The 142,186-nt window shown below is 48.9% G+C and overlaps 2 protein-coding genes across 20 annotated transcripts; both read right to left on the bottom strand.

The window, feature by feature from the left end:
• Window positions 1-30,828: 30,828 nt before the first annotated feature.
• On the bottom strand, window positions 30,829-103,801 carry Atp2b3 (ATPase plasma membrane Ca2+ transporting 3). 19 transcript variants are annotated; one of them, XM_075958001.1, is made up of 23 exons: window positions 103,177-103,541; window positions 92,663-92,785; window positions 82,414-82,747; window positions 77,280-77,477; window positions 76,926-77,183; window positions 76,338-76,463; window positions 75,566-75,691; window positions 72,263-72,304; window positions 70,293-70,457; window positions 69,445-69,659; window positions 68,564-68,806; window positions 67,189-67,430; window positions 60,700-60,934; window positions 57,279-57,458; window positions 57,079-57,166; window positions 56,571-56,677; window positions 55,297-55,488; window positions 53,411-53,624; window positions 52,958-53,169; window positions 51,728-51,835; window positions 48,934-49,116; window positions 44,084-44,237; window positions 30,829-33,844 (listed from the first exon to the last, which is right to left on the bottom strand). In XM_075958001.1, exons 3-23 carry the CDS (start codon window positions 82,619-82,621, stop codon window positions 33,819-33,821), a joined length of 3,522 nt encoding a protein of 1,173 aa, XP_075814116.1. In that variant the 5' UTR covers window positions 82,622-82,747; window positions 92,663-92,785; window positions 103,177-103,541; the 3' UTR covers window positions 30,829-33,818. The 19 variants fall into 19 exon arrangements, with proteins under 19 accessions (XP_075814116.1, XP_075814117.1, XP_075814113.1 ...); XM_075958016.1 differs by having other exon boundaries at window positions 30,889-33,844; window positions 44,124-44,237; window positions 103,177-103,520; XM_075958009.1 differs by lacking the exon at window positions 30,829-33,844 and adding an exon at window positions 44,556-44,622 and having other exon boundaries at window positions 103,177-103,520.
• Window positions 103,802-110,878: 7,077 nt separating this feature from the next.
• Bgn (biglycan) lies at window positions 110,879-123,322 on the bottom strand. Its single transcript, XM_075958340.1, has 8 exons — window positions 123,203-123,322; window positions 115,571-115,822; window positions 115,083-115,195; window positions 114,347-114,560; window positions 113,607-113,717; window positions 113,362-113,455; window positions 113,080-113,218; window positions 110,879-112,220 (listed from the first exon to the last, which is right to left on the bottom strand). Exons 2-8 carry the CDS (start codon window positions 115,809-115,811, stop codon window positions 112,023-112,025), a joined length of 1,110 nt encoding a protein of 369 aa, XP_075814455.1. The 5' UTR covers window positions 115,812-115,822; window positions 123,203-123,322; the 3' UTR covers window positions 110,879-112,022.
• Between the last annotated feature and the right edge of the window lie 18,864 nt (window positions 123,323-142,186).

Here is a 142,186-nt window from a genome sequence, read left to right as displayed (position 1 = left end):
GAATGAAGTCTGAATGACTGTTGGACTAGGCACTAATCTATGAGTATAGCAGAATATCGTTAGGTGTCATTATATTAACACTTATTTTTACTCTAGTTTTGTTTGCTTCTACCCTAGGTCTCTGGGTCATCCAGCCTGTGGATGCTGGTGCTCCAGGTAGTGTCAGAGATGGGCTCCTTCTCACTGCATGGGCCTCAAGATGGGCCAGTCATTGGTTCGCTACCAGTGGGCTGGTATCTTAAAAGCTATTGGCTGAAGGAGTGGAATGAACTCCCACAGCAGCTCTGATCTTTTTATGGTTGAACAAAATTTCTTTCTTTGTATATACACTTTCTTTATCCCTTATTCTGTTGATGGGCACTTAGGCTGATTCCATAATTTGAATATTGTGAATATGACTGTGTGAGGCTTGGGAACATTTCTGTTAAGTTGCCTCCATGTTGCTAACCAACTAACTTTCACAGCTTTTTTTCAGCTACAAGGTAGACCTTGTTCATTGACCATCATGTTATGATTTAGACCTTAAGCAGTTCCCAATAGTTCCTGTGTTGAAGTCCTGGTTCCAGCTGACAGCTTCATTGGGAGGTAAAAGAAAGTACAGGAGCTGGGCCTTCTTAAAGGTAGCAGGCCACTGTGTTCCTAGGCCTTTTCTTTCTCTTTTGGATTCTCTTTGCTTCCCAGATGTCATAAGGTGAGCAGCTTTGCTCTGCTGTGTCTCCACTGTCACGATGCCCTTCTTTGTCACAGTCCCACACTGATGAGGCAAAGAGACCATGGACTGAAGCTTTTGAAATTGTAAGTCCAAATAAATCTTTCTTCCTTCAAGTAGTTATCATTCATAACTTTTTTTGAGACAAAGTTTCTCTGTGTAACAGCCACGGCTGTCCTGGAACTCACTCTGTAGACTGGGCTGGCCTCAAGGTCACAGATTTATCTGCATCTGTCTGGGATTAAAGGCATGTGCCACCATCTCCTGGTGAAGTAGTTTTTTCATAACAGGAAGCTCACTAACACAGCCTGCTAAGGAGGAAATCTAGTACTCCTGGCCCTGAGCCTCAGCAATATGCAGAGTGCTACCAACATACTGAGTGGCATTAGAAAGTTACCTTACATTGGATCTATTTTTTTTAATTCAAGGATATCAGGTTATAACTCTCTGTGAATGGGATCTTATTTTGAATAAAGGGTCTTTACAGATGTTATCAGTTAAGGGTCTTTTCTATGGCATAGTGTTTCCACCCTCACTGCAATTGTCCTCCTGTTCATGTCTCAGATTGAGCTCACATGTCTTCATAGAGCAAGCCTTGAGCCCTCCAAGACTTCCACTGGTTCCTTTGCCTGGCTGGCCACCTGTCCTCCTGCCCTTCTGCTTCCTTTGTTGGTTAGTCTTGAACTTGCCCATTGGGAAGCTTTTGTCCTCAATAGCACATTTGCTCTGTATAAGACAGGGTTTCTTTGTAGCTTTGGAGCCTTTTCTGGAAGTAGCTCTTGTAGACAACGTTGACCTCAAACTCACAGAGATCTACCTGCCTCTGTCTCCTGAGTGCTGGGATTAAAGGTGTGTGCCACCACCACCTAGCTTCCCTTATAATGTTTTAAAACAAGAGCTTTATTTAGATATAATTCACATGGTATAACAGTTACCCTTTTAAATTCTGCAATTCAATGGTTTTTAAACATATTCAGAAATGTTCATCTTTTATCAAAATCTAGGTCGAAGGGCATCCTCTTCTCCTGTCCCTAGGAGCAGTCACCTCTTAGTCCCTCTTCCCAACCCCCAGAAATCACACTTCTTCTTTACTTTCGGAGTTCACAGCACACCACAACTCTGATGGAGTTGAAGACTAGGTAGTCATAATTAAAGTTTTCTTTAGTTATTATAAGAGGTAAATTATGTATGAAACTTTAGACTCACAAAGATAAGATAAATAATGGAGTATTTTCTCTAATTTTGTCAAATACAAATGGACTGGATATTGTAATTTTTACTTGATAACTGTAAAATTGTATTATTGATATATAATTTTACTATGTTAAAGTTAAAACCTTACTTTTTTAGACAAAAAGGGGAAAATGTGGAATATTCCTTTATACTGTGTAAATTATGCTGTGATTAAGGTTTAATATAGAAGCTGACTGACTAATAGCTGGAAAGGATAAGATTAGGTGGGACTAAGGACCCTGGGGAGAAGAAGGACAGAATCAGAGGAGTTGCCAGAAAAACATGGAGAGGAAACAGGAGATGCAAGATGAAAGAGAGGTAACGACACATGGCAGAGTGTAAATGAATAGAAATGGGTTAATTTAAGTTGTAAGGGCCAGTTAGTAATAAGCCTGAACTATCAGCTGAGCATTTATAATTAATATTAAGTCTCCATGTTGGTTGTTTGGAAACTGGTGAGCGAGAAAGAAAAGTCCGCCTATGAGTCACTCTCTCTAGTGAGTAGCTGCCATTTTGTAGAATGCATGCGGTGAGAAGGAAGTGCTTCAGCCAGTCACTGCCCATACCACCTTTGGTGAGCATCTTCACTTCACCGGGACTGGACAGGAGTGTAACCAGAGGCTGTGCTTTCATTTCCCAGTCGCCCAGTCCCAAGTAATAACATCATCATCATTTATGCCCCAGCAAAACTTGAGCATGCATGGGCAGCCTGTTTATGGCGGTTCTCCACTTGTTCCTATCCTGGGCAGTCCTAAATGCTTGTGTTGTTGTTATACCCAAGGTTCCACAGTCTTCCTTTACGCTGTCTGTCTGCTGCAGCCAGCACAGCCTGGATAGCAAAGACTGGTGGGTCGTACCGGGATTGAGACACAGCTTCTTTTGAGGTGGAAGAACAACAGCCTTTAGTTTGCCCAGCAACCTTTTATACCTCTACTCCTTCTGTGGAGACCCACCGGCCAGAAAGAACACAAACATCCTTGTCAATTACAGACCACAAGGAAGTTCTGCTGTCAGTCAGGGGGGGTGAGGGCAGCTGGATCACAACATCTATCCAGCATTTTTTGGGCCTACCTCTTTGCCTTGTCCTGTGCACTCCTCCAAGCAGTGCTATCTATAGGTATCTGTCATCATTTATTCTCATAATATGGCCATTGCCAGATCCCATAGTTTATTTCCTTCTGTAGATAGAGATGTTTCTTAATGTCATTGTTGCACAGCTGATGGATCTCTTCGTGTGACACTAGAATCCTCCTGAGACACGCCATCTCAAACACATTCAGGTGCTGTTCTGAGAAGCGTTTCATTGTCCAGGTTTCGGAGTTGTAAAGAAGGCAGCTCAGGACACGTGTCTCACATACTTGTAATTTTGTTGTTGTCGTTGTGTCTCTTGCTGACCAAACCTTTCCTAGTGCCTGGAATGCAGCCCTCACAATCTCTAGCTGCCTCTTGACGTATCTGCCTCTTGATGTCTGAAATAGTTCCCTCCTTTGAACTGAGGTTTCCTCCCAGAGAGACAAAGCTGACTGCTTGAGGTTTGGATTCTTTATTACAGTGTTAAAATCCTGTGTGTCCTTCCCATGTGTTGTATCTCAGTCTTCTAGATGTTGACTTTCACACCAAGGTTTACACTGACTTTCACCACTCTATTGACCATGGCTGACAGACAGCTCATTTGGACTTTCAGCAAATGGTATCATCGCAATGCAAGTTATTGATTCGCACCCCACCTATCTGAACGCCTATCTCCTCACCCTCCAGGGCTGTTGTTATTATCAATTCCAGGGATATATTAAAGAGTTAGTGGTGAGAGGACGCATCCCTGCAACTCTCCTACAATTGTCTTAAACTCATCACTTAGTTCTCCACAGACTTTGTCTGATGCATTTTCTAATATTCTTATGATTTTCTCTGAGTACCAGTAGAATCTCATTGTTTCCCAAAGTCCTTTCCTTCAAGTACTATTGAATGTCTTCTTGAAGTCAATGTAATAGACATATAAGTTGTTTCCAAATTCTTTGTATTTTTCTGCCAATTGCCTCAAAGTGAAGATCTGATCAATTGTGCTCCTGTTAGCTCTGAATCTGCAATGGGCCTCTGCTAGGATTTCCTTTCTTCTGCCCTTGATCCTTTGCAGGATAATGGAGTAGAAGATCTTGCTGCTATTACACAACAAACTAATGCCCCTGTAATTTGAGCAGCCCAGCTTGTCCTTTTTGTGTATGGAATTATAACTGAATGTGTCCATTCCGTGGGAATCACCTTGTGTTTCCATATCTCTCTGAAGAGTATGAGAAGTGTCTCAGCCCCTGAGCTTATTGTAGCCACTGTGATATCATCCATTCCTAGGGACTTCCTGCATTTGGCCTATTAGCTCAGGCTTATTATTAACTAGCTCTTACAACTTAACCCATTTCTATTATTCTATAGAGGCTTGTGGCTTGTGACCTCATATTTTGTTTCTCTGGCATCTGCTTGTGTCTCCCTTGACTCTACCTTCTTTATCTCTGCTTGGATTTCCTGCCTAGCTATATTCTATCCTGCCATAGACCAAAGCAGCTTCTTTGTTAACCAATGGTAATAAAACATATTCACATCATGCAGAGGGATATCCCATCCCAGGTCTATGCCCTCAGGGAGCTCATCAACTAAGCAAGGAATGGGGGGACCAGGATGATGTGAGGGGATGTACTACTTGCGGACATTGGTGATAGGTGGTATGTAAGTGAGAGACTCTGTGATAGGTGTGGCTTGCCAGAGGGAGAGCCCTTCTTAGAGGTTTGCTAGTTCTTATTGGTCACTTGTGAATTATTCATTTATCAACCACTGTGCAGAGACTGCTTGCCAATAGAGTGCCCTGTGACCCAGGGCTTTAAAAATGAATGTGTTCATTGAGTCATTCCCTTGGCTCACATTCACAGGCACCTATTACTTGTTGAGCCCAGACTCTTCACACCACAAAAGACCCAAGGGAGAAGCAGGCAGCCACACAACACTGTTTAACTGAGAGGCTAAGCAGGCTGGCTGCCAGGAGAGGGAGAAACATCACGTTTTGAAATATATGGTGTGTGTGTGTGTGTGTGTGTGTGTGTGTGTGTGTGTGAGTGCATGTGTGTGTGCATGTATGCATACACACTTGAGTGTGTCATGTGCTTGAAAGCATGGTGGAGGTAGGGTAAGAAACTGAGAGACAGCAGCTTGATCCCCCAAGGTCCATGTCACTTAGGGAGTGTGAACTTCAAGCTGTTGGTTTTCAGAGCTATTGGTCTGGCCCAGGCATTGTGTTATATAAGAGAAACATCATGGACTCGACCAGACAGACAGGATGGGGGAGAATTTTCAGCCTCAGGCAGAGAGGGAAGTGGGGCTGCTCACAGCCTGGAGATAGACAGCCAAGATAGGGCTCAGAGCATGACAAATGTCACAACCCAGAAGCCTGTGGGCCTGAGCCCCCTCCAATTCTAAATACCCATGGCAACACAGACCAGAACAAGCTGGATAGAAAGATGTATGGCAGAGTTCCTACACCAGACCAAGCTGCTAAGCTGAGAGACCGTCATCTTTAGGGGAGCTGCCTGAGGTCCACATCATGAGACTCATAGGCCTGAGGCTGGCCAGTCAACAGAGTGACTAGGCAGGGATTGGAAGGTCAGTCCTAGCTACTGGCTTTTTCTTGAAGTAAATGCCCCCCAGCAAGTGTTAGGCAAGGCAGGGCCCGTTCATCTTACTGTTCCAGGAAGTTCATTTTGATATCTGGTGTCATGGATGAATGATAGTCTTTCAAAATGTTTCCATGTTCTAATTCCCAGGCCCTTTGAAACTACCCTTATCTATCAAAAGAGCCTTTGTAAATGTAGTGAGGATAGGGATGTTGGTATGAGGTTGCTTTGGATTACTGCGGTGGGCTGTAAACCTAATGTCCACATGACAGACAGAAGAAAGAAAGGACAGAGGAAACATATAGGAGAGGAGACACAGAAACAGAGACCAGAGTGATGTCATCACAAATCAAGGGACAGTTCGGGGCTGCTAGAAGCTACAGAGGAAAATGAAGATCCCATTTGTCTTAGAGAAACTTTGAGGGGACAGGGTTTATTTCATCTTATTGTTTATAAACAATCATCTAGGGCAGGAACTCAAGGTAGGGATCTGGAGGCAGAAATTGATTCAGAAGCCATGGAGGAGGTCTGCTTCTCATGGCTTGCTCAGTCTGAGTTGTTTTTTGTTTTGTTTTGTTTGTTTGTTTTTGTTTTCGAGACAGGGTTTCTCTGTGTGTCCCTACTGTTCTGGAACTTGCTTTGTAGACGAGGTTGGCCTCTAACTCAGAGATCCATTTTCCTTGGCCTCCTGAGTGCTGGGATTAAAGGCATGTGCCATTGCAGAGCTCAGTCTGAATTCTTTTACATCTCAGGCCCACCTGTCTAGAGATGTCACCACCCAGTGAACTGGACCCTCCTACATCAGTGAGGGAAGTGCACCTCAGACTTATCTCCAGGAAAATCTCATGGAGGCATTTTCTCATTTAAGAGCCTCTCTTCCCAAATGACTCTAGCTGTGTGAAGTGACATAAAACTGCCAAGCACAATGTTCTAGAGCCTTCTGAGGGAGCCTGCTCCCCCATACCCGGATTCCATGTTTCTGTCGTGTTAGAAGACCCAGCTGTGGAGCTTTGTGATGGCAGCTCTAGGACACCACGGCTCTCTGTCCTGCTTCTCCCTTTCATGTCCCTCTTTGTCCCTATTGCCTCACCTAAGACCAGCTCTGGGCCAGCTCCATCTGTCACCACAGCTCCACATGGGCTTCCTGGGTGCTGTCAGGACAGGCATGGACATAGCCGAGGGAGGAGGACCTTGCGGGTAGAGAAAGGGCCTTAGGAATTGGTAATCTTGGTAGTATCTTGGAAGATGAGGTGTTGATGGTAGTGATAGAAGTGACCTGATGACTCACATGAGAATTGACACACACCATGGGTCCCCCCCCACACACTCAGGTCTTCTGTAACCTCTCTGAGGTATCCCAGCTCCACATGCACTTTGCCACACAGTAGGTTGAGAAAGCCAGGTAAAAATAAGGACTGGTGTGATGGTACCAGAAAGCTAGGAACAACTCAGGTTATTGCTGTGGAATAATCCTCTTGTACACTGTAAAGATTTATCACTCGAATTGCTTTAATAAAATGCTGATTGGCTGGTAGCTGGGCAGGAGGTACAGGCAGGGCAACTAAACTAAGGCTGATGGGAAGGAGAAGGGAGGAGTCAGAGGAGAGGCCAGACAACTGCTGAGAAAGCAGAACGTGTAGAAAATGAGGTAACAAGTCATGAGCCCCGTGGCAAAGCATAGATAAGAAATATGGGTTAATTTAAATGTAAGAGTTAGCTAGTAATAAGTATGAGCTATGGGTTAAGCATTTATAATAAATATTGAGTCTCTGAGTCAGTTATTTGGGAAGCAGACACAGCACAGCTTCTGCTTCCAGCTTATAAGAAGTTGACAGAGCAAGGAGGACTAGAACCTCTAGAGATGAAGCCCAACCCATTGACCTTGATTACCTTTGACCATCAGAGTGGTGAGAGAACACATTTTTCCACTTTTGCCACTTGCTGTGTGACCATTTATTATAGCAGTCCTAGAACACTATCCTGGCTGGCATGGAGGGAACACTAAGGAGCTTGGCGGAGGCAGGCCATGTTGAAGAAGGAGAATGAGACTGAATAGGTTATGGGGATTTCTGCATTCTCGTGTGATTAGACCAGTTACACATAAGGGCTTAAGGAACAGTAGCTCTTTCCATATTCCTGGGATCTGGAATCAGAGTAATTATTTGGATGTATCAAAATTACCTCAGTTAGTCATTAGTTTAGGAATTCTTTTGATGTTCTATGCTGCACAATTTCCTATTTGTAGAGACAGAAATTATACGAAATATTAAGCAGCTGAGTTTCATACTCAGTCTTCTTTCAGTAAAACATTTACTGAGTTCCAGGCTTGAAAGGTAAGAAACAGCCACATTTGCAACAAATGTTGGGAAGCAGTGAAGGGCAGACATAAACACCCTTAATGTTTTCATCAGAAAAGGCCATCTTTACATTTTGGCACAGTATTTCCTTAGGTGTAGCTCTAATTCTAATTGGTCTTAATAATAAAAACCCAGAGTCAGATATTAGGGGTGAAAGCTGGAAAATCAGAGAAACAGAGCAGCCAGCCACTAGTTCTCACCTCCACAAAATCCACAGACTGAAAAGGGTGCTCTGTTTCTACAAGTCCCCAGACTTAATGCTTCACACTGAATGCTGTCTCTATGAAACCTCAGACTGAATGAAATGAGCTCCTGTCTCCTTCCACCTTATATTCCTCTCTCTGTCCAGCCATATCCCTTCCTGTTGCCCACCTCCCTAGTATTGGGATTAAAGGCGTGTGACTTCCAAGTACTGAGATTAAAGGTCTGTGCCACCATTGCCTGGCCTCTAAGGCTAACTAATGTGGCTAGCTCTAAACTCTGATCTTCAGGCAAGCTTTATTTGTTAAAGCACAGACAAAACATCACCACATTTCCCCTTTTTTGTCTAAAATAAAAAAGGTTATAATTAATATATGAAAAACTAAATACATTAAGTACAATAATCATATATAAATATATACAGGCAATAATTACATCAACAATGTCTAGTCCACTAGCATTTGACAAATTCAAAGAAAATCCTCCATTATCTCTCCTATCTTGGTGAATCCAAAGTGTTGTACCTAATTTCCTTTCTACCTTACCTTGCTTTACCATATTTCTATATCTCCCTTTCCTTTTTACAACAAGATCCCTGAATCTAATCTCCTTTGTTCAGTCTTTTTCTTGACAATTCCCAATTACAACTTATACCCAACTGCTTTTTAAATGATAATAAATATCCATGACCCATTTTTGGACACAGTTCTCTAGACTACTTACTGCTGATTGGTGGCACTGGTAATCTTTGGGGGACCCTGAAAAAATCCAGAATTCTGGTCAAGTCCTGACTGGAGAATTCTGTGAGAATGGATCATCTTAGCCAGCAGCCTTGAATATAGAACAACTGAGGCTGTGACAATTTCATTGAGAGCAATCAGGCTTCTTATACCTTTATCAGAAACAGAATATAATGGCAATTGTCAGGATCAATACATTGTAGTTGCCGGGACACAATGACATTTGCAAGCCATACAGGATACACAAGATTAATGCCTAAGACCAATTGTCCTGTCAAGTTTCCATGTTTCCTTGACTACTAAGGGAACATACAGAAAACCACAAAGTGGTCTGAATGTGTCACTGCCTGAGGCAGTGCATCAGAGTCCCAGGAACAGGAAGACACATTGTGTTCCAGGAGCCCTGGACTGTAACCTGAGGAAGCTCTGATGCACACCTCTTAAGGCAGGCAGGCCAAACAAACTCCATGGTTTCCTGCAGTATATATCATTGTTTTTTGTGTTTCATCCTTGCCCTCAGAATCTGCCCCAATCCCTGGAACCTGTGAAAGTCATCTTGTGTAGCAAAGGGGATTTGGCAGGTATGAAACCTTGAGATAATGAGATCGCTGGCCTGTTTTCACTATATCTGTCTGTGTAAGAGAGAGACAAGAGCCACTCAGAGAAGGTCATATGGTGAACAAAGTGCTACTGGTTTTGAGGTGGAGGAAGGGGCCAGATGCAGAGGAATGCAGGCAGCCTCCAGGAGTTAGAAAAGTCTAGGAACCTGGCTTGCTGACATCTTGACTTGGCTCCCTGAGGCTCCTCTTGAATTTCTGACCCCTCCAGAGCTGAAAGAACATAAATATGTGTGTTTTTTTTCAGCCACGGAGTTTACCAGTATTTATTATTTCTTACAACAGCCATAGAGGACCAATCTAATTTCTTAGAGGGCACTGTGGTTGGTCTGTTTAATGTTACTTTATCTTCTTTTGTTCTTCTTCTTCCTCCCCACTCCCCATTTTTGTTTGTTTGTTTGTTTTTTCGAGACAGAGTTTCTCTGTGTAACAGCTCTGGCTGTCCTGGAACTTGCTCTGTAGACCAGGATGGCCTCAAACTCACAGAGAACCACCTGCCTCTGCCTCCTGAGTGCTGGGATTAAAGGCATGCACCACCACTGCCTGGTCCTCTCTTTTGGATACAGTCATATTATGTAGCCTTGGCTGGCCTGGAAGTCACTGTGTAGACCAAGCTGGCCTCAATTTACAGAGATCCACCACCCTCAGACTCCCAAGTGCTGGGATTAAGGATGTGTACCACCACATTTGACAAACTAGAAGCTGAGTGTAATCTTTAACTATAACACTAGGACTTTGGGCATCGATTTGGTGACACAGGGGTCCTTTCTCCTTCGTCATCTTGGCAGGATTTTAGTTAGGTGAGCTGTGGATTGGGTGACCTCTAGGTAAGTGCTTGCTCTGGTGTAAGCACACATAGGGCAGTGTGTTATCCTTTCTAAGCTTCTGTCTAGACCCTGATGTGTCAGCTGGTAACTGAACAATAGTCTTAACTCTTGCTCATCAACAGTATTTTGTACATCATATAATAGGCAGAAGCTTGGATTTTTTTAGAAGTATAGACTCTCAAAGCCCCAGGAGGCCTCATGAAGGATGTTTGCATCTCAACTCCAGCCTCAAGGGCTTTACTAGTCTATTGACATTTGAGAAGCCTATAGACCTAGCAAGCAACCCAGCAGGAGGTGCCGTGAAAGCTAAAGGATCTTGGTGGGGTATGTAGCATTGGAGCCTAGCCCAGTGAGTCGTGAGTATTGAACTGAAGGACTAGCAACCTGGTTTGAGCTGTAGAGCTCATGCTGGGCAGGCAGTCCATTTCCATTGCCACTGCGTTTACAATTTACAAGTTTTTCTGCAAGATGAACGTGGACACCTATGACCCTTGCCTAGTTGCTATTCCTTCCTTTTACTTGGCTGGCAAAGTAGAAGAGTTCCAATCATTAATATGTCCAACAGGCATTAGCATACTGGTTGAGGCATGTAGGAGGGTATTCCACTGTCCACCCTGGCAAGGAGAGCAGATCAAACTTGTATGTGCTTTGCCCTCTAGGCACAAACAGGAAGCAGGTTCCAAAACATTAGTTATAAAATCAGAAAGGTACCTACTCAGGGGTCTTTATAGAAGGGAAGCTTTGAAGCCTCCCACTCCCAGCCACCCCAGCTGGATAGAAGACTTGAGAAGAAGACTTGGAGAAGTATGTCAGAGAGGAATCATGTGGAGTCTTGAGTAGGACAAAGGAACCTGGATGGATGGAGGCAAACGATCACGGGAGAGAAACTCTTCCAGTTACATTGTGGGATTGCGCAGACCTGCAAGGCCCACAAGACCTTGGCTACAAAGAGAGTTAGGCAACAGCCATGCTAAGATTATGAAAAAAATTGAGACTCAGTAGTGCACAGCCTGTCTCCCCCGGATGTTGGTAGAATACTGCATAGCTGGGCAGTGCAACTGTGTTCCTGCCAAGGGAAGATGCTAGGCCCAGCCTTGAGGCTGCACCAACATGCTGGGGCTCTGGAGACAGCCATGACATTTACGGAAAATTACTGACTAACTGTGTCATGGGCCTTTCCCAGAACTCTAATCATTAAGACGCAGACTATTTTATTCTGTTGCTTTTTCAGTAAAAAAGTAACAGCCACCACAACAAAATCACTCGTCACTCACTCCAGTCTGCTGGGTTCACAGTAGACAGAGTGAGGCGAAGATAAAAAGAGAGCAGAGATGAGGAAGGGTGCCTGGATTCCACCTGTAATTGCCTGCTCCTCAGCAGGGAGCAGCAGCAGAAGGGAATTGTGTGGAGCCCTAATTAGATGTGGACCTGGGGAGGGAGATGGTGTTCTGTAGCTCAGAAGGATGAGTCACGGCACAGAGTTGCGAGCACTTGGTGTGAACCCTGTTTGTAGCCCTCTTGGAGTTCTTTCTCAGGAGATGGTAGCTGTTAAGAGTGTAAATAAGGACATAAAGTTATGGAAGAAAGGAAAGAAAATATGAGAAATAGGAAACAAAAACACCAACATTCGCATTTCCGAACATACACATGTATGGCTGTGTTTCTATACGTTCCTTGAGCCCCAGGTGAGAATCTTGGGTATTGTATTCCAGATATAAAGAGCCACCCTTCTGCTCCACTGCCTGTGAAAGGGAACAGAACTGGCTTCAGTGCTTGTGCCTCTGGTTCCTCTGGAGCCATTGCAAAGGGTTAATCTTTTTGTTCAGCATCTTATTAACAATGGACAGCCTCCTGGGTTAAATCAGCAGTAGTAGCCTCTCTGCTAATGCCTGTTACTTCCCTAGCCATGGACTTTTGACTGTGCTTACCAGAAACAAGCTCCTTCTGTGGAATAGGTATCAAATCTGGTCAGAAGGCAGTTGGTTGCCTCATAACAGGCTTGCCAATAGTATACCTCTCTTTCCTGCCTGGTGGATAGTGTGGCATGCAGGGTCCATAACATAATGCTGATGGCCATTCCTCCCCAGCAGTCTGCATAGGACCTTCTGGTACTATAGAGGCTAGCCAGTGGGGAGGAAGCTTCCGGGTTAATTCCAGTTGCTTTCTCTACATCCTGTGAGCAGAGCATATGTTATCTTCAACTTTAGGGTCTTACCATCTTATTCTGGTGGACAACCAACAATATTAAAAGACACTTTAATGTGCAGCTGGAAATCACTTGCTTTAAGGGCTTGCCTGATGGAGCCACCTCATTGCTTGGCGGTAGGAGGCTTTCATTGGCTATTGTAAGCATTGCTTGGCGGTAGGAGGCTTTCATTGGCTATTGTAAGCATTGCTTGGCGGTAGGAGGCTTTCATTGGCTATTGTAAGCGTTGCTTGGCGGTAGGAGGCTTTCATTGGCTATTGTAAGCATTGCTTGGCGGTAGGAGGCTTTCATTGGCTATTGTAAGCATTGCTTGGCGGTAGGAGGCTTTCATTGGCTATTGTAAGCATTGCTTGGCGGTAAGAGGCTTTCATTGGCTATTGTAAGCATTGCAGTTTTATTTTCAGGTACTTTATCCAGAGCTGGATGATGGCTTCTGGGAGCTCTGAGAGCATTGTGCAATGTGACTTTCTCATGCTGAGAAATTTGCACTTCCAGGTTTCCTTTCAGCATCCACACAAGGTGTCGGTGTGCTGGACGCTGGGAACTGTTCCTAGTGGCTTTAACCAGGTTTCTGCTCTCTAATCTAGAAACAGATCCTGTCCAGTGTGCAAGAGCACTTGTGAGGACGTAGGAAACTGGGAACTGGGGCTCCTGATTCCACACCTGGGGCAGCTTTCTCTGCCCTATCTGGGACTGGTCTCAGCCAGTTTTCATTTCAGCTTCTGCCTTTCTGTGCACTTCTCTGTGGCCACATCTGGGGTTCCTTCTGCTCTCTGAAGCCATTGCACCACCTGCAGCCTGTCTCTATTGGTGCTCACAGAGCCTCAGAGAGGCAGGGCTGGCTTTGTGACTATCCTCCCTATCCTCATGACTTGCTATTGTATCTGACTCTGCTGTGCTTAAAGATCTATAGGAAGAACCAGTTGTTAAGTTGAATTCTTTTAACTTCCATGGTCACAGAAGTCTCAGCAGAAGACCATTCACAAAAGCAGCCCAGGAGAAGGCCTACTATGGAGCCCTTGGATGTACCACTTTGGCGCTTTAGGTCCATATAGAGGGGCAGTGGAGGAATGGCCTGCAGTGGAGGGATCTTGGGCTTGAGTCAAGTCAAGGCTATGACTTCTGGTATTTTTTAGATGGACATAATTATAGATTAACATACAGCTGTAAAAAATATTCCAGAATGATCTCATGCCCTTTGTCCAGCCACCTCTAGTGAGAACACTATGTCAGACTATAATACAATGTCAAGGCTGAGATGTTGACAGCAACACAGTCTACTGGTTTTGTATATGTTTAGTTTTGTATGATTTTATTGTGTATCTACACTCATGTGTCCACTACCAGAGCATACATGTGAGACGACTCCATTCATGTAAGTGTCCTTTTGGTTCCCCTTCATAATTTCACCTATGGCCGTGGGTTACTGCACAGTAGATTTTATTGGGCAGACTGTCTGATCAGCATCACCGAAGATGGGAATGGCATACTGGCTGAGGTTGTCCAGACAACAAGACTTGGAAAGGAACAACATTCTGGCTTTGGAAGCTCTATGATCTAGGCCCAAATCAGAGTTGGTGGCAGGTGTTGCTAGGATTCCTTGCCTCCCTCTGTTTGCTGCAGGTTTTAGTAACAGGTGTCACCCTCTTGGCATGCCAGGATCACATGCATATGGGAGACTCTTGCTGGTATCTTTCTGCACTGCATGAGACTCAGGCCACAAGGGAGCGGTATCTTCTATATTCCGCAAATAAAGGTGCTGCTTTTAGGAGCACCAGGTTTCAAGTGATTTCTTGTCAAGCCAGGCAGCGTAGTGCATATCTGTAATCTCCACACTGCTTAGGAAGCTGAGAGGAATCACAAATTCAAGGCTTGCTTGGGCCATAGAGTGAATTTAAGGCTAGCCTGGACAGGCCAGGTGGTGGTGGCACACACCTTTAATCCCATTTAATCCCAGCAGTAGGGAGGCAGAGACAGGTGGATCTCTGTGAGTTTGAGGCCAGTCTAGTCTACAGGAAGAGTTTCAGAATGGCTAGGACTGTTACACAGAGAAGACCCTTTCTCCAAAAAACAAACAAAAAACAAAAAAGGAGCAAATTACCCTGAAGAAGAGATGAGGAGTACACATGGGGACTAGCTCATTAGAGTGGAACATGTCTGTCATATCTTAACTCCCAGCAGTGTGGTTTCAAGGCACCGGGAGATGAGACCAGAGAAGAAAGCAAGGCTTGGCAGCCAATAGATGGCTTTGGAGGTGCCATTGGCTGACTTGGGCAGGGAGGTAACGTGCTAGGCAGACTGCCAGGAGGCTGGCTGCTGGAGAGAATGCAATGAAGCAGCGAGGAGGTGGGACCTGCAGCTGGAGGCTGATGTGTATGTCTTAGCACTTTCTGTTCCACTGCCTGACTTCCACCAAGAACAGCTGGCAGCAGACTCCCATCTCTGTTGCAGACTGTGCCTTGCTGCGTGACAGATACCATGTGGGGCTGTGCTGCTGAGATAGGCTCAGAACCTAGTGGTGGCAGTGTTATACCCGGACCTGCAGGTCTTTGAAGTTGAGGTGCCTGCTGAGAGTGAGGCCAAGAAACTGTGGTGGCATTGAGGTGGCTGCTCAGGGTGCTGTACTGTATTTTTCCTTTCTGAAGGATGCTCACCCATTCCTTTCCAGTAGTTACCTATAAATAAGGTTGTGAGGACTTGGGAATATTGAAGCTTTAAAATAATCTGTGCTAGCAGTCTTCAGCTGGGGCTTTCCCTCTTGATACTGTTGCCACTCGGGGCCTGGTTATTTTGTGGTAAAGGCTGTCTGATGTTGGCCAGCAGCCCTGGCTTCCACCTAGGCATTGCCAATTGTCCTGAAGAAGGACTTGCCCTAGTTAAGAACAACAGATTAACCAAGAACATAAAACAGACACTGAATTAGGAGGATCTTGGCATTGATCAAGATGAATAGACCTAGTTTCACCTCAGAATCCTTGTAGTTCTTATTGGCAAAGATGGATTGGCAAACAATAGGGAGGTGATAGTCAGATGAAGTGATGGATGAGTGGACACTACAGGAAGAGAGATGATGGACTCATATGTAGCTGAGCCTAGTAAATGGGTTATATATATGGATAGATAGATGATGGGATGGATGGATGCATGGATCGATGGATGATATGCTGAAGGCACCATTGGTAGGCAGCATGCTGAAGTCTTCATTGGAGAAGCTGTGTGGATGAGAAGCAGAAACGGCCTGGTCTCTTACATACACTTCTCTGGCCTGTGTGACATCTATGGGAGAGCTGACCTTCAGGTTTTTTGTCTACCTACTCTTGATTAGTTAGGCATATAGTCAGTGCTATGGTCCTTAAGTAGATGTATTTATAGTCAGTGTCAAGCCAGGAGTTCTTCTCAGGTCATGTGCGATGAAGAGGACACTTGTGCCGACAGAGAGTGCTAGTCAATGCTTAGTCAGTAAGGACTTTCAGATAAGAGGACAAGAGAGGCCTTACTTCCTTAGAACCAGGTGGCAGCAGAAGAGACTGTCACTCCCTGGCGCTGCTCTCTGAGGAATAACTGGTGAGCATGATGACCCTGTCTCCCAACTGCTTGGATCCGTAACATTGTTATTTGTTCATTTGTTCTGGCTTTTCTCCATTTTGCTTTCTTTACCTTTTCTTCTTCAGTAGCGTCTAAACCTCACTTGGTACATGGGTACTGCCTCCACTCCAGGGCCCAGTCCTCTTGGCAACTACACTGATCAAACACTGCCAGAGGAAGTTGTTTCTGGGTAGTATGGATCTACCCAGCAATTGCTCAGCCTGGAAAGAAGTTGCCCTGTCTGGGGTAGCAGGCACATGTCCACCATATCTTCTTTTAAAAATATTTTAGGTTTATTTTGTTTTATGTGTATGAGTGCTTTGTCTGCATATATGTGCACCACATGTGTGTGCCTGCTGCCCAGAGTTCAGAAGAGGGCACTGGGTTCCCTGGAACTGGAATGACAGACAGTTGTGCGATGCTATGTGGGTACCAGGATTGTAACCTGACTGTTCTGCAGGAGCAAGTATTCTTAATCCCTGAGCCATCTCTCTGGTCCACCTCCACAGCCCCAGCTCTACTTAAAGCCATCGAACTTAGTTGAGCATCTCTGGCTCACTCAGAGCCACAGGTGCTGGGCAGTTGTAGGTACAGGGATCCTACAGGCCATTCCACAGCCAGAGACACCCGTACCTTCTTCCTGAAAGTAGGGATGACTTATTTATGTCTGATTACTGCTGCTCTTTGTCCTACAAGTGCACAGGAAGTCAATATCTTAGCCAGGCAGAATCAAGTTATGAGGTCTTTTTGGTCAATGATGCCGGCCATGTCTTCTCACTAGACTTGGAATGTGTCTTTTCTTCTGACAGGTATCACAGGGTTTGTAAATGTTAACTCGATTTGTGAAATAACAAGGCCAACTTGAAGATAAATAATTATATTTTTACTTATTATAAGGGGAAACTCACGCCAAGAGAATGGGGTGTCCAAGCTCCGCTGTGTCCCGCAGGAATCACCCAGAGAGAGGCAGTACCTGGTCCGTCCCAGTTTTAATTCCTGGGCTCCAGGTAGCCACGCCTTAATTAGGTTCCACTTCTTAGAGGTGATTGGTTAATAAAGCTTCCCCCATCAAGGGCTGTCAACTTCTCTGGACATTTTTCATAAGTCATGATGATACATATGAAAGTTAAAATGTGCTGTCTTTGCTATTTTTAACTGTATAGTCACAGGCATTGAGTCCACTGATGTTGGTGTACAGCCCTCACCACCATCCTTTTCCAGAACTCCCACACAAATCCAAACACTGTCTCCATTAAACACTAGGCTCCCCTCTCTTTCATCCCTTGGCCCTGTTCATCTACTATTTGTTTCAAATTTGGTTATCCTAGTAGGGACCTCATCAAAATGGAACCACACAGAATTCATTGTCTGGTGACCTGCTCATTTCATTCACATGGGTTCTTCCATGGTTGTAGCAGATGTTGAAATTCCCTGCCTTTGAAAGGCGGAATAATATCCCAGTGTATGGATAAGCCATGTCCACTTTATCCACTCATGGACACTTGGGTAGCTGCAATCATTTGTTTTTGATTACTAACTGTCCACTCTCAGAATAAGTCCCCCTGGGCTGAAGAGTAAGCCTGCATGATTCAAGATAGCCTAGAGTGTCAGACATACTTCCTGGGCCAAGCCTGAATGATTTCAGTCATTGTCTTCTACCTGAGGTTATAGGAGGTAGTAGAGGCATCTTCCTCCCTTTTGGGGGCTTGGAGAGAGTGGGCTTAGGTCCAGTTCTTGCCTTGGTTTAGTCCAGGGCCTTGACCTTATTGGTTTCTTGGTCCCCTAGGCATCATCCTGGTGTAATATGAGTATGGTTCTTCCCAGGGCATATTTTAGAGTCCTCAGAGTCTCTTTGGATTTGATTGCTGGGAGGACTTTCAGAACCAAGAGAAGCCATCACAACACAATTCATTTATTACAGTGAATGGGTCCAGTTGAAAATCTTTCAAGGCACAAGATACATAGTACAGGAAATCAGGAGAGGCCAGGTGTGAGCTTTTGTCATCAGTAGGAGCAGTGTCCACAAAGTACTATCATCTGGGAACCCCACCTGCACCCGGAGTGCCAGGGTTTATCCTAGGCTCAGTCATCCAGACATGAGAGAACATGGGTACCTTACCTGGCTCTCTTAGGCCTCAGCCACCCTGAGGCTCAGCTGCTACCATGTTGTGTGTTCTAGGTCCCTCACTTGAACCCTGCTGTCAGCCTAGACAACCTGACAGGGCCTTAGGCCCTGGCAAACCAGGGCACTCACATCAGGCAGGATTTCCCGGGGGGCTCAGAGATGATCCCCAGTGGCCTTGGGAGAAAGTGTGTGGCCATAGGCCTGTGAACTGGCCCTGTACTGCATGCCCCTCTTGCTGTTGCTTCCTGAGGATATGCTTCCATTTTTTTCTGGGTACTCTCACACACTCGTCTGCTCCTGGTTTTCCACAGACCGGGCCAAAGGGGGGCCCTATGCTGCTTGACCTGCCTGTTTCTGAAAACGAGACTCCCTCTTCTTTAGTCAATATCCACCACCAAGGTTTCTTTATCTGGAATGTCCTCAACTCTGTGAAACCTTTGATTAGACCCAGCAGACTGAAACTGGATTGGCTTGCCAGGAACACCACCATAATCCAGCCAAGTTCCAGTGTACCCTGCCCCATATGGGCAGTGCCATTGTGTCCTAGTAGTCAGTACTTCATTGACTATGAGGTCCTAATCAGAGCCTGTTTTCCTTTTCCTTTCTAGGTATTTGATGACGACCTTTCCAAGCCAACTATTGATAACATTGTGTCTGATCTCACTCAGATTTGTATTATGTGTTAGCATTCAGGCATCTGCACTGGCCTGCTCTTGGGGTCCTGACAGAATATGTCCTCAGCTGTAGCCATGAAGAGCATCTTCTGTGCACATTTGCTGTTCCCGTTAAAAAGGTGGCCCTTGCCCACCCCACCCCGTCTCTTTTCTCTCTCTCTTCCCTTCTCTCTCTCCCTCTCCCTCTCTTTCTCTTCCATTACTCTTGTCCCCAGGGACCAGTCTCTGCTCCCTCCTGTCCCCCTCTCGGCCCCCTTCTCTAGCCACTTCTCTGCCCCTTCTCTTCACGTGACTTCTCTTCACAATGTTTTTTAAATTATAACATTGGTACCATTACAAGGATGGCTCTCCTGCTGCTTCCTCCTGCCCACCAGCAGTCTGAAGCACGCCAGGACCCTGGAACTCGGTCCACATATGACAGCCTCACTTCTTCAACTGATGAACATTGGGCCCCACCATCCAACACCGGCATGATTGGTGAGCCCCCTCTTCTCCACCTCTGGCCATTTCCCACAAGTGAGGACTCGTCTCTCAAGCATGGCTTCTTGCCTTTTGGCCTCATTAAGCCCTGGTACCAGGCAACCATGGCTCTCTCAGGCTCAGAGTCCCTGGCCCCTGCTTGGTGTTTGATTAATCACTGTGCCTTCTCAAAATCGACCCTTTGTGAATCTCTGGGATGCTAGGAATTACAGACTCTTGGGTCTCACTCATCTGCCTCATTCATGGGAACTATAGTGTTGTCTATACCTCCAACTTTTGCACTCAATGCCTGATTTAAGGGCTTCTAAATTCATCCACCTTTGCAGTCAGATGCGACCCAAATATCCCTTAGACATTGCTTTCTGACCCGCTGTCTTCCACCTGCAACCAATCTGCTTTCTTGTTAACTGGTGACTTTGCCTTCCATTCAGTACTGGTAATTGGGTCTCCTGTGGGGCTACCTGCCTCTGACCATTCCTCTGTATGGTCTTCATTTCTCAAGACTATTTCTTAAGCACAGTCCTCTCCTCACCATCTGACTTTTATCGAAGTCCTGGTATGATGTGGGAGTGTCATATATCAATCTGTTGATTTCATTGGCTAAGCAATAAAGAAACTGCTTGGCCTTCATAGGTTAAAACATAGGTGGGAGGATTAAACAGAACAGAAGGCTGGGAGAAACAAGCTGAGTCAGAGAGTCGCCATGATTCTCCCACTCCAGGCAGACGCAGGTTAAGATCATTCCTGGTAAGCCAGCTTGTGGGCTACACAGATTATAAGAAATGGGCTAGTCCAAGTGCAAGAGTTAGCCGAGAAAAGGCTAGATATAATGGGCCAAGCGTTGTTTAAAAGAATACAGTTTCCGTGTAATTATTTTGGGGCATAAGCTAGAGCTAGCCGTGTGGGCGGCCGGGTGCCGGGGACGCAGCCCTGCCGCTCCTACTATTACAACAGATGGCACCCAGACGTGATGGATTAAATCCACTTAAAAACCTGAGAAGGCTTAAAAATAAGGGAGAGAGAATTTAACACAGATTTTTGCTGTTTGTTGGTGGCGTGTTGTAGAGAGATTTCCTGATTCGGCATCATCAGCAGAAAAAACTCTGCGTCATTTTAAAGCGTGGTTTCCTGGGGCTGTGCTGCCAGCGTGAACTCTGGCTTTAAAGCATTTCAATGGATTTTATGGGACTGGATATTTGTGTTCCCGCTTGGGATCGGAAGGAGAGTGCTCTGAGACCGTGCTGAAGGCTCAATGCTCCCCGCCTGCACCTGGGCAGATGGCAGAATCAGGCTTAGGCAGGCGGAAGAGCATGGCAGAAGAGATGTGTTTTCAGACTGCGCAGTGCTCTGTGTGTCAGATTTGGATGTAACTTGGATGAAAAGAATTTCTGTGCTGCATGCTCAGTCTCAGAATTAAAGTGCTGAGTGCCGCTCCTACCTGGCGGCCCCAGAGCTAGCACAAAATGGTACATCCTCCATTTTGAAATTTTCCTGACTCAGCAGCAGGAAAAGACTGGCTGTTTTAAAATGCCGGCTTTCTGGGCTGTGCCACCATTGCGATCTGTCTCCTGCGGGAGACAGGGCTTTTGAATGAAGCATTTGGAGTAAAGTGCTATGATTTGTTTGATGGCAACTAGACTGCTGTGTGCCTAAAAGGGGGACATTGCGTGACGCAGCTCAGAGGCACAAGCAGCTCTGCCATGCTAGTGGTGCAATGTGCAAGGATCAGAGGCACGAGCAGCTCTACCATGTTGGACTGGGCGGGGCCAGCAGGCAGTACCTGTTTTTGACCTAGGAATGTCACAGCTTAGATTCTTAAGCGCCTAGTAATTTAAAGGCGCAAATCAAAAGTGCTCCTGGATAGTAAAAAATTGCAGATTCACAATAGGACAGATTCAGACCACTAAATGAGTCACACTGTTGGATGAATGTATGTAGGCTTGAGAGAGAGAAGAAAAAGAATATAGAGAATAAAGTTAATGGTTTAAAAAAAGGGTAAAGTCTTTAAAGAGACAGAGTACAGATAGTTAAGAGATTAAAAGAAATAAAGAAAAATAAGCCACGTAAAAATGGAAAATTCACAGAGAGTCTGGATTATGTATATTGTGTTTTCTTTAAAATTTTTGACTGTAAAGGAGCTAAATACAGAGAGACATTTCATTATATGGGCTGCCAAGTGGAACCAAAATGGATATCATGAGGGTATGACTTCAGAATTTGGGTCTAAGGACATGATGCTTTGGAAAGGGTCTTCTTTTGTTTTCACAGAGGACCAGACCCTATGGATTGCATCTATCCTGATATGGTATGAGAGACCACGACCTCTCAAAAAGTTTCTGTGAACACCCTCAAAAAATTACTTCACTCAACTGCCAACTGAGATAAACCTGGCACACAGGTTACACCCTAAATGATCTGATTAACAGCGCCCCCATTCAGCAGGAAGCAGTTTGGAGAGAAAAAACTGCGCCCATGTTCCCAAACATTGTTTATAAATGTTCTTTTACATTTAAAGGGGGAAATGATATAGGTATGAATAATTTGCATTGGTGTGGATTTTAAGGTCAATTTTGTTACATGTATATGTATTTCTGATCTTGAATAAGGTGTTGTGATTGTGTAGTTCATTTTTAAAATGTAATGTATAATTAGGAAATATAGGTTGCTAATGTATAATCATCGATAATAGTAAAGCTTGTAGTCATGTTAGTTAGATTTTCTAGATATATAGAGATACATTTCAGTTAGATAGACATTCTTCATAGATATATAGAGATACATTTCAGTTAGATAGACATTCTTCATATCTTTCAAAGACTGCAGAATATGGCATTTAATGTTTTAATAACTTAGGACTTTTCATGACAATGAGACACGTCTGCTCCTGGCAGCACGAATCTACTTCAAGAGGAAGATGGGCATCGAAGAGGATCCTTATGGAGTTTGTTAGCCATTTGGGCAAGAAACTGCTCTTGCCTGGACTGATGCATAAACTGGACACAAAGAACCCGCAGAGAGAGGACTGCTGAACTTGCCTAAAGGTGAGATGGCCTTTCGGGGTTCCTGACTCATGAAAGAGTCTGTGAGACATTCTGCAGGATATAGCAGAAAGTGACTGAACTGTCTTTGGAATTTCCTGCTTGATGGAAATGTCTGCTGGAAACTATGGGCCTGTAGGCCGAAGATGGATGCCCCAACAGTGCAGAGGAACTTTGGGTGACTGTCCAGGCAGCGAGATGTCTCTGTCATTTCTAGAGTTTGGATTTCTTGTCTGCTTAGGTAGTATTATATCCTTCTGGAGTCTTTGATGGAGTTGAAGAATAAATAGATAGTTATAGTTTTCCTTAGTTGTGATAAAAGATAAAATAGATATAAATATTGTAACTGTAATTCTTGCTTGATAACTGTTTTGCTATATGTAACTTTGCTATGTTAAAGTTAAAGCCTTCCATTTTTTGTTTAAACTGAAAAAGGGGAAGTGATGGGGGAGTGTCATATATCAATCTGTTGATTTCATTGGTTAAGCAATAAAGAAACTGCTTGGCCCTCATAGGTTAAAACATAGGTGGGAGGAGTAAACAGAACAGAAGTCTGGGAGAAACAAGCTGAGTCAGAGAGTCGCCATGATTCTCCCACTCCAGGCAGACGCAGGTTAAGATCATTCCTGGTAAGCCAGCTTGTGGGCTACACAGATTATAAGAAATGGGCTAGTCCAGGTGCGAGAGTTAGCCAAGAAAAGGCTAGATATAATGGGCCAAGCGTTGTTTAAAAGAATACAGTTTCCGTGTAATTATTTTGGGGCATAAGCTAGAGCTAGCCATGTGGGCGGCGGGGTGCCGGGGACGCAGCCCTGCCGCTCCTACTATTACAACACTGGTACCAGGAGACTGTGTCTCTCTTGGGCTCAGAGCCCTTGGCCCCTGTTCTTGCATGATGACATACTGAACAGCTTGTCTCCACTCAGCCGGATCTGTTGAAGGAGCTGCGGATCCTCCCTGGATCCCTGGGATGCCGTTGTATTCAGGCCTTTGGATCTTCTTTCTCTACCTTACTCATTGTGCCCAATCTTCCTCTGCCCCATCCTTGGGGACTGTGTTATACACCTCCTCGCTCCCATTGGGATGTCTTTTGGAGACCCACTGACCACTCCTTTCAAATCAAATCTGGCCTTAGTATTCCCTGGACCAGACAGTCAGGGAACCAAGAAAGAATTCTCCACTTTCTCTATTTTTCATTGCTCCAAAACCTGCTTGGGTCTGTCTGCTCTTCCTCTCTAAATACCCTGCCTGTTTGTGCAGATCAGATGGAGAAGTCAGCACACACTGATTTTCTCTTTCTTTTTATTTACTCAGTTCCTGTTTTCATTCGTCCCTGGTGACTTTCCCATCACTCTTCCTTGCCTTCTCAGGAGACAGCCTTACCAGTTTGGTACAAGTTTGTTCTGTCTCACGTTTTACTATTAACTGCCATCAGCAATCCACCCCTGTATCTCCTGGTGAATCGGAGAAAAAGAGGGTGTCCAGGTGATGCTGTGGCTATGGAAAAGGAATGGGTGCTTTAAGTTCTTGTGAGCTCCAGGGAGCCGACTTGGATCCACCTTGAACAGTATCTTGCCAGGTCCACAGAGCCTGGACAGTGAAGTAAAACGTCCAGATACTCCAGGATATGGCCAGAACCCCAGCTTTCTCAGGTCCCCCAACGTCCCCAGGACAGCATGAAGCAGTCTCGAGAATGTGGCATCCTCATCCCAGTCTCACCTGCTACCCCGTTCTAAGTCTTCACCTTTTTATAATAAGTAAAAGGGAGGACTGTTAGTATTCAGGCATCTGTCTTGGCTTGCCCTTGGGGTCCTGACATGAGACGTCCTCAGCTGCAGCCACTAAGAGCACCTCCTGTGCACATTTGCTACATCCCCTTATAAAAGGTGGGCCTTGCCCATCTCCCCTCTCTCCCTCCCTCCCTCTCTCTCTCCTTTCTTTTCTCTTCCACCGCTCTTGTCCCCAGGGATCAGTCTCCACCCCTCCTGCCCCCCTCTGCCCCCTTCTCTGCCCCTTCCCTCTCCTCTTCCAATAAATCTCCCATGTGAACCCTGTTACATGGTGTGACTTCTCTTTATGACATTTTAAAAAGTATAACATTATGGACACAGAAATTCCCTAAGGCCCTGGTCCAGGATTCTCCAAAGAAGCCCAGGATGGTTGGCTCCCTGGGGATGGTGCCACCACACCACTGTGAGAGCCAGTCCCCAGAGGAGCAGCTGAGAGGACTAGCTGTACTGCTGGAGAGGGACTGGTGAAGATGATGACATTCTGCCACTGTGACTGTCCCCAGCAGACCTGGTCTAGATGATGACTCGAGTTGCCTCCAGCCAGGCAGACTGGAACGCACAGGAAGGTGGCTGCCTTGGGGCTCTGCTTCAGCCCGTTGTGAAGATTCAACTGCAGTTCAAGTGTGATGTCATTGACAGGAACGGCAAAGAACAGATGGGACTGCATTCCTAGGGATTTTTTTTTTTTAAATTCATCTATTTAGTTTACATCCTGGCCACAGCCTCCCCGTATCCTTCCTACTTCTACACCCCAATCCCCTCCTCTTCTGTCTTTAAACAGGAAAGTACAGGTCTCCCATGGATATCAACAGAACATGGCATATCAAGTTGCAGAAAGACTAAGCACCTCCCCATGTACTAAGGCTGGGTGAGGTGACCCAGTACGAGGAGTAGAGTCTCAAAAGCCTGTAAAAGCGTTAGAGACAGCCCCTGCTCCCACTATTAGGAATTCCCCAAGAGGACCAAGCTACACAGCTGTAACATATATGTAGAGGCCTAGGTCCGTCCCATGTAGGCTTCCTGGTTGATGGTTCGGTTTCTATGGGTCCCTATGAGCCCAGGTTAGTTGATTGTGTGAGCCTTCCCAGGGTGTCCTTGACCCCTCTGGCTCCTACAATCCTTTCTCCTCCTCCTCCTCCTCCTCCTCCTCCTCCTCCTCCTCCTCTTCCTCCTCCTCCACCACCACCACCTCCTCCTCCATAGGATCCCAAACTCTACCCAATGTTTGGTTATGGGTCTTTGCCTTCATCAGTTGCTGGATGACGCCTTTCTAATGACAATTGGGCCGTTGTCATTAGGTTTTTTTTTTTTGGTTTTTCGAGACAGGGTTTATCTGTGGTTTTGGAGCCTGTCCTGGAACTAGCTCTTGTAGACCAGGCTGGTCTCGAACTCACAGAGATCCGCCTGCCTCTGCCTCCCGAGTGCTAAGCCAGATTTATGGAAAGTATGAATGTGTAATAAAGATGGAATTTTATTTTGTATAACAAAAATAATGTGAATCAGACCGGGTGGTGGTGGCACATGCCTTTAATCCCAACACTCGAGAGGCAGAGGCAGGCAGCTTTCTGAGTTTAAGGCCAGCCTGGTTTACAAGAGCTAGTTCCAGGACAGCCAGGACTGTTACACAGAGAAACCCTGTCTCAAAAAGCTAAAGAGAAAAAAAAAATTGATGTGAATCAACAGAGGTCTTCATCTTTGCACCACAATTCCCAGTGTTCTTGGGGTTTGTGTGTCAAGACAATGTAGAGCCAGAGTCCAGGGGCATTCTACCCGATGGCACCCCTCTGATTCTTACCCTTTCAGAAAGTCTGACTCTGAGTACAGGAACAATGACAGCTGGCTGTGGGCTCCTTGAACCTCTTGCTGGCCATGATCTGCACCCAGCACACGGCAGCCCCTTCCCCTCATATGGTAAGTTGTCCCCACTGGAAAGGACTCTGGCACCTATAGGTATGCAGATTGGGGTAACGCCAGCAGTTGCTCATGGAGCTTCAAGCAAGAAGGCACAACACTTGGGCCTTACTTGTTCCTGGTGAGTAAAGAGAGTGGTCACATACTAGGCACAGTTTGGCAAGAATTTCTTGACTTTACAAAGTACATGTGTTATCTATCCCCAGGGTGAGGAAGCCAAGAAAACGGTACAGCCTTTTTTCTGGTAAGCCAGTCTCTCCCAGTGAGCTGGCTTCCATATCCTAAAGTTCTCCTGTGATTGCTAATGAGAAACTCATTACAGGCTCCCATTTGAGCTGTTCTCACTGTAAACGTTTGAGACCAGGAATCATGAAACATTTACTAAGCAGCTGCTGCGTACCAATTCCTTTGTCAGCTGGGGGACAGAACCACACAGCAACTTGACAAAACTTGCCTCACTTCTGGGAGGAAGGCCCATGGGGTGGCAGTGAAAGGCACAAGAGAGGAAGAAGGTGGCTGTCCCGGGCTGGGATAGGCTTCAATGCCTCACAGGTCCAGTATGTGCCTGGGTCCTGGCGTTTTGAATACATAGGTGGCAGCTTCATTATCTCTTCACTGAACACTTGCATGGGAGGAAATCCAGGTCTTAGGAATGACAAATGACCAGGACAGGTATGTGGGACTGGATACTCTTGGACACTTCGTGACTATGAGCTCCTCTTAGTAACCTGCCTGAGTGTCTTGTTCATTACACAGCTGGTCAAATGACCTCTGGATGCTTCTGAATACAAAAGTATGGCCTCTTCGCACCATATCTAGTGTGGAGAGAATCTCCAAGAGGCAAGTGGAAGACAATCTCCAAGAGGCAAGTGGAAGAGGGCCAGATCTCTAACATTCCATCTGGGAGGGCTCACAGTGGTGGACCTGACAAAAATCCCCTAGGTCCTCTCACCACCCATTCTGAGACACCATTGACCTGCTTTGGGAAGTATAGGCCACCCTTCCAAACAGTCCAGGAAATGGGAGGGAGGAGTGTGCATCCACCTCTATCAGCTGCTTTGAACCTCTGTCCACTCCTTGTAGGCCTCTGCTCCTCAGAGGCTGCTTGAAGGAGACTTGCTCTGTCATCCACTCTGCGTCTCCTGCTTTCTTATCTTTCCTTCTTAGCCTTTAACCTGAATGAATGGTTGTGACATTGTACAAATGGGTCTGTCTCTGAGTCCCACTATCCCAAGAGTGTGGCTGACATGCCTGGAGAAGACCTGTGGCCGACTCAGGGCCTATGGCAAGGACTCTGAGCATGGTGTGTGGGCTGACATTCTGCTGTCTTCAAGTACGTTGTCTGTGCTGATTTTAGCATTGACTGCCCTAACCCCTGTGCTAGCCACACTTGAACAGACTTTCAAGACAGATGCTCCACTCTTGGCTTCTTTTATCTTCCCCAATGGGCTTTTGAGGCCCCTGCCCCAGGCTTCAACCTCCAGTAATGGTCCCTGGGTGCTTACATTTCCTTGTTTCTTGGTGTGCTTAGGCAAGAAGCCAGGGCAAGTGGTCTATCACCAAGTTACACCTCAGCCCTGTACCATCTCAGTTCTTTGAGTTCCCCTGACCTACAAAAAGGTGTTCTCTCAGCTCTCAGAAGGCAGAACCCTCCCTTTGGACTAGCAGTGGTGGATGATGGGATTTTTCAAAGCCTAAGGAGGGCCCTGTCTGCCCACGTCTACTTCAGGTTGCTCCACTCCCCTTCTCAGGGCCTCTGCAGAGCATAGAGTGGGACAGATAGTTGATAAAACTCCCCGGGGATTAGGACAGGCACCCCTCCTTGTGAAAGTGCTCCACACAGTGCATAGCACCTAGAAACCTGATACTTGCTTTCTCGCTGATTATCATCTTCTCTTTCTCCCTGTGACTCAGTTTCTACTTTGTAGATTAAGTTGGTTGTACCAGAGAACCTGATTGTGACTGCTATTTTAGAATTCCCCACGCGCTGTGTGCTTGTCACATAGCCCAGGACTCTTGCCGGCCTTACTTGGGGTTAATGGTGTGCTGCCTTCTGGGCCTATCAGCTCAGTGCTTGTCACTTGGCCCGTGGGACACTGAGGATAAGGCCTTGTTTCTAGGCATCATAAAAGTAAAGACGTTGTTGTACTCTGGGTCTTTTGGGTTTTATTTTTTTACTTCTTGTTACGAAGGCTTTTGTAAACAAAATGGTGGAGATTAAAGAATTTCAGCCTTCCATCTCCTTTATTTTAGGTTTAAAGGGTCAGCAATGACAGACTGAGATAAGATATTCTAGAGCCTGAAGCTTCCAGGATCTTGTGGTGCAGAACATATCTTACAGCATAGTGATAAGTGGCTGAGTCTCAGTTAGCCCATGAACCCAGTGGAATGAGGAGGAGGGCAACCAGGTCCTGGGAATCGCTTGGCCCCTTTCTTCCTGACTATGGTGCTCTGAGTTGTGTTTCTCAAAGGATCTGTCCATGTTCTCACCCTGAAATCTGTAAGGGTAGCCTTATTTAGAAAGAGCTTTTCGCATTTGTAATCAAACTCAGTGAAGCCACTGTAGGGAATTCTGATCCATTCGTAAGTAAGCTAAGTGAGGCCACTATAGTGAGTTCTGATCTATTTGTAAGTACGCTAAGTGGGACCACTATAGTAAGTTCCACAAACTACTACCCTTGGAAGAGAAGAGACAGGGGCAGATATGTACACGACAGAGCTGTATGAAGACAGAAGGAAGGGTCTACCAGTCAAATAATACCTAGATCGGTAGCACCAGAAAATAAAAGAAAGGTCTGGAACACATTCTCAGGATCCTCGGAGGGATGTTGGCCTTGCTATTGGCTTGATTTTGGACTTTGGGCATCTAAAACTGTGAGAGGCTACATTTCTCTTGTTTTTTTTTTCCTTGACCAGTGTGGGGAAGTATGCCAAAACAGCTTCAAGACACACAGGCCTTTCCCTAATTCCCCAGGCTCCACTGCTGCGATGTGTTGTTGCTCCCAGTCATTTGACTGAGGAGCTTTATGGGCAGCACCATGTCTTATCTCTTCATGTGGAGCCAGTAGTGTTGATAGGGAATATGTCTTGTCTAGACTTTCTTAGTCTTCTGACTCAAGCTGCGCTGCTTGCCTTTTGCTATGGAAGCAGAGGCTTAAGGGATCTTTGGAAACAGGCTACTTCTTGTTGGCTCTTGCCCTGGAAAACTGTCCTCTGGTGCTAACAAATCTAAAAGGACACTGTGTGCACCAGATAAATAGAAATACCATGAGGTAGGCCCGAGAGATGGTTCAGTGGTTGAGAGAACTTGTTGCTCCTCCAGAGAACCAGACTGAAGTTCCCAACTGCCTGTTAACTCCAGCTCCAGGGGATCTGCTGACTTCTTCTGGCCCCCACAGACATTGCACACACATGCACATACACATATCTATCCACATCAATAGAAATAAACCTTGAAGAAAATAAAAGAAATATCATGAAGATAAGCTGAGGACAATGTGCAGAGTGCTGTGGAAGGGACTCATAGTGCTGTGACCATGGTGTTCATTTGCAAGGCCTAAGCACAGAACTGGGGGCTCTTGTGGGCTCAAAGGGAGTGCCACAGAGCATGGATGTCTACACAAAGGCATTCAGAGAGATCTGGAGACGGTAGGAGAGAGGCACTAAGAGTTAGTAAATATGAAATGGGCTTTGCTTTTGAGGCTTTAGGACAAACAGGAAGTCAATGATGAGAACACAGGTACGCTAGTGATGAGGATGTGAAGTGCGCAGATGCTGGATAAAAAGTCTGATGGGACCTTCAAAAGTTAAAGTTGGGCTGATGAACTGGCTCAGTTGGTAAAGATCTTGCCTTGCAAGAATGGGGACTTGAGTTTGTTCTCCATAATCCTTGTTTTAAAAAAATCTGGGTGCTTATAATCCCAGTAGTAAGAAAGTAGAGACAGGAGGGTCCCCGGGGTTTGTTGGCCAGCCAGACTAGCCTAATTGGTGAGTTCTAGACCAACGAGAGATCCCGTCACAGAAAACAGGACGAGCAGTACCTGAGGAATGACACTGGAGATTCTCCTTTGGTCTCCACCTTACACAAATACATGCATGTACACACACTTGTGGCCACTCACACCCTTACACACATGCACACACTTGTGCACATGTATACACACACTAAAAACAATTACCATGAGATCCCGCAATCTTGTGGCTGGGTATATATTACTTCCCAAAGGAAACCAGGATCTCAAAGAGCAATTTGTGCACACAGGTTCACAGTAGTATTATTCACAATACCTAAAAGATGGGAGTAGTCCAAGCATTGCCGACAGACAATGGAAGAGGGGACTGGGGAGAAGGAGTGGAAAGTTGGAGGGAAATGACATGGAGTTAAAGTTTGGAAAGGTAAAATAGTTCTGAATTCTCCCATTGACCCATCCAAGGACACTGACCTGGATAGTCACAGCAGGCTTTACCTGGTGAAATCAGTCAGTGGGAGGCGCCACAGGTGGGGCACCTTTTGCCCATGGAGCCAGTGTTCCTTCTTGCCATAGAAGTCAGCAGGGCAGCAGTCCACAAGAGAGGCCATGCCTGTGGCTTCTCCCACCTTGGTTCAGTGACATACAGGTACCTTTGTCTGGTTCCACATGGGAAGTTGACAAATAATAAATCACACATGTGACCCAGACCAAGATTGTAGGAGCCTTTCATTTTCTTTTATACACAGAAATTTTGGTCTATTCTTTAAATTAAGAAATTCAACTACAGACTTTAATTTATTATACATCTGTGGTCTTTCTCATTAAGATATTTTGTTCATTTTTATAACAGGCAGATAAAAATGTAAAACATATTTATGAACTGAACACAGTTGACTAAGCCATTCCATATAGTATAATGCTTTATAAAGAGAAGCTTCCAGTGAGACAGGTCTCTTCGGCCTGAAGACTGTACAAGACCCAGAACGAATGAACCCCACAGCTCAGCACAAAGGCAGCCTGGGTATCACACAGTCGACACTGACATCAGGCAACTTTAGACAGCAGCATTGAGGGTTGGTTTTTAAATATATAGTGGCCATTTGCTCTATCTGTGTGTCTATAACAGAGGATGGCAAGAAGCTCATGAGCATAGCTGGGCACAGCTGACCCACTTCAACCGCAATACTCCACATTTCGATTTCTTGTTGAAGAACACAAAGACCCTCAGCAAGCCAAGTTGCCTTTTTGTTGTGGTGGTTTAAACGAGGACATCAGGGAACAATTTACAAATGGGAAACATTCTCAATATGCCCTTTATAAAAAAGGGATGGCTTTAAGTGATCTGTAGCTGGCATTTTAAAGTGGAGTTTCTCTTGTAACTGAAATTCTTTTGCCCGAGATGTGGCTGCTCCTGCTCAGGGGTGACATGGCATTGGTGTGACCAGTGAGGACAAAGCACATTTTCATTTGACTTTGTGTGGATGCCCAGGAGCTGAGACAAGCTTTCTGTGGGGTGGTGTGGGATGGGAGTGGAGCAAATGCAGCTCCTGAGGGTACCTGTTCTTACCCTCCATCTCTAAGCTTACATCTGTCTCCTGGCACAAAACCTCAGGCCCAAGTGACAGGCATGTGTGGGAGTGGAGTGAGATTCTAGACATCTTCCTGAGAAGTTCAGGAAGCCATGAGTTCACAAGGTGAAGGACCCTCAAGGGCAGGATGTCATTGTGGGTGTCCGGATTCAGGGCCAAAGAGCACAAGGGAGGGGCAGGTTACCACTAGGAAGAGACTCATCAGCGTGGGTTTCCCTGCAGGGCAGCAGGCATTAGACCCCTCTCCTCTGCCTTCTTCCCCCGGGCTGGTGCTCTTTCTAGGAAAGCAGGCTTGGCACAGTGGGGGACTCCAGTGATGGGGCAGGCTCCTGGAGCCCAGACCTTGCTTTAGCCTTGCCTGCCTAGGTGGGACCAAGCCCTGTGAACCCTGTGCTCAGCCCCCATAGGCCCAGACAGAAAAAAAAACGGCAACAGTGATGGAGGCCATTTTTCCAAGAGGCCATGTTTCTATAGTGTTGCCCTCTGGGTTGTATTTACCCCATGGGCAAGAAGACCGGGGTTGGAAGCATGCTTTGGTGGGTAGCACGCCCATGCCCTGGCAGAGGTGGTCCCTGCCATTTGCCAAAGCACAAAGTGCAAATCGAGAGGAATGACAGAGATGAACCTGGACTGTCCTCACAGTTGGCATCTTGATTTTGGTGACCCTTCTTCCTCAGGTGGCCTCCGTAGAGGTTAGGCCTGCTGTCTGTCTCTGCTCTATCACCTTACTCCTAGGGTTCTTCATGCTTTCAAAGTTGGACAAAGAAAGCCACCAGCAAAAACGAAGGTGTCGGAAATGAAGTGGAAGGAAGCCAAAACCAAAACTTGATTTGCTTTGTACTGGAGGGGACCACTGTCATCAATACTTTGGTATTTTTCTTTTTAAAAAATGCCATTGAAAAGTCTTTTTCCTCTACAAGCAGAGGTCTCAAAGTGCAAAGGTTCTAAGTGCAAGGCCTCTAGGTCTTGCACAACGCTCCCCAGACTGCCTCCTCTGGAATCTCGGCAGGGTCAGGCATGGAGATCCTCAGGTCAGGGGCTTGGGGAGGGAAGTCCAGTACCGAGAGGATGTTCTTGCAGTCTCATTCCCTGAAAAGAGCCTTGCTACATCCAAAAAATGAAACTTCAAAAGGAGAAGGCCTGGTGAGAGGAATGGAAATATCATGCCGATAAATAGTTCCTTATTCTTTAAATATGCATTTGCCATATATATGTATATGCATACAGACACACATACATATAGACACACACACATGCGGTCTGCAGATGGGTCTAGTGTGCTTTGCAGTAGAAGGTACCTTTGCAGGTGGCTCCCTCCGGTGGCCTGTCTGCACAATGACCTCCTTGGTTTTGGTATACTTTTTTTTTTTAATATGGGTGCAGCAAAGCTTCAAACAAGCTCAGCTAGCCCCTACCACGCTGCACAGCTCAAATGCTGAAAACATGGCGGAACTAGTGTTTGTTAAAAAAGAAGCATCAGTAGAAAAAAAGGTGGAAAGCGCATCTTGTCTCATGCTCTCCTTTTTTTCCTTCACGTTGGGTGAAGAACTTCCTCTTCTCCTTTTTCCTTCTTCCTCCACCTCCTGGAAGTCTGGTGAGAAGCCTAGTGGGTTGTGCCCTTATTGAATGCAATTGGCTTCTTGCAAATACCACATAAGAAAAGTCTTTAGCCTCTTTAGCATGTTTTCTCTTTTTGGCAGGTGCACGACTCCCCTCTCTGTGTGTACATGCACATGTGTGTCCATGTGTGACTGCGTGTATGTGTGTATGTGTGTGCATGTGTGTGTATACATGTGTGATAAGAGAAGTTCTGGTTAGAGGGACGTCTCCATGCTGTGGAGTGGGCTCCCGGGCCTGGAAGAGAATGCTGAAGAGGTAGCTGACTTGGTGGCATGCATGGTCAGGTAGATGCCGCTGTCTATGGCGTTGTTGTTCTGGTTAGGGGGTGAGGGAGGCGGGGCCCTCAGGCGCTCTTCGTTCTCATCCACATCTGTGTCATCGATGAGCGGAATGTTGTGGGTGTAGTCATTGATCAGAAACTCGGGCGTTGCCATGAAGTTATGGATGCAGCTCTTGGATTCCGGTTTCTCAAGGCCTTCATAAAGTGAGCTACGGAATGCTTTCACCACCCGGATCTGAAGTCAAGGGGGAGGGGCAGAACCCACATGGGAGATGGAAAGGGTGAGGAAGGGCAGAGAAAGGAGAGGAGAGGGGAAGGAGAAGGGAGGGAGAGGAAAGGAGAGGAGACAGTCAATGGGTAGCTGGTGCTGGAAAGTTGTGCCCACATCAGAGGCTGGCACACTGCATGATGAATGTTCACACACTGGGGGACTTGTAGGGAATGGAGTTGCTTTGCTAGACTGTGGCAAGGGTTTACAGATCTGGGCCTTGGTGTTGAAAACATTCTGACATGGGTAGATATCCTGGAACAATAGGCTGATGCGTGCTACCTTCCTGGTCCTTGCCCTGAGAACAGGAATGGCTTAGGTGGCACCTGAGGTCTTTGCTCAATTTGAATTCCAATTTGGTAGAAGACAAATATACTGAGATTCTCCAAAGAGTGTGCCAGTGGCCACTTCTATACATTCATCTTAGTCCTTCCTAAGGGGCACACCATACACTTGAACTCCCATTTTTGAAAACTTCTCAAGTCTCCCTGACATTGTTGTTTCTGCCTGGCCCTCCTCTTTCATTTGAGCAGCTGTGCTTCCTCTGCTTCTCCTTTGTCCCAAAGCTCTGGACTGTCCCAGTTACTCTTCCTCCCTGTTCATATCTCTGTACAGTGCTGGAAGCTATCTAGGGATATGGTAGAGCTCTGGGCCCTAGAGTCCACTGGCCCTTACCTGGAGGCCAAGACTACAAATGGCCACACTTGAATTTGCACGTACCAAGCCTGTTCCTACGCAGCTGTCTTGGCCTATCAGTTATCCTCTCGGACCTAGTTACATGTGTCTCATCGGGTCTCATTAGATACTTGGTGCTTTCAGCAGCCTTTTGCGATCTACCTTTCTGGCCCTTCTTCCCCCAAACCACCTCTCTCCTCTTTCTCCTCACTGAGCTTCTGTTCAGACAGCCCTGTGCCTTGCCAATGTTCCTCGTCCACCCCACTGCTGTTTTCAGTTCACATCAGCATTACACTCTGCAAGGAAGTGCTTCCCACAATACTTGGCCCTCCCCACCACTGTGGCCATGTGCTCAGAGCCAAGCTTGCATCCCCTCCAGTCTCCTGCATCTCTTGTAGGACAAGGCTTTAGAACTTGCCTGAGAATCAGCCTCTCCCTTCTCTGGCTTTTCCACGGCCACTCACACACTGACTCCAGTCTCATCCTTTCAAGCCACAGAACAGCTGCCTCTCTGATGTTTCCCTGGCCCCAGATGCTGGGCTCCTTCCTGCTTCTAGAACCAGAGGCCAATGAATAGCCCTCTGCTAGACCTCACACAAGCCAGTGCCAGCACTGCCGCCCACATCAGCTGGTCCCACTGCAACGACAAAGCCAGCCCTGCTGGCCTCCAGGTAGTGTAGAGGCCAGTGGAAGGACTGTGGGTTCCCCAGGAGGAGAACTGTGCTCCCCAGCTTCAGTCATTCTCTCCCTGTGTGAGACATTCTACGGCATTCCAAGGAGCTAGGATTTGGTTTCCATGGTTTAGGTAACGTATCTGTAAACTCTGGCCAAAAGGTAAACGAACCCTGGACCTCTTCTGGTTTTGTAAATAAAGTTTATTGGCGAGCTGCCATGCCCATTCATCTGCATCCCGTCTGTGGCTGCTTTCACACTACAAGGGCAGGGTTGTGCAGTTGTAACAGAGACCTGGCCTGAAAAGCTAAATATGTTTACTTGTTGGTCCTTTATAGGAACAGTTGACAATGAATCATCTGGGCTACAATGAGTCCCTTTCAGGCCTCCAGTCAGGACTGTAGGCCTGAAAATTCAACCAGGTCAAGCGCAGTGCTCCTAAATCACTTTAAATGAGGCAAACCTCACAGTTTATGGAATGCAAAGAAGTGAGCCAAAGGCTCTAGAGAACTGGGGTTTTCTAAATGCACATTTGAGGTCCAGTTAGGATTTTTTTCTGTCAGACTGTGGATGGATAGCCGTACCTCAGGCCACTATTTTCAGACTGGTTGCTTATATAGGGTTAACATAGAAATTGAAAACCATTACCAATTTTAATGAGGAAAAAATAATTCACCTTTTGTATCTAATGCCAGTGTTGCTTCATTAATTAGCTTTCCTAGGGCAAGACTGGAATGTTGGTGCGGGGAACGTCACCTAACTCTAGCTGTCAGCCACACCATTATGTCACAAAAGAGAGAATGAGCTTCACATTGTTGCCCTCGACTCTGTTAAGTCTTCCAGCAATGCCCAGGTGACTGGCCATAACATTCTCCTCAACTGGACTTCATATGGCCAGGCCTATTCATGGGTTTCAACTGTACCTGGCTCAGCTCCAAAGTCTTTCCCTGAAGAGAGAAGCCCTGGCCACAAGGCAACCCTCGTATGCTGTCCTTGCCTCTTGCAGCTACTGCTGCTCTGCCTTCCTCCTGCTGCCAGATCCAGGCACAGAGTGCCCAATGTACCAACACCTGGGGATCACATGCATACAGAGGGCCACCCACTCCACTGTTTTGAGTCATCTTGAGGGCAACATTTGAGAGTGAGTCAGCTTTTTCTCCAGCTCCTTTCTTCCCTGCATTGAAATCTAGGGCTAGAACAAACTGGTTTGCTGTTGATCTTATGACTGGGAGTATTCTCAGCTAAAGGCTGCAGGGCACAGGTACCTCCTGGGAGAGTAGTCCAGGCAAAGCAGCAACTGCCCAGAAGAGTGGCCTGTTCTGGAAGGCACGCTTGTGCCAGGTGCCTGAAGGTATCTCCAAGACCTTGGGATTTCTTCTTTCAGACCCAGAGTTTGGTGTCTCTGGCTAACCTGCAACCAAGGCTGGGTTGAGCCCATGCTATGCCCCAGCTCACAGACTGCCCTGGCCTCTCTTCAGCCTCATGCCTGGGTTTCTCAGGGCGCTACTCCCAAAGATCCTCTACCTCTACTCTTTCCCAGGACCTTCAACACCCTCAAGGCACATCAGACCACCTAGATGCCATCAATGCTTTGAGTACCACATCTAGCCAGGGCCCGTTTCCTAGCCCACTCCCACTGCTCCCAGGTGTCTCTGTTCTCTAACACTGGAACTCTCACTCTCCCATCCTCGCCAGCTCCTGGCCCATCTTCTCTAAACACTTCACTGTCAGCTTGTCCAATAGGACCAACCCCAAAACATCTCACCAGAGTTCTCCTCCTCCTCCACTCTAGCCTCCATGTGCTGCCTGAAGATTGATGACCTTGTTTGTCTGGGGCCTCCATCCTGCCTCTGTGGCGGACACACATCTTCTGGCTAAGGGTCTGATGACCCTATGGTGGCCTGCAATGTCCCATGTCCAGATGATACTTCCAGGCTTTCTGGGCACTGAGTCAGACCCTGTCATTTCCCTACCTGACTTCAAGTATTCTTGTAAGTGATGCAACTGGCCTGGGTGCTGACTGGGGGTGGAAATCATTGAACTTTAATTTACAATCCATTTACCTATAGGATAAGGCATTATTTGTTTGTTTGAGACAGGGTTTCACCATACAGACCAGGCTGGTTTCAAACTCCGGATCTCCTGTTCAGCACTGCCCAGTGCTGCAATGACAGGCATGTACCACTAGATCCAGCTCTACAAGATAATTTTACATAAAAGATGTCTCTAGGAAAGATAAAGCCTAGACTATGACTGAGGCTTCTGGGAGAAACAAGGGAATCAAGTTGGTCTGGCAGGGGAGTCTCCAGTTGCTTCTCAGCACCTGGTTGAGGTGCTGTCCTCACTAGCCTATTGACCATGATTTACTTGTTCCCACCCCACTTCCACAGTCCCATTCAGCTGCTGCCCCACTTGTGAAACCCATCCCAAGAAGACTTTTGATACTTTTTTTTGTAATGCCATCCCTAACCAAGTGAAGTACTTGGTGCTCCTTCCACCTCCCCTGAACTCCTTCTTAGCCACTTTTCCCTAGACCCTTCCCTAAGATTCAGGAGCTGCTTCCTTCAGCCCGGGTGCTCCTACCTACCAACAGCTTCTGTTTGCTCTCTCAGCCCCAAATGCGGCTGTCTGAGTCCTATCTCATTCCCTTACATGTCCTTAGCCCTTGACAATCCCACCACTCCCTCCTTTCAAGTGACATCCAGAATCTCCCACTTCACACCCATCACCACCAGTGCCACAACACCAGGTTCAAGCTGGATGCTGCAGGAACTTTTATGTAGTCTCCTTGCTACCCTTATGTTACCTCACAGTCTCACCTTCACGTGGCAGCTAGTCAATGGTTTCCAATGCAAGGGAATTACTAGCTGCATCTCCCAAAGAAGAAGACCTGTAACCCCAACCAAGGGCCTGTCTTGGGCTCTCTCATTTCAACTCTAGCTCCTGACATGTTCCTCTCACAGGGCATTGTCTGTGTGATCTACCACAAAGATTCTTCCTCAGTGAGCCTCAGGGCTCCCTCCCCACCTTTTCAGTAAGCTCTGCCCTGTTCCCCCAGCACCCAATCAGTAACAATAGCTATTTTCTCGTCTGTTTTCTCTATAGTGGAAGCTAACTACTCCTCCTAAGAGTGGTTAGCTACTTTTTCTGTAGCGTTCAATGGTGGCCGCACTATCCCGTGAACTGCTCCTGCTAAGCAAATAATTAGAGGGTATGGAATATCTGGTCCATCCTTGCCTCTGTCTCCTATGGTATAGCATCACTCCTCCAAAGCTCTCTACCCACTTGACCGTAGCCAGCTAGCTGAAGCTATCTAGAACACCTAAGGTTCCCAACCCCAACACCTGCCAACTCCCAAACTCTAGATCCAACATAGTTTCTCCCAGACCCACTACAACTGCCGTTTCTCTCTCCATACCAAATTCAGTGTCTATCCTGGGTAACCTGGAACCTAGCAGAGCACCCCTAATGCTCTGAGTGGTCTGCTCACTTCTCCTAGTAGGCCCATGGCTATCTACATTCATTCCCTTTGCTGATCACTCCAATTGCTGTCCAGAGGAGACTCACAGTGTCTCCTCTCTATGTGGCCCAGACAGCAGGGCATGCAGAGTAAAGGCTGATAACTTGGCATAAGCCTGGTGGAGATGCTGCAGACCAAGCCCCAGCTCACAAGCTGTAGTGGGAAGGAATTGAGGATGTTCTGAGGGATGGGATCTTCAAGCCCTCTTGGGTTACATATGTTTGTGCCTAAGCTTTCGTGTGTGCGTGTGTGTATGTTTGTGTGTGTATGTGTATGTCTGTGATGTCTCTCTCTGTGTGTATGTGTGTGTCTGTGTTGGGGGTTTCCATGTGGAGGGTAGGCTGTGGGTGGAGGGTGGAGCAAGAGTGTAAAAGCTGGGAACTAAGTGAGGGACTTGAGGGAAGGCTCATCCCAGTAAAAAGAATGAAAAAAAAACGGAGAGGAAAAAAAAAAAGCAAAGGCTCCTGAATCCTAATGGCAAAAGCAACAGTAGAAAATGCCTGGCACACCTTCCCCCCCCCCCTTCTTTCCAATTTTTTGGCCAGAGAGAATTTCAACCTGGCCACTGCTGCCAGAGGCTGTAGGGTCCCCAGGAGGCTTGCCCATGTTTTCTGCTTGGTCTCAGCTGCTAAGGCTCATGGGGTCCACACTCTTCTGTCTGACTCATTCCTCACCTTTCATTGCTCTTTACAACCACTGGTCCAACACCTCCTTGAGAAAAGGGACCTGTCAGGTGCCCTGACATTCTGGCCCAGTAAGTGTGGAAACTGAGGAGAAACTGGCTAGTTTTTTAAGTCCCTTTAACTGTTCTGCACTAACTGCCCGGGACATGAGAACTAGCCTGGCTCCTGACAGCAGCAGCCTGGCCCAAACACATAGTCAGGCCACAGAAAACACAGGAGGAAGCCCTACCTATTGCCTTGCCCTTTCAGTAGCCAAGGGCAGCTATGGTGGCAGAGTGGAGTGTGGGTGGGCAGAGAAGGTGGGGCTAGAAGAAATTCCACAAGCTCCCAGCTGCTGGCCATGCGGCAGTCCTCACAGCACCTACCTACAGGGCCTCAGAAGCTCGATTTCCTGGGCCAGGCCTATGTCCATGCTGCATTTTGTCGTGTGCTTTAGTAATTTCCTGGAAGCTTGTTCTCCATGGGGTTTAGCCTCTATTTCCAGAAAGAGTAGGACAGGACCCCAACTAGAGAACTAATTGATACCTTTCCTAGTGTGGATCCAGTGTGCACACTTTCAAATAGCTACAAAAAATGCCAATAAACTCTCCCAGAAAACCTAAGTGGGGTGATTTGGCTCAGCATTAACTCATTTCTTGAAAATGATGCAAACTTAAAACGATTTGCCAGCTCCTTCCTTGTTGGGTGTGTGAGAGTGAAAAGCATGCCTTCCTGGGCTCTGGAAGTTTCTGTCAAAGCAAAGCTGCGGGGGCTTACCTGGCTGGTTTTAGTTCCCTTCCCCCAATGGGTGAAAGGTTTCCATGTTGCGAAAACAATTTAAAATGAAGCAACTGCTGTTATCGGTTTCCAAATTCTTCATCAGAACCTGGAAGAAGCCCCTCTGGCGATATGGTGCTCAAACTTTGCTGTCCTGCGTCAGAAGGTATCTTATCTCAAACTACTGAGACAGTAAACATTCGAGTATAGAGGCCCAGTGCTGCTACCCGAAGGATGGGCTGGAATTGGCTGCTGGTTGGAATGAGAGGGTCCCCAGGGTGAGCTGATGGGGAAAAGAGTTTGGTATTTGGCAGAAGAGGGTCAAAGGTATGTCTCTGTGTTCCCATGGGAAAGAGACACAAAAGAACTCTTGGGCATTGGAGCCCACAGAGAGGCTTCAGTGATGCCAGGATCCAGGCTTGCATTTCCAAAGATCATGCTCCTTCTGTTCCCACTAGAAGGGAGATACTTAGCGCCTTGTTTTTGTTGCTTGCTAGCAAAGCTGGATGACTGCATAAACCCCTCTCTGACTTCCCTTTTGAGGTTCTTGACATTCATTAGGAGAATGAAGTTCTGCAGCCTTAGTGTGTGAGTGTGTGGCTGGTGTGAGAAGGGGCATGATGGAAACCCACAGCAAACAAGATTTCACAGCCTTATTGTTTCCTGAACCATCCCAGACAGGCTGACCAGATAATGGCCCAGGTCACAAGAAATGAGGTAGCAGCCATGAGGGGGAAGACAATACGCCCTGGACCCAGAGGATTATGAATGAAATGGCTGTGATAGGGACGGCCTTGAGGCCAGGCAAGGGAGGAAAAATAGCTGAGTAGGGTAGAAGTTGCACAGGCCATTCTGGAGTTGGGAGTGAGGAGGTCATGGCCAGCTCAGACTGTACAAGGGGAATGTGGGAATGTGGAGAGACTCTTGTGGCCAGAAGCAGCAGTGGGAAAGACAGACAGACAGACAGACACAGAGGGAGACAGAGAGAGACAGACAGAGACAGAGAGAGAGAGACAGAGAGACAGACAGAGACAGAGAGAGAGAGAACACACACAGAGTGAGACATTAGAAAAGATGAGAAGAGCATATTGAGTCCAAAGGATTCTGGTCACTTCTCCATCTGGCCACTCTTGAATTGGCCCCAGCGCACACAATGAGTGGCTTTATCCCTAGAAAGCCCGAGGCTCTTAGTGGGAATACCTTTCATCCAGTACCCAAGAGTCACAAGCCTCTGGACTCTGAGGGGTGAAAGGCAATACAGCCTAGAGCAAGTGAAGAGGATAGAAAATTCCTCATATATGGGGAAATTATAGGGTTAGTCAGGACAGCTGGGGCAGCTGTGGTCAAAACACCTTGCCCAATGTTGCATGTTGTTCAGGGGAGCTCCATCATGACCTTTACCCTGCTTTACTTTCAAGCAGATTTGGTCCTCTGAAGAGTTCCAAGGAAAGGGGGAAGGTGAGCTAGTGGCCACTCTGCCAGGCCTGCCTGCCTATGGGGTCCTGAGTAGGGTCCTCTCCTAGTTTGTGAGGTCCTCTCCTAGTTTGTGAGGTCCTCTCCTAGTTTGTGAGGTCCTCTCCTAGTTTGTGAGGGTGTTGGGTGTGGGATTTGCGAAAGCCCTCAGAATTCAGAAGTGAGGCTCTAGCTCTAGCTGGAACTGATGTGGGGCAACTATAAATTTGAACCAGTGGCTTCCAGAAGCAAACCATGTCCTGTTTGGAGTTGCCAGCTCCCTCCTTAGAAGACCCTGCCACTGAGCTTTCACCTCTGCTTAGGTTTCCCTGGAATGGCTCATGATCAGCAGGAGGGGAGTGTCTCTCCTGCTGTGCTTACCAGGCACTGGTGGAATCAGAAGGCGGGAAGGGGATAACAGATGACCATGGAAGGAAGGAGGGAAAGAAGCAAGGTACTATGGGCCAAGGAAGAAAATAAAGGCCACATTTAAGGAGGAAATAGGAGAAATGGGGGCTGAAGAGGCAGTAGGCCTCACCCTAGGTAGTAGAGACAGGTGAGGCAGGGCCTCGGAGGCTGACTGGCCCCAGTGAGGGCTAAGACCAGAGTTGTGGAAGAGGCTTGGGGTGTCATACATAGAAGAATCTTGCCAACTGCTCTTCCCCTGAGGCAATAGGTGGACAGGTAGATGGATGTACAGACAGACAGACAGACAGACAGGTGGAAAGTGAAGAAAGAAGTCAGCAGGAAGAGAAGGGCTGAGCAGATCTATGTGTGCCCTACATCCACTCTTCATATTGTGTAGAGGAAGGAAGCTAGTGCTGCCCACCTGGGCACTGGTGTAGGAGGTTCTTGTGGGCATGGCCAACATGTGCTGGAAGGCCATGGGCCAGTCTGTCCTTAACTGATTTAGTAGAGAGCCTCCTGTTGGCATCTAAAGTAGCCCTGAGATCTTTCTTGGTCCCATCGAGGTATGCCAGGAGCACTGGCTGCTTTCCAGACCAACAGTGACATGTGTCAGGCCATATCTGGGGCCTCGGTGGCTGGTCCAGGGGGTGTACGAGCTGGAGGTACAGCATGTGGCCTGTGGTTGTGGAGCATCTGTGTTGTTCCTGGGGGACACTTATCCTTTCCATAAAAGACAGAGCAGCCCAAAAGAAGAGCTTAAGGAAGAGGAGGGATACCTCCCACTGGGGACCTCTCACCAGTTCCTAAAAAAAAATAAATAAATAAAAGAAAGAAAAGAACAGAAAGAAACCAAGCAGAAAGGAACCCGAAGAGTCTGTGATGGGAAAAAGGTGAGGTAGTTAAGGCTTTCCGTCTGGTGGGAGCTGCAGGGGGCTCACTGGAAGGAAAGGAAAGACTTAGCATCAAACCGTCCCAGCAGGGGCCCTGGACTCATACTCGAAGGTTTACTGTTCACTTTTTGGAACCTCCCGACTTTGTTACCAAAAGTAGACAACCTCCGAGGAGTGACCCCGCCTCCATGTAGTTGCCTGCATTCTCTCCTGCTGGGGCACTGTAGGGTGACCGGTTCAGCAGTTTAGTGGCCTCTTCCTTGTCTTTATAAAAAGATGTGAGCAATTATGGAAGCTTCTATCTAGTCAGGTCAACCCAGGGTTCTCTTCAAAATGTGAATTGCATGGTGGGAACTTGTCATTGAAATGCCCTGGCTTCTCTGAGGAAGGAGTAGAGAGGATTGCACAAGATTGGATTCAGATCCTCTAGTACTGAGGCCTGTTTGGAAAGAGCAAGATGCCTGGGAACACACAAAACAGCACCTGTCTGGCCTCTGAGCTCCTGTTATGAGGGCTCCTCTAGCAGATCCTGACTCAGGGCAGGGCCTTCAGAGCAGGCACGAATTGCTCAACAGAGGCACTCTCAGTCACCACTGAGCCACCTGGGGACTGGAGACAGGGGCATCCTTTGGAAGCCACCTCAAGGAGAATGCTGAAAATTGTTACTTTCTTCTCCAGGGAGATAGGCTGGATTCTTCTGCTGCAAATGATACCACACTGTGGGCTTTTACCTACCCCAGAAGGGTAGCCATGGGTCACATGCTTTCCTGACACTCACCCCAGAACATGGAGCAAGTCCCCAGCCTGACACCAGAAACCACTGGAAGAAGCCCGAGTTCATGAAGAACCATGGGTACATGCAGACAAATCCAAGAAAAGAAAACCAATGGTAGCAGGGGTACTAAATGCAAACCAAAACCCAAACAAAGCAAAGGACGAAAGGCCCGGCAGTGCTGTGGGGTCATTTCATAAAGAGAATATGGCTTTGGAGAGACACCGTCTGGCGGGAAGGACTGGACAGGGCAGTAAAGAAGGAACAGAAAAGCCACGGTGAGCAGAAATGCAAGACTGGAAAAGAGAAGGAAGAGTCAGGGACGCTTTATCTTCCCCCAGGTGCCATTTATGAGAGAAAAGGGAAGTCAAGACTCACTGCCAGCAGCGCTGGTGGGCTTGGCGGCAGAGAGAGTTACGTGAGTAGGGGTAGAAAGATTGGTTACGTCATGGAGCTGGCTGAGGACTGAAGACCGCCGGCGCACAGCACCCTGAAATGACCCGCTTCTCTTGAAGGTACTCACTACCTCCATCTGTGGGAGAGAAAATGAGATAAAAGTTGGCTTGCATGGAGGTCCAGGCTACCACACAGGGTGGGGCTGGGTGAGGGCAGGGGCCACACTGGGGACATATGGGGCCAGCAAAGCCTCAGCTAGGTCAGCCCCATTCCTGGAAGCTGACAATGCTTTTGACAAAGCCATGACTGAGAGAGGGTTTTGCTGGGCAAATGGTTAGTGGTCAGGAGTGTGGGAAGGAAAGGTCACCGGTGGAAGCACACTGCAAACATTTTGTAGGTAGTCACTTGCGTTCACGATACGCTCGCTCATCGAGAGGCACTCGTCAATAAGTACCTGTGTCTGGCAACACTTCCTTATCCTACTTCGGTAGTTCTCAACACTTTTTTCCGCCCCAACACACCTGAGGGATATGACATGCTCTTATTAGAAGGTGGAAGCATTCTCCAGCAGTTTGTGGGCTGGAGGTTCTTGCCTGGATCCCTGGGAAATCACTGCCCTTGTTCACGGTCCTCTTAGCAGAGGGTCTCTTGTTCTGTCCTGCTCCACTGTGGCGGGGGGTTTGATAATCACTCGGATTTCAGCAGAATATAGACTTAGGTAGAAGAGGGGCTTCCAAGATCAGAGGCTTTGTTTTGTCAGAAATTTTCCTACAGCCCCCATGCATGGAGGCTGGGAGGACTGGGGGACAACCCTTTGCGCTTTCTAGAAGACGAAGGGGAAGATGAGACCCATAGGAGAGCGCTGTGAATAAATCCTGCTAGAAGCCTCCTGACTCATTGTCTTTGGATTTTCTGACTCTGTCTCTGACTACGACGCTGTGACAAATATAGGAAGTAGGGTCTGAAGGAACTGTAGCTGAGCCACCATATCCAGTTGTGACACTGGGAGACCACATGCCTAGACTCAGGGAGGCCAGAGGCAAGGCACACTGGCAGCCTTCTCCTGGAGAACGGCCTCAGTGTGGAGAGAAGCTTGATGGTGGATCTAACTTCTGGAAAGTATCATGCAGTTCATTGAATAAAACGAGCAGACAAGCCAACATGCATTTCTGGACTCCAAAGACCCGTTACTGTCTGGCATCCCAAGCCCTGCAGTGGGAACTCCCTGGCCTCCAGTCTCCTCTGGCTTTCTGACAGGGCTTCTCCAAAAGAAGCAGCTTCACTGTTGACACCTTCCTCCAAACAAAATGTCTTTCAACCTCAGCCCCCCTGAGGAAAGACTTGCCATCCTTCCATTTAACCTGCCCAGGGCTGCTTTTCACCCAGTATGACCCACTTCCTCACTCCTTTCCTCGAGAGAAGGCAGGCTTTGAGGCCGTGAGTGCATCTGTGAGGAATATGTTGTACACGTGGTTGGGTATTTCATGTAAGGAAGATGTGTGGATGTGGTGGTGTTGCAGACTCTGGGGTGTGGCGTTGCTTCTTTGGACTGCATGGTTTCTAGGCGATGGAAAAGACAAGGGATGGGAAAGCTGCCTTTGCTGCCTCAGTTTGGCATCAGTCTCCATGATATCTTCTGTGATGTCCCCGCAGGATAACCATATCTATGAAAACATCACCGTCACCACCCTCCCCCTACCAGAGGCCCCAGAGCTGGCCAGGAACAAGGGCTCAGCCATTAGTAAAGAATCTCATCAATTTGTAATGGAATGCAAAAAAGACAGACCACGTCATGAACATCCAAAAAGCTACATGATCCAGGTTTGAGGCACTCTCTTTTATTGTGGAGCAGCACCCTAGCATCTGGTGCATGGATACATTAGTATAGAACACGCGTGAGAGCGGGCATCAAGTTACTTTGCAACAGAAAATGGTGTGCAGGCCTCCGAAATCCGGGGAGCAATTTTGTGGTTCACAAGATCCAGAAATCTGGGGCCAGTTGCCTAGGAAACACATACAACCTGAAAAGCCTTCCACAGGCTTTAGTTAATTTTTTTTTAAAGCGGGTTTTCCGAATCAAATAGAACAAGTTGAGCTAAAGTGACCGGTTCAGTATTCTTGAGAGTCATGACGAATCTGAAATGATAAAGCCCCACTTGGAAAAGCCATGGAAGTTGAGATCCCATGGGGGAATCAGTGTGGCTTTACTGAGGGCCAAGAAGTGTGCTTGAGGAACTGGTACCAGCCTTGGCTCTCATTGTCTGATTTTGTACCACTCTCTCTTTCCCTGGGGTCCCATCTCCTTGCTTGCTTGCATCTACATGGGCATGGAACAGTTAGAATGACATGGAACACCAAGACTCCAAGTAGATGGGCAGCAGTGGCAGGCCCAGAAGTTTACAGACACACAAAGATACAACATAGATTGGTGGCCAGGCTACCATTGACACTCTAGGTTGGGGTAGGGCTGCTTAAGCAGATAGAGATGCTAACTCTATCTGGAATTACATAACAGAAATAAAAGAGGCTGATGTGGAGTTGGGTCACTGCTGTACTCTATTTCTGTGCTTTGCATCAGAACTGGAGCATGGCAGATAAGATCTGCCCTGAATCAGAAAAGGATGGGTTACTGGGGGTGGTCACAGTCACAGTCTCCTGGAAGGCACAGTTAGGTGGCCACATGCACATTGGGAAGATATGAGGGCTGTTTTCTGACATTTGCTATACATTCATGCTAGTGAGTAAACATTTATTACAGGAAACAAGTCAAAGCTACTTAGGTTGCAGCCATGCTTGACCTGGGCAATGTATTGAAAGCACTGTCTCACCCCGTGGGGAGAGGAGGCTTGGGCTAGGGATCTAATGGTGGTTCCCATTTTACCAGGATCCATCTGAATCATAGCTAGGGTAACATGGCTCAGATATGAACCCGGACACACTGGAGTAGGTTCTTGGGATGCTTGGTCCTTGAGGAATGCCTTCAACTTGGACTTCTTTGGTACCACCTCGCCCAGTCTTAAAGGATCCTGTTCTCTAAGTAGTTCCCCCACGGAATTCTGGTATTCTCAGATTCAGTGTGCTGGCCTCAGTCACACAGATGGCCCATAGAGGTAGGGGGGTAGTATGTGAGAAGAAAGCATAGACTTGGCAACCTTTAAGTAGGCTTTTATAGCATGGAAAAAGAGCCCTGAGGGTACACGGCAGCAAGCAGGGAGGCACAGCAGTGTGGGTGGGCAGGGTGCACATCTGGAAAAGCAGCACAGAGTCATCAGGATATGTAGGGGAGGAGTGCGGTGATGCCAAGAAGCTAGAGCTTGAAGACTACAGTCAGAAGCTGAAACTTCATCCTGGGGATAATGGAGATAAGCTCCATAGGCCCCATGGTGGTGGCAGAGGGGCAGGCATAAACAAGGACAGATGGAAGGCAAGGAATGACCCTGGTGCCTTGCCAGTGGCAGGTATACCCACAGAGCCTAGAAGGGAAAAGAGGGGGCACTCTCAGGATGGACACCATTAGATCACTAGGGGTGCTGGAGTAGCTGTGTGTACCTTAGAGTCCAGAGGATAGCCTGTTCTGGGCCACGTGTATCAAGGCAGCTGAAAGAATACATGGGGAGGGGTGTGGAATCATGTCCTGTCCCAGTGCGTAAGTTGTCAGACAGACTCAAGGAGAATCTACCCAGCTGATTCTGCCTTAGCCAATAAGTTCCCAGAGAGGAAAAGTGATTGTACCTACAGCCGAGGTAGTGAGACTGGCATCAGAGAGATGGTAGCCAAGGCCTTGGATGGGAACAGGCAATGAGTAACAGTGCCACGGTAATTTAGAGGATACCAGCTAGGCCATGGGGAATCGCCTCCAGGTCAGTCCCGGAGGCTGCAGTGTGAGGAGGCCTGCTGGCCTGGTGCAATGTTTGGCCTCAGCTAGTTCCCTAGCAGGTTCTCCCGGGGCTTTGCAGCATGAGAGATCAGGGTTGGAGTGGGAGGTGGAGATACCAGGAATATAAAGACAGAGAGGAGATGGAAATTCAGAAGGAACTGCAAGCTGTCAGGATGAGCAGCGCCAGCAACACTTCCAGAGGGCAACTGGAAAGCATGGAGTGGAAGAAGGCCTTGCAGACAGTGGTGACAGCCATAGTGGGAGTGGTGGGCAGTGCCATCATGACAGAGTGTGAGGGGAAAATGGAAATAGGCAGCAAGTATGGAACCTTCTAGTAAGAAAGCTGGCCAAAAAGGAATTGGTGGCAGAGATCAGGGTAGCCTGGCACATGAGATTTTTTTTTTTAAAAAAGCCTTAACTACTGCCTTTTGTTGGCAGTCTGATGTTTTTGGGAACTGTAGCTGATGGCTTTAGCCTTGACTAGCCTAGCCTATTGAGATTTGAACTAGCTTGGTGGCAGAGTCCACTTCCTAGAGAGGCTTTTACACAGTGATTACAGAAGACTTTGGTGATCAGAGAACTAGTCGAAGACTCCTTGAAATGGAGTCTTTTCTCCCACACTCAAATGCAACTTGCCTATTACCTAAGTAGCCCTGTCAAGGAAAGCAGACAGTGCTGGTTTGTGCCTCGGAGAGAGCCCTGAGCACATGTTCGTACCCATCTAGGAGAGAAGCTACCTGGGCACTGAGGGACATGTCAGGGAGATGTGAGCTAAATGGCCAGCCAGTGGTGGGCACCTCTGTGTGGTAGAAGGGGAACTAGCCACTGCCTCTGCATACTTGGGGGCCAGATCCAGGGAGTTCCCTGCTGGCTTTGGGATTCTGTATGCCCAGTTTCTGCTTCTTGCCTGCTTTTTAAGGCAGCAAAATAGGAGTCACGTGGAACAGCAGCTTACCTGTGTCTGGATCCGGTTGAGGCCCCGAAACCAGAGGATCTGGCCCCTGCGGAGCTCTCGCTCAGCATGGTCGATTTCCTCCTCCCCCTCGGCCAGCTCCTCATCAGTCATCTCGTCCTTCCCAGGCCCATGCCCTGCTTCCTTCAGGCACTTGAGCTGGCTGGTGGGGATGGTGGCAATGACCTGGGAAAGCCAGAGTCAAAGGGCAGCAAACAGAGGTGGCCATGAGAGCAGGCTCTTCCGTGACCAGGAATAAACCAGAGGCCCCACCTCTCAGAGATAAAGCCCACTTGGGGCCTGGTAGACCCTAAATTGCCACTTTCTTGTAGAAGACTCCTAATCTACTGAGTCTCATCCAGGACCATGGAGCAGAGAGGCCAATGTATAGAGTACCATGTGAGGAAGACAGTGCTGGCCTCTGACCACTTCTGAGAAGGATCTTGAAGTGCCTGGGGCATGCTTCCTGAGAAGAATGGGCTCATTTGGGGGCTTTGGGACACCTGCTAGTGTATACATTTCTTATGGGGCACAGAGGGTGTGGATACTACGGTCAGCCATCTCAGTACAGTATAATACCCACTCTACACATGTGATTGACCTCAAAGAGAAACTGCACACCGGGACTCAGGTGAGCTTCCTAGCTGATAACACTCCACATTGCTGGCCTTCATGGTTACTGAAAGAAAAGCTGGCTGCCATGTTCTCTGAGACTGAGCTCCATGGAAGCTTATTCCTGGCATTTCCCGGAGAAAGAAGTACTTAGAAAAGGGCTTGTGATCAGGGGCTTTTGTTGGAGGAGGCCACTAATTAGTTCTCGGCCACTTAGCCCCGAAATAATCACACAGAAACAGTATTAATTAAATCACTGCTTGGCCCATTAGCTCTAGCCTCTTATTGGCTAACTCTTACATCTTAATTTAACCCATTTCTATTAATCTGTGTATCGCCACGTGGCTGTGGCTTACTGGGTAAAATTCTGTCTGGCTCCAGCTGGGCTATGTGGCTTTTCTCTGACCCCACCTCCTTTCTCCCAGCATTCAGCCTAGCTTTCCATGCCTAATTAAGTTCTGCCCTGCTATAGGTCCAAAGCAGTTTTCTTTATTAATCAATGGTAATCACAACATACAGAGGGAAATCCCACATCACCCTTTTAGGGAGGAAAAGGTGACAAGAAGGAAAGGCTGGGATGTGCCTTTCAACTGTCCGGGTGGAGGATGGCAGGTCATTCTGTCCCTCTTAGGTTCCTGTCAGCATGAGAGGAGTGGCTTTAAGGTTCTTTATAGAGATTCCTTTTTTCCAAGTTTTGTCACTTTGAATGTGCATTATTTTTATAATTAAAAATACTCTGAGCTACAGGCAGGCAGCACGCACCCCGGAAGAACTGCAGTGGCTATTGCATCAGGGAGTTCAAAGGTTAACTAGAGGCTGGCATAGATAGGGCAGAGTGGAGTATATGGAGTCTAGACTGCCGAGCACGAAGGGACTCCATTGGGCTCTCCAGCAGAAGCCTAACAGGAAGGAGGTGCACTGATGCAAAGGAAGAGATTTCTTGAAAATGAGATGGAAAAACTAAGTGGTCTCTCATGATTAATGTCAGAGGCCAGCAACTGCCATAGTCGAAGTGGCCTCTGCGGCCAGCTTGGTAGAGGACATACCAAGAGGATAAAGAAACAAAATTCATAGTGTTATAAACCTAAGTGGTACCTCCTTATCCCCTAGTCGTAAGCCCTAACCATCAATTTGGAAGTATTTGGAGGAGGCAGATAATAGAGGGTAAATAAAGTCATTTGGTTGAAGCCTTGATCCCACCAGATTTGTGCCATTATAAGAGGAGATACCAGAGAACTTTCTAGGAACCCATAGTGAGAAAGTAGCTAACCAGAAGCCAGGAAGGAACCCCTATCAGATACTGAATTTGCTGCCCTTGATCTTAGACTTCAAGCTTCTGGAGCTGTGAGAAAATACATGCCTTCGTGTAACCTGCCTGTCTCTGGTAGTCTGCTGTGGCAGCCTGAGCTGACCAAGGCCCAAAGTGAAGCAGATCCTGATGTGGCTTCCCAAACTAGTGTTCCCGAACTCTGAACAAAATGCTTCAGTGTACCATGGAGGGAGCTGGCTTGGTGCCTAAGACTGTACTGGCTGCCGACACCCAAAATTTTATTTCCTGATTTCATCACTGGGTACTACAACTGCTCCTTTGGGGCAGCTGCGACTTTCAGGTCCACCGGTGCCCTCCTGCCACTTTCCATGAAGCCCAAACACTTCCTTTTTCTCAAGCTGTCTTTCTCCCATAGATGTCATAGCAGGGCATTGTTTAATTTCAAATCTATTGGGACATCCCAAGCTCCACAGGCTGGCTCTCTTTCCATCTTGGTTTTTTGCACTGCTGGGGATGGTTCCTAGGACTTTATGACAGCTAAACAAGTGCTCTACACCCAGATTCACTTGCAGTTCTCCAAATATCCAGGTTTAGGGGGCAATTTTTCGCTTATACTATGGGGAAGGAAACTAGATGATTTCCTAGGACAGTGTGTGACTTATCTGCTCTATGTTCTCATTCCTGAGGTTGTCACTTGTGACCTTATCCCCAGGCTATAGTATGTCATAGGACTGAGCCTGAGCACACACCACACAAGTTCCGGGCCACAGGCTCCAAGACTGTGGGGCAGGGAGTGGGGATAGTGAGAGGCGTAGGTGGAACAGGATGCCTGGCGTCTTATCCACTCCAAGGGCCATGAACAGAAGCCACCGGAATGAAGGTATTGGTGAGAAAGTTGACGAGGCAGACACTCACCTGTCCCCAGACCAGCTCCCCAACACCAACAAATAGGCACCAGAGCCACTGTTCTGTGGACAGTGGTGAACAGCTGAAGGGCTTCCCACCAAACTGGACGATGACAATCTGGGGGAAGGAATGGAGAGTGATGGGAGGAGGAGCAGTTTATTACCAGGATGGCTCCTGACTTCTCTGCGTCCTGGCTAGCCCTCTACAAACCTTGCCCTCCAGACTGACTTTGTCTCCTGGGAGCCAGACCACTTTGGCCATAGACAAATGTTTAATGGCATGTCCTGCCTTTTGGTAGCAGGATGTGTCATTGTGTAGCTTCACACACTGTCACCCACTCCCACCTACCCTCTGCTGCCTCCAGCCTCCAGGTGAGACTCAGCTGTCTGCACCATCTTTCCCGCTTCATCAAGGCTATTTTCACATTTGCCTGCTCTGCCTGGCCCTATAGTTTAAGGGTCACCCTGCTTCGGCCTCCTGACTTCCTTGTTGTCTACTTTAGAAGAAGTCCTACACCCAGGACAATATCTTAAATGCTAACCAAGCAATCCATAGCATATTACCCAACCTTGCTCAGAGCCATTTTCCAGGCAAGCGGGGCCAGTCTATACCCCATGGTGGGCTGAAATGATTTCACGCTAGCCAAGATGAAGTCTGTTGATTCCCTTATTCATTTGGTCCTGGGAAACCACAGTAAAATTCCCCTCTCAGTGGTTCCTTACTGGCATTTAGAGGTGGCCACCAATGTATGACATGCCCCTCCCTCTTCTTGGGATCTGTGAACAGTGAGCTACATTTCTATGACAGCCATTTCCTGATTTGTGGGACTTAACTATAAATGATGTTTTGTTTGAAGACACTATACTTTAGAGCATTTAGCCCCTCCTGGGGAGCTGAGCTTGCCACCCTGACCACAGTGTTGTGGGAGCCAAAGTTTAACATATCAACCATGTGCACAACAAGCTTTTCCTAAAGAATCTCTATTGTTCTAGAACACCAAGGAGTTAGGTGCTAGAAATTAACATGGTTGACCAAGAGAGAGTTAGGGAAGAAGGGTTCTGGAAACCATGTGAGAAGGATGGGGGATAAAGGCTACCCATAGCCCCTTGGAAGCTAGTAGGTTAGATGAAAAACTGATCTCAGCAATGCTTGGAAGACGTAAAACATCTGCTCTAGAATGTGGAAAAGATTTGGGTACAAGAAGGCCAATGTCAATGCCCCTACACCTTCATGTCCTACCTGAATTCCAAAGGTGCCCAGGACAATGGTGCAGAAGATGGGGTTGCTGAAGATACCATCAAAGACATTCCTCTCACCATGGATCTTGCGAGCATTGATCTCATTGAAAAGCTGCATCATGACAAAGGTGTTGAAAATGATGGTATAGTGCTCGGAGGGGGGCGAGTGCAGGGGTGCGTTCCTTCCACTGTCGATGTCGAAGAAGAGCTCTCCTGAAGGGAGGAGAGAGGCAGGGGCTGAGAAGCGAGATCTCTCAGCCCCAGTGGCCACTCTCCCCCACCACATCTGCCCCAGGGATGTACAGTAGGGTACATGTTGAAGCAGGGAGGTCTGGGTCAAAGGTATAGAGCGGGCCTGCTTTCTTCAGTCTATCAGTGCTGTATCCCATCCTGTGCCAGGCTGAGGACACAGACAGGGCTCACGCGTGAAGTATGTGCCTCCGGTTTAACTTACCAACAAAAAGCAACGTAAAGATGATAGTGAGCTGGTAGACAGCATGACCAAGGATGTTCTTCATCATGGTACGTGAGATGAGGGGCTTGTCTCGGCCATATGGCTTCCGCAGCAGCAGTGACTCAGTTGGGGGCTCCGTCGCCAGGGCAAGTGAGGCAAATGTATCCATGATCAAGTTCACCCATAACATCTGCACAGCTTTGAGAGGAGAGTCCTGCAGAGAAGGGCAGTCACCTTCGTGTATGCTGGCCATGCAGAACTACATAGAGTAACCTTGGGATGCTAGGATATGAAAGCCTGCCACTACTGAGGAGAAGCTCAGTTTTGCCAATGTCATGGGAACCTCAGGTTTGCAGATGTTTTCCAGTTGGCTTCCTAACTCCCACCTACCTCCCTCTCTTCTTGCCTGGTGGCAGTGATCTCAAAGTTGTGGTCTGAATTTCACATACAGAGGAACAGGTAAGCTGGAGAGGCAATGGGGAGTGGCTACTAATGGGTGTGAGGTGTCCTCTAGGGAATCATGGGAATATTCTGAGAGTAAACTGCATATGCCGAGGCATGGATTCTGTACTTACAAATGGTTAGGATGGTTGTTACGATATCATTCATACTTGACTTAGATATCAAGAGAAAGTCCCTGAGGGGCTGGGGAGTTAGCTCAGTTAGTAAAGTGTTTGTCTTACAAGCATGAAAACCTAAGCTCAACCTCTAGAATCTGTATCACAAAAGCTTGGCATGGCAGTGTGAATTTGTAATCTCAGTGATGGGAAGATGAAGATGTGAGGATCTCTAAGGCTTGCTGTCTAGCTAGCCTGTCCTAATCAGTGAGGCTGGGGTCTTATTGAAAAAAGTCTGTCTCTCAAAGAACAAGGTGAAAAACTTCCAAGGAACACCAGAGGTTGACCTCTGACCTCTAAATAAACATGAATGCACGTGTATGTACACCTTGCCAACACACACACACACACTAAAGGATCAAGCTAATCACTCAAAATAGTTAACTACTTTTTGACATCCCTAACAAGAAATCAATAAATTCTGGCCTCCAACCAATGGGGAAGATGAAAGAATTGGGAAAGGGGAAATATAGAATTTCTCTGAAACTCAGTCATTCTACTCCCAGATCTCAACCCGAGAGAGGAGACGACATATGCATATTGAAACTTGGTCATGAATGTTCCTAACAACACTACACTGCAATGAAGCGGAAGTGGTCCAAAGCATGGATGAATGACAAACATAATGGGGCCTAGTGGACTCCTGTGCAGCTATGATAATGAATAAAGCACTGGGCCAAGCTGCAAGATGGATGAATCTTGCAAACATGCAAACTGAGATGTGGGGTGCAAAGGCCATATGTTGAATCTTCAAATTGGCACAGTGAATAGAGGCGCAAACCTGAGTTCAATTATCTGGGACCCAAATGGTGGAAAGAGAGAAGTTATTCATGCAAGTTGCCCTCTGGCCTCCACATGTGCAGCGCAGCACATACACATGCCCATCCCCCTTGGCAAAAAATGTACAAAACAAACCCCAAAGGCCACATGCCATTTCATTCCACTGATACAAATTATCTACAACAGGCAAATAAATAGAGGCAGAAAGAAGTGGCAGTTGTCAGGGGCTTGGGGGTGGGGTGGGGAATGACTGCTGGTAGGCGAAAGGTTTCCTTTGAGATGGATGAATGTGTTCTGGAACTAGAAGGAAGTGATGATTCACACTGTGAATATACTAAAAAATCTACTAAACAGCTACCATGAAGAGATAAGATTTTTCGTATATGATTTTGATTTCAATAAAAAGAATCTGCAACAAGCAAAACACTTGTTCTTAATATGGCCCTCTTGAGCCCACATTACTGCCTCTTGTAGGCCCCTGGTGCCCACCTGAGTGATGCAGGCACCTGTGAAGGCCACGATCACAGCCACCACGTTGACTGTCAGCTGAAACTGCAGGAACTTGGAGATGCTGTCGTAGACATTGCGGCCCCACATGACGGCCTTGACAATGCTGGTGAAGTTGTCGTCAGTCAGGATGATGTCAGAGGCCTCCTTGGCCACATCAGTGCCTGCGATGCCCTGGGGGATGGTATATAAGCATAGTGCTTATTTCTCAAGTCCTCCTTGGGCACCCAGCCCACCTGGGATGGTCCCCTGCCTTTCTCTTCCAAATAAGGCCTTAATTGAACAGCACTTGTTTTAATCTAACACACTCTACACTGCGAACTGCATGTTGCCACATTTGGCTGTGAGGGGGCCTTTGCTGCTAAACAACATGGTTGTTAACAACATGGCCATCCATACAGCCTTCCACAAGGTCCAGCTCCCACTGGGCGGCTACTCACCAGTCCTTTGTCTGGCTACTTGAAGAAACCCTGAGAAATGTGGGTTGTCTGTCTGGGTAGTGGAAAGGACCCATCCCTTGGCTCCATAGCAGATTTTTGCTGCTCCACCGCATAAGCTTGGGCATAGCAATAGACATCAAGTCTGTGTAGCCCTCACCCACTCCATCTTGGACCTGGTCTTGTGACATCAGTCACCCTGGACAGTTCAGCCTGCTCTCTACTCCAGGTTGTGAGGTCCAGGAATGCTGTACTTCCCCATCCCACTGCTGAACCAAATATGACTGAGTGAAAGGTTCTCCCTTCTGCTGGGGGGGGGGTGACACCAGGCTGCTAACCACTGTGAGTTGGGGGCAGGGCTCACCATGTGGGCAGTATCTAGAAGGCCGCCCTGCTCAGTAAGAAGAACTAGATCTATATGAACAGAAAGAGAGAAACCAGAGGAAGAACTCCCTGTGGTCTCTGCTCATCACTCTTGGGGCCAGGGGCTACTTTGAGTGGACTAAGAATAGGTGATTATGGGCAGGTACCACTGTTGTCAAGCCACTGTTCAGCGTTTCTCCCTTTCTTCAGTGGTGCAGTTAGGCTCCACTGTAACCTCTGGTGTCCTCACACCAGACGTCTTTAAACAAATCACATATATATTTGTTAATGATCAGAGCCCACACAGCCACAAGGAGTCAAGATGTGAGTGAAGGAAGCTTCTAGCAGTCTGTCACCTGCCCTGATATTGGCTCTCCATTTTCTGATGCAAAGTTAAGTCCAGGAGAAACATGATTTCATCTGTGTGATGAACTGGTCTGGCACCAGATGGCTTACCATGGCGAAGCCCACATCTGCCTTTTTGAGAGCTGGCCCATCATTGGTACCATCCCCAGTCACAGCCACCACCTGCCTCTGCTCACCAGTTGTACTGTCAATAATGCCTGGAACACAGAATGGGTTAGGGTAGGGTTGAAGGTATCTGCCAATGTTTGGTATGGCCTGCTTCTATGCTCCTTGTCACTTATGGGGTCAAGTTCTCAGGCTTTAATGGGGTAACTTCATCCCCCTACTTCCACCAAGGTCCTTTGCTCAGTAACATAGGCTGGCAAGATTTGGTAGAAGGGAAGGTCCCACACTGTGTGAACTGAATGATTGTCTCCCTGTCCCAGCCTTGGTTTCCCCATTTGTTTCAATGAAGGGCTGCTTCTATGAGCCATTATTAGTTTCATGTTTTCTAGTCATAGTCTTTAGAATCTTCCACCCTAGAATCTAAGAGCAGGTGACAGCATTCAGGGATGCCAGAGGCAATCACATGTTGAAGAGGATGAACACATTTGGTTACCTTTGACCAGCGTGTGTTTGTCAGTGGGAGATGACCGGGCGAGCACTCGCAGCTTGGGCCACACCTTGTCCAGCCGCTCCTGTTCTATCTGGAGAAAATAATGGAGGCCTCAGCGTCTAGGCTGCAGATAGGCGCTGTGGCTGGTAGTGATGGGAGAGGGATGGGAGAAGCAGCAGCCCGGGACAGATGCAGGGAGCTACCTCGCCTTTCTCGTTTCGAATCCTTCTGTTGAATTCTTTCCCCTCCAGGCACAGGAAGTCTTCACCTGGGTGGATGATGCCACACTTAGCTGCAATAGCCCGGGCAGTGTTGATGTTGTCTCCAGTCACCATACGGACTGTGATGCCAGCACGCTGGCATTTGCGAATGGCTTCAGGAACCTGGGAGATATAAGAATGGGTGGGGCTGGCAAGACAAGCCCATATTTTGTGTCTGGTGCAGATTTGCAGAATTCCAACTTCCAACAAATATGGAAGTATAGTAAAGCCTATTGTTCAAGGGCAGGGTCTGTGGAGTGTGGTCTGAAGCAGTTCAGAGGATGGCGTGCAGTGGGCAGGTACCCACCCCAGCCCCCCAGCCCACTGTCCCTGACATCTCCTTCACTGTGGCTGCTCACAGGATGAGCAGTGACTTAGACCCAGCTGTGCTGAACTCCTCCCACTCTTATCTAGTTTGTTTTGGTTTTTCAGCATAGAACTCAACTATTTTCCTCAGGAATTAATCTTTGTCTCAGCTGTAGCTTTTATATAAAGTACTCACTAGAGGGACTGGGACATTACTTGGGATTACAACGCCTGCATTTCTTTTTCAAATAACATAGTAGGTTCTAGAACTAAGGAAGGAGAAAGAGAACCCCAAGCACAAAGCACAAAACAGGACAAGAGGGTGGGAAGCCATGAGACCAGCCTGGGCCTTGCAGCATCGTAACAGTAGTGGGCAGATGGGAAGGACAGTTTCCAAACACATGGTATGTGTGGCCCTTCAGGCCCTGGGGCCGCAGACCAGGCCAGATGGAATAGCATAAGCACTGAGGAGGAGAAAGGCCAGCTCAGTGTTTGAAGAGTTGGATGAGGAGAGGTCTAGGTCTTTGACTTTCTTGGTGGGTACCCCGTGAACAGTGGTGGGCTGTCTGCTGAACCCGAGGGGAAAGAATGTAGGAGATCTCTAGATTTGGCCTAATCACCTGAACTAGTAAGCCTAGAGGAGTCAGGGTGGGCAAGAGGAACAGAGAAGTTTGGGGATAGTCAGGATCAGGAAAGAAGTAGACTGTGGCAAACAAGAACAGAGTGTCCCTATTGAAGGCTTTGATAGTGATCTGATAATCAAAGCCAGAACTGTTAAATGACAGGGAAGGACAGACATACCTCGGATAGAGTGGTAGCTTACTCACTGCCTCTGTCTCTCTGTCTTTCTCTCTCTCTCTCTGTGTGTGTGTGTGTGTGTGTGTGTGTGTGTGTGTGTGTGTGTGTGTGTGTGATGTGTCTTCTTATTTATGCTCAGTCTTAAGAACACATTCTGTTCTCTTAGGGTCTTAAGGTGCTCCATAAGACCTTGAGAACAGAGAACTTCCTCTCAAGTAGGGGTATAAGGCGCTCTGTAGCTTCATTTCCCAAACTGGCTGGAAGCCGCCTTCTCTGCTGCTTCCAGGTGACCATGTTGAATCTGGAATCCGGGAACTTTGAACAGAGTTGCCCCAGGGTCCAGGTGCAGCCACCACTCCAAGGCCCACCCACATACTCAGTCTCCAAGCTCTCAGCCTCCCAGCCAGGTGGCAGGGACACCACCCCAGAAGATACCCTACCTTGTAGGAAAGACTGTTCTCTCCTCGTCTGCTCTGACCAGTTTCCTGTTTTCTCCTCAAGGCCCCTTTAGCATAAGCAGGGAGCTGATGTCTGTAGAAGTTCCTGGGTCTAGTATTATCTGTGGGACTTCTCTAGACACAGCTCTCTTCCCCCCTCTGGTGGCCATCCTGTGTTCTCCAATGCCCAGAGAGTTTGGCTAAGACTCATGGAGATTTCGCAAATCCCTTGTGCTTGCCCCAGAGCCAGGACCTGATGTCTGGTCTCCCAGTAACATTATTGCTGAACTCCCTCTTAGCCACTTTTGGGGGGGGGAATTAGAGACAGAGATTCTTCTCTGTGTAACAGTCTTAGCTGTCCTGGAACTAGCTCTTGTAGACCCAGGCTGGTCTCAAACTCATTGAGATCCGCCTGCTTCTGCCTCCTGAGTGCTGAGATTAAAGGCATGAACCACCACTACCACCCAGCACTCCTTCTCAGCCATTTTAAGTCACAGATCCTTGTTCCCTGGATCCCTCAGTTATCACCTAAACTGAGATACATTCTTCTTGTCCTGAGCTTCAACCCTAGACCACCCCTGCCCCGTGGTATCCACTGAGGCTAGATCCTGGTTATATCTTTCTTAACACTTGTCTGTGTTTCACATATCCTGAGGTGAAAACTTGCAAAAATATTATTGTATAGCTGGCCCTGGGGCTCACTTTGCTGCCAGCCCAGCCTAGGTCTCTTGTGCTGACTCTAGTTCTCACACCATTCCCAATGAATACAAGGATATACAGTTGACAGTGACCCGTGGCCATTCTTTAGATGTGGGGAGTATTTGCTTTAGAACCTTTGCTTTGTGACCTTGTATGCAAAGTTTCTCCTTCCTTGTCCTACCCAAAGCTCCAGAGCAGTTCCCACAGATACGTGCTTTCAGGCTAATGGGCAGAATCGAGGTAGTCTAACATGAGGCGGATACCAGCAGACAGGGCTGGGAAGATAGAGGGCCCTTTCACAATCTTTTCTTCAGGATCCACTCACAAAAGTCCCCCATCTTCAAAGACCAAGAAATACAAACCTCACATAAAAAGTGTTTGGGTCAAAGGCTTCAGTGACCTCCCAATGTCAAGACCATCAATAGGCAGACAACCTGTTTCATTCTATGCTTGCTTCACCCATATGACCCTTGAGAACCATCCCCTCCCCTACATCTGGCCTCTATCACTGGAAGCTACTCTCAGTGACTTCACATGCACAGGAAGATGTTTCTAGGATGTCTTTCCAGTCAGAACGTATGCTCTAAGCTCTCTATTCCCACAGTTACATGCCTAGTTGACATCTCCATGGATGTGCCCTTAATCTCATTCAGACACAATTAAGCCTTTGACTGACAGTTGCTTACCATGTCCCCAAACCAATATCCACCCTATTCAGCTGTTTCCAGTTCTTCAGTTCCCCTCATCTGGGCCTTCAATCACTTGGTCCTACAGACACTCAGGAGAAGTGGAGTGTAAGCCTTGTCCAGAGGCCAGGCAGGCCCACGGAGCTCCCATAGGTCAAGGACAAGAGGCCTTGGCAAGGGCATCAAAAGCACTGAGGAAGGTCCCATGGGCCTGAAGGACTCCAAGTCTCTGTTTTCCAGGCTGCTCTATCTATAAATAGGGTGGGAAGAGGTGTGACATCTTGCAAAGTCAGAAGAAAGTGACTCCCACCACGCATGTTTGTGTTCCAAGCCTATAGTGTGGAAGTCCAGGGTGGAAAAAGCCACCCTGTCACCTATAGGAAAACCTTGAACCTTGGGAATATTTATTAGAGCAGTTCCCAGAAAAGGGGCAGCTACCTCAGGTCGCACAGGATCCTCGATGCCCACGACGGCTATGCAGGTAAGCTCACCCACCACCTCATTCTCATTGTCCCAGTCAGGCTCCTGGATTGCAGAGAAGTCCCTGTAGGCAATGCAGATGGTGCGGAGGCCATCACAAGCCATAGGCTCAATGATCTTCTTCACCATGTCATCCCGGTCCCGAGGACGGAATCCTCGGAGTTCACCATTGCTGTTTAAGATGTTGGTACACCTGGCAGGGGAGGGGTGGTAGGGTGAGGTGGGAATGGGGAGTGAACAAGAGGAAATAGTGCTAGTCATACTGAATTATGATGGGACTTTAACCAGTGATATTCTAAAGAGCAGAGGATGCAGATGTGCACAAACAGGGAGAAGGTAATGTGACCACAGGTAAGAAATAGGAGTGATGCCTTCTAAGCATCAAAATTAGGGAGAGGCAAGCAAAGATCCTCCCTTCCCACTCTCAGAGAGAACACAGCTGGCCCACACCTCAACTTTTGATTTCTGGCCACTAGAAATGTGAAGTAATAAATGTATGTTGGTGTGTGTGTGTAAATCAAAAGTCAAAACTAGGGTATTGTTCCCCAGCCACTGCCCACCTGTTGTTATTTGTTTTGTGTTAGAGACAGGCTCGTTCACTGGCCTACACTCGCCGAGTAGGGTAGGCTAGCTGGTCAGAGAGCCCCAAGGATCAACCATGTCTGCTCTGCCCTCCCAGGGTTGGAATTATAAGGATTACCACACCCAGCTTTTTACATGGCTTCTGAGGATCACACTCAGGTCCTTGTGCTTTTGAGGCAAGAACTTTACCAATTAATTCATTTATCTCATCAGTCTAAGACTTTGTTATCTTAAGCTATTATAGGGCCATTTGTTACAGCAACCTATGAACACTCACACCCTGGTTGGCTAAGATAGCCAGGTGAGGGGTGGAAGCCTGAAGCTTATGATAGCTCCCTACAGACTCTATAGGACAAGGGTGTGGAATGTAGGTGGAACCCAAAAGTAATGGACAGTCCTCTGAGAGAGTGGAGCAGGAACAACATGTGGCAGTAGCTGCCTCAGCCCCAGTTCTGACAGTCTGGGAGCTTCAAAGGGGACAGGTCTAGGGAAGGCAGCTACAGCAAAGTTATGTTTAAACTTAATGGAGCCTTATTTGGAAGGTGCCATGAGACTGGCAAAGCTGGTTATCAAGGTTGGGGGGGGGGTGACAGAGAGAAACTAACAAAAGCCACCATAGACGGACATCTTCATAGGGTCATGGATTCATTCATGTAATTCTCAACACTCCCAGGAGGTTCATATTTCCAGAATCCCCATATTATATGAGGAGGCTGAGCTGGCAGGACAGAGTAGTAACTTCTTTATGTCCCAGTCAGCAAAGGGCAGAGTGGCTGGTGGGCAGCCTCAGTACCCATCAAAGGAGCAGCACAGAAAGAGAACCAGGGCCTTCAAATGTAGCATTTCATCTTACCCCAGTAGGGAGTGCTTCAGGTGAGAGGTGGCCTTCACTATGGGCTGCAAAGGCTGACTGGGCTGTTTGGGGACAGTATTCTGAGTAGAGATGTATTTGGTGGTCAGATCTGCTGAGAGCCCGGGGCAGACTGAACAGACTGAGCCTGGGGGCAGAGAACCCTGGTGTCCTATTGGAGATTCTGTATTCAAGGCCTTGAGAGTAGATGACAAAAGTCACGTGCATGAGGCAGAGGGATTCAGGAAAAGAGAAAGGCCAAGAGCAAGGGGAAGTATGCAGGATGAGAAGGAGTAGGAGAAGCAGAGATGCTTCCTTCTTCTTCATTGAGATACAAGTCACAAACCATACAATTCACCCATTTAATGTATACAACTCAACAATTTTTAGTATATCTTCAGACACACACAAACATAACCACAGTCAGCTTTCGAATATTTTTATCATCTCTGAAAGAAACCCCACTACAGATATAGTAGTACATGCCTGTTTTTCCTGAACTCGAGAAGCTAAGGCAGAAAGACCGCAAGTTCCAAGCTAGCCTGGGCTATAGAGTGGAGACTCTGTCTCAGAAAACAAACCAAATGGGGACAGGTGAGATGGCCTAAAGGGTCAAGGTGCTTGATTTCTGCCTGATGACCTGAGTTCAATCTTGGGGACCCACATGGCAGAGGGAGAGAACAGTCTCCTATAGGTTGTCTTGTGACTTCCACTTGTGTGTACATATGCATATGTGTGACACACATGAAGTCACACAAACAATAAATAATATAGTAGGCACAAGAGAGATGGCTCAGCAGTTAAGAACACTGGCTACTCTTAAAGAGGATAGGGGTTTGATTCCCAGCACCTACTTAATTACCTGTAACTCCAGTTCTGGGGGGTCTGATTCCCCTTCTGGTTTCTACAGGCACTGCATGCATGTGGTGCACAGCCATACATATAGGAAAAACCTCACATATATTGAAAAAAATAGGGGCTGGAAAGGTGGCTCAGTTGTTAAGAGTAGTAGCTGTTTGTTCAGAGGACCCTGGATTGATTTCCAGCACTCACATAATAGCTCATAACTATTGAAACCCCAGTTCCAGGGGATCCAATGCCCCCACTGGTCTCCATGGGCACAAAACATGCTTGGTACATAGGCATACACGTAGGCAAACCATCCATACACATAAATCAGCAATAATTTAAAAATAAATAAATGGAATAAAAACTAAAGATAATGAAGTAAGCCAAAAGCAACCCACATAAACATCAACAGCAAAAACAGACAAATTGCATTTCATCATGATTTGAAAATATCTGTGCATATACAGGCACTGTAAGGAGAGTGAAAAGAGCAAATTATATGTTTGATGAGGATTTAGTAGTCAGTATATAGCAAGGATTTTTAAAAACACAAAAGACAGACAACTCTCTAGTGTATGCTTCCAAATGTTCCTAACTCTTATTACAAGTCAATCCTAAGTTTTCCTTCCCAGGATCAGGCATGGTGACAGCAATGATTCTAGTTATAGGTACCAGTTTTCTAAATATCCCTCAGTACAGTCAAGGTGACAATCAGTGAATTACCAAGCATATGCCAAGAAATAAAACAGCTGGGTCACATGGTAGTGCCATGTTTAACTTCCTGAGAAACCATATAAAATATAAAAATACTTTCCAAAATGATACTGTTAGTATGTGGTGTGTGTGTGTGTGTAGTATATGCACATGTGTCTGTGGGTGTGTGCATGTGTGAGACGAAGGTCACCTTGGATGTCTTCTTCAATTACTCTCCACCTTATTTCTTTGGATAGGGTTTTTCACTGAACCTGGCGCTCATCTACTTGGCTAGAATGGCTGGCCAATGAAATCCAGTTATCTGTGTGTCTCTCTCCCTACCACCATTGCCCCTTCCCTTCTCTCCAAGGACCAAGTTACATACCCACCTTTTTTCTTCTTGTTTTTTGTTTCTTTGTTTGTTTGTTTTGGAGACAGGGTTTCTCTGTGTAACAGCCTTACATGTCCTGACACTCTCTCTGTAGACCAGGCTGGCTTTGGAACTCAGAGATCCACCTGCCTCTGCCTCCTAAGTGCTGGGAGTAAAGGTGTGTGCCACCACCTGGCTGGAATACTGATCTTTTTGCTTGGTGTGGCAAGCTCTTTAAACAACTGAGTTACCTCCCCTGGCATGGCAATAATACTATTTTATGTTGCCACCAGCAACATAGAAATATTCTAATATCTCCTCATCCTTACTAGTATTTAAGAACTGTAAATTGTAAGCAGAGTTTAACAGGTAGCTCTGTTTGGAATTCAGAGGACTAGAATGCTGATAGGGATGCAAACAGTAAAGCCTGTGCTTGCAAGCTTGCAGATGAGAACGAGGATTGATAATTGGACTGGAAACCATTTGTATTATGCTATGGAAAAGATCTTGTCTACACTTTCGTCCATGCCCTCACACTCAGCGTGAGGTTAAATGTAAAGGAGGGTAGATTAATTAATCTGGCAGAGGAAATTTCAAGCATCCCAGCATTCAGTCTGTGGTTGTATTTTTTTAAGCCTAATTTAATGTAATCAGAGTAAGAAGGAAGAGAGGCCTGGTGAGATGGTTCATCAGGTAAAGGCATTTGCCTTCAGGCATGATGACTTCCTTTGATCTCCAGGACCCACATTGTCTTTTGGTCTCCACATATTGCGTGTGTGCATAAACACACACACACACAAATGTAATTTTAAACGTTTTTAAAAGAAGACTTGCAGTTTTATCCAGAGAAGATGTGCTATAATGTTCAAGGCAAGAGGGCATTGCTGGAGTGGTAGTGCTACCTCAAAAGGGCAACCATTACCCTGATACTATAGGGACAATGTCTGGACAGAATCTCAGAAATGAGCAAGGCCACAGCCACCACAGTTCAGGGATGCATAAATACTAATTGCTTTTAAAGACTTTCTAGGCAGAGTCTTTTGAGGGGACAGCTCTAGGATGTCCTGCTTGTCCTACTCATTCACCCAGGAAGAAACCCAGAAGTCACTGCAGCCGAGGTTCAAGTGGGTCCAGATGTAGCTCAAACTAGTGGAAGGCCTTGGCATCTCCCATGTGGTGATTCTGCAGAGGTTCAGAATGCAAGAGTTGCAGAGTTGTGGATGTTTTCACCTTGATTTTAAAGGAAAGTCTGGGGAGCCAGGAGATAGATGTGTGGTTGTGTCAGGATCCCTCTAGGCAGTGCACACAGCTGTGAGTGTGAGGCTGAAGCTACCAGAGAGATTCTCACACTATGTAACTCCTGCTGAAGAAAACTGTAGGAAATAGGAAATCCAGCGAGCGAGCGAGCGAGCGAGCGAGCGAGAGAGAGAGAACCAGAACCAGAGAGGTAGGGCTGCCTAAGGCCTTTGTAGCTCTTATCACATCACCATATGGCTCAGATGCTATTGGACATGGAGTCACAAGTTTTTCATTTTCTGTTTTGCTTTGGTTCAATCTGCACTCACTATGCTTCCTTCCATTCCTGACTTTTTGAATGGGAATATTGACTCTGTGCCATTGTATGTTAAAATAATTGTTGTTTGAATTTTTAGGGACTCAATATTAAGTGCGAATGAGACTTTGAACTTAGACTTTTGGAACAGTTAAGACATGGAGGAATCTTAGGAGCGGACAGTTTGAGGGGCAGGGATGATCAAATGGTTGATTTCCACTTTCATGCTGTTGGGAGGTGGTACAACCTTTAACATGGGGGCATTTTAGGAAAATTTTAGGTCATTGGGGGATCTTCATTACTCTTGAAGAGATTTGTGGTACTATGGTCTCTTCCTCTTCCTTGTTCTTTTCCTAGCCTTTTGCGTCACCATATACTCCTTGCCATGGTGGTTCATCCTGTCACAGCTCCATAGGCAGTGGGGACAACTGACCATGGACTGAACTTTTAAAATTATAATTCTAAATAAATCTTCTGTGAGTTGATTTCTCTCCTTTTTTGGTGGTGGTTGGAGGAGAGGGCCTCCCTATGTTGCTCATGTTGGCCTCAAACTCCTAGATTCAAGATATCTTCCTGACTCATCATCTGATGCAGCTAGAACAAGTATTCTGACACAGTGCATACCCCAAAGGGTTGACAATGTGTGTGTGTTCAAACTAGTACCTGTGCTTGAATGACAAGAGCCCAAATGTAGAGAGAATCTGGGTGTCTGACAATAGACAAATGGCTGAACCAAATGTGGTGTCATCCATACAATGGAAGGTTGCTCAGCTTTCAAATGGGAGTGGAGTTCTGATAAAGGAACTTTGAGGACATTATGAACTATGATAGAAGCTAGACACAAAAGGTACAAAGTACAGAATTCCACTTTTATGAAGTCTCTGGGATAGGTGAAACCACAAGGACAGACCAGAAGTTTTCAGAGGTAGAGAGGGGGCAGGAAAATCTCCTTAGTGGGGCCTAGTGTTTCTTTTGGGGGTAATGGAGCTCTTTTGGAGTTCCATAGTGGTGATAATGATGTAGGATTCCCATCTGTATGCTGTGAATGTGTTTTATTGCCATTGGTTAATAAAAAAGCTGCCTTCAGCCAATGGCTTAACAGAGTAAAGCCAGGTGAGAAATTCAAACAGGGATATAGAAAGTAGGTGGAGTCAAGGAGATGCCATGTGGTCAACGAAGGACACAGATGCCAGAACTTTACCAGTAGGCCTCAACCTTGTTGTAAAATATAAAATAGAAACAGGTTAATTTAAGATGTAAGAGCTAGCTAGAAATATACTTAAGCTATTGGCCAAACAGTATTGCAATTAATATAGTCTTTGTGTGATTATTTCAGGTCTGGGTGTCTGGGAACAAATGAACAGCCTCTGCCTACAGGTGATGACTGCAAACATTAGGCGTATACTTAATGCTACTGAACTGTATACTTTAAAGTGGCTAACATGGTCAATATTGTGTTAGCTCTATTTATCATAAGAATAAAACAAGAAATTTTGTACCCTTTTAGCTTTCAGCCACCCAGCCCCTGTCTCCTTCCTGTTACCCACTTACTTTTTGAGCAGGATCTCTGAGGCTCCCTTGCTGAAGAGGCGGAAGCCACCATCAGGCATGCGGATAACCGTGCTCATGGACTTGCGGACTGAGTTGAAGGTGTATACTTTGTAAAGCTTATCTTCTGGAATCTGCTCCCGTACAGGTTGAAAGTCTCGTTTCAGGTCCAGGACGAAGCCCAACAGAGCACACTCTGTTTTGTTGCCCACTTGGCGTGGGAGAGCGCCTTCCTTCTCTGGAGGCTGCAGGAAAGGACAGTCAGCTTGGCATCAGGGCCCAGAGCACCCTCTGTTCCATCCCCAAAGCAAAGGTTCCCATTTGGCTTTGATCATCATGTAGCTAGGAGGCAGAGGCGTGGAACAGAGTAAGGCCACCCTTGTTGACTACAAAGGCCATGACTTGACTGCAAAGTGGCCCTTTATAGGTAGGTTTTCCATCATTTAGCATGCTTTGAAAGGACTTCTAGAACAACCTATCTCACTCAATATCAAGAGCACTCTGTAATGCTAAGGACAGGAGGACAGGGACAAAGGCAACCAGCACCCTAAAGGTTCCTCTTGAAAGTCTGTAGTTTTTCTTGTTTTGTTGAGATGGGGTCTGTCACTAACCTGGAGCCCCTGATATCTGCCTGTCTCTGCCTCCCCAGTGCTGGAAGTACAAGCAGACTTCTGCCTAGTTTTTTTTTTTTAAATAGGTTCTGGTAAGTGAATTCAAGTCTTCATGCTTGTAAGGCAAGCAATTTACTGACTGGAATATCTCCTTAACCTTGTTTTTTGCATTTCTGTTGCGGAATATTCTTTTTGTACACTATAAAGATGTGTGACTCTGATTGATTTAATAAGAAAACTAAATGGCCAATAGTTGGGCAGGATTTCTAGACAGAGAGGTGATATATGACACTCCCACATCACGCTCCATATTACTACAGAGAGGATACTGGGAAGAAGAAGGCAGAGATGCCAGGGATGCAGAACAAGCAGGATGGGCACTACAGAGAAGGGGTAATAAAGCCACTAGTCAGAAAGTAAATTAATAGAAATGGGTTAATTTAAGTTGTAAGAGATAGTTAGAAACAGGCTTAAGCTATCAGCTGAGCTTTCATAATAATGAATCTTCATGCCATTATTGGGGAACCAATGGTCCTGATGAAAAAGTCCATCTGTTCTCCCCTGTTCTGTGTTTCTTTTTATAGTATGATGGGGCAAGCCATTTTGGGCAAACTTCATGTACACCAGGCAAATTCTTTACCAATACCACTTAGTTACTTTCTCAGCACCCCAAGATTTATAAGTAAGCCCAGTGAGTCTCTTCAAGAAGCTCATGCCATGCACCAGTCCTGCCCCCTTCTCTCATCTGCCCTCCTAGCCTTGCTTACTAGTATTTTGGTGGTATAGGCACTGTTGATGGAGATGGCATGAACCAGAAGGTCAAGGATCTTGGGGGTCAGGGCGCTGGGAGCTGGAATCTCTTTGTAGTGGGTGTCTCCTAGGTAGGACTGGACCACGGTCATGCGGTTGGTGGTAAGTGTGCCTGTCTTGTCAGAACAGATGGCTGTGGCATTGCCCATGGTCTCACAGGCATCCAGGTGGCGTACCAGGTTGTTGTCCTTCATCATTTTCTGTAAAGAGCAAAGATGGAGTGTGGGGGGGTACTTAGTTGTTTACTTATAAGGATAAAGGCAATGCGAGTGATACTAACAGTCCATTTGGTGACCTTGGTCATCTCTGGGATGGGTGGCAATCAAACTGAGAGAGTAAGATGCAAGGGCTGTCATCAGATGGGGAACAGTGAGCTTCCAAGAAGCTACTCTCTGTATGAATGACTTGGATGCTTTCTGCCAGAGCTCCCTCGTCAATTGGCTCCTACATCTGTGCTCCTCCACACTCCCCTGGTTCTTCTTTACTCTCCAACTGCTTCTCAGTGGCTCAAAGCCTTTTCTGAGGCTCTGCCTCTCTGTCTCTGTCTCTACAAGCAGCACTAGTTCTTTCTTGTCTTGGCTCCTCTGAATCTCCCTGTGAGGTCTCTCTCAACATCAGCTTCTTTTCTAGCTCCCTTCACTGTGTCCAAGGGATGGGTGGTCACAGTGGGACTGTCTGTTAGGATGTATTATCGAAGTTCATCTCAGCCAGTATCCTTCCTTCCTTTAGCATCCCTAGCCTTCTTTAGTCCCCACTACACCTAAGGTGCTTTGATGACATCCCACTCTAGTTTTGGGGTCTGTGTGATGGAATTAGTTGTAAGTAGTAGTATTATTACCTTGACAGAGTAAGCCAAGGAGATAGTGACAGCAAGAGGCAGGCCCTCAGGGACAGCCACAACCAGCACAGTGACTCCGATAATGAAGAACTTCACAAAGTACTGCACATAGACAGGTGTGCACTCTGCCAGCCACACCCGGCCATCCACGACGAAGGTCTCAATCACAAAGTAGAGGACCAGGATGATGACAGTGATGGCAGACATCACCAACCCTGTCCAGCCATGATGGAGAGGGGCCACAAGAGGTGAGAGGAGAGAAGGAAGAAAAGTTCAGGGCAAGGTAGCCATGGCTGGCCTGAGCCCAGTCAGGGCCGTTGTAAGGGCTTGATGGATTTGGGGTACCTTTTGGGATACACAGCTTGAAGGATGACTCCATGGAATGAGAGGTCCTAGGGTAGCCTTTGCTCTAGTTCCCCAGGACAGTGTGGGGTAAAGAACAGAAAGCTAAGGGTATGAAAGGTACATCTGTGAGGTACTAGCCACCCTCATATTTTGGGGCTCTGGCCAGCAGGCTCTCGGTGAAGTTGGCTACCTGTTGACTATGATGTGGCCAGAAACCTTGAATCAGGGGATTTGCTAGGTAATACATGAGTGTGTGACTTAGGCCTTATTGGGGTGGAGGGTGCTAAGCCAGACCTTGGCAGTCATGGTTGGCTCTGGCCTGCACCTCTGGCCCACCAGTATATGACATTCTTCTGGAATACTATCCATTTCTCTGTACGTGAGCTTTCCTAGAGCCAGGTCAATATTCTGTCCTTTGCACTCACAGCATCTGGAAGTCATATTCCTTCCAGGAGCCCAGTGTCCCCCAGGCTCCTGGCATGCCATCTCTGGCTTGAACATACCTGCTTTGCCAATCTGCACAGCGAGTTTTGTGAGCTTTCCTTGCAGAACTGACTTCTCCTTCTTGGGTACGTTGGCTTTCTTCTTTTCTCGCTCCTCCATTTCCCCACCCTCAGCACTCTTCAGGGGCTGCATTTCCATGGCAACAGCCCCATCCTGCTTCTTAGCTGTACATAGAGGAAACCCTTGGCTGAAGTTAGGGCCTATCAAGGGTAAAGGGGCTATAGAGGGTTATCACAAGGAAAGACATGTCTCATCATATGGGATTCAATGGAGCACTTTTAACTTCAAGTTTTGCAAAGGGAATCTGTAGGCTTCTGTTGCATCCTAAGCCCAGGCCCTCCTGAGGTAGGCAGGCAGTTGCAGCATTGTCCTAGGTGGGACAGAGAGATGGTTCTTTTATGGGAAGACACTAGCATAAGGAACTTGTGACAGACAAGGTGGTCAGTCCAGTAATGTCCCAAAGCTCAATACCTGAAAGAAGTCCTGTGGTTGGTCCAAGGAATGTTCTGGAACCAAAATCTGACTCATTTGCCCACAGACATCCAAGCCACTTCTACTTTCCCCTCAAGATCACTACGGGGCCCTAGTGTATGCTCCTCTTAGCCTAGACAACCCTGCCCAGCTCGCCTCCTCTGTGGGCAAACCTGTTCTGTTCCTCCTGATATTTCCCTACCTCCCTCTTAGATCACGTGGCTCCACTTCACCTTTATAGGCCCCTTAGTTTTCATTCTTGTTGCCTTTGTGGTGGTGACATGGATTCCTCATCTCTCTCTCTTTGTCAAGTTTTACACAGTCCTTGGGCTCGAAACTCTCCAGCTACATTGCCAAAAATAACCATGTCCACTCCACCTGCTTCCTCCACTCTTCCTAAGGGAGGGGCTGCCTGACCTAGCAGTTGTAGGGGTGTCCCCCATTTTGTTTTTGTTTTTGTCTTCTTCCTTCCTTCCTTCCTTCTTCCTTCCCTTCCCTCCTTCCTTCCTTCCTTCCTTCCTTCCTTCCTTCCTTCCTTTTTTAGTTTTTCTAGACAGAGTTTCTCTGTGTAGCAGTTCTGGCTGTCCTGGAACTAGCTCTGTAGAGCAGAAATCTGCCCGCCTCTGTCTCCCGAGTGTTGGGATTAAAGGTGTGCGCCACCGCCACCCAGCTAAAGGTGACCATGGCTATCATAGCACAACTCTACACTTCTTTGTTTTCTTTTTCTTTTTTCGAGACAGGGTTTCTCTGTAGCTTTGGAGCCTGTCTTGGAACTCACTTTGTAGACCAGGCTGGCTTTAAACTCACAGAGATCTACCTGTCTCAGCCTCTCAAGTGCTGGATTTTAGGTGTGTACTGCCACCACCCGGCTTCAGTTTGTCTTCCTCTTATTCTGCATCCCTTCACCTCACCTGGCAGTTCGAGACTACTTACCATAGCTCTTTCCTCCTAGCAGCCTTCAGGACATGCCAGACCCTGCCTAGTTGGGTCACTCTAGCCTTGAGTCCCTACCTTCTGTTATCCCACCAAGCAAGGGCCAGAGCCAGATGCGTCCTAGTCCACAAAGCCCTAGCAATCTCGGTTATCTTCCAGGCTTTGGCTAACTCCTCTTACCTGGGAAACTCATAGGACTGTCACCTAGGGATTTTGACAAGTTACCCTCTCTATGCCTTGGCTTCCTTATCTGGCCAAAGTGGTCTCAGGTGTCCATGGGGAATTCTCATACATGGACAAGTTCAAGCCATGCTGGTGGCCTTGGCACTGACCAGTCGTTTTCCAGGTGGCTCATCTAGGCTTCATGGAAGCAGTGTCTGGTAGAAACTGGAGCATCCTCCAAGAGTATCCCCTTCACTGCCAAGCCAGGATGGGACTTTGGGGCCCACTCACCTGTATTTAGGTGCTGCTTCTTCCTTGGCAGTAGGTGGTCCCTCCCCATTCCCCCCTCTCTCCCTCCTCCCCACAAGCTCCTCAGCAGCCCTGAGCCATGCACGCACGTTACCTCTGGTTTGGCTACTGTCCATCGCCCCATCCTGCTGCTTGCCTACAATGGAAGAGGAATGACAGACACGGAGAGACTTGAGAACACCCATGTGGTCATGACATACACAGAAGCACAGGAGAGTAGGAAGAACTTGGGCACATATAGCAGTTTGTAGCTCCATGGGGTAGAGGAGGGAAAGGAAAGGCCTGATTGCTGCTCGCCATGACCTGGCCTATGGATTGGCTTTCTTGATGATCTGTTCTTTCCAGGAGCAATCTGTCAGTACCTCCCAGAACATGTTAACTGCATATACTCTGGGCTTCCTGGGCCAAGCTCCTACCCAGTGTTTCCCACTAGGCCTTGACCTCCGCTCCACAGTGAGTCTCTAAAGCCAGTCCTGGGTGGTTTCTGGGTCAGGTGAAGTAGCTGTTGACAGTTTCTGGAAGGCCCGCTGCCTTAAGGTATGTACTTCCCTTAGATATTTGATCTTTCAGATCCAACAGGAGGTAACTCCCAAGCTCTGAACCAACCCAACCCCTGTACTCTTCTCTGAGGCCACTACTAGATGTGTGTCCTTTAAAAGGACAGGGTTCTGTCTGTTTTAGGGCCCTGGTGGGCACATCCAAACTGTAGGTCCAGAGCCACTGTGAAAAGAAGGTCTAAGTGGTGAGTACCCAGCAGCACTAGGGAGAAGGTGCAAATACTAGATTCCAGGTGGCTTTGTCTGAAGCCTTAGGTTGGGTACAGCCCATAGTGCCAGCCACTCTTTTTGAGGGTTGCACAGCCCAGGTGGCAGTTTGATGTGGGAGTGTCATATATCAATCTGTTGATTTCATTGGTTAAGCAATAAAGGAACTGCTTGGCCCTCATAGGTTAAAACATAGGTGGGAGGAGTAAACAGAACAGAATGCTGGGAGGAAGAGGAAGTGAGCTCAGACTTGACAGCTCTGCTCTCTGGGGCAGACGCGATGACGCTCCGACCCAGGATGGACGTAGGCTAGAATCTTCCCGGTAAGCGCACCTAGTGGTGCTATGCAGATGATTAGAAATGGGCTAAATTAATATGTGAGAATTAGCCTAGAAGAGGCTAGATAGAAATGGGCCAAGCAGTGTTTAAAAGAATACAGTGTCCGTGTAATTATTTCGGGGTATAAGCTAGCCAGGCGGCCGGGGTGCTGGGGACGCAGCCCCGCCACTAGTATTATTACAGCAGTTAGAGGAGTTTATCTGGGAGCCACATCTTCACTGGTCCCCATTTAGGGAGGAATCTTCCAGCACAGGATCATTTTCTACCCAGTAGCTCATGTCACTGGGGAATCAAAAGACAGAGTATCGGGTAGCTTCTAGGCAATGAAACCACAATCTGGGGTCCCAAGAATGAGAGAGACATCTTCAACCATAAGCAGATCATATATTGGACCCTCTTTGCCCAGGGCCCCTGTGTGGGTTAGGGGTAGTTTAGAGATGAAAGAGACTTCTTTTATTTGTTTGTGTGTGTGTGTGTTCATGCGTGTGTGAGTGTATGCGTGGGCCTATGTCTCTTTTATTTGTGTGTGTGTCTGTGACAATGGAGGCCAGGAAAGGACATTTGGGGCCTCTGGAGCTGGAGTTGCAGGGGGTTGTGAACTTCCCAATACTGGTGCTAGGAAGCAAAGTGAACATGACTAGAAGAGGTAGCCTGGAGTAAAGCAGAGCACAGGAGGGGAGGGAGGGACTCAGGAAGAAAAGGGCATATAGGAGTCATGAGAAGAGATAGCAATAGAATGTAAGGGTGGCAGGTTGACAGGGAACAGCTTCAGAGCATGCCCAGTGGGTTGACAGAACCACAAGAGTAAGATGAGGGCACTGGCCAAGATAGATGCTATTCCTCAGAGCCCCTCGGGGTACTTCTCCAGGAAGCTGGCCCACTCCAGTTCCCTAAGTCTCACAGCCAAGCAGTGTTGGTGAAGTGCACGCAGCTTGTCTTGGAGAGTCTGGATGAAGAAGATCAAGTTCAATGAGGAGGGAGTGGCCTAGGCCCAAGCTGTGAAGACTATCTAAGAGATAGAACAGGAGACCAGGAGCTTGGACACCAAGGACACCAGGAAAGTGCAGGTGATAGCAGCTCAAGGGAGAGACCATTGGCTCCAAGGGGAGGGAGTGGATTTCCTAAAGGGATTTATGTGGAAGGTGTGTCCTGTCAACCTAACAGAACCAAGAAGACACTAGGTAAGGTCATCATGCATGGGGACTCAAACTAACCTATCATTTGTCTGTGTATTCCAGGAGCACACATTAAAGTTGTGGGATAACACTGGGAGGGGCTCAGTGGAGATTGGGGACTTGGTGCAGGTGGCAGAAGACCTGGCCTGTCAACATCAGGGAGGTGCCCATACAGGGAGGCACAGGACCAGGCTGCCAGGGAATAAGGATAATAGAAGCTTCTCAGTGATTGTAGCCCTGACAGTCATGTCTCCAGGCTCCCAGGGACAGGGGACCTCAAGAAGTAGCCTAAGGCCAGGACTATTAACTTGTCCTTCCTCATGCTGGTCTGTCCCTGTATAGACTGTGGCTCCAGGTCCTCTAAGACGGGTGGGCATGCATCTGGAAGTATCTGCTCCATAGTCACCTGAGGCTGTGGAAAAGAACCAAGGGCAGACTGCTCACCAGAGCTAGGGTGTGTGCCTGAGTCACAGAGGAGCAGGGCCTGACAAGCGGAAGCTCTGTAACTCCATGGTTTTGAGTGCCATGGCTGGAAGGGGCGGTATCGTAGCTTTCGGCCAGGGATCCCAGGGTCATAAGGAAGCTGGACTCTCCAAAATCTTCTGTTTCTATCCATTGCTATCCTCAGAGACAGGGCTACCACTTGCTAAAGAGCCTACCTTGCCCACCCCATCCGGCATCCCCTGGCCCTGGCTGTTATTTTGAGACCTATCCCTATCTGCTCAGAAGACTTCCACTTTGGATTTTGTGAGCATCCCCGAATCTTCCCTATGGAAGTTGAGTACTTTGAGGGTGAGCTTGAAGATCTCAGCAGTATCTTTCAAAGTTGAGATAAGAGGTTACATTTCTGTGAGCACACTTTACCCCAGGGACAGATGTACCAAAGCCGTCATAGAATAGCCATCTAAGGAAAGCTGCCCCCTACACAAGGATTATTGACCTGCTGACTCTTAGAAAAAATACCAGAAGGATCCTCAAGAAGAATTAGAAGAAGGTGGTGGCTTCCCACCCTTCTCCCTGGAGCCAGGATTGGCCAGCAGGCAGATGAAGAAGCAAGGACATTAACATAGAAGGAAGCTGTCTCATCATCTCTGGACATTGGAATCATGGCTGCCTTACCTTTCTTGTCTTTCTTCTCCTCCTCCTCTCCACCAGCTCCAAGCAATGTAAAGATGATGCCTGTCTGGGAGTTCACGCCAACAGCTGTTACCACCATTCTTCCAGAACCTTCCATGACATGAGTGCCTGGCACAGAAACATAGAGGAACTAAGACAACCTGGTAGGACACGCTCAGCACCCATATGCTGGCTCTTAGGGTTTCCCTGAGGCAGGTCCTTCTCTTGCAGAAGTCACTGCAGCTGTTGACCCTCCATCTAGACTGCAGCCTGTTTATAGGCTTGCTGTAGTGGAAATGAGCCAAAGTACCACAGACTGGCGGGTCTTTGTCAGAAGCATAGTCTGAGCCATTACGGGGCCCACCAGGGGACCTCTGGTTTTTCTGTTCGGTTTCATATTACATTTCCCATTAAGATAAAAGTGTGCTGAATTTGAACCTTCTAGAAAAGGAACAAAAGATACATGGGGTCATCTTCAGAGTCTATATGTAGATGGAGCACACTATTGACCCCAGAAAGCCCTCCCCTTGGGATGTCCCATTCATGATATCAAAGGCCCCCTTGAACAGTGGAGTATCATTTCTTTGTCCTGTGGCTGGAGCCACACCACCAGGCCTCCAGTAACCTGCTCTGGCATGGCAGTGGGTAGCATTCTCAGAAGGGCTATTCAGGGAGATCTTAGTTAAGGCAAGTCCACCAGGATGGCTTGCCTGGGGATGCTAGGGCCAGGTTTTCAAGCAACCTTACCTGGGCTGTCTGAGAAGGTAACCCTTACCTGAGAGCAGCATAGGGTCTTTGTCTGCTGACTTGCGCACATGGTCCGACTCGCCGGTCAGGGAGCTCTCATCGATCTTGAGGTCATTGCCTTGGATTAGCACACCGTCGGCAGGCAGAAGGTCTCCTATAAGCCAGCCCAGGCCAGAACTGAAGGCTATGGATCCATGGGACCTCCCTACCCTTTCCTCTTCCTGCCTTTCCTAGGGGAGGTCCTATCATCTGGGAGAGGTCTGGGGGTCTCTCTTCTTTCTGCCTCCTCTTTTGTGTGTGTGTGTGGGGGGGGTCATCCACATCTAACCATGTTGTCCAGCTCTCAAAGAACAGGGACAACACTTGTATCCTATAGTAGTAGAAGAATACCTCTCCAGAGGCTGAGGCCAGCTTGCTTCCTGTGGGTACTGTTGTATCTCAAATTTCTTTTCTGCCCCTAATCACACCCCGCATGCTCCAATCCCAGGCCCCTGTAGGGGGAAACACACAGACTACTGGGGAGACAGTCTACGCTGGAGAGGTTCCTTTGGCTCACCCTTCTCAGAAATGGCATTCAGGCTTTCTTGGCAGGGTAGAAGAAGATGGGTACACTTACCGTATTTGACCTGGGCAATGTCTCCCACCACCAGTGCTGCCACAGGGACCTGGAGGAGCTGTCCATTTCGGATGACAGTAAACTTCTGCTCCTGCTCAATACGGCTCTGAAGACCTCGGAACTGCTTTTCCTTACTCCAGTCATTAAAGGCCGTGACCAGCACCACACAGATGACAGAGAGTAGGATGGCAGCCCCTTCGATCCAGCCAGCCTCAGCCTCTCCCTCGTCCTCTGCCCCACCAGATACATTCCCACAGGCTGTGACCAAGGATGGAGAAGAACATGAAGGAGATGTAAAGTCATGGAAACCAAGCGCTGGGACCCCCCTTTCTAGCCCAGAGCCTCGCCCCTTACCTTCACTTTCCTCTCCAGGTGGTGCATAGAAGGAGAGGCCCAGGGAGACGATGGCAGCCACCTCCAGGATGATGAGAGTCACATCCTGCAGGGCTTCCCATACCAACTGCAGGAAGGTCTTGGGCTGCTTGGGAGGGATGAAGTTCTGCCCATAGATCTGCCTGCGTTTCTCTAAGTCATTGGTGTTGTCTGCCAGGCCTACACAGTGTGCCGGGAAAATGACAGAAGCACAGAAGAAGATGGCACAGGCTAGCCCTTGGTACCATAAGCATCTCTGACTAAGCTGCTGCAGCAGCAGCAAGAGTGCCCCTTGTGGCTCTCTAGCTAAAGCCTGCCTCTCTGGAACTCCGGAGTGGATGCTCAGAGAATGCAGAGTGGTACAGGCCAAGTGCTACAAGCCTTTCTGCAGGCACAGGACTAAGCATAGGGGACCAAGCACAGCCCTCATAGTGAGTACCCAGCCTGAGGAAGAGATGGTAACCCAGGAAAAGGGGCTATGTATATCCTGATGCACTTATAAGACAGCAGGTCTAGGGAAGGAGGTCTTAGGCCTGTAGATGTCTCAATTGCTGAAACACTAGCCTACACTCTGCACCATTCATGTCTGCTGTTATTTCTGTGTCAAAGTTATCTTTGAGGGATGCTTGCAGGGAAGCGCTAACACCCAACAAAGGAAAGGACAGCAAGGACCCAGGAGGATGCTATGTGGCCAAGGGTAGCTGAGATAGGAGCAGAACAGAGCACCCAGGGGCTCCTTGGGTTGAGGGTGGGTAAAGAGGTGAATCAATATCTAAGTGGCTTCAGTGGATTTGTGGGGAGGTTACCAATTAAGGGGATCCAGGTAATATTAGCCCAGTTTCACCCAAGTGCCAAAGAATTGGCCAGGGCCCTCTCTAGAGGGATCGGACAAAGTTATCTGTCTCCTAACACTTAGACTCCATGTCTCCTTGAGAGTGCTGGTCACTAGGCCCCACACATGCTTGAAAGATGGGACTGTGTTTGAGACTCTGGCACCTTGAAAGTGAGGCAGCCTTTGGACCTTGGCCACCCTACCCTATGGCCTACCTTTTCCAAAGACATGCAGGGCTACCCAGCCTGATCTGCAAAGGGGGCAAGGCACAGGGGAACCAGGGACATGGATATATCCAGGAGCATAGCTGTTGAGGAAGATAGAACAATGTCTTCTGGACATGGATGGAGGCCTACTTTCTAGAAGTTTCCCAGGGAAGGCTCAGAGAGAATGAGTGTGAGAGCAAGTTCTTAGTTCCAGAGATCTACATAAGGTCTTATGAAAGGGAGGCTTGGAAGTCCTTCAAGGTGGAAGTATGGGGCTTGCAGGAAGAAACGAAGGCAGAGGTTTATGGCTTCTCATAACTAGCTGTTGCTATGGGGAACTGATCCTCTAGGTCGTGCAGGGAGCCTGTTCTGCAGTGGGGGAGGAAGGACTCCATTTACCAGCTCCAGAGGCGGCTGGAGTTTGAAAGGACCAGCACCAGGAAAGGACAACAGAGTTCCACAGGGCCGAGATACCATGACACAGAGTTGAAGAGAGGATGACCCAAGGTCTGGTGCCCACAGTGCCCGGGAAATGCCCAGGCACGTGGCTCCCAAATACCCAACACCTTCTTGGGATTGGCGATGGGGATGGCCGAGACTAAGGGGACTGTCACTGGCTCATGCAGAGAACAGGAGAGGAAAGGGGAGGAAAGGGAAGGAAAGGGAAGCTCCTCTCAGGCCTAACATGAGACACTTCAATCACTGTAGGGTCCAAGGGCAGAGAAGTCCTTAACTCATGGCTCCAGGACCCTGGAGGTAAACTCCATGTAGATCTCAGACAAGTGAGAAATTGCCACAGCCTTACCCTTAGCTGGCAATCTTCTCTGCAGGCTGATCCAGCCCCTCCTTAGGTTCATCCAGGCCTCCAGTGCTACACCCCAAAGGGACCAGCTCTACACTGACACCTAGTATATGGGTGGTAGGTTGAAGTTCCCACCAGAGTCATTGACATGGCTTCTACCACCTGCTGAAGGAGCTGAGTGGTGATCAAGAGAGCCATCTGGTCCATGGAGCATGCGCAGCAGGCGGAGTTTAGGAAAGCACTAAGACTCAGCCCCAGATCGCTCATCAATAAGGAAGTGCTGACAATGGGCCTTCTCAGAGGAGCAGGGAGGAGCTTGAATGAAGGACTGACAAGAGCAAAAGTTGCAAGCAGCACAGCCTTGGCACGTCCATAGCATCCAGCCACAGTGTCCTTCCCACCCAGAAGGGCTGCAGCTGTCCCTGCCTTTCTCTCCCTGCCCTCATTGAGCCTGGGCTGGGCTGGCATCTCAGATTTCTACTAGGGCCAAAGACCTCTTTCTGAAGTCCCACAGCTTTCCTAGTAAGGTGTTAGGAAGAAAGGCTGGGCCTCCTCAGCTTTCTCCCTACCCCCACCACAGCTTTCCCAGTAGGGTATCTGGGAGACCTCAGCCTTTTCCCCAGATTGAGCCTTTTTGCCTTCAACTGCAGGAGCTATGAAAGACTCAACATTACAAGGGATGCACCAGAACTCTAAGCTCCTAGACACTTAGGGTCTACACTGCCCTTGGCCTGGAGCCCCCAGAGAGGGGAAGTGATCCATTTTAGCTTCTAGAAAGCCTGAGACCCATGGCACCATGTGACTCTGCTTCCTGATTGTCCTGCTTCACATGTCCAGACTGTTCCCAAAGCCAATGAGGCCCTTAGTCCCTTTCCCACAGAAACTCGCTCCTTCCCCTCCTCTGCCTTGTCCTTGGATTGCCCTTGCTACTGCAGCAATTCCCCTCCCCTCCTCTGCCCAAGACTAGCACTTGCCTTCAGATTGAGCCTTGGCCTTTCTGTAGGGTTGGGGGTCCCAACAGCTGTCACAACTGCCATGGTACCATTGCTTATGGGTGTGGTAGAGAAGGCAGCTGTGGTCCTTCTGGTTTCAAACATGTGCCCACCTAGCAGGCCCAAGACATGGGGAAAGAGGCTGGGCGGTTGGCATGGACACAGATGGGCTGTTTGCCCGGAGCAGAGGCCAGATGCCATCAGAATTGGATTAGGACCACATTGTGTCAGCTCTCAGCTCATCTGCCCCCTCCTTCTTTTGACTGTCGGTGGAGAGCAGAGAAGACAGGGGCAGGGTGCAGAGCCCCCTAACTAGCCTACCAGGAGGTTCCTGACCAGCAGGCAGACCCTTTTTCAGGATGGGTTCTAGAATCCTTCTGAATCTCTGCAGAGGTAATAACTGCCAAAGTCCCCTCCACCAACATGCCACATACCTACCTGGCCCACTTTTCCTCTGTCAAACCCTTTCTGGGCCCCCAGAGGATTGGCATGGGGCCGGAAGTACAGTTAAGTCTGCCCCTTCCATTAAGAAGGCCTGCTGAGGAGCCTGCCTGCTCCAGGCTTGCTGCTTGCTGTGCTGAGGAAATGGGGGAGTGAGAATCACCTACTCCTGGCCCCAGACAGCTGGGCCCTAGGAGCTAGGGGGAAGGGCTGGTCCCTGGGCTGCCATGGGGACATAGGGTCTCAGAGGCCTGTCAGGGACTGAGCCACCCACCTGGGCACCTGCTCTTCTACATGCCCACCACATTTATAGGCATCAGACAAGCCTTGGAGCTCTGTGGCAGAATCGGGCAGGTTCCCAGGGGCCTTGACATTTTAAATATTTAACAAGGCCTGACAGGCAGAGGGAAGAGCTGCCAGCTAAAGCCCATCTGCTTCCTTTGATCTGGGAGAGGCCAGAGCCCTTGTAGCTAAATGACCCTCTACCCCAGCCTTCTCAGAGGCCCCCAGTCCTCAGGGGGGTGGGTGGGCAAGGAGGAGGACGGAAAGAGAGCCTTTGGCATGAAGCCCAGCCATCTGTCCTGGCAGAACAGTGCTTCAGGCTGGAGTATGTGTGTGTGGTGGGCAGGCTGAATAGATTATTCATGGATGGAGCAGCTCTGCAACTCTATAGCTAAGGAAGGTCCAGATGGCCCCAGGAGGCCACCTTGCCTGGAGTTCTTAACCTGGCCCTTGGGCATGCCTTCTTCCATTTCTAATACTTCCTTGGGCCCATGCACCACTTCCTATGGATACATGATGCTTTCTTCAATCCACCTAGGGCAAGGCTAGAGTAAGAGCATCTGGTGTGTATCTTAGAGGCTCCGAATGGGGGCAAGGGCAGAACAAGGAGGCTTGAGGTGCTGAGCATGAGTGTTGCAACCAAAGGACTGATTTAGAAACAAGAATGGGCAAGGCCTGGTAATGGGAGGGACAGAGGAGCCAGGGAGCCGGAAGAACCCAGGTGGTGGCTAGGACTTGCAGGACTGGGTGGGCCAAAATGCCACTACTGAGATGGGTGACTGTTAAAATCAATTAGCAGTGTCTGGGAAGCAGGCCTGGCATCAGGTGGGAAAGCTCCCACAATCCTGCCAGGCCAGTGTCAGATGAACCAGAAAGGGTTCCAACTCTTGAAATCTGGGGCTAGATTTGGCTCTTTGGTGACCCTAGTCTCACAGCAGACCCAGGCATCAGGGAGTTGAAAACCTAAGAGGACAGTCACAGAGTATCCGCTCTAGATACTCTAGAGGGCTCTCACCATGTTTCTTCTCTGGAAGCCCACCGGTGTGGTCCTGGCAGTGCCTCAGACTTGCACCTCACTGGGACAGCCTGCGGCTGCTGTCACTATGTATGTGTGTGTTCATCTATGCTCATATGCGCTTATGACCAAAGGTCAGTTTCATGTGTCTTCTCGGTTGCTCTCCCCCTAACAGAGGCCATGGCTTCCTCCTTCTTCGGTAGGAGACAGTCGACACTGCTGTTTCTTGAAAAGAATCCAGGGTTTCCATTTGAACCCTCCACCTTTCGCGGTTCTCATCTGCCCTTCCTTCTCTTTTTTCTTGTGGGGTAGGAGGAGGCTCAACTCTCACCCTCAGAATTTAGTACCCCTGCACAAGGCACCTTCCAGTCAAGACAAAGTGACTGAGCAGAAGGCAACAGTCAGGGGCTAGCTTTCCTCCGAGGTCAACTTGAGCCATTCAAGGCAGTCAGAGCAGCAGCACAGCGCTCCAACTGTCTTCCAGGCGTAAGGCAGACCCCAAGTTCCTAGGATAGCCCTTTCCCTCCCCAAACCCGATGAACTTACCCTCAGTAGGCGAGGTCTTCAGCCTCCTGCACAGCCCACTGACATCTCCGTAGGCTTCCTGAATCTTCTGCAGTGCCTCGACACCTCGGAGTTCCATGAGGTTGCGTAGTTCTGCGAGTGTGCACCCAAAGCCACCCACATGGGGCATTTCCCGCTGCTGCTGGGGTTTGGGGTGGAACTCGATGGAACTGTTTGCCATGTCCCCCATCCTGTCTGGCAGGCCTTCTCACAGGTGCAGCTTTGACTCAGTCGCAGTTAGGGACAGTTGGCCACTTAAGATCCCAGTGCTGAGGTGAGGCAAGGTGGTGGTGGGAAAGAGGCTAAATGTGAACACCTGAGGAGAACAAGGCAAGAAGAGGTCAAGGGACTGGTTCAGACAAAATGGATGTTTCTCCCATCTTCATTCAGTGTACTCTGTGACTCACAAATGCTAGATTGACCCTCTAGACCAGCTCCCATTGTCCTGCCTATCGTGAGCATCCAGAGCTAGAGGGTTTGTTAGGTGGGAAAGAAGGGAGTAGTGGGGCCCTTCTGCCACCAGCACCAGCCAGCTCTCACTGCCTCTCTAAACCATTTGGAAACCTACTTGAAGTAAGGCAATTTGGGGTCATAGGTAGCTACTCTTGCTTCATATGCACAAGAGATCAGGGCCTATCATCACTTCTTGCTTGACCCTCCCGCCTACTTCTTGCCTAGTGCCACTGCCATGATCTAAGTCCCCAGAAGTCCTCAGTGGCTCAGGCGTGGGCTGTCCAGGGCTCCAGGGGATAGACTGAGCCATGGAAAGGAGCAGCTGCACTCCTTGTCAAGGTTGAGTGGGCAGGGTGTTTTCGCAACCCTCGGGGTTCCTGGGGATAGGAGGAGGAGAGGAGGCCCAGTGGAGAGCAGAAAAAGGGGTGAGGGAGGGAAGGAGGTAAAGAGAAATTGATAGGTAAAAGAGAGTAAGCATAAGGGGAATCAAAGTGGAGGTGACCAGGACAGGGCACACAGGAGAAAGTTCAAAGCAACCCCAGGTCACTAGTGACTCTGCTGACACTCTGCTCCCTAGTGTATTGCTACCACACCCCAATGAAGGAGCTAAGGTTTGCCTTTCTGAAAACATCCAGCTGGGTGTGGTGGTGCACGCCTTTACTCCTAGCCACTTGGGAGGCAGAGGCAGGTGGATCTCTATGAGTTCGAGGCCAGCCTGGTCTACACAGCAAGTTTTAGGACAGCCAGAGCTGTTACACAGAGAAACCCTGTCTCAAAATGAAAAAAAAAAACCCAAAAAACAAAACAAACAAAGCCATCCGGACCCCCCGCAGGTCATAGCACTTTCCCCTTCTGCAGGGCTTCCTGAGGCTCTTATCTCCCTATCCTCTGCACCAGTGCTCCTTACCTTATCAAGATGGCTGCCCTGTAGCAGCCTTCCTGGGGTCTGGCTAGGCCCTATTGGACCTGCCCTCCTCCTGCAGGGCCATGTGCCAAACTTGCCATATTGGTTCCCCTAGAACTGAATTATTCTCAGAGCACAGGGCTTTGGCCTTTGCATCAGTAAACAACCATCCTGGCAACATGCTTGGCTGGACTAGACCTCTCACCTTGGGCAAAAAAATCCTGGCTCACAACAATCCTCTCAAAAATCAGAGCTCAGATATTCATCTAGGTTTCTGATCTAGAAGCACCCAGGGCAAAAAAAAATAACCCAGAGCCTAGAAGAAAGGCAAAAAGGCTCTCATGCAGCTAAAATAGAGGTGGTTAAGTCCATGGCCCTCACTGTCAGGAGGGTCCAGTGGGTTACAACCTTTGAGCCCTGTCAGGTGCCATGAACTGAGAATGTCACATCTAGAAGAAGAGCACAGGCATGGGGGTGGGTGGGCAATGAAGCATTCCCATACATGTTCCAAATATGGAGACTTCGGTTCTCAAGAAAAAGTATATGTGCCTATTCGCAAGGTCTGAGGGGCACTTAGAAAATGTTTGTCCTAATTGGTCACCATTTCACAATTTGGGCATCCAAATAGTAACTGTTCTATCACTTTCTACATGGATCAGCTTTCACTTCTGGAAGATGTGGGATGAAAATGGCAAATGCAAGATGACTTCCCCATCTTCTCTCAATCCTGTGCACCTCTCCCACTAGTTTCAGTTGGAGATATATATATATAGAGAGATAGATAGATATAGATATAGATATAGATATTTCTTTGGTATCTGTGGCAGGCACTGACTTTTTGTGCTAGAGGTTGACAAAACTAAACTAAAGTTCCGGCTGGGGTTTCAGGGAAGGCCTCTAGGAAGGACAAAGAGAAAAAAAGACTGAAAGGAAAAACAGCTAAGCAAGGCCTGGGGAGGGACAGGGACGTGGCCCTTCTGCTTGGTTGAGCAGCAGCAGCCTGAAGCAGTGACTCGGGATGACAGGGGCAAGCAGTGGGCACACAGGAAGCTGGGCAGAGTGTGCTCCTTCCACCGGCGCTCTGTGACTTTGCCATGCCAACCACCGAGGAGGGGGGTGACAAGTATCGCTCAATTGTCAGTGCCAGAAGTCAAGGCTTCGTTAAGGGGAACGACAGAGTTAGAGGAAATTGAGACTGCAGCCTCAAGGTAGGCTTGTTAGCTTCCCACTGATATCTGCCTTCCCCAACCCCTACCCCAGGTGGCCTTGGCTCAGGATGGTGTCCTGACTACAGGAGGGTGTTTCTCCTCCCTCCTGTCTCTGACCAGAGCTCTACTGCTCCCCAGAGTCCCAGTGCAAAAGCAATTGGATGTACCTGTCAGATTTGCGTTCTGTCCTCTACTACTTCCGCCACCCCCAGTCTGCTGGCTGCTGGAGAAGATGAATGGGTCTAGTTTGTCAGGGTAGACACTGTCTTTAGTCGGCACAACCCCCCCCCCCCATGAGTCAGCTTCTTAGGCCCTAGTCAGACAAAGCTGGAGGAAAGGCCAGATCAACAGGACTCTAAGTACCCAGTACTGGCAAGTGAAATCACAGAAGGGTCCTCATTGGCTCTCAGGCTCTTTCAGTCCTTTAGAGGGGTGGCCAGTACTCGCCTCAAGTGAGGGCTCAGTACTGTATTCACTCACCCATGCTTGAAGCCTCAGGGCTCCAGCTGAGAACCTGCAAGTCCCCAGCTGAGTTGCCTAAGGACTCCACAGGGACTCTTTGGGAAAGGGAAGCCAGATGAAGGATTTTACTCTTTGAAAGTCCATTAATCTTTTCAGCCATTTTGCCCACCTGGAAATAAGGGTGCTCTTAGGCCTGGGGTGTGAAGTGAACGCTGAGATGTCTGCATGCTCTTCAGAGCATGTATCTGTAGGTCACAACTACAGTCGCCCAGATCTAGGAGTCCTGGAGGAGGCCAGGGCTCCCCTAATGTAACTGAAGCATTTTTGCCACCCCCTCCTCCCTGTCCCTGACCTGCAGCGTAGAACTACTCCTGATTTTGGAATTCTGTCATCCCTGAAGATGGCTGGACCTTTGGTGTCTCATAGTAAGGGTCCTGGGTAGAGAGGTCAAGCCATGTCACCTCCCTGTAGCCAGAAGGACTTCTGGAGCTCATGGCACCCCTGCTCCTGTGTGACTGTCCTGGGGTCAAGTTGCCCTTACCACCTCAGTATCCCCCAACACCTTGACTGCCAGGTGTGTCTAGCTCCTGTCCCCCCATCTCCCACTAAGCAACCCTGACACCCTGCTTGCCAGCAGAGGGATCTCCCTATAGGCTAGCAACTAGTGGCCATGTTGCCCTAAAATCCTCATTGCCTAGCTTGGGCGCCGCCACTCTAGGAAACTCTTCCTGTAGTCCATGACTGGTTCTGCCACACATTTTCATTCTCCAGCCCCAATCAAGAAGACCAAATTCCTTCAAAGCACCTTCCGGCTCTTCCTCTGCCTTTGGCGTGTTCCCCATGCCCCACACCAGCCTACACTGGTCATCACTCCTCTACCAGAGAGCATCTCTGAGCTTCAACAACACGTCCTTTTCTCTCATCACCACCTGCTGACATCCAATGGCTTCCTTTAGTTACAGTTACTGTGGAACGTTCTCTAGAATGTATCTACCAGTTAGTTTTCCAGTCATAAGTAATTGCTGCTGAGCCCAAGATCCCATTATCCATTCCTACTTCCCAGGGCTGGGCACAGCCGTAAACAGAATTGCCTTTACCTGCATCCTTAATTCTTTGAGACACATTGTTGACCACTGAGTTGCCAAAGTGCACAGAGTGGTCTATCCCAGATGACGATGGGGTTGGAGGATTTAGTAAGTGGGTGCCTGGTCCACAGAGAAGGAGCTTGAAGCTCTGAAGGTGGCAGCATGAAGCCAATAGGAGTGGGCACTCAAATTTTCCTCATCTTCATTCACTCAACAGGCCACAGTTCAGATGGAAGGCACCAGTTAAGGGGAGGCCTCCTGTGGGTGACTCTTGACTGCTGCAGAGAGCAGAAGCCATATGTTCTCTTCATCCCTGGCTTGTCTGTAAACATGGATGATGGTCTCTTCCAGTTTTAATAAGGACAGCAACCATCACTGAAATGACCAAGAACAGAAATGACCAGGCCTATCAGTTCTGTAGGCCTGACAGAATTTCCGGCCTGGGCTGGCTGCCGAGAGTGGCCTGTAGGCATCAAAAGGACAGGGAATGTACCATTTCTGTGCTCTTTCATCTTTCCGACCTTAATTGGCTTAATTGAATTGAGAACCTCCTCAGAGGGGCCCTTGAACCTTCTGGCATTTGCTCCATCTTGGCAGAAATTGGCCAACATCATAGGGTAGAGAGAGCAGAAACCTGCATTGGGTTCCCTGGTTTAGCTCACCCTCACTGTGTGACCATCATACAGATTCCTTCTGGTCTCATCCCTCTAGCACCTACTCTTCTAGTGACTCAAATCTGCTTGACCAGAATATCAAGGCTCTTCCTTTCTGGTTCTCTCTCTCTCCCTCTCCTCTTTCTCTCCCTTCCTTCCTCTCTCCTCTCTCTCTCACCACCTTGAATGGATTCTCTGCCAGCTCCTTCAATTTAATATATGTGTGCTTCCTGTGACCCTAGACAGCCCTTGCCCTTCAGGAAGCGGTGCAAGTCCTGAGGGAAGGACCCTCTGCTTCTAGGCTTCCTCTGGTGACACCACTCTTAGCATTGACCTTTGAGTTGTCAATGTCCATGCAGTAACAGTACCTACAATATTCACCAAGGCTTGCTGCAACCCACTGTGCACAATACCCATTTATCACAGGGGGAATTAGGGCTCGGGTGGAATCAGAGACCTCAGGTATCAAACGCTTGCTTGATGGCCGGAGGTGAGTCTCAGCTGCCCACATTAGGACACCTTGTTACTGCCCTGAGCAGCTTCCCTAGCAGGCTCAGAGGGACCCCTTTGGGTTGACTTGCTCTGTGGAGCTGCTTTGCCTCATGTTCAGAAGGTCTAGGAAAAGAGCAAAGCCTACTGCCATTTCCCGTGTCAGAACTAAAAAAAAAAAAAAAAAAAAAAAAAAAAAAAAAAAAAAAAAAAAAAAAAAGAAAGAAAGAAAGAAATGCATCAAAATCCATTACACTGTCAAGTTAGAAACAGTCAAAGGCTGCCCTCACTCAGCACCAGCCAAGTCTGTGGGGACACAGGACCCATACTAGTGGTGGGCTATCTGGCCACCAAGTGCTGCCATTGTTCCTGGAGTAGATGCAGCTGGATACCAGCACTAGTTTTACGCCAAAAAGTCCCAGTCCCAAGTTGTTTCCTACTTTCTGGGCCCTGAGAGATAAGAACAGTCCCCTTGCACAAATCCAAGTGTATGGCTCCTGGGCTTGCCAATGTCCTGGTGCTAGAGCCAGGTCCAGGACCTAAGGCAACAGTCCATCCTGGACGGGCAGCAGGAAGAAGCCTGGGCTGATGTGGCATGTGCTTCTACCTTGGGCCCCCTCACCACCCACTAGTATCTCCCTATGGACTCACCAGGTTAGGACTCAGCAGTGTGACTCACTCGGGCTTCCTTGAAATAATAGGCCCTGGTCTGTCTCTATCTCCAGGCACCTGGAAGACACCAGCCTGCCCATGTGGTGGAGAGAACAGATCCAGAAGCAGGAACAGAAGCCTAACCCCTGCCTTTTGTCAGACATCCCAGCCACACTTGCACACTGGGTGGGGCCTGGGGCCCAGCTAGGGAGCAGGTGGGGAGAAGGTCTGGGAGGAGAGAATCTTGCAGGGCAGCTGGCTGTCCACTCTAACATGATGGGGCAGATATAGGCTTGGCTTGGGGCCCTGGGGTGGTGCTTTAACCCTTGATTTTCCACAACTTCCCTCTCAGCACAGGGCTCTTGTCTTCTTGGCCACTTCTGCTCCGCCCCTCTGCTTGATGCACCTTGGTGACCACCCAAGGACAAGGCATGCATACAACCAGAGAGGGGGAGGGAAGAAGCCAGGCAGAGAACAACCTCATTAATATTTCAGAGACACTGTCACTGCAGCTCCTGAGTCCTCACAGTCCCACCACTTTTGCTTGTAGAGAGAGGAGGATGGGAAAAGAGAAGGAAATAAAACCGAGAAAACAGATTTAAAGGGACAGCCACACCCCCTACTCCATTTCGTCCTCCCCCCATTCCTGGTACAATCTGTACATACTCCGCTATTGCTGCCACCACTGCAGAATAGCTCTAAGCCCAGAACAGCTTTGAGCAAAAACAATAATAACAGAAGAGGGTCAACTGTCACCATGGTACTCCCTCCCTGCTCACTCATCCACCTGCCTCAAGGCAGGCAAGTCTTTCAAGGCCACCTGGAGGATGACTGGTGACTGTCAGCATAGTCATAGAGACCCTGCTCATTCTGCAGAAAGACCAATGTACACAGGAAAAGTGGAAGTCCCTGTTGAGGATCCAGCTAAGGTGTATGGATCCCAGAAAAGCCCACATTCAGAATCATGGGGTTGGTAGGGATCCAGACATTGCTTAATTTTACCCTTGCTTGTGGGTAGGTCAGTATCAAACTGATGGTCAGTCACTTTAGTCTCACTAAGGGCAGCCCAGGCAAGCAGTGAATGGACCTCCCTACCTGGAGAACTGCTTACTCCATCCAAAAGGGGGATTTGGGACCTCCACCCCATCTAACACCCCTCAAGAGCATCCCATGACCAGCCAAGTTTGTGACTCCATATTTGTCTGCTTTCAGAGGTTCTGGGAGGGCCCCAAGCTCTCCAGTGAAAAGAGGCCTCGGGACAGAATGATAGATATGACAAGCACAATGCAATACACCATGGCAGTTTCTGAAAAAATTCACCATCATATTACAGCAGCTTATCTCTTAAGAGTAGAAAGCAGGGACTCATGGAGACTTGTATAGCCATGTTTGCAAAAACATTACTCATTATAGCCAAAAGGTGGAAGCAGCCCAATGTTCATAGATGGATGACTGAACAGACTGTGTGTCCCTCCATTTGCATATAATGGAACATCAGTCAACCTTTAAAAGGCAGGGAATTCCCACACATGCCATGCTAATGTGGTTGACATAAAAGGACAGAGACTGTCTGGCTTCATTTCTGGGAGGTCCTGAGAGTCACTAGCCTTACAGAGACAGGCAGTAGTCAATAGGATGATGGGTGCTGAGGACTGGGGAGGAGGATGAGGAGCTGGTGTTTAGTGGGGCTGAGCTGAAGCTCGAGATAATGAGCAAGATCTGGAGATTGATGGTGCTGATGGTAGTCCAGCAGTGAGGATGTGGGGCATATTTCAAGTCTTTTGGCTCTAATGGTGATGTCCTGTTTCATGGTGTGTGTGTGTGTGTGCTCCATAATGCCAAAAGGAAATAAGTCCAACCAATCACGTTTCTCATTTGTGTCCAAGGTGGCCTGAGAGGTTTCCTGTGGTATCCTAAGTCATACTGTCTCACCTCCTAGGCAGATCAAATCAGTGGTCCATTCTACTCACGTGTAAATGAGCTTGTATGGAGACTCCTGTCAGGAAAATGTCAACCTAAAGAGCCCCTTCTGATGTGAGAGTGTCATATACCAATCTGTTGGTTTCATTGGTTAAGTAATAAAGAAACTGCTTGGCCTCATAGGGCAGAATTTAGATAGGCGGAATAAACAGAACAGAATGCTGGGAGGAAGAGGAAGTGAGCTCAGAGGCCATGCTCCCCTCTCCCGAGCAGATGCGATGAAACTCCGACCCAGGATGGACGTAGGCTAGAATCTTCCCGGTAAGCGCACCTTGGGGTGCTACACACATTAATAGAAATGGGTTAGGCAAAATATGAGAATTAGCCCATAAGAGGCTAGAGCTAATGGGCCAAGCAGTGTTTAAATGAATACAATTTGTGTGTTGTTATTTCGGGGCATAAGCTAGCCAGGCGACCAGGAGCTGGGGCGGCAGGAACGCAGCCTGCAGCTCCTACAACACCCTTCCTCATGTGCCCTGTTCATATCTTATAGCTTCTATGTCCTCATCCCTGCGACTTGCTGCCTGCCACTACCATTATTGCCCACCTACTTGGACCACTTTTGTTTCTGTCTTGTGGTGCTAGGGGCAGACCCACTGGTCCAAGCATTCTAAACAAGTGGTCTTTCACTGTCATGGTGCAAATTTCTCTCCTGCTTGGAAACAGTTGGAGCAGGCATGTAGTCCCATTCTTGGAGCTACTGGCAGAGCTGCCTTGAGAGCATCAAGCCCAGTCCATCCTCAGAAGGGACGGTCTAATCACTTGGGGGAAAAAAATCTGGCCTCAAGATGGGTGAATTCTTTATACAAAATAGGACTTTGGAAGCAGATCCTGTTGGTCAAGGCCTGTAATTCCAGGTACTTTGTGGACTGAAATGGGAGGACTGAAAGTTCAAGGTCTGACTGGGCTTTAGAATAAATTCAAGGTCAGTCTGGGTAACTTAATGGGACTTTGTCTCAATACAAAAATAATAAAAGAAGGACTGGTGTGGTGGTTTAAAAATGGATTCCAAAGGGAGTGGCACTATTAGGAGGTGTGGTGTTGTTGGAGTAGGTGTGGCCTTTTGGGGGAAGTATGTCACTGTGCAGATGGGCTTTGAGGTCTCATATATGCTCAACCCACACCCAGTGTCTCAGTTCACTTCATGTTGCCTTTGTCTCGAGAGTAGAACTCTGAGCTCCTTCTCCAGCACCACACCAGCCTGTACACTGCCATGCTCCCCACCATGATGACAATGGACTAAATATCTGAAACTGTAAGCCACCCCAATTAAATGTTTTCTTTTCTTTTCTTTTTTTTTTTTTTTTTTTGGTTTTTCGAGACAGGGTTTCTCTGTAGCTTTGGTGCCTGTCCTGGAACTAGCTCTTGTAGACCAGGCTGGCCTCGAACTCCCAGAGATCCGCCTGCCTCTGCCTCTCGAGTGCTGGGATTAAAGGCATGCGCCACCACCGCCCGGCAAATGTTTTCTTTTCTAAGAGTTTCTGCGGTCATGGTGTTTCTTCACAGCAATAGAAACCTTAACTAAGACATCTGGGGGCACAGCTCCATAGTAGAGCTCTTACTTAGCCACCATGTGCCCTGAGTTCAACTCCTCATGCCAAAACAGCTTTGGGAAGTGCTAACGAACCCCCAGAATGTTCTGAAAGAGATTGTATAATATTTTGCTAGCTATATGTCTTGATGTCCAATTCAGTGGCTGTATTTCTGACTCCCTTTCAGCTACATATGACCATGTAACTACACTTTGGCTAATTGAATGTAAACAGAAGTGACAGGGACAACTTCAAAGTTCAAGTTGAGGTGTAAAAGAGAAGGGACATACTCTCCCCTGCTCCTCTTCTGCCTGTTAGCTAAAATGCTGGTGTGAGGATCAGACGGTAACATTTATCTTGTGTCATCTTGCACATGGATCTATGTGTATCATATAGGAGCCCTTATAGACTAAGAAGCCATCACAGCAGACACAAGTGTGCAGTCAGGAATGGACTTCTTTGCTCACATAGCTGCTATTATTCCTGATCTTCACGAAAGAGGGTAACCCCATAACCTGAAGATATTGGAAATGCAGAGGGAAGAACTAGAGCCCCCACCTTCACTATGTGCCCAATTCAGGCCTAGATGTGGGGAATTAGGAGCCTTAGTCTGACTCCCTCTTACCTGTGTTATTTGACACTGTCCTAGATGTTCTAGTCAAAGCAGAGAGACAAAAGGTCAGTCCTGTTACATGCAAGCCAAGACATTGTGGAAATGATTATGATTGCCCTGCACAATGAGGCTCTATGTTAAGAGATGGGGATGCCTATTGTGGAGTAGAGGCATCTAAGGAATAGAGATTGAGGTGCTTACTTGGGGTCATATTGCCAACAAGTAGTGGAGGCTGATGTAAACTTGAGTAATTTGTCTTCAGAGGATTCTGTATCGCTCTTCTGCTGAGTGACTGCTCAGAACATCCAAGAAAGCAATGGACACCTGATTAGAACCAATTCAAAGAGTTAATAAAGTGGCTGGATAGGCAGTGTCCTTGTGAAGCTCAAGCACTGGCTGCAGTCACACAGCCTAGTTGAAAATAGGACTTCATTTTTCCTTGCTGAGTTTGGTATGCCCCCAGTGCATACCCTTCAGAGGGCTTGATCCATTGCTCTGGAGGCTTCCTCCTGACCATTAGCCCAGGGAAAATAAAACAAGGCAAAGCTCTTTGTTCAGTCTGTTAGTTTTTCTTCACATGTATTTCCCAAACCTTCCATCTCTGCCTATCCCGAAGCTGACATCAGCCAGATCCCAGAGTTCAAAGGTTAGGACCAGGCTCCACTGCTGAAGCCAGAGGCCATCCCTAGGTCTGCTTGGATCCCACATTGCTCTGGGGTCCCTAGAATATTTTTTGTGGGATGAGTCAACATGCTCACACAAGTGGTTCTTACAGGGCTGCATGGCCCTGAGTACAAAGGAAAGTTAGAAACTCCCTTCTGGCTGGGGCCATGAAGTATAGTTACTGGGGTCATGACTCTACATGGAGAAAGGGGACAGTCATTTGTTTTCTGCCAGAGAAGGCAGAAGCTGAAAAAGGAGAGAGAGAGAGAGCAGGAGCTGGAGAAGCCTATGGGCAGGAAGCATAATGACACTAATTATCCAATTACAGCGAGCTGTGCGGGCAGAGAGCTGCATTGCAGCAGGAGCCAAGCCAGGCCCGCGCCCCGCCCCCGCACGCGTCTGCCACACGCAGGCCCCCACTTTCCTCCTGCCCTGAAGCACAGACAGCTGGGCAAGCCTGTGCTCTCTAGAGGGGCAAGGAGACCCGAAGTCACCATGGCTTAGCCTCTGTGAAAGCCTCCTGCCGAGGAGACAGCAGGTTCTAATCCTCCAGCCCATCATATCCAGAAAACCCCCTGCTGGAAGGAGGGACACCCAAGTCTCCCAGCTCTGCTGGCTACTGTGGTTCCAGTCCAGTCCCAGAGTCAGCCTAACAATCGGAAATAACCAAGGCCTAAACAGGTAATTAAGGAAATTATAGACAGCTGGAAGCCATTGGGGCTACAGGCCAGGACAAGCAGGGACTAGATAAGAAGACTCCCAGGACATGCATGCGCCCTCTTGGGGACACAAGCCTCATGTGTGTGTCAGGAGGGTTGTTTCTGGAAGCAGGTTAAAGTCCTTGGGCCAACAGGCAGAGGCAAGGGTAGGAGGAATTCACTGGGGTCAAGGTCAGGAGCTGGAGGTTAGGGGTCCCAAATGCTCATAAAGTAGTCTCTTTGGGACCCTTTTGTTACTTAGCTTACTCAGCCAGAGGACCAAGCCCATGTGGAAAAGGAATTGTAAAGAAATGGGCTTGTCACTGCGTGGAATTCTGAGGCCACAGGGGTCTCCAAACTACCTGTCTTTCTTTTGAAACATCTGTGACCATGCTATTCTTAGAGAGAAGAGGTCAAGGATACTGGGGATAGAAAACACTAGAGATGGGAAGCAACAGTCGCTGCCACCTCTCTGACTCAGCCTCAGCTGAGTTGTCCCAACTGCTGCCTATTGGCAAATACAGTAACAAAGGAAGAAAAAGCCAGTGACCCATGGTGGTCTTGAGAAAGTATACCTCAGAAACTGCAGCTGGGGGAGGGTCACCTAAAAGGCTGCTAGGCACACCTCCAACATCCTTAACAATCCCAACTGGCTGTGACAGCAGGACCTGAAGGTCACCCAGGGCCTGGCTGCCACCAGGATCACATACACTGAGCTTTGCACGGCCAAAGTCATGCAGTGTCTATGGGGTGGCCTGGGAGGGAATGGGTCCCGAAGAGGTCCCTTTACATTAGGGCACATGAGCGCTAAGTCAGGAATCCAAGTGCACTCCTCATCAGGCCACAGAGGCCATCAGGGGCCCAAGCCAGGCCCTCCTCTAAGTTTCCCTGTAGATGCTCATGGGTAGATGCTCTATGACGCTGAGAGCTTGAAGCAGTGATAGGTAGTGAGGCTGCAAAAGGCTTCTTCTCTCTGGGAGGTAGACACAGAGTTTCTTCCACTTGTCCCCTAAGATGACTACAATGATGCTATGGTTCTGCTTCCTCTTTGGAAGGGTAGCAGGAAACACAGGGGCCCAAGAGTTCTGACCATACCTGGACTCACATGTCCAGACATCTCAATAGACCTCCCCAGGGACCATCAGTCCAAGGATCCTAAGCAGCCACCCCAGGCGAGCCCTCTCTCCTCCCTAGACCAAAGACTAGAATGTGATGGCTATTCTTGCTCTGCCCCCCCCCCAGGATAGGTAGGGCCTTTTCCAAACTCATGTCCAGCCAGTATTCATTGAGCTGGAGGCCAATGAGTCATGGGCCACAAGGGAGACTAGATGGTGTGGGAGAAGTGCTGAGGACAGACCTGTTCTGTCTGTGTGCCCCTTTCCTTGTTTTCTGCACTAGGCTACCATTCCTAGTGACAGTCTCCCTCCTGGAAGTCCCCAGGAATTGAGGACCCTGGACCAGCTGTTCCTGGGCCACAGTCATCCCTTCCAGACCTATGGCTCCAAGCCAAGATGTAGTGTGTCTGATCCCACATTCTTCTGGGAGAAATGCAGCTAAAGTCCATAGACATAGGCAGTCAGTTTGAGGCCTGAGATATGACACAGAACCCTTACTCTGCCATGGAAACAGAACTGTGCTCTGAAAACACCAAATGGTTTCAGCAGGGCTGGCCTATTTTGGAGCAACAGACACTTCCTTTCTCTGTTATGTCCCATGCCACCACCATCACGGCCCTGGCCATCCATCCATGCAAACTTTGGTTCAGTAGTATCGAACTAAACTCAACGTATAACCTAGGTCTGGTTTATGTCAAAATAATACCAGAGCACAAGTAATTTTGAGTTCTGGGATAGTTCAGGGACTAACAAAGTTCCAAAGTGAGTTCAAAAAGGAAAAATGGGATGGCTCACTCTCAAATACTCTTTATTCAGGGAAACCAAGAGGCCAGTGGGAATTCAATGGGAATGGAATGGCCCCAGAGCCTTCTCCATCTCTCCTTTTCCTGGATTCCCTTTTCCTTGTTCCCTGTTTAGTCAGGAAGCTCTGCTTGTGATTTTGCAGTTCAGGAACTCCACTGACACCAGCAGGCATGTCAATGGGGGGAGGGATTTTGGGAGGAAGATGAAAGATCCCATATAAATTCTTCAGGAAACAAGTGCCTTGATAAAGAAAATGGGGACCTGTGGCTAGCAGCCTGACTGAGGAGACACATTGCTTTCTTCATAGTCCTGAAAAGGAATCTCTTTTGGATTAAACGAGGTTCAGTAACTACAGCTCAAGGACCAAATCCAGCAAAATTGTGCTTGTGAATAAAGTTTTATTAGCACATTGTCATATCCATTCATTTTTATATGGTCTGTGTCTATGTTTGTGCTTTCATAAAGAGCATGGTAGCTGGGATAGAGACCATGTATTCTGCAAAGTGGAAAATATTTACCATCTGACACTTTTACCAAAGAAGATACTGACCCCTGGATTAGAGACTTAAATATTTTACCATACTTATAATTCCAGCTATTGGAAAGTCTGAGGCCAAAAGGACTGGAACTTCAAAGCCAGTCTTGGTAATAAATTAAAACTAAATTTAAAAAGAATTAAGGAAGAATGTGGGTGCAGCTCAGTGGGAGCATGCCCAAGGCCCTGGCATCAATCCCCAGTATAGAAAGAAAGGAAAAAATTAAACATCTTAAGAAGCATAACTACAAAAGAGGAGGGAGAGAACAAACCCAGAATTGATAGTTCTTAGAATTTTGTAAAGAGATCATGTAATGGCGTTGGAGAGGTGGCTTAGTGATTAAAAGTCCTGGCTGCTCTTTGCTGCTCTTACAGAGGACCTGAGTTCGGTTCCCAGCACTCACTTAGAGGCTCGCAGCCATCTGGAACTTCAGTTCTAGGATATTTGACACCATCTCTGGCTTCCTTTGGCATAAGCACAGACACATATGTAAACAAAACACATACACATAAAATAAAAAAAATGTTAATTAAAAAGAAGAGATTCTGTAAGCCTAGAATCCAAGTAAGATATCACAAAAGTGTTTATCTTATGGGTTGAAAAAATCAAAAGGTAAAGAATCAAGAGGTTAAAATGTTTTGCAGCAAATATTTCATACCATTATTTCCCTTGTATAAATTAATTTCCTTGATTCAAACACACAGGAAAAACATTGAAAAACCCAGTAAATAAAGTTAAGACCAGGTATTTTACTAAAAAAAATAGTTTAGAAACATATAGAAATGTTCCCCCTCAATGGTAATTAACTGAAGATAAAGCAAAGAAGATGTTTTCTGACCTAGATACCTACGGCAGCTTGTTTGACTGGAATACCTAAAGCTGGCAAGGCCGCAGTGAGTGAGCCCTTCTGGCACATTCAGAAGCCCTTCTGGAGAGCCACTTGGCAGGCTATACTGTTGTCTGGGTCCTCTCCTCAGGACAGCATGAGTGTTCTCTCCCAAGATGCTCAGAGAGCCTCATGCAAAAGAGTGAGACAAATCTGGCTGCCTAGATTTCCAAAAATAGCCAAATAATTAAGAGAATTACAATGTCTTGAGAGAATACTATTTTGCCATTAAAAATTGTAATTACTGAGGACTGCCCTGATACATCAGCGTGCCTGATAATAACTGTCAGATGAGCGAATGATCATTTGCAGTGTTTATGTCACAGTTCAAGTTGACTTTTTTGTGGTGAGTACTTTAACAAAGTAAACTATGTCCATTTTGAAAAAAAGCTCATTTGGGGGGATTATATTAATAAAGAAAATGCTTATTAAAGTAAAAAAATAGATCACACAATTGAGCTCATGGTTTAACTACAGTAATGTGAAAATACATAGTTCATGCAAAGAGAAGAGAGCAGAAGGAAGTCAATAGAATGGAAAACTGGCTTGTACTTTGGTGGTAGAATGAGGTGGAGAGGAGCTTTCTACATCTTAGATTTTTTTGTGTTTTATTTTTTAATAGTTAAAAAAGAGTATGTCTGTAAAACATTCATTATTTAAAAATAGGAGGAACACAAATGTTATTTTTTAAACCCCAGACAATATCTTACCCATCTATACAGAGCTTCCCAGGCCTCTAAACTGTGGCCTCCCAGTCTTGACTTCTGTTTTCAGCTACCAAATGCTGGGAGTACCCTGGGCACACGGTGGGGACTAATTAGCACCATCAGGATTTTGTAGTGTTAGGATTCGGGGCTGGCTCCAAGTTGGGTGTGTGAGGACCCCTGGAGTCATCAGGATGCCTGGCACAATTATCCCCCACCCCCCAGATAAGTGGGCTTTATGCTCTTAAGTGTCCAGGTCCCTGAAATGGTCCTCAGGAAGTATTTCTCTGGCCGAAATGGATTCTTCAAGGAATGGATGAGCTGACCTGGAATGTCCACATCTATCTCCATTACTCCCTTTCAAGGAGTCAGAAGAGAGTGCTTCAGGGTCTGTGTAGGGACTTTGAGTTGACCTTGTTGAGCATGCTGGAATGACTAGATTGTCTCTAGTTCCTGTGACCAGTCTAGCAATCACCAGCCCCGCGTGGCTCCTGAGAAGTTGGAGCTCAGGCTGTCTAGCTAAGTCTGAGTTGCTTAGGCAGAATGTGCAGGGCAGGGGTAAAGTTGGGGACTGTGCTGTGACAGATGCAACCTGGCCTCAAAGCCTCACAGCCTCCACTGAAGCTGCTGGATCCAGCCAGCTGGGCGCTTTGGTAGCAGCAGCATCTTTGATGAACACAGTGAAGCTCATTCGCTTGTGCTTTCCTCCCCGCTCTCACAGAAGCAGACACAGGGCACAAGGGTCACTAGAAATACGGTTGAATGACTATGGAACAGAGTCCCCAAGGGCCATCACACCAATAAGACGTGGCCCCTGGCATGGCTGGGCACATCTCAACAATAGAATACATTCATCCTGGCACCTTGTATCCTCAGTTGTTAAACCCTCCGATCAGAGTCTAGCTAATCAAAGAACACTCCCTCAAATGTTTATGAGTGCCCAGAACTCACGGGGGACTTCATTTCTGGGAGGTTTTCTGGGAAATCTTGAGCCATAGTTGGACTAGTAGCTTGAATGCCACAGGGTAGTGTAGTACAAGTAGCTTTAGGAGCCATGTAAGGACTTAGGTCTGCATCCAAGCTGAGGTGGTACCTTTGAACAACAATGGGAACATTTATTTATACCTCCTCATCCGATAGGGAAGCCAGCAGCCATGCATGGCTACTAAACACTTGTAACTAACACATTCAGTGCAACCGAAGATGGGGACTTGTAATTTCGCTTTAATTAAGTTAAATTCTTACTTGTGGATAATAAATGGCATATCAGATAATGTCGCTTTAGAAAGTGTCTCAAGACTGTGGTTCATGAAAGAACTCATTTGAAGGAATGGCTGCCCATTTCCTGGGAGAACCAAGAACAGTGAATTCGAGATCCCTTTGAAAAAGGCACACTTCAGGCTGGAGAGATGGCTTAAGAGTACTTCCTGCTCTTTCAGGGGACCTGGTTTGGTTCCCAGCACCTACATGATGGTTTCTCAACTGCTTGTAATTCTAGTTCTGGAGGGTCTGATGCCCCCTTTGCATCTCCACAGGCTCCTGCATGTATGTGGTATGCACTTACATGGTACACATATACACTCAAGCACACACACATACACATAAAATAAAAGAAATAAATATTTAAGGAGAAGAAAAGTTTGAGGTAAATGACAGTAACGCCCATTTACATATCTTTGGTTTGGGCACAAGTCTCCGAAAAGCTTTGGGGCTCCAAGAGAGTCTAGTTGCTAGCCCTGGGAATCTGCCTGAACCATGTATCTAGTTCAGTTTTGTCATCTCCTCAGCCATGTGACCTTGGACTTGTTCCCTTTCCAACCTTGGCACGGTCTCAGATGCCCAAATTCCTCTACATCTGAGAACCAGCACTGCCCACCCAACAGAAGGTACCCCGGCAGGGGAGGGCTACCCAGCTGGGCACCGTTGGCCTGGCTTACACTGGCCCAGCCAGGGCAGAGAGTAAGGCTACAGTGAGGAGCTGGGAAATGGATAGGGGACAAGGAGGAACCAAGTGTTCATTGCAGGTCTTGATTTCTCATAGCCAGTCAGGGGTACAGCTAGGGCTCACTCTGAAGTCAGAGGTGGCCCTGGAGGGTCTTGAGGGAACTTTGGTGCCACAGTCCAGGTCTCCATTCATTATCTGCTCTTTTTTAGGGGTGTCCCTGAAGGCATGACATAGATAATTTATTGAACGTGAATCATTCTCCATGTGCTTTGGATGGGTAGAAATTTTATCCTTTTCTCTCACTGGGCACATGGGTGGGGACACCAATATCTCAGCTCCTGAGCTGTAGAATGTTTCTAAGAGTCTGTACTCTACCTCAGAAGTGTTCCCCAGATAGTCCGCTCAAACACTCAGTGTTCCCTTTAGTAAAGTTCAATACATATTTCTAGAGACAATGGAAGAAACTTCTGGAGATATCACAACAGGTGTTTTTGCCATCCTCTGGCTGTGTGACCTTGAGGAAATTATTTAACTTCTCTGGGCCTCAGTCTGTTAATGTGTCAACTGCAGATAAGGACAGCACTTGCTTTATTCAGTTATTATTTCAGCGAAGGGCAGGACAAAGGATGTCTGTGGAACATTCAGAACAGTATCTGGCACAAGGTGACTCCCATTGTTAGTGTTCTCGTTGCCATTTGATGTGCTCGTAACCTGGGATGGAGACAGCCATCACTTCTGAATCACAGGCTCCACCAGTTTAAAATCAGAAGGGTATACAGTACATCAACTTGCTCTGAGAGGTGGTGGGCGATCAAGGTAAATGGCTGGAAGAAGTTGGACTTGGCTACATTAACTCTAAGAGTCCAGCTAGGCTCATCTCATAGCAACCATGTGGAGGGGCTTTGGTAGCTCATTGCAGCCCACTTTGGATGCCTTTCTGACTGGTTGGGTCAGATTGGACTATTGTGCAGTGATCTACAGGCTGGCCTCTCTCTCTTGCTCACTTGTTCACTTGCTGGCTAACTTTCCATCTCTTCTCTCTCGAATGATTCAACCTAGCACCTCCAGCTAGGAATCTTGAAATGTCAGTGCAGGCCCTGCAAGGTGCACCCTGTTCCTCAGATTTAGATAAGGAAAGAGACTCAGCCAAGGTCACAGAAACCATCAGGCATAGAGCAGGCACTATACCCTGGAGCCCCTGTCATCAGAGACCAAGATAGGTGTCTGCTACAGGCTGCTGGTGCCCTGATTGCCCCCAGGGGTTCATAGTGGCATTCCCTCTGTTGAGCCTGGTGTTCTTCCAAACATACTCCCAGCTTCAGGGGCTCCCTTCCCCAAGGACTGGCTCTCCTTCTGGCTCTGTGCAGAACCCCCTCCCACGCCCGCCCTGCTCCCATCTGCCTGCCTCACCTCCTCTGTGCTAAAGCATGGCTGCCTTCCACTCAAACCACCTGGCAGGGCTGGGATTGGACCAGGTGGAGCTGATCAAGACTGCCTGTGCCCTTGGCCTTCTCCTGCCTTAAAGCTAGTGGCAGGCAATCAATGCCCCAGGACCACAAGTGCCCAGTTCCTTCCGACTGACCAACTGGCTGTCCTGGTGCAGACTTGAGGGGTCAGCTTCACTCTTGGCTCCTCTGCTAGGCCTAATCTGGGCCCCAATGGAACTTGACAGCCTTACAGACCACTCCTCCAAGGTCCCCTCTCCAAACCAGGGAATCTTAGTTTCCTTGTCGAGGGAGGGTGGTGGTGGTGGGTGTAAATACTTCAGTTCATAAATACGGTTGATGGAAGGCTCCACCAGGGGATCCAGGAGCCTGCATAGAACCGTGTGTGGATGCAAGAGGAGCTCAGGAAGGGGGTGATATGGCGTTATTTATACATACAACCCATAGATATACAGAAGCATCCCCAGCTATCTGCTCAAACAAAACAAAGAGACCTTCATCTATGCCTTCAGTGTACTGATAAGTCTCTCCCCTCCTGAAGCCTCAACGATCTTGTCTGTGAAATGGGGACAGAGATCAAAGCTTTTCATCTTATTAGTGAGCCTGTAGATCTAGCAGAATCAAGGTCATGAATGTGCCACACAAAAACCAAGTGCCCACTCTGTCAAGCCTGTGCCAGGCACCTGGGAAGCCCATGTAGATTAAGAATCAAACCTTTACTTTAAATGGTCACATAATAGAAGGGGCAAGGGTAGAGATTCAGATCCCAGAACTATGGATGGGGGTGTATGTGCAGGTGGTATCTGCAGGATGCGGCCAAAACCCTTGTAGAGAGCTAGGGGAGACTGGGATGGAGACTTGATTATGTAGCAGCCCACTTTAGGCCAGAAACTCAAGGCCCCATCTGTGAAAGAAGTAGCAGCCTCCTTCAGGGTCTGGTCTTGGAGTGGCAAACATTCAGTAGGAAGGGGGAGATCCTGGCCCTGCCTACCTTGCAGCAGGAGAGTGAAGGAGATGCGCTTGCATACTCCCATACCTTCCTTCCCTGAGCCCTTGGCCAGAGCTCCGATAGGGAGCTCCTGCCTGCCTGTCCTGCCCAGGTGAGGCACCAAGACCCTGAACCCGGACCCTGCCTTCTGCCTCTCTCTGTTGGCTGAGTCACTAAGCCCCATAGTGGCTCACAGGAGAGGGAGACCAGGTCATAGAGAGAGGAGCATGTCTTCCTGGGCTCCAGAGATGATGCCAGTGGCTCCACATCCTGGAATAGCAGAGCTGGAGCCTTCAACCCCAAGAACACTGAGGTTCCCCATCACAGAAACCCTCTGGCCAAGGTCACACAGGTGAGGAGAGGAAGGCAGCTGTTGGCAGAGATAAAAGACTTGTTCAATGTGCCTCCGCCACTTGCGGGTGGCACTGTCCATGCCAGTGGCAGGGTCAGCTGGGCAGCTATGTGGGCGTGCAGAGGACAGTGTAGGAACATGTGAGGGGGAGGATGATACAGTGCGGGGAGGCAGGGGGAGGGGTTGCCTCAAAGCCCTGAGAAGGTGTGTGCGCAGGGGCTAGACTCTTGGCCCAGGCCTGGCGCCCCTGGCTATGCCTGCCTGGAGCCCCAGCCCACAGCCCGCAGCCCCCAGCGGCCTTGTTCCCTAGACACAAATGCGCGTGCGCGCGGGATGCTAGGTGCAGGGTGCGGGTGCGGGTGCGGGGCGCTGCCCGCCAGCTCTGAGGGCCCAGGGTGACGCGCACCCATACTGCCGCAAGGACAGGCAGGCAAGGCCCTTAGGGATCAGGTGCCTTGGGGCAGGATCCTGCGTACCCCCCACCTGCAGCCGCGCCACCTGCTGGGCCGCTCTCTCGCCCCCGCCTGCTAGCGCGCCCACCCCTTCCGCGCCCGCCTGTGCGCCCCGGGCACCACTTACCCCGGCATGGACACAGCCGCCACTGCGGCCTCTGCTCTGGCTGTCGCTGTTGCTGCGGGAGGGCGCCTGGCGGGCAACAATCCGCTCCAAGGACGGAAGGGCCCGGGCACGCGGCGGCCTGACCAGCAGTGCGGAGCAGGACCCTCCGCAGCAGGCGAGGGCTGTGGCCGAGTGCTCCCCACGCTCCGCACCAGAGGCGGCGACGCTGTGCGCTCGCTCAACTCCAGCCGCAGCTCTAAGCACGAAGGGAGGGAGGAAGGGGTGGGGGAGGGAGGGAGCTGGTGGTGTTGTTGGTGGTGTTGGTGTTAGTGGTGGTGTTGGTGGTGGTGGTGGTGTTGGTGCTGGTGGTGGTGGTGGATGGTGGTGGTGGTGGTGGAGGAGGAGGAGGAGAAGGAGGAGGAGGAGGAGGAGGAGGAGGAGGAGGAAGAGGAGGAGGTAGTGGTGGAAGAGGAGGAGGAGGAGGTGTTGGTGGTGTTGGTGGTGGTGATGGTGCTAGAAGAGGAGGAGGAGGAAGAGGAGGAGGAAGAGGGGGAGGAGGAGGAGGAGCGGATGGGGGGCAGTGCACTGGCGAACAGGCTCTGGGGACAAGGTGCTCCTGAGCCTTGCGCCCGGTGTGCGCCCTTCTGTCCCCAGGATGTGAGGGAATGCCAGCACTTCCTAGCCTGGCATGGCCCTCCAAGGACACTGGCAGAATAGCGATGGGCGTGGTTGGAAAGTGGGGCTGATAAGCTGCTGGTGAAGAAAGCCCCCGCATATGACTGGACAGCACCTCTCAAGACCCTCTACCCTTGGAGTTTGGAGCTGATTTGTAGCTTGGGTTCTCCGGGCTCTTGGTGGGCTCCTGTGGTTGATGGTTGTCTGAAACCGCCTGGTAAGCGTTGGGAGTGCAGGCATTCAAACACATATAAGCTAGAGCTTATAACAGAGTTTTTCAGTCTGTGACCCCTAAAGGTTATCAAGCAACAACCATTTTCCAGGATAAAGTAGACACCTAAACACAGATATAGGGGATACCCTAGAGCAGACACCCACATGTACCCCCTAACACCCATGCGCACCAGTGAGGGCAGTCACCCTTTTGTGCCCCTGGACCTAAAGAGGGGAGCTGCACCTGTCACTGGTCTTTGTAGCACTGAGCTTTCCAGTGGCTGGGACAGCAGAAGCTGACCCTAGATCCTACCTTGCTTTGGTCTGTGAACAGGTGTAGGGGCTGAGGAGAAGGCTATGGGCCAAACCTTGGGGCCACTCCACCTGCTGAAGAGAGGGAGAAACCTGAACACACAAGGCACCAAGGGAGCCTATGTACCAGGCAGAGTTGGGTGATGGGGATGCAATGGTGTCTGCTGAAAGGGAGTGGCTGCCAGACAGTGATTCTTCAGATCTTTGGGATAAGGGATATGGGGGAACCATTGATGGGGAATGACTTGGTTCTGAAGTTCAGAGAAAGCAGTTTTTGAGGAGCTGCCACTGTGTAAGACACGTATCTAAAGCACAGGAAGGCACTGCTGTGGTGGAACCAGGGAAGGTCACACCCCTATAGTCAGCCCCTCCCCCAGGAAGCATCTAGTTCTGTCGAAAAGCCAGGGCCAATACTGACACTTCTCAGCACAGGCAGACTACTTGCACACTCACATACACATTCATACAGCTACCCCACACTCACAACATGAGCACACACACATTCGTAGCCGCTTCACACTCACCAGCATGCTTACTACACAGCCATTCCACACTCAGCCAGTGCGAACACTCATATTCGTACCTACCCTGTACCCAATGTCCACATTCACTTGCTCACTTACACTCCCCCCATATGCTCATTCGTGTGCTCACTTGCACACACTCACCCAGCATACATTTCTACTCATTCACACCATCCCACAGTCACCAAAATGGATACTCATGTGCTCGTCCCAACCCACACTCACGGTCAGCAGCATGCACATGCTCACCACTTCCTACACTCACCCCACATGTACACTCAGGTGCTTGCCTCCATCCCACAGTCACCCAACACATACACTCTCTCATTCACACCTAGCCACATTCACTAAACATACAGTCATTTACAGGCATCCACAGCTGCCAACATGTACACTCACATACTCATGCCATCCCGCATTCAGTCCACATCCACCAACGTGCACACTCGTATGCTCACGCTCAGCCCCCCACGACATGTACATTCAAGTGCTCACCCACACCACAAGCACCCAACATACATATTTGTAAGCTCACCCCACTCCTCATTCATCCAACACATATCTTCACATGTTCACCCCCACACCCCCATGCTCATGCAATTCACACATGTGCTCAGTCACACACCGTACTCTCACACTCAGTAAACACTACTCACATGTTCACCCGTACCTGCATTCATGCACTCATACATGGCACTTGCTCACTCACACTCACAGAAGGTCACTTACACATATTTCCTCCCACTCATATAAGCTAGCCTGCATTCATTCATCCACACATGCCTATTGATTCACAAAGTCACTTATCATCATCATCATCTCTCTCTCTCTCTCTCTCTCTTACACACACACACACACACACACACACACACGGGGGGGTATTCACACATGAGTACTTAGACAGTTACTTTCCACACTAATTAATGCTCACTCACTTTCCCTCACGCTCCTGTTCACATGTTTGCTCACACACTACACTGTCCCCATTTCCACTTTCTTCTGTCTATCCTCCAGGTGAGAGCTCCCCCCACCCCCAGCACAGTGTCATTGGCTCTGCTGGAGGATCCATGGCTGTCTTGGAACTTGGGCATGCTTGGAATCAGCAGCTGGTTCCTTAGGGACTGGGTGGACTTCAGAGCCCCCGGTACACTTCCTGATTTCCATTGCCTAGAACAGCTTCCCTGAAGAGCAACTCTGGGCTGCAGGCACCAGAGCTGGCCACTTTCCAGTTGCTCTTCTTTATCACCCACATTCTCCATAAACAAGTGGAGGCTTGTGGGGGTCTTGATAAATCACCTAGAGAAAGTTAGCAAATGAGGGCAGAGGAGCTGCAAGCACAGGAACGTGGCCTCCCTCCCCAAGATCACCAGACTAGGTCCCCTTTGTGGCCTTTCACAATGTGGGAAGATCCCTGGTATCACTGTCCTTCTGTGCCAGTCTTGAGGGCTCTGGATCCAGAGTGAGAAGAGGGAGGATCCAGTTGTTAGTGACCTATGCTAGAAAGTTCTTTCTTACACCAAGCCCTGTCCCAGCTCCCTACATTGGAAATCCTTAGGGAGACAGATCCAGAGATGTCTATGATGGGGATAGCCATTAGACTGACTCTCTGCTCCCTCCCTGTCCTTTCCCTCCTTTCTTCTTGGTCCTACCCTTACCCCCACTGTGTCTGAATCTGCCACTCCAGGACCTCGGTCCTCTCCTGTGCTTTTCATGCTACTCCTGGGCAATCTCACCTTAGCCTTAGAAATTTGCAGGAAGCAGTCAGCTGACCACTTTCCAGGCTGGTCTCCTTATGTCCAGCCCTTCTCATTTTCCTGAGTCCTCAATCTGCTCTGTCACGACTACCAGCCACCTCCACTCTATGGACCCTGTGGCTACCCACCTTGCTTCCTTTTGGCCTCCAGGTCATGTCCCCTGCTTGTTCAACTTCACTTCTGCCACTTAGTGTGATTGTCACAACCTCCTCTGGAATGGCAGTTTCTTGGTCAGGTTCAGAGGCCCTGGTCCCTTAGGTAGACACTGACCTATCCAACCCTTTTCATGTCTACTCTTCCCAGGCTAACATCACAGATCGTCTCCAATGTTCCAGGGTCAGTATTCACCTGCAGCCCTGGAGCACGTTGACAGGAACCCAGAGAGTCATCCTGGCTGATTGCCATTGCTGGAACGGGCTTTATTTGAAACTAGGGTCATTGCAGATGTGACTAAGTGAAGAATGGTGAGCTGAGCAGATGTTCTCTGGTGCTTCAGGCAGGCCCCATGTACAATGACAATATCCTAAGACAAGCAGAGAGAAATTCCCAACACATATAGAAATAAGGGACTGTGAACAACAGAGGCTTAATGAAGTAACCACAAGACAAGGAGTTACCAGGAGCTGCAAGAGGCACGACCTTATCAGGAAGTACCACCCTGCCAACATGAGCCCTGAACCATAAAAGAATAAATAATATTGTTTTTCATCAGCCACAATAATTGTCACAGAAGTCCAAGGATCCTCATATAAACCCCAACTTAGTTATCAAGGAGGATCATCTTTCAAAGTATTGTCCACTGCATAACCCGCCACCTCCCAGCCTGCTTAGCCTCAATAGATCCCACACTTGGGACTTTTGAAAAGCTCTGATCAGCTATGTTTTGTGTGTGTGCATATGTGTGTGGGTTGCATACACATATGCACACAATGACTCTTTGAACACCACTTCTCTTGAGCAGGGACAGCTCACTATCTAGGGCACTACCCTCTTCCCTAGTCGCTCCTTGTGCAGTGGGCACCGGGGCCCTTCATCACCAGACTACCTTGGATTCTCTGGGTCCCCAAGGGAAACAAGGGCTCTACCTTATGTATCCAGAATAGAATCTTTACCTCTTCCTATGATCTTTGTTTTCCCAAGAGATCCCAGAGTGCATAGGAGAGCCTGGAACCCATGGGAAGTGCCTGGAACCACACTTTCAGAGCAGCCCTATGGCCCCCACTCCAGGTCCTTCACCTCCTCTGCTCAAGCCCTTCAAGGAGAGATCCCCCCCAGGGGCCCTGTTTCCATCTAGGCCCTGGTCCAGGATACCTGGCCAACTGCCTCTTCTACAAGATCTGACTTGTTTAAACCTAAGCAGTGGATTTGGCTTAGGCTCCAGCTGGGACCCACTGAATGCAGAAGGCACCTGACCTGTAGTTAGTGCTCAGAAAAATTCCTTATCCTAGACCCATGCCAAGGCCACTCCTTGGCAGCTGCCTTGTTCATAGAATAGCTGTTTCTAATGGCACACATTCCTATGTACTCTGTGTATGTACTTCTACATGCTCATCTATTTGTATCTATTTGTGTGTTTCTCTCTATGCAGTGCATGAATGGGTATGCCTGTGGAGATATGTTTATTTTATATATGTGCATGTGCACATGTGTGTCTACATTGTGTATCATTAATGTGTGTTTGCTTGAGTTTCTATGTAGATTATGTACATGTGCTTCTGTCTTCATACATAGACTTGTATGTGCATATGTGCTTGTGTATATATTTGTGTATACTTGTGTATGTGTTAATTTGTGTCTGTGTGCATGTGTGTTTCTGTGCATGTATGTTCATATATGTTTCACGTATTCATGTAAGCTTGTATCCTTGTGTGTGCATCTATGTATTTCTGTCTCAGTGTGTTCATAAGTGCACACATGAGTGTTTGCCAGTCTTATGGCTGCCCAGCTGGCCTTTGCTTGGAGTCACATATGAACATGCCCACTGCCTTTGGTAGCTCTGGTGCCCACAGCCCCTTTCCCCTATTGTCCCCCATTCAGCACATTGGACTGCTTTGGTGTCATGAGTACTCTGCAATGTACTCTTCCTTTCACTCCTCATTTAGTTTGTCCCAAAGTCCAGGAACTCATACTCAAACAAATGTTGGGCTGGAACTTGTCTTCTATGCTCTGCATAATCCACCACCATGGGGCTACCTATGACCAAAGCCAATGCCCAGAATATAATCTACTTTCCAACCTAACGAAAATTGAGGTAGGGACTGCTGGGTCCCAGGGCCTATTTTAATACAATTGTAGGTTTTTTAGACTGAGTCGCATGTAGCTAAGGTCAGCCGTGAACTTCCTATTCTCTTACCTCTGCCTCCCAAGTGCTAGGATTAGAGAGTGCACCCCAATACCTGGTTTCATTGTGATTTTTTTCATATCATTATCTGGTAATTTGAAATGCATTCAATAGTAAAGTGAGGTTGAAGAATTTAAATACACATAATGGAAGATTTATTTATTTTTATCTTATGGGTATGTGTGTGTTCAAGTGTATGTACGTGCACCATGCATAAGCCTGGTGCCCATGCAAGAGGGCATTTGGTGCCTAGAAGAAGGAATTTGGATCCCCTGTTTGTAAGATACCAATCTGTGTTCTGGGAACCAAACCTGGGTCCTCTGCAAGAGCAGCAAATGTTCATAACTGCAGAGCCATCTCTCCAGTCCCAAGGCAAAGGCATTTATCCCTGTGACCAAGACCAAGTGCTATGAAGATGGAGTCCATCTTTAACCATGACAGCCCAGCTTCTTGGGCTCCTCTCTGGGGCCTTACAGCCTTTGGTCTATACAGTGAGGAACTGTCTGTGGAATCCTTTCTCTGAACTTAACACCTATGTAACACTTGTCTCCTGAGCTGCTGGTGGTGCCCTACTGGGCCCCTCATCTGAGATCTGCGGAGGATAGCTTTGTAAACTTTACTGAAATGAGAGAAAGTCAAATGAGAAAAAAGGTGAATAGCCAGGGAGAGAGGCAGGAAGGGAAAAGTGACGCAGTGTGGGACCTGTTGAGGTGAATCCTGCCCCCAGAACACACCCCAGAGAAACACACTGAGGACTTCATCTTTCTGTCTCTACCAGGGCTCATTGCTATCTGCCCCTCCTTCCCACCAGCACAGGGACCGGACTGAGGCCCTGACTCCTGGCCCTGGGCCAGTGCCCTTGCCCTGTGTCTGCCCAGCTCAGCAGAGATTGCCAGGCTGTGGAGCACATGCCCCAGAATAGTGCTATGATGCTGCTCAGTGACATTCTATCGCTGGGCCACCACACTGAGTGGTGCCTCCCATCCCCAAAAGGAGAAACCTGGGGACACTTGGTGCCTTGGTTGCCAGGCCAGGCATAAGAGTATGGCTGTGTGTGAGAAATCACAGACAGTGCCTCTGGGTGAACCCCTTCTGGTCTGTCACTCACTCTGGCCTTGGCTGCTCTATTTTTGCTGTCTGGCTGTCACTGCATAGGGAAGCTCCAGTTCCCATGACCTGAGCAGGAGGCCTTGTGCTTAGCATGGGCTCCCTTCAGCTCTCAGGGGCTTCTGTTTCTTTTCAGGGCAGCTTGTATTCCCAGTGGGTTTGCCTTCCTGAACCCAAACTAGGGCCTCCATCATAGCCTGTTCTCAGCTCTCAGGGACCTGTGGGGTGCTGAATAGGAGGGCAAGCCAGACTGGCCCAAGTAGCTGTACCAGTATACTGCCTGATGCCAAGGGCTCCTCCCCTCTGCCCTTTCCTAGTGTTAGCACAGGTACTAGTCACTACTCAAACTGCAACAGGGCTCTGGAATTACTCTGTTCCCCTAATTCCATCTAGACAGGCATACAGGGATCTGCTGGAGTATTGAAGTTCCCCTTCTGAAGAGAGTAGGTCCTAGCTTGTTATCCCATAGCCAGAAGGTGCTTCACAAATGCTCCACACCGGGAAGGCAGATATTACCTCAGGTGTGGCCCGCTTTTTGGGTTCAGATCAAGAACAGCTGGAGCAATGGAAGGACCAAGAAAGGAGCGGGAAAGCAGACAAGACCTCAGCCTTATGTCTGGTCAATTGGTATGTGCTTTTATATCTTTGGACCTGTGGTAAGGAGGGCCTTCTTCTGAGGGCAAGGACTGGAAGGGAGCGTGGAAATGCAGAACCTCGGAGGTGGCCTGAGCAGGTCCCTTGTTTCACCTCTGTTCTCTTCTTGATGCCCAATGATGTTCCAGAGAAGTAGCACCGAGTCATATTGCACAGTGTTTCTTTAATTGAAAGACAACCGACCTCAGAAGCAGCACGCCCTCCAACTGGGTGCAACTGCTCACCAGCCCCTACCTCAGCAGGGACCCAGGGGTGAGGGGAAGGGACCTAGCCATCTTGGGGTGAAGGCACGGGCCAATGCAAACTGGTTCTAGAGGCTCTGGTGGCCTGCTGAGCCTCTTCAGGGTCTATGAAGCTTCCTGCTCCTCATCTTGGTAGCAGAGTATGGCCCCTTCCTGGACAATATGGACAGGATTCTGGGCCTCTACTTTCCAGCCTCCTCCAGGGCTGGGGGTCAAGTGCTGCGCAGGGCAATCACGGAGATAGTTGCCCACAGATTTGTTTGTGCAAGGCCTGGTCAGAGACCTATGAAGCAGAAAGCAGCCTAGGGGATGGTCAGTGTGTGTGTGTGTGTGTGTGTGTGTGTGTGTGTGTGTGTGTGTATGTGTGTGTAAGAGAGAGAGAGACAGAGACAGAAAAAGAGAGACAGACAGAGACCTAGGCAAAGAGATACAGAGCTAGAGAGATATGAACGGGGTCCAGAGATGGCAGGGGAGATATCTACTACCCTAAAAGGAAGCATGGCAGGGCTGGAGAGAAGGACTGATCTGGGAGTTAGTAGAGCCAGGTAATGCCTGGGATGGACAGGTTGTAAACTCGGGATCACCAGAGGGCAAGGGCAGCAGGTAGGGTCCAAGACAGACATTGATGAGGAAGAAGAGGAACACATGTCTAGAGAGAACAGTAGCTGTGGTAGTGTTCTGTGTCCACACTTGCTAGCTCCTCCTGCCACCGGCAGCTGGGTGTCAGAATGGACAAGAAGAAAGATTTATAGGGAGTCTTTGAGTGGACATGGAAGGTGAGTGTTAAATCTCAAAAGCTGAGGGGAACGGGCGAGAGGGCCATGCCATGTGCATACATGCAGGCTTGGGAGCCGGGGGAGGCTGAGCTGGGGCAGTGAGTTAGTGTTGGGGAACAAAGGGGTGTGTGTGTGTGTGTGTGTGTGTGTGTGTGTGTGTGTGTGGTGAGGGGCTTTGCTTCTTTGCTTCCCCTTCCCCTGTGGAACATCTATCTGGTTATGTTCCTCAGAGACTCTCACCAAGGCTACCATTGTGGCTACTACTGCCTCTACTTCTTATAATTTCCAAACTGGATGGCCAGGCGGTCAGTGACGCAGCGGAAGGTGGCTGGTTGCACTTCCCAGTAGGGCACAGGGTTGTTGAAGAGACTGATGCCGTTATAGTAGGCCCTCTTGACTCCGAAGCCCATGGGGCAAAAGTCGTTGATGCCCACCTTGGTGATGTTGTTGGAGTGCAGATAGACCACCTGGGGGCAGAGGGGATGTGACTGGGGATTTTCATCGGAGCCCAGGGCCACAGACCACCCTTCCCACTCTGTCCCAGCCTGGGTGGGTGTTATAGGCTGGAGGCAAGATGGAGGGCAGATGTAAGAGTGCTAGGGCCTGCCTCCATATTTAACTCCATCGGTCACTTCCTAGTGTCATTTCATGCTCACCCTTTGATGGCCAGTTGGTGATGCTTCACCCAATTCAGAAGAGAACAATGACCCGAGTGTGTTAGTGGGAATTGGCTGTCATTAGAGTACTAGCGTATGATTGAACCCAGGCCAGGATGAGGGGCTCAGGTGAGGTGTATAGCGAGAGGTGAGTTACGATGGGTGGGGTGGGGGCTATGTTTGGTAGAATGAGGCTGCTGTAGGAAGCAAACAGTGATCCTGATAGGTTATCTATGTAGGAGATATGGTGCTTTGGTTAGGAGCTCACTGGTGTAGTAAGGTCACTGGCCAGTAGAGGGTGCTCTCAGCCTGGCATGTGCTGCCCCAGGGGAGGATGAATGTGCTTTCTATCATGAATGGAGTTGGCATAAAATTGAGGTCCAGAACAGGGCTGGGAAAGACCTAGTTTGTCTATGTGGCTGAAAGCTAAGTCAGAGAGGGAGGCTCCCCTTCCCAAGAGATCCCACAGATGGGAGTTAGTACTGCCTCAGTGCAAACAGAGAGTGGGCACCACTCCAGTGGGGTCTGAATGAGGACCTGGGACCCAGGGAGCAATCTAGATCCTCTTATGCTCTCTACCCTGGGTCCCTTAAAAAATGGGGTCAGGGGAGGCAGGCAATTCAGAGGCTGGTGTCATGCTCCCACCCAGCCCAGGAGAGCCAGCTCTCACCTGGAGGAGTTTGAGGTCTGGGAGGCCAGCAGGCACCCGGGACAGCTTATTGTTGTCCAAATGGAGTTCCCGCAGGGTGGGCAGAAAACTCAGGCTCCCATTCTCAATCATTCGGATCTGGTTGTGGCCTAAGCCCAGCCTGAAGAGAAGTAAATTAGAAGTCATCAGAGGCTCGAGGGAAGGAGGACGCTGGAATAGAGCACAGGGACTTGGGTGCCACCCTATGAATTGCCCCATTTACTGATGGAGCCCTGCAGCCCCCAAGGACTGTCCCAGCCTCACCTGTACAGCTTGGAGTAGCGAAGTAGGTCCTCCAACTCGATAGCCTGGATTTTGTTGTGGTCCAGGTGAAGTTCATTCAGGGTCTCAGGGAGATCTATTCAAAAGAGAGCATGCTGGCAGGTAAGTGCAGAGTCTGGAGCAGGTAGAAAGAAATCCCACTCTGCTCCAGGAGGGCAGCCCTGATCCAGTATACTGGACAAACCCCCTTCAATGCTCCTGGAGGTAGGGCACTGACACTCTCCTACCTTTGGGGATGCCAGTGAGCTTGGCCTCTGAGATGCGCAGGTAGTTGAGCTTCAGGCCATCAAAGGCTCCTGGTTCAAAGCCGCTGTTCTCCAGGGGATTCCCACCCATCTCTAGGAGAGAAGCCCTGTCAGCCTGGAGCCAATCAGTGGCACCCCACACACCATTCTTTTCTGGGCTGGGGAGCTGCTGGTTGCTGACTCTTCCTACCTTCTCTAGAAAGCAGTCTAAGAATTTGCCCTGCTAACTAACTGAAAACTCCATCTGTTCAAGATGACTAGTTCAAAGATCTGGCACTGTTCTTGGCCTCTGGGAGTTGGGAAGCAATAGGAAAGTATCAGATAGGCATAGGAAAGTATTAGATAGGAGAGGCAGAGAAAAAGTCAGAACTTCCAGAAAGTCAGGGCTTCCAATTTCTGCTGCTATGGTGGTCTGCTGCCCTTCTCCATTCTCTCTATTGGCCTGATCTTCCTGCGTCCTATACCATCCCTTTACCCACGATGATTATGCAAACTGAGCTTTTGTCAAGAAGCATAATAATCTTCTTTTAGACTACTTTTGAGACTCTTTCTCTACCTGAGTCTTTAAACCCACCCCAGTGTCCTTCATTGTGGCCTGAATCAAGCTTTTGGAACACTCTGAGGCATACAGGGCTTTCCCACTAGTACAGGACAGTCCAGGACCCAACTGCCCTGGCTGGAAGGGATCTCCTCTACCCGGCTCCTTTATGCCCGACTCTCACCAATGCAGTTCATGTTCCGGAGCCCGCTGAACACGCCCTTGGGCACTTTGCGGATACGATTGTCATGGATGCGTAGCTCTACCAGGGAGCTGGGCAGGTTGGGAGGAATCTCCACCAGGTGGTTCTTGGAGATGTAGAGTTTCTGCAGTTTCCGCAAAGGGCTAAAGGCCTTCTCATGGATCTTGGAGATCTTATTGTTTACCAGGACCAGGGCCTGAGGCAGGGCAGGGGACCAAGGTGAGTATCCCAACCCCTGACACCACCTTCCCTCTTCTGCCTCCTGAACTTAACTACTGATAGCACTTGAGAGGCATCTGAACCTGTTTGGTTTCTGGGAGGTCAGTCAGTGTTTGTGAGCAGAGTGCATGGCAAGGAACTAAGGTTAAGTTTAGCTCCAAGCTGCCCTGGGAATGCCATTACTGACTAGCACAGTCTGCTAGTCAGTTTCTCCAAGAGCAACAACAGAATCTATTCTCTTTGTGTTGCTCAGGGGAGCCAGTAAAATGCAAAGCTTTCAGTCAAAAAGGGAACTGACCCGAGGAATTTTGTCTTGTGCCCGTGCACATAATCCATGGTCTTGGGTGTTCCCACCTCAGCCAGGGCCAGACTTATCTCAGCTCCATTGGTTCCCAGTCCCTCTTCCAAGTCCCATTTCTGAGCATCCCTCCTCCCAGCTAGAGAAACATTAAACTCTCCCCAGCTCCTCAGAAAGGACAGGGGGCAAAAGGAAGTTTACATAGAGGTGCTGAAGGCCTTTGAAGTCATCCTTGCGGAGCTCAGAGATGTCGTTGTTCTGCAGGTCTAGCAGTGTGGTGTCAGGTGAGATTTCCTTGGGCACAGTCTTCAGACCTGGGGACCAGCATCATCACCAGCATAAGCCTGGCTCATCCTGTCTGCTGTCACAGCTGGTGTAAAGGTGCCCACAGCTGCTGGGCACATACATGCATATGGGTACGCCCAGAGACACTAGTACAAATGCAGAGACTCTGAGCTAATGGGTGCCAGCTCCAAGCTTGCATTCTACTTGCTTTTCACATGCCAGACACTGGACACCCACAAACACTCATACCACAATACCTCAGCCTGTGGTGACTCATAGCATCCCCACCCCTACCATCCTATACCCATCTCACAGGACAGCCCATGTGTCCTCTTTAGGAGGGGCTCCCAGGCAGGGCCGGTACCTCTCTGGACACTCTCACCTTAAACTGCCTAGTGACTCACCCAAGTCGGAGCACTGAACAACCCGCAGGTGGCAGTGGCAGCCGAAAGGACACATGGCACTGAAGGTAGGTGTGACAGAGTCCAGGTCAGGGACACCTGAGGTCGTGTCTGAGCCTGAAGCCTCCTCATCATTCATCATGAGCAGTCCATCGTCCAGGGTGAAGTCCCAGAAGCCCTTCTGCTCAAAGGGCAGGGCCTGGCTCAGGGCCAGCAGCAAGGTGAGTAGCCACAGGGGACTCATGGTGAATGTTCCTGGGAGCAAAAAACGTGAGAAGGGCCACGTGTTGGCACTGTGTTCCTCTATCCCTCACAAGAGGCAGCAGAGGGAAGAGGTATGGGTAAGAAGCACCAGTTGAGGTAGGAGTGCTGGAATGAGTTGGTTTCATTGGGCAATGAAATGTCTTCCCATTTAGCTCAAGGTTGCCCCCACCACCATTGAGTCAGCCAGAGCCTGCCTCACTGCCCGAGGGCTAGAGGTCAGTGAGGCTAACTGGAGGCTGAGAGGAAACCCAGCTCTTGCCCCCCCCCCCCGCAATCTTTCCTGAGAGTGAGCTTGGGAGATTTGGATGCTCTTAGTTTAAGTGGGCGATGAATGAGTCATCCTTTCACAGTCTGAACCTCTCCACAGTGCCCATGCTGTTCTGAGAAGGTTCAGAGGCCAAGACACGAGGTGGGAGGGGAGGGGAGAGAGAGACACACACAGAGAGAGACAGAGACAGAGACAGAGAGATTCTCTAATGCTGTAGCAACACCAAGCAAAGGTCCTGGGAATTAGGGGATCAGCACTTGGCAGCTCCCTTCCTTTCATTTCCCAGGACTCAGTCTGCAGAACTCGGGGCTCCCATGTCTATCTCTGCTTTCTTTATGCCCATGGCCCTGGCATCAGGGTAAGCTGTTGCCAGAGTAACAGGGCAGGGTTGGGCTTGTCTAGAGGCCCCCCAGGCTGAGGCAGTGGGGCGGGGGTGGAGACTGCGCTGCCTGAACCTGCAGCACCCACATCTTCTGTTTCTTCCTCCTGCATTTAACTACGCAAGCATGGCCTAGTCTGTAGGACAAGGCTGAGCCCCTGCCTCACTTACCACTCCTTGCCCAACTCCATAGCAAGGGTTCAGGGTATTTTGGCCTGTTCATCCCATTTTCTCAATAGGGGATCCATGTTGGCCTTGCTAGTCTCCCAGGCTTGGATGTCTGGGGGTTATCCTGGTGCATGTGTGGAAAGGAAGCCCAGCCTCTTGAAGACTTGGAGCAGCCCCAGCTCAAGGAGGCCTCGTATGGGGCACATTTTGGTGGGAAAGCTGGGATATTTGGGGCTCCATCTGGGCTAACTAAACCCCTCTGATCTCAATTGCTGGAGGCAAAAGTGGAAGGAGCCCAGTTGATGAGGGGGCTGCACTCCCTGCTATTTTGAAATCCTCAGCAGCAGTGAGGTGGGGTGCTGGGACACCCCGTTTTGGTTATGCACAAGTACTGCCCATCTAGTGAATGTCAGCCCCAGAAGAAATCTTACCCTATGTTATTGCTTGAAAAATCCCAGGTTTGTGTGTGTGTGTGTGTAGTAGGGAGACACCCCCACACACAGAAACCCAACCCCGGTGGTTCTCATGGCTTGCCCAGGTTCCTAACTTATACCAGTATACAGAAGGGCCTCATAAGTAGTGATGAGCTGCTTCCTGGAGAGAATAGAGCAGCCTTTCTGATACCCAAAGATCACACAGCAAAGTAGGGACCACAGGCAAAGGCTCAGCTCAGTTTCCTTTTTATCTGTAGAAGTCCTCAGCTTGGTGAGTGTCCGTCTTCCCTCATTCCTCCCAAGTAGCCTCAAGATGCCCATCCAAGCCTGGCCTAGAAAGACACAGGAGATTCCCCAGAAGGTCTTGACCCCAGAGTAGCTAGAAAGATCTGTCATCTTTCAGCCCATGGCCTCTAGAACAGGGCGGGGATCTTGTCCAGGGCAGATGGACCAGAAGGGCTGGGAGGAGGAGCAAGAGCAGCCCAGAGCAGGCAAAAGAGGCAGAAGGGAGGCCAGAGAGCAAGATGGAATGGCAGGGAAGGAGTGAGGCACTGCCCCACCCACCTGCCTGTCCCCTCTGCCAAAACTATCCTGCAGAAAGATGAGTCAAGGCTAGAATTTATACCCACCTGAGCTGCAGGACCCACAATCCTCCTGTACAGGCCAGGAATCAGGGGAGGTGGCATAGATAGGGGATGCTGTTGGACAGAGCGCCATCTTTTTGGGACAAACCCAGGTCCTTTGGAACTAGAGTGGCCTGGAGATCTCCACAGGGCACCCCTTCCCTAGGCAGGAATCTCCTGAGACACCTTGTGTGGTTCACAGACACTCAGGGTGCAATGTTCCTCTGTAGGCACTGCAGCCTGTTCGGATTAAAAGCTGGCTCCACCAAGAGAAAGGAGCTACAGAACCCTAGGTGGGTTTATATGACTAGATTTGAAGGGGCATTGGTGTGGGGATCCACAAAGGGCTAGGAAGATGAGACAGGGGGATCCCAGGCTGTTGTGAGTTCCAGTCCAGGCTCATCCTGATGTAGGAGGCTCAAGGACCGTACAGAGGCAGGATGCTGTTTTTTTTTTCAGGGCTCAAGGCTTAAGAGGTGGGTACCAGGCAGGCTTCCTAGCACAGCCCTCATTTTCACTCAAAAACTGACACTAGATTCAGTTCCCATATTCTTCAGGGAAGGGGGTGTGCCAGACACAGAGCCAGAGAAGGGGATCCATTAAATTAAGAGAGTACAGAGGGTAGGTCTGCACCGCCAATAGTACCACTTTATGGATGAGAGAACTGATTGCTCCCAAGTCCCCTGTTTACTCAGCCTGAACAGAGAGTACAGCTTTGGTCACTCTAGGGTCTGAGCTTTCAGTCCTGCTTTTCATCCACGAATGAGGGTAGCTTCTGGGAAACACTGGGCCTATACATGGGTAATGCAGAGACCCAGGATGGGTGGGAGAGTCACTAAATCACTAAGTGGGATTATGGTGACAGTGGGGTGCTGCAGAGAGTCTCACATGCCTCCCTTCCTCAGCTCCCTCAAACTGAGCCTTCATCTCCATACACTGAGGAGGCAGGCAAAGTTGTAGTCAGGAAGGGATCTTCTGTGGGCAGACTCTGTAAAACCTATAGAAAGTTACTCCAATCCCACTTTCTTCTGCCACGGGGGCTTCCAGGACTCAGTCTCCCTTCATGGGCCTCTTTGGCTGAGCTTCTGCTCCATCAAAGTGAGCTCTGATCTAGCTGAGCGCTAGCTCATCAGAGCAAAGGAAAGAAGTCATCATCATGGTGAGCTGAGCTTGGCAAGGGCAAGTGCGAACAAGGGAAGGGGACGGGCTTCCTGGAGCCTGTGTCGCCACCCCAATAGGGCCCTCCTTGTCTGTCCCTCTGAAAGCCAGTGTAGTTCCCCACTCAGGATTGCTCCTGGCCACAGCCAAGCAAGACATGCTGGCAGTCTCTGAGAACATGGAAGGGCTGTGCCAGGCATTCAGGCCAGGCCAAGGGCGGCAGGGGCAAGGCTTGAGGTCTGGCAGGCTATGGGAGCTTGCCTGCAGATGTGGGGCTGGCAGCTGCCAAGGAGCAGACACCAAGTACAGTTTCAGCAGCCTCCTTCTGGGGGATTGGGCCCTGCTGAGTAACCCTACGTCAACTGGAAGGTGCTGCCTTCTACTAAGTTCTGCTGGGCTCCTGGGACTGTGCAGGTGGGGAAATGTGTAAGAGACAGGAGACACTAGGCACTGTTTTGCCTTCCTCTGATCATCAAAGGTGAGCTGACACCTGACCTGCTTCTTGCTGCCCTCTAAGGCCACCTAGCTCCAGCCTAACATTTAAGTGTCAACCAGAGGGATGGGATGTGTGCTTTCTTTCCTGTATGCCCTAAGGTGAGCAGAGTCCAAGTCAAGCTGGTCAGGGCCACATCTTACCACCTGTGGCCCTGGTACTGGCAGAGTATCTGGGCAGCCAGATACAGCTCTCCAACAGACTTGGGGTGGGCTGTACCTGAATTCAGGAGTCAGAAGTCCCTGGAGTATGTATAGAGAGGTGGTGAGTGCATTGAGGGAGAGCTTTCTATTGCTTGCTCATGCTCTACTGAGAAACTTCTGGAAAGGAGCCTGATGGCAGATGACCCTGGTCAGTTGGAGGTACTACATTTCCTGGTCCCTTTGCACCTGACCCATGTGTCCACCCACCTTCTCCCATTTAGTAACAAAGTCTGGGCTCCTAGAGTTTTCAAAGGAGAGAAGGATGCCGTCACTTCTCAATGGTGGAAGAGGAGACTCAAGTGCTTTCTTTACCTACCCAGCCCCTGGTGACCAGAATGTTTTTAACATTTGATAGGCACCTAGTAAGTGAGGCTTAGAGAATTTGTCCCAAACTCTTTCCCACAGCCTCACAGTGAGGTAAGAGTCAGGCTGAGAGGTTACTGTGTCTGTCTACCTGACCATTCCGATCCCTGCTCCTGGAGAGAGTAGCAAGGCAGCACATTCCAGATCCCAGAAAGTCCCCTTTCTTCTCATGTCTTGGGGTTTCTGAACTCTCTCCCCAATACCAGGTTGCCAGGAGCTCTGCCTGAGGTTCCCAGCCTTATGCAGTCAGTTGGGAAAGACCTCTTGATTTTCAGCCACTAAAGCCCATGGAAAGGCCACACCTGGGGCTTTCTGGACTTGGAATCAGGGAAGAAGGTAATTAGAGTGAAGAAACACCCCTGGAGCCCCCATTTATCCGAGGCGTCTTTGACTGAGGGATATAAAAGTGGGGTAAGGGACTTAATGGCCTGGAAGAGGGCAGAAGACAAAGCCTGGCTCTCAAGAACCAGAGGATTTGGCCCAGCAAACCCCAGCCTCCCTCTGAAAACGCCTGAATCTGTTGTTTCTGGAAGGCTGGAGGATGGTCTTAGGTGGGACAAGTGTGAACCACACTCTCTCTTCCGTGAGCCACACCCCCACTCTGTGAGATTTGCAGAAAAGACTCTGTGGGTGGTCCAGGTGTAATATGTGATGCTGCTGGCCTTCCCCATCCCAGTGTGCCTGAGCACAAAGGAATGGGAGTCTCCTGGGGGTGAGGAAAGGGTGAGAAACAATGCCAATTGCCCCAGAATTCAGTGGGCAGGGCCAGAGCAGGAGTCCCCTGGTTAGTTTGCCTTTTAGGGGGATTGGACCTGCCCTGAAATCTTTGGTCTATTTATGACTAGGTATCCGGGAACATTCATTCACACTGCTCCCCTACTTCTTGGCATGAGGGAGGTCCTGTGTTGGGGTGTCTCCCTACAACCAATTGGCCTCCTTACAATGGGGTGGGCCTGCTGCTTGGACTATTGGCATGTGGGGGCCAGACTAGAAGATGAGTATGGCATTTTAGATCAGGGACAAAGGAGGAGGAGCCGGAGGGAGTCATGGTGGATGTGGAGGGAGTCAGGGGGGTGTTGTGGGGGATTGACGAAGCTGAGAAGTTCCAGTAGTTGGAGTATTAAGGGCTCTCAGTATTGCTGCCTCATGGGGGAGGCATGCTGAGAATCCTGTCTAAGGACTAGTGACTTCTGGGTAGACTCATGGGACTCCGTTTCTCCAGGGAGAGCAGGAGAAAGATCATGATAAGAGAGCCCAGGCAAGAGGGAGACTAAAATGGAGTCCCCACGTCACCTCAACACCGGGTAACAGGAATTGAGTGACCTAGAGGGGATCCTAGTGCAAATTGTCAAATATACCCTTAATTACAAATTCTTCCTCTGAGGTCTTGACACTGTGACTGGAGGAATACACACATTGTCATGGGATGGCTACAGAATGTGGCTGAAGAAAGCTCCTTTTCACCTCCACAATGTCCTTTCTCCTTCTACCCCACTATGTTGCCAATCCTCCTGCAGCCTAGGGCTTGGGAGGGACTGGAGAAAGATTTGAGCCAGCGCTAGCAACTTATCTGACATGATGGTCAGTGACTGGCATACCCCCTCTGGGCCCCTAAAACTAGCTGGTCCCAGACTCGCGTTGCATGCAGTAGGACCTTGACCCCTGTTCCGGGCAGGGTGCAGAAGCAGCACTGGATTGGAGTCCTGTGGAGTGAAAGTGGGCCAGTGTATGAGTGGGTCAGAGAGGCGCAGCTGCCACACCCAGGTGGCCAGCTGGCTGTGGAGCCCTGTCCACTCCCTGGCTCAGAGCCTCCTCCTGCTGCCTTGCCCTGGTGGCTTAGAGGCAGACCGCCATCCTCCCATCAGTATAGCCGCACCGCCTGCCTTTGAAGATTCACCCACTTTGGCCTTCAGCAACCATACAGCAGTCACACACAGCCATGTTCCACACAAAGTACCTCTGCCACCCACAAGTTCTCCTAGGGTGTGGGTGGCACAGGCAACTGATGGCAAGTCCAGATGTCAGTCCCTGGAAACCTTGCTGGCATCGAAGAAGCATCTCCAGCTTGTCTCAATCCCAGTCATTACAAGGCAAAAAGCTGGCAGGGCAAAGGAACTTGGACAGAAGCTACTAAAGAGGAAACTGGAGCCACCCAGATGCTATGTCCTTGACTTAATGAAGATTTCCTCTGCCTGCCTCACCTCCCTGCAGGGTCCTGTGCCTCTGACTCTGGGCATATGGGAGCCTGACCCCACCCCTGGGGTAGTGACAGGGCACTCCAGTCCCCCAAACTTCACTAGACTTGGTGAATTCCCAAATGACTCTCTCTCTCTCTCTCTCTCTCTCTCTCTCTCTCTCTCTCTCTCCCTCTCTCGATTCCTTTTCTTGGGATTCCTCAGGGCCCTAAGCCATATTTGTACCTGGGATCATGGCACAGTTGCCCAATTTTCTACATCTATACCATTCTCTGCCCATTGTGCATCTTAGCTCAAGAGGGTTCTGGAAACAGATAGAACTGAGGTAACCAGGCAGGCAACCCAGGACCCCTATCACTGAGACTCTGGTGGAGCCATCCCTTGCCCAGAAGAGGGTGGAGGCAGGGCATTAGTCTGTGGTGAGTATGGAATATCAGGGCAAGGTGCCTGAGGGGTGCCTGGGAGTCCAAGGGGAAACTGTGCCAGTGCTGAGTTTTTCATTGGCTCCATCCTCCCTGACTTGGCCATGTGCCAAGCCCCCAAGGAAGGCTGAGCTTGGAGAGCAAGGCTAGCTGGCATGGAGGGTGTGCCTGGGCCTTGCCATGAAGGGCTAGGGCTGTGGGTAGAGCCAGCATGCCAGTCACCCAGCTCTGCCTCAGTGATATTCTGGGCAGCAGCCAAGGGGAAGCTCCCTACCCCCCCCCCCCCAGGCAGAGAGGGAAAGCGTGGATGAGTTTATCAGCTAAGCAAGGTCAGAGGGGAAAGGGAAAGGAAGAGTGGGAAGAAAGTTCAGGGAAGAGGGTGGGGAGAAGAGGCAGAGATGGGATAAGGACCAAAGGGGCCACAAGGTATCTAGGAAAGAACACAAACCAGGAGCCTTAGTTGGGTGCCCTGGGGTGTGGAGGGAGCAGTGGAGGTACAGACAGTGGGACAGCAGATGCCAGACTGAGCTAGCAGATGCAGTAGGGCTGCTATGGGGCATCTCTGGGTTAGTGAGGTGACAGCATAGCCAGGAATGAAGACAGCAAGGACAGATTGGGGTCTTTGTGGGAGAGTGGAGTCAGTTTGGGGCTTGAGCAGGCCCTACCTGGGGAGGGGGAAGCAGCCAGGTGCAGGCTGGTTAGTTGGTGGGCTAAGATGTCAGGCTGTCGGTGTGTCTGTCCGTCAGGCAGGGCCAACCGGGAGCAGCTGCTCACTCCTGGGCAGTTCGTGTGGAGAGAGGGAGACAGAGGCGGTGGGAGGGAGGCTAAAGGCTGGGCGGGCCGACAGGGAGGGGACGAACAGGGAAGGGGCGGAGAGGGAGACGAGGGAGGGGGCTGGTGGAGCTAAGAGGGAGAAAAGGAGGGAGGAAGGGCAGCTGGGAGGGAGGGGGCAGGCTTCCCGGCCCCCTGGCAGCTTCAAAGGAAGCAATTTTCTTGTAGACGGCTAGGCTGTGTTGCACCCCTCCCCCTCATGCCCCCCACTCTGGCCCCTGCCTCAAGCACACTTTGAAAGGACACACACTCACTTACTTAGGGACAGACCCTTGGTGTCTCTGGGCAGACAGCCTCACAGAGTCAAACTTTCCACTGCCCAAATGGGGACACTGAGGTGCTTGCTGGCATGCTGACAGGCAGAAGAAAATGAGAGATGAAAGGAGGTAGCCTTATGGCTAGGATAGTGAGAGGCCCTGGAATTCTGTCCTAATTCTACCCAGAACTCTGCCTGGTCTGAAATAAGTGGGTGGTTTGGGCATCAGAGAGTAGTGTATGGTAGGCTTCTGGAAGGGCTTGATCCAGGCTCCTAGGGGCTCTGTAAGCCTTTCCTCCCCATCCCTTCCTTCTTTAAAAAGGGGTTTGTCCCCAGATTCTGGAGACCTTCTTGGCTCACCTTCCTGAAGCCTTTGAGAAATTGGCAAAGTTGATTTGGAGAAGAAGAACCAAGTCCCTCATCTTTCTCAACCCCTACAGGGTGGCTAGGATACCATAACCATGGTCTCTGCTGGGGGCATTTCCTCTGGTCACTTTTAGGGCATAACTGGGCTAACCTGCCAAGCCTCAGCTGCTTCTTGAGGGCCCAAATGAGTCATGGTCCCTAGTGTGGCATCTAATTCTCCCTTGCTAGTGAAGCTTACAAGATATAAAGGCGAGAGCCCTTAGGTGGTGAGAGATTGAATCAGGGAGCCCCACTGAAATCTGAAGAAGGAGCAAAGGACCAAGAGCAGGGAAGGGCAAACAAGGAGGGAAGCAGAAGCCCACTGGCTAGAGATCAGAGTGAGGGGTGAGGGTCACTACAGGTTTCAAGCTGGGGACAGAGGTTCTAGTAAGTGTTTTGCCTGGAGCCAGAATCAGCTCAGTGTCCAGCTGTGGTGTTTTTCCTTCAAGATGCTCTTCCTCTTGTTGCAGAAAGGAGAAAAATGGAAGAAGCTGGATATGTGTTGGGAGCCTGTGGGCGCCTTTGGATTCTATGTTCCAGACCAGGAGACTGGGGAGCACACAGGGTCCCCCCCCCAGACTGAGGCTGTTGGTTTTGCCTAACACACACACACACACACACACACACACACACACACACACACACATATATATATATATATATATATATATATATATATATATATATATATAGAGAGAGAGAGAGAGAGAGAGAGAGAGAGAGAGAATCTCATGTAGCCCTATTTGGCCTTCAACTGACTTTGTAAGTGAAACTGGTCTTGAACTCCTGATCCTCCTGTCTTTGTCTTATGAATGCTAGGATTACAGAGTGCTTTACCAAGTCGCATTTGGTTCATATCTTTCAGATTTTTCTTTTTTCTCTCTCTTTTCTTTTTGTCTTTTCAATACTCGTGACGGGAGCAGGGTCTTGTGTATACCCAGCAAATGGTCTCCCATTGAACTATTCCCAGCCCCTGGCTTTGCGATTGTTCTAGCCATACTCAAACATACATGGCCGTTGGCAGAGTAACATTCTGGAAGCCACAGAATCTCATGGAGCCTCAGATTCTTTATCCACAGCCACTTCGTGATAACTTTGGCTCTCTCTCCAGTGGATTTGGACTCTGAGACCTACCATCCAGGCTAAACATGTCACAGAGACCAGGAGCAAAGAGGTGGCAAAGGCTGAAGCAGATCCAAGGCACATATGGAACATTCTGCTTGGTGAGTGCAGCCAGCGGCAAAAGGCCACAATATATCTGGCCTCTCCAGAATAGGCTCCTCAATAGAGACAGAGAAACAGCAAATGGGTGGGAATGGGAGGAATAGAGGAGTGACAGCCAAGTACACAGGTCTTTTGGTCTTAAACAATCACCACATTTGATTTATTTTGTGTGTGGGTGGATAGGTGTGCATATCATGACATTTGAGTAGAAATCAGAGAACAAGCACTGAGGGTTGTTTATCAGCCTACACCGTGTGGGTCCCAGAGACCAAACTCAGATTATTAGATTCACTGAATCATCTCAGCAGTTCCGAGTCTTCAGACTGAAACGATAAGAGTGCTCTAAACATACTGAGCGGAAGCTGCTGAGTTGTTCATTTAAACTGTATGCTTAGTGTTCTATATGTCTTTTATGTCTTTTAAAGTAAGTAAACTTGAACTTGTGGTGATCCTCCTGTATCTGCTTCCTGAGTGCTAAGATTACAAGAGTGGGCCATTACTACACTCAATAATTATATCTCAACCAATCTTCTTTTTTTAATTTTGTTTTGATTTTTTTTTTGGATTTTCATGGCAGGGTTCCTCTGTGTAGTTTTGGAGCATGTCCTGGCCTTGAACTCACAGAGATCCACCTATCTCTGCCTCCCAAGTGCTAGGGTTAAAGGCGTGCACCACCACCGCCAGGTTTGTTTTGAATTTTGAGATAGTCTCCGGTAGTCCAAGCTGAACTCAAATTCACTACGTAGTCCAGAAAGACCTTCTGCTTCCACCTGCTGAGTGCTGAAGTTAGAGACATATGCTGCCATGCCTAGTCAAGGTTTTTATTTTAAGGGTGAAACCTCACAGAATATCTATTCACTGCTCCAGGCACCCGCCTGCAAATTCCTTGTTGGATATGGTACCACTTGACCTGAGTCTATACCATTCTAGGAGTTGTTATCCAGGCCTCCAAGAGCACCAGTAGGGACAAGTACCCTAGAGATAGTAATCACAAGATGGATCTGCCGTGACCTAGAGCAGTGCTCCCCAACCTCCCTAATGCTGGGACCCTTTAATACACTTCCTCATATTGTGGGGACCCCAAATCATTTTTGTTTCTGCTTCATAACTGGAATTTTCTACTGTTATGAATTGTAATGTTTTCCGGTGGTCTTAGGTGACCCCTATGAAAGGGTCACTCAACTCCCCAAAGGGGTCCCAACCCACAGGTTGAGAACCACCACACTAGGGGTTTCCTAGGACATAGCTGAGTTCCACAAGGAGGTAGGTATGTGTTCTTGTTTCTGGCCTCGACAGGGCTATAACACCTAGCATCAAGGAGAGGCTCGGGAAGACTTTCTGGAGGAGTCACCAACAGTGAGTAGACTAGGACAGGCAGAGAGAGCCTTGGCCTTGCAGAGGGTGTAGGTAACAGCCTAGGAAACGTGCCCTAGGCTTAGGTGGGAGGCTGAGCAGTAAACTTGCCAATCTGTCTTCCTGGATGGGGGGGAAAGGAGAGAGGTGCACTGTGCACTTTGAGGTTCTTCCTCAAAGTTGGGGGGTAGGTCAGGGCAAAACTTCCGTAAATACAGTTTTTGTGCCTGGAAGGTCCTTGTGTCTGTGGTTTGCAGTCTGCAATAAGCTATAACTGCATGTCCAGCCCAGGGCCCATTGAGTCACTCGGCCTGGCCCTCTAATTTGGGGGCAACTCCCAGACCGTCCAGGCAGCACCTCTCAGTCTTTGAGCCTTCCCCTCTCCCTCTTTTAGTTCCCTCTCCTTATGCCTCAGCTCTCTGAGGAAACAACCTGGACCCCGGCTGGCTGTAGCAAGGCTGGGAACAGAACGTCCTTGCTGGCCAGCAGAAAAGAGCAGCAACAGCAGCAGCAATCTCTTGCCCTCTGGCCTCCCATGCCTGGGAGGAGACTGAAAAGGCAGGGGGAGGGTAGTGGCGAGGAGGGAGACAGGAAGGAAGAATAGGCATTTCCTGAGGCCCCAGGACTCCTGAAGAGGCAATCACACAGCTGTCTCAGCTCCTCAGGAACCAGTGGCAGCCTTATGCAGGGCTTGGGAGACAGAGCTCATCATTGTCAACACATCTGTGTGTGATCCAGGCTATCCTAGAGAGGGGCTAGCTTCTGTGTATACCCCTTCAACTCTAGCTTGTATGCTTCCCCAGAGGTCTGGAGAAGGTTAGGTTACCTTGGGGAGCTACCCTAGTCTTCCCTGGCCTGCCTCACAGCCTAGGAAGTCCTTTCTCTTGCTGTACAGAGCCAAGAATGTCAGGAGGAGCCTAGCTAACCCTTTAGATAGATGAGAAGCACATCCTAGAGCACCCAGCACTGCTTCTGGGAGAAGCTGCACTGCTGTGAACAGCTGCCATTGCCACAGGCACCTGCACTCTTGGGCACTTGGCTAGGAGACATTGCTGGCTTTCTGTTCTGAGTAGCCAGCCCTCCATCCATCATTAGGCAACTACTCCCCTAGTCTGCCTAGGGAAGACCCCAATGGCAAAAGCTGATAGGACGGTAGTACATGGAACATATAGAAGGGTCTATGTCTTGTAGAAGGGGCAGGGAGGAAGGGAGCTAAGAAAACTAGAGGCCCCTTTTCCTAGGCAGGAGACTCTCAGCCTGGCATGTGTGGAAATGGATCTGGCATCAGCTGCAACCTGACCCCCTATAGCTGGTTTGTAGCTGTTCTTGCTAAAGAGGGGCACTGTGCTGAGAGACAGACAGGGAAACCAGAGGATAGCTGCAAACATATTAGTTCTCTGAATATAAAATACTGACTTTTGGTGAGAATCCTTGGGGGCTAGGGCTTGGGAGCCTGGCAGGTGCCTCTTGCAGAGGTGGCAGCTTCTGAGAAAATTTCCCAGGGACTCCTACCCACCAGAGCTCCTGCTAACCCAGTTGCTTGACTCATGAGTCTTTGAGTTTGGGGGTTCTTCTGCCAGTCTTCCCTTTGAGTCTTATCCTTCTATTTCCCTAGTGTGTCCAGTCAACCTGGAGAGTGACTGGACAATGCTTCTTCCATTTGTATTAAGTGACAGTCCAATTCCTGGCTTCTGGATAAGCTGAAGAGACCCAAGGGATACCTGGGAACTCACGGTAATCCACAGTTCATAAATTGAACAGATAGTGGCCCTGTCCACATGGAATTTGAATACTGCTGGACTGTGAGCAAGGTCATGCCTGAAGAATTAAAGAGCATATCAGCCTAAGGGGGCAGGGAAGGCTTACCGAGGAGAAGGCAGTATCCCGGGCTGCCTTTTAGCACCCTCTGCAGTGCTCCTGTGGGCTCCCACGAAGCCAGTCCTGAGCAGGGGGCCTCAGCCTCCAGTACAAAGCCCAGCTAGAGACATGTTACTTGCACACCAGGGCCACTTCTTTAGCAAGCATCTTTCCCAGAATGCTTTGATAAGTCCTCACTCTCAGCCCTCTGGTTATGCCATGGTTGATGCCCACACCGTAAATGACTGAACAGAGTCAGAGTATGAGACCCACAGACTCTAGAGGGCAGCCCCTGCTACCACTAGAGTGAGTACTGAGTGATGACCTGGAATCTCAAGATGTACGAAATAGATGCTTGGTAAGTGGGGGGGGGGGGCTCTGAGTATAGGAGCTAGAGCAATTAGGGACCCAGCTTCTGTCCACATGCCCAAAAGATAACTGAGGTAGTGCTAGTGAGTCGAGCCTCCACTGTCTGGAAGCTTCCCAGTGCTGATGGCCAAGGCGTGGCTGGTAAAAGTTGGCACTCTCTATGTCAGGAGCTTTTTTTGACCTTCCCCTGAGGACATAATCACACAGCATCTCTCCCCTCTGGGTCACCAGGGCTGTAATTTCAGGGATTGAAGGGGGCTCCTTGAAGACCCAGCCTGTGTGTGTCTAGCTATCTTTAGAGGCACAGTCTGGAGTATGGCCAGAAGAGAGAAAGTGGACCAGGACTGTACTGTGCACTATGTGGATGGTCTTCAAAGCTGAGGAGCTAGGAGGAGGCCATGAGGCAGCAGGGACCTGTGCTCTTTTTTTAAATAAGGCTAGATCTTAGGAGTGCTGTCTGGCTCTGCCTATGGCCCGTAGAAACAGAAGGCTCTAGTCACTCTAGTAGGTTTGGGGAAGGGCAGGCCAGGCCCGATCTTTCAGAACCTCTACAGGTGCCTGACAGAGGGCAGTGCATAGCCTGAGGACTGCAGAGTCCAGGCTCTCCGAGAAGCTGCTGAGGGAGTAAGAGCTAGGGGGTAGCTTTCCTACCAAGCGCAACAGATTAAGCAAAGCTTATCTGGACCTTGGATGTAAAGCAAAAGGGAGGATTGGTGTAACAGAATGTTGGCAGATCAGGCAGGGAGGCTGGTGGGTTGTAGAATCTAGAAAGCTCATTGTATGGGAATAGGAGAAAGGGAGTAGAGGTGCAAGGTCCTGTTAAGGTCTGTAGGAGGCACAGGCCAGGTCCAACAAATACATTGTTCCCCATTCTCATTTTCCACTTAAACTTAACAGTCATAGGAGCACCCTTCTGGTCCTTACTGCCATTGCCTTCAGTCCTGCTCTGTTACCTCAGGACCCCATCTTAATATGGAGACTGATGAATGTCTCCTTTTTGCCACATGGCCCTAGGACCCCTTCTTTGCCATCACCACCAACTGGGTTGCTACTGTTGTATTCTCTCAGAGACTCAGCACCTTGAGGTTCCAGTTGGACTGCCTATACTGCTGGTGCCTGCCAATTGACTACCTAAGGAAAAGTAGGCAAAGTAAGCATAGCATCAAGGAATAGAGGATGCTGGGAAGCTCAGCCCCACCTGGGGTTCTTTGGTGGGATGTTCCTTGTATTACCAGCCCCAATTCTGGTTGCTGGCTTGCCCCTCTAAGATTAACACAGAACTGGAGGCCCTGGTCTCCAGCTGCTGGGATCCTCTAGCTCCAAGATCCCATAGTTGTTGGGGAATTGGATCATCCTTGCCTCAACTGTGTCTTGTTTGCTAGGTATCCTTAATTGGTGATGATCTGGGACCATAAAGTCATGTTCCCGTTGTCTCAACTTGGTACCAGCCCAATTCTAGATTGCTCTTAGGACTAATGGAGGTTATGTTGATCACAGTCTAATTTCAACCTCTATCAGGAGGTGAGTCAAAAAAATCATCTCATAGAATTTCTAAATTTAATTTCTCTGCATTGTGTTGGGAACATCACAGCAGTTACGCTCTCTGCCCCAGGCTCTGCCAGTCCATAGCAGCCTAATAGACAAACTAAAAATAACTCAGGAGCTATCCTTGAGGAGTGACTGTCCCTTGATCTTCTCTACCTATGTAAGGGATTCCCACCCGAAGGGTCTAGATCAAGGCCTGGAAGTTGCTGCCCTGACATACAGTAGGCCTCCTCGACTCATTAGCTCAACAGGGCTAAGCATTGGGAGGATGGGATGTTGGGGCTACTTATCCCACACATTCTGTGCTATTTATGTCTGAACTCAACTGTGAAGAGGGTGGGGCTGGATGGACTAGGAGGCCAGGGCAGGATGGGCAGGGCTTGGGGTGGCTAGGCTGGAGAGGAGGAGTTGGGAAAGCTGGGAAAGCCGGTCCAGTGCCTCCAGGGCTGCTGACCTCTGACCCAGCCCAAACAGGAAGTGCCATATCTGTGGGCCCAGACCCCAGAGGAGAAGGAATGCATGGATGAGTCCAAAGCAAACATTCCACCAGCTTCATAGCCACCCCACCCCCAGTCCGCTTGTCCTTTTTCTGCTGAGAATGGGGGTGGGGGTAGGAGGGAATTGCTGCAAAATGAGACCAAAGCAAGACTGTATTCTCAGGCCCAGAGCCCAGCTGGAACTGGTGGCAGTGTTAAGGCTCTGGAGTAGGTATTTTTGTGTTCTTCCTCTGCTTATATCCTCCAAAGCAGGGATGGGCTTTCTCCTGCTGCATTCCACCTGCCTGTCACATAGTGCTCTGGTCTTGTAAGCCGTAGAAGCTGATGCAGCAATCTCAGCCACTTTCCCTGTGGCTCCTTTAACACAGGCAAGGCAAGGAAGTGTTTCATGGCCTCATTGGGGCTCCTCAGAGCGAGATCCTCAACCTAGTATAACTGGCCAGCCCTGTCTTCAAGACTCAGCCAGTCTGAGCCATCACTACCCTGGCCCTGCAGCCTGGTCTTGTTCAGGTAGTCAGTCAATAACTTGGATCAGGGGATAGTCACTTCTAGATCCCCAGGCCTGGACGTCTGATGCAGGCCCGGCTTTGCACAGATCAAGGCTTAGTTCCCAGTACCTGCTAAGTGAATGTGAGCATCCTATTTTCTGATATCAGACTACATAAGTTATAACTTGGTCCTTCAGGAAGTGAGACGTATAACTTTGGGCAAATTGTTTTGCCTGCTTGCATCTTAGTTTCTCATCTTCAAACTGTGGGTACAGCCCTGGGGATTGGGCAGGCTGACTTTGGGATTGGTATGCATGGACAAGGATATGGATCATAGGATATGGAATGGATAAGGGGCCTCAACGGTACTAATATGCAGCAGTCACCAGCTCCTGGTTGCTTTAGGGCAAAAAACAAGTGTTAGGTCTTCTCTATTAACCTGCACCAGCAACCAAATGTCACTGTAGGTCTTAGGCCTGCATAGAAAACTTAATAGAGGCTCAGCTATAGATGGTTCCTGGAACAAGTAGGGCCAATTGCAAGGATTCAGGACTCTGATGAGGACAGGAACATGGGGAGGCTTACAGAGGAGCTGTGGCAACCAGGTCTCTGAGCCCCTTGCTGTTGAAGCAGCATCTAGGATGTAGCCAGGGACTTCATGGAAAAGAGAGCAAGAGCTTTCAGTGCATGCAACTTAAATTTGAGATGGAGGTGGGGCTGCTAGAGGCTTGGATGAGGTGCATTTATTACAGTTAATGCGAACCAGTGCTCCCCCAGTCCCTTGAACTCCACCAGGTCATATGCTAAATGAAAAGACCTTCATCAATCATGTGAAGAAGTGTGTGTGTGTGTGTGTGTGTGTGTGACATATAAGACTGTCACAGTGGTACAAAGATCTAATGGGGCTTAGCTTCCACCATGCAGAAATCAGATGGCAGAGGGAGAGCAAGAGTGAGAATGGAGCATGAGGGGCTGGAGAGGTGGCTCAGAGGTTAAGGACACTGACTGTTCTTCCAGAGGTCCTGAGTTCAATTCCCAGCAACCACATGGTGGCTCACAACCATCTGTACTGAGATCTGGCGCCCTCCTCTGGCCTGCAGGCATACATGGAGGCAGAACACTGTATTGTATATGTAATAAATAAAATCTTAAAAAAAAAAGAATGGAGCATGAGTACTGGGTATCTGCCAGGGCAGAGGGATTTAAGGAGGCTAGGCTGAGGGTAAAGTTCAGCTCACCACTCTCCTCTGGGCCACTATGAGCCCATGTTACTCCATGGTGGACCTCCGAGGCCCTTGCTCTGCTCAAAGTCTGAAAGAACAGAGTGGGGTAATGGCCAGGATGGGTGAAGACAGGAAAAGTGGCTTCTTTCCAGTGACCTCCAAGTGTGGCAAGCCATTGGGGCACCTCCTCTGCCGCCTATCCTTGCAGGCTGCAGCCCCCATGCCTTCCATCAGCAGAGAAAGCTGCACAGTGCCACAGTCAAGGAGAAACAGGGGCTGAGCCTGTGTTTGACTAGACGCCAGCCCCCTGCCCAGGCCCCAAGTTGTCGGCAGGCAGACGGGGGAGGGGGAGTGGAAAGCAGCTGGGTGGCCCCTCCCAGGCTGCCGTCTGCTTCTTTTGCCCCCTTGGCAAGAAGGGGAGAGGAAAAAAGAATAATTAAACCCAAACGTCCTGGTAACTTTTTCCTGGAACAAGAAGACACAGGGCGGGAGGTTCTGGTCCTGGGAATGGTGGGTGGGACTGTCTGTGGGCCCTTGCTTTCTGTCTCCACTCCAGCCTGTCCTGTCTTGGTGAGCAACAGACCTTCATTAGCTTCTTGACAGTCCTTTCCTAACTTCCCTTAGGCTTTCCCACTCTCTCCTGTCCCCTTAACCCTGTGACCACTGGCCATTGCCCTAGTGAAAGGTCTGTTCATGCCAACACCCTAACCAGCTGTCCAAATCAGAGGAAAGGATCTTGTTCTAGAGCCTTCTGAGGGAGCTTGCTCCCTCATACCCGGATTCCATGTTTCTGTCGTGTTAGAACACCCAGCTGTGGAGCTTTGTGAGGGCAGCTCTAGGACACCACGGCTCTCTGTCCTGCTTCTCCCTTTCATGTCCCTGTTTGTCCCTATTGCCTCAGCTAAGACCAGCTCTGGGCCAGCTCCATCTGTCACCACAGCTCCACATGGGCTTCCTGGGTGCTGTCAGGACAGGCATGGACATAGCCGAGGGAGGAGGACTGGGAGGTTGAGGAGTGTTGGGGGAAGGCCTTGGAAGTTGGCACAAACTTAGAGGAGCAGGTGGTGACAGGGCCCAGGCTTCTCTGGATTGTGAGCATGGAAGGAGGTGACCTGAAGACCCATTTGAGAGCAGGCCTATGGTCCTGGGGTTTCCTGATTCACAGTGGCCTCTATACTTTCCTGGGTTTCGGAGGCCTTTCCTTCTTTTCTGGTTTCTGTATGCCTTTCAGGGAAATGTCCCCACAGGGTAGACACTCATGGAATTGATCCATGCCTGGGGTGCCAGGAAGTCCTCCCGCAGCTAGTTGCTGTTGGATCCCAGTACACTCAGGTATAGCTACAATTCAGCATACTCTTTATCATCTTTTTAAGGAAGTTAGTGCCCAGCTCTTAGAACCAGGGGTCACGAGGAAAGCACACTGCTCCATCTGTGCCAAGGTTTCTGGGAGCACCAACTGGCTAACTAGGCCATGGCTCCCCTGAGTCTCACAACTCATATCTCCAGAAAGCACCACCAAATAAATGGTGGTAGACATTTCAGGAAATGGTGTGGTCCAAGAAGGCATGGTCTTTACTCAAGGTGATGGTTAATTTTTATTGCCAGCTTGATTTTGATTACTAAGCACCTAGAACATTAGTGAGATACACCTGTGGGGTGTGTGTGTGTGTGTGTGTGTGTGAGAGAGAGAGAGAGAGAGAGAGAGACAGAGACAGAGACAGAGAGACAGAGAGAGAGACAGAGACAGAGAGAGGAATTCCATAGAAAATTAACTGGGGACCTGCTCTGAATGTGAGTGGCACCACCCTATGTTGCTGGAGTCTTAAACTGAATAAAAAGGGAGAGAATGCCAACTATTTCAGTTTGCTTTCTATTGCTGCAATAAAAAAAAAACTTATCAAGACCAAAAGTAACTTGGAGAGGAAAGGGTTTATTTTAGCTTACAGTTTACAGTCAATCACAAAGGAAAGGCAAGGTAGGAGCTGAAGGAGAAGTCATGGAAGAATGCTCTTTACTGGCTTTCTCCTCATGGTTTGCTCGGTCTGCTTTATTAAACAATTCTGGACTACCCATCTGGGGGCAGTACTATCTGCAGTAGGCTGAGCCCTCTCACATCAATCTTTAATCAAGAAAATACGTAACAGACATCCCCACAGACCAATCTGATGGAGTCAGTTTAATCGAGGCTCCCCTTTCCCAGATAACTCTAGCTTGTGTTAAGTCGACAAAACCTGTGGGGAGATGTTCCTATCATGCAACTCATTCCCTTGCATTCCCAGCATCAGCAGATGGCTGAGCCCTTTGAGGAAGCCAGAGAGGGTTGGTGAACTAACTCTAATGCTCCCTTGCTTGTGCCTCTTTGCTGCTTCCTCCAGCTGCCCTGGTACAATTCCCCTTGCCTGCACTCTAGAAGCTTCTGTGCTATAGACCCTGCAGGAAGTGATCATTGCATTTGAACTCCAGCAGGAAGAGGGGCAAGCCTGGCAATGTGGACAGCGAATTTCCATTCAGGTTAAGTTGGCTTCAGCTGCTTCTGATTCTGGGAAGAGGGGAGAGGAGGCAAGATGGGGGTGTATCTGCTGCTGATCAGGGCATAAACCTTCCTGGGCATGATTCTAGGCCCATCCTAGTCAAGCAACACCCCTCTGGCCTCACTGTGGCTTCCTAGCTGTTGTTGAACCTAGACCCATTGAGGATATCTTCTGTAAAGGGCTCGGGGGACTTCCCCCAGTAGGTCTAAATCATGCGACTCATCCGTGCTGGAGAGCTTTCTGCAGTGTCTTCTCTGGACTTGACCTTTAGCAGCTGGATATTGTAGATCAATGCAAAGCAATGGAACCTTTGGGCCACTTGTAGTCCTCATTCCCAGATCCAGGCCCAGGTCTCCCAGAAAGGAGGCAAAGGCTGCAGTGCCCCTTGGACGCATGGGCACATAAACCTCAGGTGTCCAGTTTGTTCTTGCTCAGATCTAGCCACTCTAGGTTGGACAGTCTCAGGAACATGCAGGATGGAATCTTGGCAGTTTCATTCTGGGTCCACATCGAGCAACTATTTCCCATGCACCATCTCTTGTCCTTTGATACTCTTAAATTTTGCCCCCCCCCCCATTTCTTTGAAGTAGCCAGTTCTTCTGATTGTTCCAGAGTAGGGCATTGCATTACTGCTAACCAAGATCCACAGCAAGAGTTTCAGAAAGGCAGCCACAGTGACTGAGAGCTGTTTTGAAGGATAGCCAGGACAAGAATGTAGGTCTGTACCCTCCTCACCCCTGCTGTGGGGGTAGGTGCTAGCAGAGAGGGGTTAACCACCTGCCAGGAAGAATGTGGTCAGGCCAGGGTCCCCCAGGGTTGGGGCATGTTTCATTTTGACATTGTGTCAGGCAATAACCATTTGGACCAGAAAGCATGAGGCTGGTAGGGAGGGCGTAGCCTGCTTTGTGATGCCTAAGTCTGTTGTTCTAGGCCCAGGCCCTGGCCTCTTCTGTACATAGCCTATGGCTTCTGAGGTGTCCCTGCCACTATCTTGGTCTCTTCTCTGGTCTTTCTGCTGGCACCAGGCTCCTGGCCCAGATTGGCAGGAGGTCCCTATAAGAATAAAGAGGCAGCCCTGCTTAGTCACAAACAACAAGAACCCAACTGCCAGTGACTGGGTCCAGTTAGGGGTTCATATCCTCGGAGGGTTCCTCTCCTACCATGCATGCTTGACTTGACAAAGCCATGGTCAGTTTGGACACTCATGAGTTATCACACCCAGCAAACACCACATGGGGCCCATCAACCCTGGCTAATCCTTACCATTGTTCCTTTTGGGTTTCAGATTCCTTCTGGTTTTCTGACACCCCATCTTTCTTCCCTGGCACTCTTCTATGATCACTGCCCCCTCTTTGGCTTCTGGAACTCTGCTGGCCTGTAAGGGCTTCAGCTTCCCCACTATGGGCTCTGTCCTAGTCCCTAGGACAGTTATTGCCTTGGGTTGAGCCTGTTGGGTACCCATTCCATTGCTCAGACTGTGTTTACTCAGAGACCACTGGGGGTGACTTTTTTCTCAGGATCAGGACTGGCCTGGCAGGCGACTTACAGATGGGGGCTTGGTGAATTTGCTCCTTGAGAGTGGGTTAAGCCCAGCTCTGTCCAACTGCTCATCTTCATGCCTGTTTGGATTGCCCAGCTCTTAAAAAGGTGCCAACATAGGCTGGAGTGGCTTACAGGCCTAGTCCTCACCCACCATGGGCTATTCATGGCAGAGTGGTTACAACCCCCTTTCTCTCCAGGCCTTCCACTTTTCCAGAGAAGAACCAGGGAGCAAGCAGAGTGCCATCCTATGTCACTGGCTGCCTAGCCCGCTTGCCTCTTAGAAATGAAGCAGTACTTCCACTAGAGGCTCTCCAAATCCACTGGGACAAGATGCAGGCTGACTCTCAGCTCACAATGGGAGCCTTGCTTTACTTCGGTTGAAGAGGTCAGCCTAGTTAGATCACGGGTCAAATCTTGTCTCAGTCCATCCTCTCCAGTGCCACCCAAGAACAAAGGGTAAGAGCATTGCCTCAGGGTCCTCCTTTTCCCCTCCCAAGTGTGTGGAGACAGTTGTTCCTGTCACCTGGAGGTTGCTGGGACAGGGCTTATTGTGGGGTAATTAAGCTCAAAGGCCATCTTTTTTTAAAAAAAGATTTATTTATTTATTATGTATACAGTGTTCTGCTTGCATACCAGAAGAGCTATCTTAAGGGGGTGTCAGCCACCTTAAAGAAAGGGTGATAATTCCTGGGGACTCCCATATCCTAGTAGCCCAGAAGCCCAGAGGGCTCTCCCTGCTTTGTGTTGAAGGAATAGATAGGATGAGGGCCGAGATCCACTCACCATCCTCCGCCTGCCTCCCTAGGTGTAGGTCAGGGCTACCAAGCATAGCACTGACCAGCTCTCACTCATAGTCCTTGTCTTGGGGCCCTTTGAACCCAGATCTACCTGCTAACCCCCTCACCTCCCACAATTCCAGCCTCCTAAGATTTTCTTGTCACAGTAAGCTCTGGGGCAGCTAGATGAACTCCCTACCGGCAAACCCTATCCATTCTTCTAGCCCTTCCCCCTTTTGCCCCATCCTTGGCAGTGGGCACGAAGCATTCCAAGGTCTTCAAAACTCATTACCTTCCAGAAAGGATGCTTTGAGGGTCATGGGCTGCCTCAGATTTTATCCGGATGTCTCAGGTGGGCAGCCTCCAGTGCAGTGACTGACTTTCTCCTTACACTAATCTAAGGGCACTCCAGTGGCAGAGCAAGATGCCACTTCTTCCTGCCAGTGATGGCTATTCTCCGTTGAAGGACTTGGACCAGCTGGGTGATGGCTGGGAGACAGGCAAAGCTTCTGGGGCTAGAAGGGCCACAGGCTCTCTCTCATTCAGCCCCTGCCTGGCCAGGGCCTCTTCAGAGCAGCACCCCACCCAAAGAGCCAGGATAGGGGGCAGCATATCCTTCATGGCCCCTGTGGGTTGGCCCCACAGAGGGTATGAAAAGCTGGGAGAGGTGGAATGGTGGCCACAGCTGGATGGGGTACATGGACATACACAGTGATGGCAAAATGGTCTGTGACCATCCCGCCTAAGCTCTTGGCTCTGGTTTTGTTTCTAGGAACCACCCCTCCCTACTCTCTCTCCTTCCCTTCTCAAGACTTCGCTTCTACCAAACCAATGTGTCCCTTGTTCTCAACTCCCCACAATGTCCACTGCTCCCACCTGAGGAGAAAGACGGGGATTCTTCCCTGGAGCCAAGAGCTTGTGCTTTCTCTTAAGGCCCATATTGACTCTCTACTGGCCTGGTCCCAGTTCCCCCATGAATAGAGCATCTGTTTCCATACACTGTGGGCCTTTGAGGATACCCACCACAGGCTGCCAGGTCCCACCTTCATGGCAGGGAAAAGAGAGGGGCAGGGACCTCCTGGGTCCCCAGCAGATGGGGCAGGTGCCAGGGCTGTCTGGGGCAGTGAAAACTCTGGTGTTCACAGAACCTGTTCATGCCCTCCCTCCATTCCGCAAAGAGCAGGGACCCTCATCTATCTGCGGATAGGGCTGGCTCCTGCTGCTCATCTCACTTACTTTTCTTCCAAGCCTCTACTTTCTCCTCTGTGAATCGGGGGAAACATGTACCCTGTATCCCCCATCAGAGTGTGTGTGCAGTAGGTACTGCCTGGGTGCATCCATCTTACAAGACTGGCAGAGTTCTTGGTTAAGAGTCCCAGGCCAAATATGCTTCTGTGCATCCCCAATACCAGGTAGAATGAAGGGGCCCCTGTGGTTGTTAGGGATGATACCAGGCAGAAAGGAGGTTGGGCCTGAAGGAAGGTGCTACTGGGTATAGACAAAGGAGGTGTCTGCATGGGTCCCTTCAACATGCCTCGGGGGATGTCAGCAATCTCTTCTCCAACAGTTGGCCTGGACAGCAGCCACTGGGCGTCTCCATAGCCCCAGCTCCAAACCCAGCTCTGGGGGCTGAGGGGGCAGGCGGCTGGGGCTGGCGAGCAGCACAGCTTGCCACAGGGCTCAGCTGTTTGGGGCCAGCGTTGAGGAAGCTTTTCCTACAGTTCTGTCCAGTGTTGACTTATGTTTGGAAGTGATCTGAAAAAATGAGTTAATTGTGGGCAAGGCTTGGATGGAGGGGAGAAAGGGAAGTAGTGGGGGAAGGGCCAAGGCCAAGAAGGCTACAGGCTGCATGTTTGAGTCTCCGTCCTGGGCTATGGGGCAATGTGGGAGGCCCTGGAAGAGGGGCAGGGGCAGGAGTTGAGGCTCCTCATTTCCCTACTTGAGTCTAGTGAAGCAGCTGCACTATGGTTAGTGAGAGAGGGACCCGGAAGTCACTCTGCTGGAGGAGCCCCCACTCTGAACCACACAAGTCCGTTCACAGTCCTTTCCCCACTCATTCCATGTAGGGTTCCGGTTTATGACCTGAAAATTGTGACAATGCCACACACAAATCAGAGACCAGGGCTGTCTTAGGAGCCAGGGATGAGACCAGTGTTTGTCTTTGCACCCTGTGGGTGACTGAGAACAGCTTGGGCCCAGTCTTCTGTCTGGGAGGTTGTTGCTGAGGATAAAGGAGGGGACCCCACATGCCCGAGGGCCGGAAGTGTGCAGTCCTCCCTTAGTCTGGAAAGTCAGAAAAAGGCAATACCCCTCCTCCACCACCATTTTAGAGAGAAAGGCCAGAATACCAGCTCAAGTCTGAGAACCTCCTGATCTAGGCATCATAGAGGTGGGCCTAGAATCAGGGTCCCTGGAGATGCCCCTAGCTCTGCCCCTCCCCCCCCAGCTGAGATGAATTCTGGAATCCTGGCCCCCTAACCATTTCCCCAGGCTCTGACTAAACATCCTGCCATCTGGTTCCCATTAGCTGGGATGGGGGTGGGGAGAAGCCTGCTCCCAGGTTTCTTTGGCACAGCCAGCCTGGAAGAGGGAGGGACACTCCCTCTTCCCCACCTAGGCAGGAAGCCCAAGGTCTGAGGTGCTCCCAGTTTCTCAGCTTCGAAGGAGCTCTGGCCTGGCTGCCCCTCTCTTGGTTTGGAAATGTGGTGACAAATCCAGGTGGGCACTTGGGGAATGGTACTTCTGCCATCTATTCTGTCACCAGAGTGCCCCGGCATCTCTGGAACCTTGAAGGAACCCTGCAGGGCAGAACCAGATTGTGGGGAGGGGCTCAGCTGAACCACCAGTTCCCATCAAGTTTTGGGTTTTGTCCTCCCCTTTTCCCCAAGAACTCATTTGCAGACTCAGACTCTACTCAGACTGAGACAGCCAGGGCCCCAGGCCAGCACTGATTCTAAGCCTGTGTCTGGAGAGGAGGGCGGGAGGGGCACTGGGATTTTTCCAGGAACCAGGATGAGGCCTGGGGCTTGCTGTAAAGAGCTTCAGACTCAATGGTCTGCTATGGCCTGCCTGGCCCTGAGATCTCAGGATCAATTCTTCCTGCTTGGTGCTTCTGCCTCTTTACCTCAACAGGACAGACAAGCACTTCTTAGAAAGCTGTAGAAATGGATTGGAGGTAGGGAGAAGAATCTGCTCTATATAAACACCATGGCTTCTAGCTGCACAATTCCAGAATTTCAAGGGTCTCTTGCCAACTTTATTTTCCCTTCCCACATGCAGAGCCTTTGTCTCTCAACGCTGTACAACCTTAGGACTCTTCTCTCATCAGGGGACGGTGGGGAAAAAAGATTCTTTTCTCACCAAACATTCCCGAGCCACTGCAAGTATAGGCACAGGGAATCCTTCAGAAACAAAGTCCTTGAGAAAGCAACTTTTGCTGAGATATCCATGCAAATAGGTCTCTGGTAAAGAGCCCTTCAAAGAGGAAGGCTGGCCAGTGCAAAGGGCTTGAGCTGGGGGAGTCTGACTCAAATTTAGAAACAACAAGGATACCGAACTAGGTTGAGTGAGGGGCTGAGACTGGGAAAGGACAAGAAGGTCTGCTTGAGAAAGGTGTCAAAGGTGACCAGAAAACCTTACTTGTGCCCTCAAAGAAAACAGAGCCACCAGGAACTTCTCAGCAAAAAGAATCACACAATTCAATTTGTAGATTTAGCCTTTGGCAGTCAGGTGCAACACAGACTCCTGGGGCCACAAAGACAGATGTGGAAACAGGTGTGAGGGACTGAGTTTTCTAGGGGAGAAGTTGATCATAGCTTGCCTTGGGTGAAATGAGTGTCAACTGCACACCTGCTTAAGCTCGGGAACTGGATTGCAGGGCAGGTTAGCAAACATCCAAGCTTCTGCTAGAAAAGTATCTGGAGGTCAGGAACAATGTTGTTGCTCTGTCACTCTATAAAGGGAGTTCTGGCATCTGCCCAGTACATGGGTTCTCCTCCCATATACCCTCATTTCTGCCAGCGTGTGGGGCAGAACAATAGTTTGGTACCTCATGCACACCAGTCAGGGAACAGGCCCATTCTTGAGCCTTTCATATCTTATCTGGGTGCTGCAGATGTATGTGTGTGTGTGTGTGTGTATGCATGTGCACACTCATGCACACTTGTGCATGCAAAAATACACAAGAATACCAGGTCTGTATATATACATGTGGGCAGGCCTCAGGTCACATGCAGGCAACTGTTGTATGCCAGTAAAGATACAGGGGCCTTTTCCCCTTAAAGCTTTCAGAAGAGAAAAGTAAAACTTTCCGTGCCCTCCTCCTGCTGCCTGCGACCCTTCCCTAGAGGAAACTAAGCTTATTTTAATGCCATTAAAACCTCAGAGGATCTGTTCCAAATTAAAGAAACACTCTTGCAGATGCTTTTGTGAGCACTGTAGACAGAGACCATTCAATATGTACACTCATGTCATGGTCTGCGCTGCTTTGCCTGACAGAGATGAGAATGGGAAATGGGAAGGGAGGAAACAGAACCTTTGTTGGAGAGAGAATGGAGGCAGCAAGGCACTGACTGATGGGCAGAGAAGAGGGCCCGAGGCCTTCTTTGGCTGGGGTGTGGGTGTCCCTGGGGAGGGTGCCAATGGAAGGGGGCCTGTAGAGGGCACCATACAACAAGGAGGACTTTGGGACCACTTTCCCATCTTCCTTCTCAGTCTGAAATTCCAGTTGATTCTTGCCAAAAATATGGGCTC

This window comes from Microtus pennsylvanicus, chromosome X (genome assembly GCF_037038515.1).
Source record: "Microtus pennsylvanicus isolate mMicPen1 chromosome X, mMicPen1.hap1, whole genome shotgun sequence".
NCBI classification, from domain to species: domain Eukaryota; kingdom Metazoa; phylum Chordata; class Mammalia; order Rodentia; family Cricetidae; genus Microtus; species Microtus pennsylvanicus.
This window is presented reverse-complemented; position numbering and strand designations above follow the sequence as displayed.

Coding starts and splice junctions, on each gene's coding strand:
- Bgn (XM_075958340.1), bottom strand. CDS start 115,811: ATGAGTCCCCTGTGGCTACTCACCTTGCTGCTGGCCCTGAGCCAGGCC. Junction 113,456..113,606: donor GCTCACTGGCATCCCCAAAG/GTAGGAGAGTGT, acceptor TCTTTTGAATAG/ATCTCCCTGAGACCCTGAAT. Junction 112,221..113,079: donor CAGACCTCAAACTCCTCCAG/GTGAGAGCTGGC, acceptor CTCTGCCCCCAG/GTGGTCTATCTGCACTCCAA.
- Atp2b3 (XM_075958016.1), bottom strand. CDS start 82,621: ATGGGGGACATGGCAAACAGTTCCATCGAGTTCCACCCCAAACCCCAG. Junction 77,184..77,279: donor ACCTGGAGAGGAAAGTGAAG/GTAAGGGGCGAG, acceptor CCTTGGTCACAG/CCTGTGGGAATGTATCTGGT. Junction 67,431..68,563: donor CCTATACCACCAAAATACTA/GTAAGCAAGGCT, acceptor CCTTTCCTGCAG/CCTCCAGAGAAGGAAGGCGC.